The following is a 116,865-nucleotide window of genomic DNA, read 5'->3' as shown; positions in this document are numbered from 1 at the left end:
CTCACTCTGTGGCCCACGCTGGAGCACAGCAACGAGCTCTCAGCTCACTGCAGCCTCGATGCCCTGGGCTCAAGCAATGGGACTATAGGCGCAGCCCCCACGCCTGGCTAATTTTTGTATTTTGTGGGGTAGAGATGGGGTCTCCGTGCTGCACTGGCTCGTCAGTCTGGAACTCCTGAGCTCACGTGATCCTCCCGCCTCGGCCTCCCAAAGCCTGAGATTACAGGCTTGAGCCACTGCTGGCCCTAATCATAGTATTGACTTCCGGGCTTTGAATGGATGCTTCACAAACAAGGATCCTGAAAAATGCAGTCTCTATCCAAAAAGAAAACATATATAAACGCTATATTAAATTGGAAATGCTGCATTACCAAATGCATTCCGCGGAGGAGGCAACTGTAATTCTAACCAGGCAGTGGGAAGTTGAGTCTTCTGCTTACCGTTTTTCACACCGGATGATTGGAAGAACCTTGCGGACACACTGATGGCTCCGTCCATACAAACCTTGCTTCTCTGTTTCCTGCCGACCTCCAGCACCAAGCTCCGTTCGGCTAAGGACTCAACAGCCTCAGACGGCCAGCAAGGATGTGATTCAACGGAATGAAAATATCCCCTGTGGCCGGGTGTGGTGGCTCACGCCTGTAATCCCAGCACTTTGGGAGGCCAAGGCGGATGGATCTCGAGGTTGAGAGATCGAGATCATCCTGGCCAACACTGTGAAACCCTGTCTCTATTAGATATACAAACATTAGCTGGGCATGGTGGTGTGTGCCTGTAGTCCCAGCTACTTGGGAGGCTGAGGCAGGAGAATTGCTTGAACCCCGAGGTGGTGGTTGCAGTGAGCCGAGCCTGCGCCACTGCACTCCAGCCTAAGGACAGAGCAAGACTCTGCTGTCTCAAAAAAAAAAAAGGAAAGAAAGAAAAAGAAAATATCCCATAACCTCTGACTGGATGCATCTCCCACTCAAGTCCCCCTTTGTTGTGGGCCAAAAATGCTTACAATCACTCCAGTGCCACCAGCCCCCAGGAAGAGCGTGATAAAGGTGAAGTTGGCCTGGAAAGAGGCAGCCTTGTTAACACTGCAGTTCAGGCCTCCTAACGTGACAAACTTAGCCAGCACCTGATCTCATGAACGCATTGGGAGGCCCTTCTCAGAGCCTCAGAGACCCATGCAAGTGGGGCTCAGCTAGCTCCGTAGTGAGCCTGGGCTGAGAGAGAGGGGACAGCTACATATAGCTGTCCTCTGCAGGTGTCCAGCAGGACAGCCGTTGTCCTACCTGGCCCTCCATCAGGAGTCCAGGCCTGATGCCACAAGTCACTTGTGCCCTGTCCTTGGCACTCCCTGCACCAAGGCATGATGGATACAGGTGTCTGTGTGAGGCTGTCCTCACTGCCCACTCCGTCCCACCCTGGGGTCATTTGCACACACTCCCTCCTATTCTTGGATTCTTCCAACTTAGGGCCCAGAGGAAAGCGGCTGGTACAAAGAAGCAGCTTTGGGGGGTCTGGCGAGCCTCTCATACCTCACTGGAGATGTTGCACCAGTCTGTCTACCAGTTATCCATTTAGCTTCATGCACGGAGAAAAGAATTCCAAAGACTCCTGGAGAAAAAAAGTCTCTTCATTTCCATCTGTAGATCTCAGTGTCTCTCTGGCGTAATTTCCCTCCAGCCTTTCTTCGGTCCTTTTAGTACCATCTGCTGTAGTTTCATCTTTCGTTTAACTGAAAATATCTGTTTTGCCCTTGTGTTTGAAGAATACACTATTGTATAAACGTCATCCCATTGTCTTCCAACTTCCATCATTGCCAATGAGAATCAGTGATCAGTCATTTGTGTCCTGGTTCTCCAGCAGGTTATGTGACAGTGTCACATGTCCTCTGGCTCTTTCAAGACTATCCCTTTGTCTTCAGTTTTCTTTTTCTTTCTTTCTTTCTTTTTTTTTTTTTTTTTTGAGACAGGGCCTCACTCTGTTGCCCAGGCTGGAGTACAGTGGCACAATCATGGCTCACTGCAGCCTCAACCTCCTGGGCTCAAGTGATCCTCCCACCTCAGCCTCCCAAAATACTGGAATTACAGGCACATTCCGACACCCCTAGCCTGATCTTCAGTTTTCTTAGCATGTGCCCAAGCAAATTTTCCTTTGTATGTACCTTGCTTGGGTTCACTGAGCTGTTTATTTATTTTATTTTTTTGAGATGGAATCTTGCTCTGTCACCCAGGCTGGAGTGCAGTGGCACGATCTCGGCTTGCTACAACCTCCGCCTCCTGGGTTCATGCCCGGCTAATTTTCGTTTTTGTTTTTGTTTTGAGGTGGAGTTTCGCTCTTGTCACCCAAGCTGGAGTGCAGTGACATGATCTAGGCTCACTGCAACCTCTGTCTCCCAGGTTCAAGTGATTTTTCTGCCTCAGCCTCCCGTATAACTGGGATTACAGGCGCCTGCCACCACGCCCAACTAATTTTTTGTATTTTTAGTAGAGACGGGGTTTCATCATGTTGGCCAGGCTGGTCTCAAACTTTTGACCTCAGGCGATCCGCCCGCCTCAGCCTCCCAAAGTGTTGGGACTACAGGCGTGAGCCACCACGTCTGGCCCACTGAGCTTCTTAGGACTGTATAGTGCCATACATTCACCACATCGGAAACGTTCTCCTACTATTTATTTATTTAGAGACAAGGTCTCACTCTGGCATCCAAGCTGGAATGCAGTGGCGTGATCACAGCTCACTGCAGACCCAATCTCCCAGGCTTAAGCGATCCTCCCACCTCAGCCTCCCACAATGCAGCACTTTGGGAGGCCGAGGTGGGAAAATCGCTTGAGGCCAGGAGTTCAAGACCAGCCTGGGCAACATGGTAAAACCCTGTCTCTGCAAAAATATACAAACAATTAGCTGGGTGTGGTGATGTGTGCCTGTGGTCCCAGCTACTCCGGAAGCTGCAGTAGGGGGATCACTTGAACCTGGAAGGTCAAGCCGACGGTGAACCGTGATCATGCCATCGCAATGTAGCCTGGACAACAGTAAGACCCTGTCTCAGTAAGTAAATAAATAATAAAAGTCTCACAGGACAGCTTGGATTTTTAAAAAATCAGCGGTCACCCCCTGTCCCTCTGCCCACCATGTTCCCAATCTCCAGAGGTTACTGCTTCCAAGTCTCACAGCTGCTTTGTACTTTTGGGTGTTCACTTCCACATGTTTAAGTGACACGCTTACTCTGCTTTCACTACATCTTCTTTTTTTTGTTTTTGAGACAGGGTCTCACACTGTCGCCCGGGCTGGAATGCAGTGGCACAATCTTGGCTCACTGCAACCTCTGCCTCCCGGATTCAAGCAATTCTCCTGCCTCAGCCTCCCAGTAGCCAGGACTACAGGCACATGCCACCAAGCCCAGCTAATTTTTGTATTTTCAGTAGAGACGGGGTTTCACCATATTGCCCAGGATGGTCTCGAACTTTTGACCTCGTGATCTGCCCAATTCGGCCTCCCAAAGTGCTGGGATTACAGGTGTGCCCAGCCAATATCTCAGTTTTCATAAGTAATCTAGGTAATCTGTTAAAAATAAGTATATTAGTACACACAATGCCAATGTGCCCAAAATGAATAAATAAATACATTACGTAAATGTAAATCAGAAAAACTCTTTATTTTTTTGCGACAGAGTCTCACTCCGTCTGTTGCCCAAGCTTGAGTGCATTGGTGCAATGTCAGCTCACTGCAACCTCCACCTCCTGGGTTCAAGCGATTCTCCTGCCTCAGCCTCCCGAGTAGCTGGGACTATAGGTGCATGCCACCACACCTGGCTAAATTTTGTAGTTTCAGTAGAGACGGTGTTTCACCATGTCGGCCAGGCTGGTCTCGAACTTCTGACCTCAGGTAATCCACCACCTTAGCCTCCCAAAGTGCTGGGATTACAGGTGTGAGCCACCAAGCCCAGCCAATTAATTCTTATAAATGAACTTTTCATGTACTTTAAATCTTAAAGTTGTGTTATGTTAAATAACAGATGTTCTTTAAGTGTGTGGATCATTTCCAAATAACGTGCTTCTGATGAGAAAAAATACAAGAAAGGCATAAAATGTGATTTTTTTTAAGAATAATTTTGTCTAATTTGGAGGTTATTTAAAAGGTTATTTCCAAATATGAAATAAGATAGGAATCAGTAAGCAGGAAAGAAATGTGAAGTTATGGATATGAAGATATATTTTGGTAAGTAAGTTTATAAAAAAGAAATGGCCAGGCACGGTGGTTCATGCCTGTAATTCCAACACTTTGGGAGGCCAGAGCAGGCGGATCACAAGGTCAGGAGTTTGAGGCCAGCCTGGCCAATATGGTGAAACCCCGTCTCTACTAAAAATACAAAACAGCCGGCCGGGCGCGGTGGCTCACGCTTGTAATCCCAGCACTTTGGGAGGCCGAGGCGGGCGGATCACGAGGTCAGGAGATCGAGACCACGGTGAAACCCCGTCTCTACTAAAAAATACAAAAAATTAGCCGGGCGCGGTGGCGGGCGCCTGTAGTCCCAGCTACTCGGAGGCTGAGGCAGGAGAATGGCGTGAACCCGGGAGGCGGAGCTTGCAGTGAGCCGAGATTGCGCCACTGCACTCCAGCCCGGGCGACAGAGCGAGACTCTGTCTCAAAAAAAAAAAAAAAAAAAAAAAAAAAAAAAAAAAAAAAAAAAAAAATACAAAACAGCCAGGCGTGGTGGTGGGTGCCTGTAGTCCCAGCTACTCAGGAAGCTGAGGCAGGAGAGTCGCTTGAACCTGGGAGGCGGAGGTTGCAGCAAGCCAAGATCAAGCCACTGCACTCCAGCCTGGGCAACAGAACGAGACTGTCTAAAAAAATAAAAAAATAAAAAAAAAAAAGAGAGAGAGAGAGAGATAATAATTTTTAATGAGAAAGAATCACATATGGTAAATGTTTGTCCTAAAGTGACTGGTTATTTAAGAAAAAGAAACTGGCCAGGTGTGGTGGCTCATGCCTGTAATCCCAGCACTTTGGAAGGCTGAGGCAAGGTGGATCACTTGAGCTCAAGAGTTCAAGACCAGCCTGGGCAACATGGTGATACCCCATCTCTACAAAAAATACAAAAATTAGCTGCCCATGGTGGCGCACACTTGTAGTTCCAGGTAATTGGGAGGCTGAATTTGGAAGATCACCTGAGCCTGGGAGGTGGAGATTGCAGTGAGCCAAGATCGAGCCACTGCACTCCAGCCTGGGCAACAGAGTCAGGCCCTGTCTCAAAAAAAAAGAAAAAGAAAGAAAAAGATAAGGAAAGAAAGCAGAACCATAGGACAAAACAGAAAGTCCGAGCATGTCATCAATAGTCTGAGTAAGTTTTTGTTTTTTGAGACGGAGTCTTGCTCTGTTGCCCAGGCTGGAGTGTAGTGGCACAGTCTCAGCTCACTGCAACCTCCGCCTCCCGGGTTCAAGTGATTCTCCTGCCTCAGCCTCCTGAGTGGCTGGGATTACAGGCACACGCCACTATTCCTGGCTAGTTTTTGTGTTTTTAGTAGAGAGGGGTTTTGCCATGTTGGCCAGGCTGGTCTTGAACTCCTGACCTCAGGTGAGCCTCAGCCTCTCAAAGTGCTGGGATTACAGGCATGAGCCACCACGCCTGGTCTGGTCTAAGTTTTGATAAGACTTGTGAAAAGGGAATTTATGAAAGGTATTTTGTATGTAATTAAGTTAGCTATAATTAGAAGGAAATTATTTGTAAGTCTTTCTAAATCTTGATCTTTTCTATTAAAAATACACTAGTAGAAAACTAAAAAAATTGGTCACCTATGTCATACATTACTTTTGAAATCTTTTTTTTTTTTTTTCCAGGGACAGAGTCTCCCTCTGTTGCCCAGGCTGGAGTGCAGTGGCATGACCTTGGTTTACCGCAACCTCTGCCTCCTGAGTTCAAGTGATTCTCCTGCCTCAGCCTCCCGAGTAGCTGGGACTACAGGTGTGCACCACCACGCCCAGCTAATTTTTGTATTTTTAGTAGAGACAGGGTTTCACCATATTGGCCAGGCCAGTCTCAAACTCCTGACCTTACGATCCACCCACCTCAGTTTCTCAAAGTATTGAGATTACAGGCGTGAGACTCCACGCCCGGCCCGAAGTTTTTTGATTATCACTCTGGTTACTATGATTCTATTTTTATTAAGTGTTTTGAATCTTTTGACATCTTTGACTGGCTTCCCCAGGATCAATATCCTAAGTTAAGTCTTTTTGACCTAAATTTAACTTTGCAATTTTCCACTTCGGTTCATGAAGAGCCTCAAAGAATATAAGTCTCATCTTGTAGAGATATTAAATGATAAGCCTTATTTGATAAGTTGTCAAATGATAACACTAAATCTTTCAGTTATATTTATTAGTATTTATTGGTATAAATGTTCCACAAATTATAAAAATTTATGAAAATTTAATGTTAGTCATAATTTTGGTTATGTTGAACTTTTCCTAAAGTTATATTTGTATAGATATGTTTTTGTTTGTTTATTATAGACAAGGTCTCTGTTGCCCAGGCTGGATGGAGTGTACTGGCATGACTATGGCTCACTGCCGCCTCAAAATCTTAGACTCAAGAAATCCTCCCACCTCAGCATCCCAAGTAGGTAAGACTATAGGCATGTGCCACCACCCAGGTAATTTATTTTGTTTTTATTATAGGTGGGGTCTTGCTATGTTGCCCAGCCTGGTCTCAAACTCTTGGCCAAAAGTGATCCTGTCACCTCAGCCTCCCAAGTTACTGGGATTACAGATTACAGACATGATACACCACACCTGGTTCTGGATATGTTATTAATGTACTCTAAAAATTATATGAAATTTATAAAAGTCTGATGGCCCTGATGTGACACTGGTAGTCATCATTCTGGCTGCCATCTTAACATGCTGCGTGTAGTGGAGGCAACTAAGTTTCCTTGTCACTTGAGAACTGTCATCGGAGTTTTAACTGTGGCTATTTTAAGTTTTTATCATTCACAATGGTTTTCTGAAAGCATTTGGAATAAGGTACAGTCCAAAATTGCTTTTCATGGAAAAGACTCTAACAAGTACTCTTGAACACGGATTTCTAATAACTTTTTTTGTTGTTGTTGAGACGGAGTGCTGCTCTGTAGCCCAGGCTGGAGTGCAGTGGCATGATCTCGGCTCACTGCGAGCTCTGCCTCCCGAGTTCACACTATTCTCCTGCCTCAGCCTCCTGAGTAGCCGGGACTACAGGCGCCCACCACCGCGCCCAGCTAATTTTTTTTGTATTTTCAGTAGAGACGGGGTTTCACTGTGGTCTCGATCTCCTGACCTCGTGATCTGCCCGCCTCGGCCTCCCAAAGTGCTGGGATTACAGGCGTGAGCCACCGCGCCCAGCAGATTTCTGATAACTTTAAGGTCAATGAACTAAATTAAAACTTTCAGAACTGTAGTAAAGAAACTGATGGGGCTGGGTGCAGTGGCTCAAGCCTGTAATCCAAACTGCCTGATGTTATGACCAGAGACATTCAAACTACAAACCAGGAGGAGAAGCTGATGTTTAAATACTGTAGATGGCTTTCCCAAGACAAAGAATGAGACTCCACATCATAACAAAACCTTTATCCCTCTTAATGGTACCTTTCCACTTTGCAGGGTAATGCTGTGAAATTTCACAATCAGTGCCTTCTGCTGGTAGCTTAATGGAACCTAAACTAAGCAATCCTTGAGTGGTCACTGGTTAAATAAGAAAATGTCTGTGTCACCGCCGATACTACATGCTGTACCTAGATAAGTTCCTCTAAGAAAAGTTGAGACCCTGATGCACAAAATAAGAAGAGCAGGCCACACAACTGCACCAGGTTTCGCCTAATTTCCTAGGGCCATTCGACTTACTCAGTTCACATTCTTTCCCACCATCTGTGTCAGCCACTGCACCACCTGCAGTGAGAAGCACCCGTCAGGCCCCAGGACCCTCCCCGGCTCCGCCACAATGAAGACACATGGACATCACACGCAGGAACAGTGTGGCCCTCTCTGCACATCTGTCCTTCCTACTTTTTGGCAGAAAACGTTCCCTCCTCTCTTATTACATATTGGCACCCAGTCTGATGGTAGCAGGTTCTGTTATTTTTATTTTTTATTTTTTTATTACTGTTTTTGAGACAAGGCCTTGCTCTGTTTCCCAGGTTGGAGTGCAGCGGCTTAATTGTGGCTCACTGCATCCTTAACCTTCTGGGCTCAAGTGATCCTCCTGCCTCAGCCTCCCAAGTAGCTGGGACTACAATCACATGCCACCATGCCCAACCAATTTTTTTTTCTTTTTGAGATGGAGTCTCACTTTATCGCCCAGGCTGGAGTGCAGTGCGCAATCTTGGCTCACTGCAAGCTCCACCTCCCAGGCTTATGCGATTCTCCTGCCTCAGCCTCCCAAGTAGCTGGGATTATAGGCACCTGCCACTGCACTTGGCTAATTTTTTTGTATTTTTAGTAGAGACGAGGTTTCACCATGTTGGTCAGGCTCATCTCAAACTCCTGACCTCAGGTGATCCGCCCACCTCAGCCTCCCAAAGTGCTGGGATTACAGGCATTGAGCCACCGCGCCTGGCCAGTCTTTCCTGTTTTTCAACTCACGTTCTTTCTGTTCTAATTTTGGGAGATTTCCTCAATGTATAACCTATCTACTTAACATTTTTCTTTTTTTTTTTTGAGACGGAGTCTCGCTCTTTCACCCAGGCTAGAGTGCAGTGGCGCGATCTCGGCTCACTGCAGGCTCTGCCCCCCGGGGTTCACGCCATTCTCCTGCCTCAGCCTCCCACGTAGCTGGGACTACAGGCACCCGCCACCTCGCCCGGCTAATTTTTTTTGTATTTTTAGTAGAGACGGGGTTTCACCGTGTTAGCCAGGATGGTCTCAATCTCCTGACCTCGTGATCCGCCCGCCTTGGCCTCCCAAAGTGCTGGGATTACAGGCGTGAGCCACCACGCCCGGCCTCTACTTAACATTTTTCTTAACTTTGGTATCACATTTTTTATTTATAAGGGCTCCCTCTTATATTCCTTCTTTCTGTATTTCTCTTTCTCTTTCTTTCTCTCTTTCCTTTCTCTTTTTTTTAATGCAGGATCTGGCTCTGTTGCCCAATTGTTATGCAGTGGTGCGATCTTGGCTCACTGCAGCCTCCACCTTCTGGGCTCCAGTGATGCTCCTGCCTCAGCCTCCCAGGTGGCTGGGATTATAGGCATGCACCACCACATCTGACTCCTCTTATATTCTCTTAAGTTCTTTTTATAGCATTGAATTTTATAGCATTCTATTTCACAAATTCTTCTCTTTTTTCTTCTAAGATTACTAACTTGGTTCTTCTCACATTCTCCTCTGGTGCCTGTACCCTCCCTCCCCGCTCTTTTGTTTGGTTCAGGGCTCTGTTTTTTCCCTGTGTCTGGCAATCCTTGCTGAGGTCAGCCCACATGCAGAGCAGCCTTCTGTGCCCGGCGGGACTTTCCAATATTAATTCCACTGCAGGATGATGGGGTGGGACAGAGCCATTTCTGCTGGGGTTCCAGAGAGCAACATGGTCCTACCCATGGGGAAGTGGCCTCCCAACTGCCAGCCTGGCTGCCAGCCTCCAGCGAGCCACAGGGAGAGGAGCTGAGCCTGGTGTCCCTGAGGCTGGAAAGCCCCCAGATCCACTGTCTCCTGCCTGCTGTGGGAGTGAAGATGGGAAAGTCGCCTGGCTGTGCTGGCTGATGGGGGGAAGTTCTGGGGGTCCCAGACAGTTCTGGAGGCTTAAGCCCTGGTAGGCAGCCCTGCTGTGCAGCAGCTCCCAAGGCCTCTCTGTCTACTGTCGGCACAACTTACCCTCTTTTTTTTTTTCAAGGTGGAGTCTCGCTCTGTCTCCCAGGCTGGAGTGCAGTGGTGCCATCTCAGCTCACTGCAACCTCCTCCGCCTCCTGGGTTCAAGTGATTCTTGTACCTCTGCTTTCCCAGTAGCTCCCTCTGTTACCCAGGCTGGAGTGCAATGGTACGATCTCGGCTCACTGCAACCCCCGCCTCCTGGGTTCAAGCAATTCTCCTGCCTCAGCCTCCCACGTAGCTGGGATTACAGGTGCCCGCCAACACACCTGGGTAATTTTTGTATTTTTAGCAGAGATGGGGTTTCACCACGTTGGCCAGGCTGGTCTTGAACTCCTGACTGCAGGTGATCCACACGCCTTGGCCTCCCAAAGTGCTGGGATAATAGGCGTGAGCCACCGTGCCCGGCCTGGCTCCTGTCTTTGACAGCAAAACAGGACATTAGTTGTATAATCATCACCGTGTGGGGCCACTTGGGAGTTTTCATTTGAATTTACAATTATTTTGACTGCAGAGAGATCTGAATGTCACTAGGATCACCTTAAAAAAAAACAAAGACACACACAGAACCACAATGTCTAGAATGTCCTGTGAAGTGGAAGTTATATAAACCAAACATTATGTCCTGTGGTCAAGGTTATTCCTAACTTTGTGTTATCTATGGCATTAAGTGAAAGACAATTTTCAAAATTCAAGTGAATAAAAAGTGTTTTCTGATTGACCATGAGGAAAAATAGGTGGATAAACATAGCTGGAGTATCATGACAACAAGAAAAAGATCAATTTTGACAAAGTTGTCAAACTTGCAGATTGTTAAAACTCAAAGCCATGCCGTGTGCGGTGGCTCACGTCTGTAATCCCAGCACTTTGAGAGGCCAAGGCGGGCGGATCACGAGGTCAGGAGATCGAGATCATCCTGGCCAACACGGTAAAACCCTGTCTCTACTAAAATATACAAAAAAAAAAAAAAAAAAATTAGCCGGGCGTGGTAGCAGGCCACTGTAGTCCCAGCTACTCGGGAGGCTGAGGCAGGAAAATGGCGTGAACCTGGGAGGCGGAGCTTGCAGTGAGCCTAGATCGCGCCACTGCACTCCAACCTGGGCGACAGAGCGAGACTCCGTCTCAAAAAAAAAAAACAAAACACAAAAAAAGCCTCAAAGCCAGAAACTGGACTATAATGTTATCATTAATTAATACAAAAAAAATAGGTTTGGCTCACACCTATAATCCCGGCACTTTGGGAGGCTGAGGCAGGTGGATCACCTGAGGTCAGGAGTTCGAGACCAGCCTGACCAACATGGTGAAACCCCATCTCTACTAAAAATACAAAATCGCTGGGTGTGGTGGCAGGCACCTGTAATCCCAGCTACTTGGGAGGTTGAGACAGGAGAATCGCTTGAACCCAGAAGGCGGAGGTTGCAGTGAGCTGAGATCTCACCATTGCACTCTAGCCTGGGCAAAAAGAACAAAATTCCGTCTCAAACAAACAAAAAAACAACCAAAAAAACCCAATAGGATGGCCAGGCAGTGGCTCACACCTGTAACCCAGGACTTTGGAGGCCAAGGCAGGAGGACTGCTTGAGCTCAGGAGTTCAAGACCAGCCTGGGCAACACAGTAAGACTCCATCTCTACTGCAAACTATTTTTGAGACAGGGTCTTGCTCTGTTGCCCAGGCTGGAGTGCAGTGGTGCACACACTGCAACCAGAGCTCACTGCAGCCTCAACCTCCCCAGGCTTAGGTGATCCTCTCACCTCAGCCACCCCAGTAGCTTGGGCTACAGGTGCATACCACCATTCTGGGCTAATTTTTATATTGTTTGTAGAGATGGGGTTTTGCCCTGTTGCCCAGGCTGGTCTCAGACTCCTTGGCTCAAGTGATCCTCCTACCTCAGCTGAGTAGCTGGGATGACAGTTGCATGTCACCACGCCCGGCTAAATTTTGTATTTTTAGTAGAGACAGGATTTCACCATGTTGGTCAGGCTGGTCTCGAACTCCTGACCTCATGATCCGCCCACCTTGGCCTCCCAAATTGCTGGGATGGCACCAGCTTTTTTTTTTTTTTAACTGGCATGTTGTGCAGATGTGGTTCAGGAGGGTGAACCAGTGGCCCAGGTCATCCCCAGATTTCTCCGCCAGCAGTGACGCCCCACCCTGGGGAGCAACTTCCCTCAGGCCCAGCTAGCTGCAGAATGGGGGTAGTTGGAGGGAACCTAGAAGGACCTAAGCGCAGGGCCCTGGCAGGTGAGCACAGCGTGGGGACGTGCCAGGTGGAGAGGTGGGCAGGGAAGCAGGGAAGGATGGTGAAAACATGGCAGCCCAGGGGCAGAGGTTGCAGATGGTCCCAGTTGCCCTGGTCCCGGGACCAAGAGGCGAGAGCTAAAAAAGTGGGAGGCCCCACTGGGGAGGGTGGCAGTAGGGCTGGGAGAACGTGGCTGTGGCAGGGTGGGCGGGGAACTTCCAGCCACCTGGAGCATCCTGGGTGAAGGGTTGGATGGCCTTGGCTAGATGGTCACATTTGCTGGGACCAAGTGTGAGCACAGCTCTCTAGAGTTTGTGGGTGTGAAGTGCAACCGTGGTGCCTGGTCCTGGCCGGTGCTCAGGAGGTGGGGGCAGAGTCATGGCTCACTCCAGCCTCAACCTCCTAGGCTCAAGCAATTCTCCCACCTCAGCCACCCAGGTAGTTGGGGCTACAGGCATGCACCATCACGCCCAGCTATTTTTTTTTTCGAGACAGAGTTTGGCTCTTATTGCCCAGGCTGGAGTGCAATGGTGCAATCTTAGCCACAACCTCTGCCTCCTGGGGTCAAGTGATTCTCCTGCCTCAGCCTCCCAAGTAGCTGGGATTACAGGTGTGCACCACCACGCCAGGCTAATTTTTCTATTTTTAGTAGAGACAGGGTTTCTCCATGTTGGTCAGGTTGGTCTCAAATTCCCAACCTCAGGTGATCGCCTGCCTCGGCCTCCCAAAGTGCTGAGATTACAGGCGTGAGCCACCACACCCGGCCTAATTTTTGCATTTTTTGTAGAGACGGAGGTTTCACTACATTGCCCAGGCTGGTCTTGAACTCCTGAGCTCAAGTGATCCAGCCTTGACTTCCCAAAGTGCTGGGATTACAGGCGTGAATCTTTTTATTACTTTCTTGTGTGTCCTTCCCAAGTTCACAGAAAACACAAGCTGACAGAAATCCATTCTTTCCCATGGTTGCTGGCACGACGCTGCCCTGTGACAGCACAAGCTCACGTGCTCAAGGGTCTCCTGGCTGCAGCCAGCCCCGGGCCTGCCCTGGACAGGCGGGCTTCAGATTCCCCCCAAGGTTCTATGCCATTGAGTTAGAGGACAAGAGCTTCCCCACCGTCTGGCGTTCAGGCCTCTAGGTCCCACCCCTCCCCAGGCCTTTCTCCTTTTATCAGGGGTTGCCCTGGGGGAGGCCCCCTGGGGAGCTGATGAGGAGGGAGCCTCTGTGCCCTGTGCACTGGTCTGAGGGGGTGAGGCCAGGGCTGGGGCTGGTGCAGGGGACTCTGGCCCGGAGCTGCAGCTGCCTTCCTGGAAACACTCCTGTCAGATGACTGCAGAGTGAGAGTGAAACCACCTTCCCTCGGAGGCTGCAGCACAGGGCTGACATGCAAACATCGGAAAAAAAGAGGCAAGCTCTTGGTGTGAACAAGTGGACTGCGGCTATTTGAGGTGGGCACTTCCCCTGGGGACAGCACCAGGCACACAAGGGTGTCCCTTGTTCACAGTCCCGTGGGGGGCCCAGCTCGGACATTCTGCCTCCTGGCTCCATCTGCAAGCTGGGCTCTGTCGTCACAAGACCTGAGTAAAAGGACATGAGATGTGAGCCATTGAGGGTGCCAACCACGCCCAAGGGAAGCCAGGCATCCACAGAGCCCTGCTGGGCACAGAGGGCAGATGCAGCCACTGGATTTCAGATGCATCCACAGAGCCCTGCTGGGCACAGGGCAGATGCCAGTGGCACGGCAGCCCCTCATCCCCCGTGCTCTGCAGGCCCAGTGGGTAGCTGTGGGGTCCTCCCTGGCCAGGTCAGTGAGTGGCTGGCATCCACGGCAGCATCTGCTCCGGTCCATGGTCACGCCGCCCCTCCAGGGACACTGGCACCCTCGTCACGCCGCCCCTCCAGGGACACTGGCACCCTCCAGTCAGGACACGGAGTCCAGGACGGCAGCTACATGTGTCCATCTCCAGGTTCCAACTGCTGCCCTCCTTCCTGCTCCTGCAACCCCCATCCGCAGGCAGTGGGAGGGCGCTGGGGCTTCTCCTGAGACTGCCCGGGCACATCCCCTCCCCCTGCCCCTGCTGGAGGCCTGGGTGGCTGACTTTTGCTTTCTTTTCGGCAGGAAGGAGCCCATGTGGGAATCCCCTGAGCTGCGCCATGGCCAGAGTGAGTCACCCCTTTCCAGCCAGCAAACAAGGCGAGTCCTCAGGCCAAGGTGTCACAGCTTCCAAGCTGGTAGGCGGGGTGGGGGGGGCCGCTTCCCAATCAGTATGTGCCTCTGCCTCTCAGTCAGGCTGGTATCAACTTGCTATGCCTTGTGGGCCTGTCATCACAATCAATATTATTATTATTATTATTTATTTTTCTTTTTAATTAATTAATTTATTTTTAGACAGAGTCTTGCTCTGTCGCCCAGGATGGAGTGCAGTGGCATAATCCTGGCTCACTGCAACCTCCGCCTCCCAGGTTCAAGCAATGCTCCTGCCTCAGCCTCCCGAGTAGCTGTGATTACAGGCGTGCCACTATGTCCAGATAATTTTTGTATTTTAGTAGAGCCGGGGTTTCACCACGTTGGCCAGGCTGGTCTTGAACTCCTGACCTCAGATGATCTGCCCACCTCAGCCTCCCAAAGTACTGGGATTACAGGCGTGAGCCACCACACCCAGCCAGTTTTTTGTTTTTTTTTCAGTGTGTGTGCCAATCTTCTGGAAACAGAGCAGTATAAATTAAACAAAGGCATTTTCATGAGAGCAGCACTGGGGCAAGTCCTCTGAGACTGGGCGGCACGGGGCAGTCATCCTGGTCACTGCCTGCTGTCGAGGGCTGTGGACATTTACCAAGCTTGGGAAACCTTTTCTGGACTTGGGGTGGGGCTGAGGTGGTCTCAGACTCAGCCCTTCAACACTGTCATCATCCAGGACCAGTGAGGTGTGTCACCCCAAGTTGGAGGCCACTGTCTGAAAGCTGTTAGAATGACTTTCCCGTTACCCTGAAGGAAGTAGAGTGTCCTAAAACAGGTGAACCCCTCCCAAAAAAACAGGTGAACCCGTTTTTTCTTTGAGATAGACTCTTGCTCTGTCGCCCAGGCTGGAGTGCAATGGCACAATCTCGGCTCACTGCAACCTCTGCCTCCCAGGCTGGAGTGCAATGGCACAATCTCGGCTCACTGCAACCTCTGCCTCCCAGGTTCAAGAGATTTTCCTGCCTCAGCCTCCCGAGTAGTTGGAATTACAGGCACCCGCCACCATGCCTGGCTAATTTTTGTACTTTTAGTAGAGACGGGGTTTTCTTTTCTTTTTTTTTTTTTTTTGAGACGGAGTCTCACTCTGTCACCCAGGCTGGAGTGCAGTGGCGCAATCTCGGCTCACTGTAAGCTCCGCCTCCCGGGTTCACGCCATTCTCCTGCCTCAGCCTCTCCGAGTAGCTGGGACTACAGGCGCCCACCACCACACCCGGCTAATTTTTTTTTTGTATTTTTAGTAGAGACGGGGTTTCACCGTGGTCTTGATCTCCTGACCTCGTGATCCACCTGCCTTGGCCTCCCAAAGTGCTGGGATTACAAGCGTGAGCCACCGCGCCCGGCCTAGAGATGGGGTTTCACCATGTTGGCCAGGCTGGTCTTGAACCCCTGACCTCAGGTGATCCACCCACCTCAGCCTCCCAAAGTGCTCGGATTACAAACATGAGCCACTGTGCCGGGTCTTTTTTGTATTATTTATTTATTTTTTTGAGATGGAGTCTCGCTCTGTCACCAGGCTGGAGTGCAGTGGCGCAATCTCAGCTCACTGCAACCTCCGCCTCCCGGGTTCAAGCAATTCTCCTGCCTCAGCCTCCTGAGTACCTGGGAGTACAGGTGTGCACCACCATGCCCAGCTAATTTTTGTACTTTTAGTAGAGACGGGGTTTCAACATGTGGGCCAGAATGGTCTCAATCTCTTGACCTCATGATCTGACCACCTTGGCCTCCCAAAGTGCTGGGGTGAGCCACCGCGCCCGGCCTTTTGTATTTTTTTAGTAGAGACGAGGTATCACCATGTTGGCCAGGCTGGTCTCAAACTCCTGACCTCAGGTGATCTGCTCGCCTCGGCCTCCCAAAGTGCTGGGATTACAGGCATGAGCCGCTGTGCCTGGCTGTTTTTTTTTTAAAAGAAACAGGGTCAGCCAGGCGCGGCGGCTTATGCCTGTAATCCTAGCACTTTGGGAGGCTGAGGCAGGCAATTGCCTGAGCTCAGGAGTTCGAGACCAGCCTGGGTAACAAGGTGAAACCCTGTCTCTACTAAAATACAAAAAAAAATTAGCCGGGCGTGGCAGTGTGTGCCTGTAGTCCCAGCTACTCTGGAGGCTTAGGCAGGAGAATTGCTTGAACCCGGGAGGCAGAGGTCGCAGTGAACCGAGATCGCACCACTGCACTCCAGCCTGGGTGACAGAGCAAGACACCGTCTCAAAAAAAAAAAAAAAAAAAAAAAAAAAAGAAAGAGACAGGGTCTCAGTCTATCGCACAGGCTGGAGTGCAGTGGTGCAACCACAGCTCACTGCAACCTCCACCTCCTGGGCTTCAGTCATCTTCCTGTCTCAGCCTTCCAAGTAGTTGGGACTACAGGTGTGCAGCACCACACCCAGCTAATTTTTTTTCCTTTTTTTTGGTAGAGATGGGGTTCCGCCATGCTGCCCATGCTGGTTTCGAACTCATGGGCTCAAGCGATCCTCCTGCCTCAGTCTCCCAACGTGCTGGGATTGTAGGCATGAACCGCCGCCACATGAACCCTTTTTCATCCCGAGCTGGCTGCTGCAGACTCAGGACAGCTTTGAGCCTCCCAGGTGCAGCCAGGAGGAGACACTTCCTTACATGTGAGAGCTCAGTTAGTTACTGGGTTTGAATGCAACCTTACTGAGCCTGCAGGTGCGGACTTGGAACGTTTCCATGGCTGCTTGCAGCAAACTCAGGGGTGATGACGTTGATGGAATCCGATGGCTTCCTGAGTTCCATCTCAAGGCCTTGCTGTCCCACGAATGTGGGTTTTGGGCGGAGGGGAAATCCAACCGCAAACCAAGTAACATATGAAATGTGGCACTGGCGCCTGAGGACACAGCGTGGCCTGTGTAAATTTTGTAACTTCAAAACCTGCCCTGTTTTGCAGTGTATTCCATCCTTGAGGAGTCCCGTGGTCTCAGGGTCTGAATGCTTGGAGGAGACTTACCTCCGTGAACGTTTCCTTCTCTGCAAAGCGGGGGGGAATGGTCTCCATTTCACCAAACGCTGGCTGGAGAGGAGGTGGTGTGTCCCGTGCTAGCCCGTGCACCGCCAGAGAGAACCTGCTGCAGCTCCCGTTCTCCTGGGCAGATGACAGTGCCGCGCCCCCATGCAGCCCACAGGACTCCTAGGGCAGCCCCTATTTTGGCCACCAAGGCCACTGTTTTCGTTTGAGTGTCTGGAGGCCATAGGTTGTGTTTTCACTTCAGGTCGGGAGTTCAAGACCAGCATGGCCAACATGGTGAAACCTCGTCTCTACCAAAAATACAAATATTAGCCGGGCCTGGTGGCGGGCGCCTGTAATCCCAGCTACTCGGGAGGCTGAGGCAGGAGAATCGCTTGAACCCGGGAGGCGGAGGTTGCAGTGAGTCGAGATCGCGCCACTGCACTCCAGCCTGGGCGACAGAGTGAGCCTCTGTCTCAAAAAAAATAATAATAATAAAGTGCACAACCCAGTAGATTAGCACACTGGCCATGTCGGGCGGGCGGCACCACTGTCTGGTTGCAGAGCATTACCTCACCCCAAGAGGAGGCCCCATATCCTTAATACCTTACTTAAGTGTGCAGTATTCTTTTAGTCCTGTTTCTCATAAACGTAACCCAAATTGAGGCCCCGCTCTGCGCCCGGCACCAGGGGAGGCGGAGGGACCCGCAGGTGTCGGGCAGGTGCGACGCGCGCCTCGTGGGAACCGGTGTCGCCCGGCCTGGGCTCCCGGCTCACCTCTCGGGTGTGCGGCAGGGGTCTCCGCACCGGGGCCACGGAAGGGGAAGCAAGGGCCTCGCTGTCTCGCCGCACCTGGGGAAAGGACCCAATTGGCGCGAACCCCACAGCGCTGGGCCGCACCAGCTCCCCGCACCAGCGCCCCGGGGCGCTCTTTGAGGAAAAAGCGGAGGGCGACTTGGGTACCCACGCCGTCTCAGCGCCGACCAATCGGCGCCCGCTGCGGCTCCTGCGGGCTCGCTGGTTGGCTCCCGCGTCAGTCCGTCAGGCGATCTCGGAGCGGGGCGTATCTGGCCAATGGCGCTCGCTACGGCTTCCTGAGGGCTCGCTGGTTGGCTCCCGTGTCCGTCCGTCAGGCGCCCTCGGCGGAGCGGCGGCGGCGGCGGCGGCGTTGGGGGCGGTGGCTGGGCGGGCCCTTAGTTCCGGGCGCGCTGCGACCGTTGGGTGAGGCGAGCGCGGGGTCGGGTGCGGGGTTGGGAGCGGGCGCGGGCGAGGGGTCGGGTGCGGGGTCGGGCGCAGGCGCGGGCGCCTCTCGGAGATTCTGGGCCGGAGCGGGAGCGTGGGCGGGAGAGGCCGCGGGGCGGGGGCGGGGCCAGCCCGAGGGGATTTCTCTGAGCTGCTGGGCCGGAAACCAAGTCCCAGCGTGGCTGGCGCGGGAAAGTTCGGGAACGCGCGCGGCCGTGCTCGGAGCAGCGCCGGGGCACGGTCTGGGGTCTCGCGCGGGGTCGCGGCTCCCAGTACCGCCTGAGGCCCGTGGGCGGCCCACCCGGCCCTGCTCCGCCCCGGGTCCGCCGCTCCCCGGCGCCCTGTCGCCCCTCCACGCTCAGCTGTGGGCCCCTTGTGTCCCTGAAGTCCCGCACCCTCACCCGGCTGCGTGCCCGGGCGGGTCAGGGGCGCCTCCGACCCCTGAGGCTGCCAGCGCCCCCCAGCCAGGGGTCGGGGAAGACTAGTGAGGCTGGGGGCGGAGCCGACTGCTGCCTTCCTGCGGAGTGGCTGGGGAGACCCAGGATGAGCCTGGGCGAAAAGTCCCTCTGGCTGCTGGGAGGGTCGGGGGCAGCAAGGAGCCAGTGCCGCGATGGGCTGCGGCGGACGGGGCCGGGGCCTGGGCCTGGCAGTAGCAGGGGGTGTTTGTGGAAGATAGAGCCGAGAAAAAGAAGAGTTGTAATGTCTGCAGAAGGCTGGTGCTTCCTAGGCCAAGATGAAGGAGTCACAGCGCCCATGGCCTCTCGGGAGGCGGCCAGATGTGCAGTCTGGGGTCAGGGGAACGGTCAGGGCCAGAGCTGGGTATTTTGGAGTTGTCATTTTGAGGCCCTGAGGGCTGAGGGTCAGTGCAGAAGAGCACCAAGCCCCCACTCGGTGTAGGGCAGACGGGGTAGGGTGTCTGGCAGCCAGTGAAGACGGGGGTCAGAAGAGGAGGGAGTCTTGTCTGGGTCAAGTCAAGGGAAACTAGGACTGAGAACGGACCCTGCTCTGTGGCCGCATGATCTTGAAGGGACGGAATTACTGTCCTGTAACTCAGTCTCCCTCCCTGTTAATAGCCCTAGTTTTTAATAAGAGGAACTAAATGTATTAATGCGTGGACACTTGTAAGGTTCAAGAGCTCCCCTCCTACAACGCTTGCTTCTGATACGTTTGTATAAACAATTGTTAGGAGTTTAGGTTGTTACCAAGCTTCTATTTGGTATTCTTTTGAGCCTGAAAAAGATGGAGTTACATATAAAATTATAATTTTATTTATTTATTTTTTGAGATAGTTTTGGTCTTGTCGCCCAGGCTGGAGTGCAGTGGCTCGATCTCGGCTCACTGCAGCCTCCGCCTCCTGGGTTCAAGCGATTTTCCTGCCTCAGCCTCCCGAGCAGCTGGGGTTACAGGCATGCACCACCACGTCTGGCTAATTTTGTATTTTTAGTAGAGATGGGGTTTCATCATGTTGGCCAGGCTGGTTTCAAACTCTTGACCTCACGTAATCCACCCACCTCGGCCTCCCAAAGTGCCAGGATTACAGGCATGAGCCACCGCGCCCGGCCATGAAATTACAATTTTAAAGTTAACTTCTAGTATTTGGAGGGCCTCATATTCATGGCTGCATGCAGATCAGTGTTCCTGAATATTACTCAGATGGGCTTTTATAGAAGTGGGTTAGAATCGGGTGCCACCGACGCCTGTAGTCCCAGCTACTCGGGAGGCTGAGGCAGGAGAATGGCGTGAACCCGGGAGGCGGAGCTTGCAGTGAGCCGAGATCGCGCCACTGCACTCCATCCTGGGCGACAGAGCAGGACTCCGTCTCAAAAAGAATTGGGTGCCACCCAGTGAACTCTTAGGTGGAGTCCAGTATTGTATGAAGCAGTTGTGCGCTGTTGGTGGAGACATGAATTGAGGAAGTTTAAATCTCCAGCATTTAGGGCATCTTGGAGTCTGCTCGTGAGAAGGGCTTGGAGGCCTAGGTTGAACCCAAGCGTTTGCGGCGACTAGGTGACCCCTGCAGTGGCCAGGTTGCACCCATATCTGATTTGATGTCATGGTTTGGGCAGTGTTTGACTTGTGTAACAATACAGCTTGTCCTTTTGAGAGTCACCCATGCCACCAAACCATGTTCACACACTGGAGTCAGGATGTCAGGTCTCAGCTGCCTGATGACTCCAGCTAAGTGAAGGCCTCTGATTTCTTGGGGTGTCCCGTTGTGAAGGGAACATACAGCTCAGCCCTACCAGCAACAAGGGTGCCAGATGCCCCCCACTATCCTGTGGAGGGGAGTCTTGCTCTCACCCGGCTGGAGTGCAGTGGCACGATCTCGGCTCACTGCAACCTCTGCCTCCTGGATTCACGTTATTCTGCCTCGGCCTCCCGAGTAGCTGGGACTGCAGGCGCCCGCCACCACGCCCGGCTAATTTTTTGTATTTTTAATGGAGATGGGGTTTCACCGTGTTAGCCAGGATGGTCTCGATCTCCTGATCTCGTGATCCGCCCACCTCGGCCTCCCAAGAGTGCTGGGATTACAGGTGTGAGCCACCGTGGAGGGGCTTTTTTACATGAAAACTTTATTTTTCTTTTTTTGTTTGTTTGTTTGTTTGTTTTTTTGAGACGGAGTCTCGCTCTGTCGCCCGGTGTGAGCCACCGCGCCCAGCCTTTTTTTTTTTCTTTTTTGAGACAGAGTTTCGCTCTTGTTGCCCAGGCTGGAGTGCAATGGTGCAATCTCGGCTCGCTGCAACCTCTGCCTCCCAGGTTCAAGCGATTCTCCTGCCTCAGACTCCAGAGTAGGTGGGATTACAGGCACCCACCACCATGCCCGGCTAATTTTTGTGTTTTTAGTAGAGACAGGGTTTCTCCACTTTGGTCAGGCTGGTCTCAAACTCCTGACCTCAGGTGATCCACCCGCCTTGGCACTCCGAAAGTGCTGGGATTACAGGTATGAGCCACCACGCCCGGCCTTAAAACCTGTTCTTGACATTTCTTTACCATTTTAATTTTTTTGTTATTTCATTTTTATACCTGAGGTCTTGTTATGTTTCCCAGGCTGGTCTCGAACTCCTGGCCTCAAGTGATCCTCCAACCTCAGCCTCCCAAGTAGCTGGGATTACAGGTGCAAGCCACTGTGTCAGTTGGTCACCGCATGTGTGAGAGTTCCCCCCACCCTGGACACTTATTCAGTCGGTCACCACGTGTGTGAGAGTCCTCCCCGCACGCTCGTTCAGTCAGTCACCCCTTGTGTGAGAGTCCCCCCCGCAGGCTCGTTCAGTCGGTCACCCCTTGTGCGAGAGTCCCCCCCGCACGCTCGTTCAGTCCATCACCCCTTGTGTGAGAGTCCCCCACACACGCTTGTTCAGTCGGTCACTGCATGTGTGAGAGTGCCCCCCGCACGCTCGTTCATTCGGTCACCCCTTGTGTGTGAGTCCCCCCGCACGCTCGTTCAGTCGGTCACCCCTTGTGTGAGAGTCCCCCCTGCACGCTCGTTCAGTCGGTCACCGCGTGTGTGAGAGTCCCCCCCGCACGCTCGTTCAGTTGGTCACCCCTTGTGTGAGAGTCCCCCCCGCACGCTCGTTCAGTCGGTGACCCCTCGTGTGAGAGTCCCCCCCGCACGCTGGTTCGGTCGGTCACTGCGTGTGTGAGAGTCCCCCCCGCACGCTGGTTCGGTCGGTCACTGCGTGTGTGAGAGTCCCCCCCGCACGCTCGTTCAGTCGGTCACCCCTCGTGTGAGAGTCCCCCCCGCACCCTGGTTCGGTCGGTCACTGCGTGTGTGAGAGTCCCCCCCCGCACGCTCGTTCAGTGGGTCCCCCCTTGTGTGAGAGTCCCCCCTGCACGCTCGTTCAGTCAGTAACGTGTGAGAGTCCCCCCCGCACGCTCGTTCAGTTGGTCACCCCTTGTGTGAGAGTCCCCCCCGCACGCTCGTTCAGTCGGTGACCCCTCGTGTGAGAGTCCCCCCCGCACGCTCGTTCAGTCGGTCCCCCCTTGTGTGAGAGTCCCCCCTGCACGCTCGTTCAGTCAGTAACATGTGTGAGAGTCCCCCTCACACGCTCGTTCAGTCGGTCATCGCGTGTGTGAGAGTCCCCCCCCACGCACGCTCGTTCAGTTGGTCACCACGGGGGTGGCACTTTTGGTTTTAGCCAACTTACCTGATAGAATTGGGAGTTTTAAAGTAAAACTGATCTGGAAGCCTGAAAAAACCAGCAGCACGTTGTTCGTTTCCAGATTGAATCGCTCCTAGCTGACCCCTCACATCTCTTATGATATGTACAGAAAGCAAGAGCAGCCCATGCCGTCCGGCCATGCACCAGGTCTCAGTCTGTGTGTCTGGTTCAGGTGACCATGGTGTTCAGCTCAGTCCCTCCTCTGCCTCCTGTGTAGGCCACTGAGATCTCCCAAGTCTAAGCCGGAGGAAGTTCTGGTAAGTGCTAGGCACAGTGGAAGTTGGATTCCAACGTGTGAGCAAATTGGGGCACTGTCAGAAGTGTGCTAAAATCTTGGTGTAGCACTTTTGAGCCTTCATGGTGGTTTTCATTAGTTCTTAAAATATATTTATGAATGAGATTCAAATAAAATGTTTAAGGAATCTCTAAGCACAAAGAACCCCAGAGTGTAGTGTGGGCATCAGTGGGACCTCAGGGTCCCTCGACCGGGCTGCCTGCCGTGTCCTGGCCGTCTGGGGTTGTGTTTTCATTTGGAAACAGGAATAATGATCCCCGACCTTCCAGCTGTGTCAGGACGTCACGATGGCCACGTGAGGCCGTGTCTGTGAGGAGCATCTGCCAGTGGTGGAGGCCATGCTCTTTGTTGTGAATCTCGGCTTACTGCAACCTGCGCCTCCCGGACTCAGGTGATCCTCCCACCTTAGCCTCCTGAGTAGCTGGGACCACAGATGCATGCCATCACACCTGGCTCATTTTTTGTATTTTTTAGATTTGTTTTGTTTTTGTGTGTTTTGTTTTTGAGACAGAGGGTCACTCTTGCTCAGGCTGGAGTGCAGTGGCACGATCTCAGCTCACTGCAACCTCCGCCTCTCAGGTTCAAGCTATTCTTCTGCCTCAGCCTCTGGAGTAGCTGGGCTTACAGGCTTGCACCACCACGCCTGGCTAATTTTTTGTATTTTTAGTGGAGACGGGGTCTCACCATGTTGGCCAGCCTGGTCCTGAACTCCTGACCTCAGGTGATCCACCCACCTCGGCACTCCTAAAGTGCTGGGATTACAAGTGTGAGCCACTGCGCCCAGCCAATTTTTTGTGTTTTTGGTAGAGACCGGGTTTCATCATGTTCCCCAGGCTGGTCAAAGTGCTGGGATTACAGGTATGAGCCACCATGCCCGGCCCATTTTTGTGGTTCTTTTATGTCTGACAGGCATGCCTAGGGCAGGGAGGGCACACCTCTGTCTCTCCACCTTCAAGAGCGCATTTAGGAGGAATGTCGATATGAAAAGAATAAAGCCTTGTCTGAAAGATGCACCAGGACACTCTTGAGTGACATTGGGAAAAAAGAAGGCTCACCCTGAATCTTTTTTTTTTTTTTTTGAGATGAAGTTTCGCTCTTTTTGCCCAACCTGGAGAGCAGTGGTGCAATCTTGGCTCACCGCAACCTCCTCCTCCCAGGTTCAAACGATTCTCCTGCCTCAGCCTCCCAAGTAGCCGGGATTACAGGCACGTGCCACTGCGTCCAGCTAATTTTGTATTTTTGGTAGAGACGGGTTTCTCCATGTTGGTTAGGCTGGTCTTGAACTCTTGACCTCAGGTGATCCACCCGCCTCAGCCTCCCAAAGTGCTGGGATTACAGGCATGAGCCACCGTGCCTGGCCCATTCTGAATCTGTCTAACCCTAGCAAAACGATCCTTTATTTTAACTTCTTGCCCCATTCATACACTGGCATGACTGCACTCATAGGGTTCTTCACATTTTATATCCTATTTAACATTTTATAACAAGTATAAAATAGGATTTTGTCCTAAAGAGTGTGGTTTAAGGCCGGGCGTGGTGGCTCATGCCTGTAATCCCAGCACTTTGGGAGGCCGAGGCGGGCAGATCACGAGGTCAGGAGATCGAGATCATCCTGGCTAACACGCTGAAACCCCGTCTCTACTAAAAAATACAAAAAATTAGCCAGAGGTGGCAGCCGGTGCCTGTAGTCCCAGCTACTCCGGAGGCTGAGGCAGGAGAATGGCGTGAACCTGGGAGGCGGAGGTTGCAGTGAGCCAAGATCGCGCCACTGCACTCCAGCCTAGGCGACAGAGCGAGACTCCGTCTCAAAAATAAATAAATAAATAAATAAGAATGTGGCTTAAAAACCAATGATATTTAAAAATAGAAAATTTCTTTGTCCAAAGTGGGTTAGAAGCCACTTTGTTCTAAAACCATTAAACCTTTTTAAACCGTTAGTGGCTCAGCCAGGCGCAGTGGCTCATGCCTATAATCTCAGCACTTTGGGAGGTTGAGGTGGACGGATTATCTGAGGTCAGGAGTTCGAGACCAGCCTGGCCAACATGGTGAAACCTTGTCTCTACTAAAAATGCAAAAATTAGCCAGGTGTGGTGACAGGCGTCTGTAGTCCCAGCTACTCGGGAGGCTGAGACAGGACAATCGCTTGAATTAGCCGGGCATGGTGACAGGCGTCTGTAGTCCCAGCTACTCGGGAGGCTGAGGCAGGAGAATCGCTTGAACCTGGGAGGCGGAGGTTGCACCTTAGATCACGCCATTGCACTCCAGCCTGAGCGACAGAGCGAGACTCTGTCTCAAATAAATAAATAAATAAACCATTAGTGGCTCATGAAATCAATGTAATAGCTTCTGACCAGAACACAAGAAAGAAAATAGAACACTCAGAATGCCTCTCATGAAGACTAAGTGTTGTTCCGTGAACCTTTTAGTGATGTACGTGTATGTAGCACGTCTCCACATGTCATGATAAATGTGCACTGAGGGTGCAATCCTGGTGAGCAGGCTCCCACCTCAGTTTGCCACGGCTGGTGTGCATCTGTGAGCTCCGGAAATCCACATAGCTCTGCTGCCCCCAGGAGCAGGTGCACCCACCTTCAAGAAAGAGGGAGAAACAGGTGTGGCCTCCCCACCGAGGGACCTTGAGCACTGGGCAGGCAGAGCCCCAGCGTCCCTTCTGTTGGGTGGTTGGAGGAGTAAGTTTAGGTTATAAGCCTGTTTTCTGAACTCTGAAGTGCCACACGAATGCAAGGTCTCACTAAATTACAGATTCAGAAGCTAGGATTGAAAGCACACCACTGCTGGCTTTGGGGGGCAGAGAGGTGACTGACAGTCTCGTCACAGTTTCTCAAGAGTCAGCCCTATTCAGGCCAGTGAGCGCAGGTCAGGGATGAAGTCGCTGCCCTCTGCGTTCCCCAGTCCTGTACACGGCGTCAGTTTTGGCAGTCCACGTGTCTCTCCTGTAGAGGATCGGAGGGGCCGGCCCCAATGGGTCTGCAGGATTGGCACGCCATCTGGGGAAGACACTTGGAATGTGCTTCCGTTGGTGAGCCAGGTCAAAGAAACTTTGGGGAATGTTTGCAGAAGGAGCTGAGGGTGGTTGTCTTGGGGCCTAAGTTTTTCTGACTTAAAAAGCACCTCCTATTCGGGGTCTGTGTGGTAGTGACCCTTTTTCTTCTTTACTTTTTCTTTTTTTGAGATGGAGTCTCGCTGCAATGCCCAGGCTGGAGTACAGTGGTGCAATATCGGCTCACTGCAACCTCTCCTTCCTGGGTTCAAGCGGTTCTCCTACCTCAGCCTCCTGAGTAGCTGGGATTATAGGCGTGCGCCACCATGCCTGGCTAATTTTTGTATTTTTAGTGGAGATGGAGTTTCACCATGTTGGTCGGGCTGGTCTCAAACTCCTGACCTCGTGATCCTCCTGCCTTGGCCTCCCAAAGTGCTGGGATTACAGGTGTGAGCCACCAAGCCCGGCCTTTTTTTTTTTTTGAAATGGAGTCTTGCTGCATCGCCCAGGCTGGAGTGAAGCGGTGTGATCTCAGCTCACTGCAACCTCTGCTTCCTGGGTTCAAGCAATTCTCCTGCTTCAGCCTCCACAGTAGCTGGGATTACAGGCACACACCACGATGCCCGGCTAATTTTTGTATTTTTAGTAGAGACGGGGTTTCACCATGTTGGCCAGGATGGTCTCGATCTCTTGACCTCATGATCCGCCTGCTTCGGCCTCCCAAAGTGCTGGGATTACAGGCGTGAGCCACCGCGCCCGGCTGGTAGTGGCCCTTTTTCAGGGGTTTACAGGTAAACTTTCCTTCCACTTTTTGAGATCTGGGGACATTACATGGGAGTTGGAGGCAAGTCTCGGAAGGCTGCTGGGACTTATCCTGGGCGCAGGCTTCTTAGGCCCACCTCAGGGTTGCCAAGGGGCAGGTGTGCAGACCCATAGGGACAGCACCGGGGTTCTTCCAAGCAGGGCAAAGGTGTTAAGGGAACAGAGGAGAGCAGGGGGATTGGGGGCATCATGAGGATGGTGGGGGACAAGGCCAGATGGGGCTAAACCCAGTGGCTGGGTTTCCTTCTGAGAGCCCAGGATGTTCCTGGGGAGCCCTCAGTGAGGGGTGCCCTATTGTGGCTATGAAGGAGGAGCAGAGAGCAGGGTCGGGGCCAGAGAAGGGGCTAGTGCTGGCAGCATGGAGGCAGAGCCAGTGGGATTGGCCTGTGATTGGACAAGGAATGGGCTCAGAAAGCATCCTGGATAGCTGGGCATGGAGGTGCACTCACCTGTAGTCCCAGCCACTGGAGAAACTGGCGGGAGGATCGCTTGAGCCCAAGACTTCCAACCTGTAGTGTGCAATGATCACACCTGTGAATAGACAGCATACTCCAGCTAGGGCAACATAGTGAGACCCCTGTTTCTAAAGAAAAATGAAAGCCTCCTGGGTTTGGCTGAGTCCCTGGTGAATGGTGGAGCGGTCCTGAGAGCTGGGAAGACCTCTTTCTGGGACAGCAACCCGGGCAGAGGTGAGAGGAGGACAGAAGGGCCTCAGCAGTGTTCTGGCCTTTTGGGTCCATCCAAGACTTGCTGGTCCTGGGCCTGCTGGGAGAGGTTCAGCCCCTTTCAGGTGAGCAGTCCTTGGACCGGGTGACCCACCCTGCTGTGTCAGGGGCACACAGTGGCACTTCGTTTTCCTCACTGCTGGGGCTGCAGCCTTCCTGCTGCCATTCTGCCTGGTGGGTGGGTCCATGCTGCTTTGAGAAGGCAAGTGACCCAAGGCTTCTGGGACACTCTTTTGGCAACTTGGGCCTTGGAAAGACAGCAGAGCAGGTGTGCAGTGTTAGGACCTGTGGCTGAGCTGACCTAACAGCCTGTCTGGAGGCATCAGTCCGGCTCAAGTAGGACAGCAAGGCCCCCGTCTTGGGGCTGTTGTCCAGGCACAGAGCAGTCAGCATCTACTGTCCTTCCTGGAGAAAAAAGGGAATATGCATTTGTCATTTAAATGTTGGAATGGGCCAGTCACCGTGGCTTCTACCTGGAATCCCAGCACATTGGGAGGGCAAGGTTGGTGGATCACATGAGGCCAGGAATTCAAGACCATCCTGGCCAACATGGTGAAACCCCATCTGAAAAATACAAAAAATTAGCCAGCTGTGGTGGCGTGTACCTGTGGTCCCAGTTACTTGGGAGGCTGAGGCATGAGAATTGCTTGAACCCAGGAGGTGGAGGTTGCAGTGACAGATTGCTCCGCTGCACTCCAGCCTAGGTGACAGAGCGCAAGACTCTGTTTAAGAAAAAAAAAAAGGAATGGTTCTGAGAAGTCATTCCTTAAGTAAATAAAATGCCACCCCAGATTGCCCTCTTGGGAGAGGACTCTGGAGGCCGCCCTCCACCCTTAGGCCAGGGCCTGCTTGTCAATCCCTGCCTCCGTGAGCTGCCTCCTGGGGATCTCAGCCGACACCATGCCCCTGTCCTTCCTCCACCTCTTTCCCAGGTTGCTCTGCCTGGAGTCCACCTTCTAGGAGTGAGCCCCCCCACCCCCACTGGAAATCCCTCTCTAGGTGTCCCCAGTTCCCTGAATCAAGACTGCTTTCCTGCTAGAGAGATGACCCCAATTCCCACCACCTCTTACTGGGCTCTCAGGAGCCGGGACTGGGGACAGAGCATACTTAGAGCTAGCCCTGGCCTTCAGGCTGCTTTTGGAAGGGGGAGCATGGCAGGCGAGCATCAGGTGACACGGGCCCCCATGGGGACCGCGAGAAGGCACTGGAAGCTGTTGGAAAGGAGCAGTAGGTTTCGGGTCCTCATGCCTGGCCCTGGTTCCGGGTGTGAGGCTGTGGAGACGCGTGGATCTGCCTCTTTAATCCGCAGCTTCCTGTTGCTCCTTGGGGAGCTCCATGGTTGCTGTCCGGTTGTGTTTCGAGTCTGTTGTCTTGGGCATCTGTGCCATGGAAGTTCCCTGTACTTGATGGGGTCAGCATGTGTGAACAAACTTCACTTCAGCCAGAAGCTTTGAAGTTTTTGGACTCAAGCTTTACCCAAACCGCTTACAGGGTTGGGGGGAACCAAGTGCCTGTCTCCCCCACTTTTTTTTTTTTTTTTTTTTGAGACGGAGTCTTGCTCTGTCGCCCAGGCTGGAGTGCAGTGGCGCGATCTTGGCTCACTGCAACCTCAGCCTCCTGAGTAGCTGGGACTACAGGCTGCCCACCACCACGCCCGGCTAATTTTTTGTATTTTTAATAGAGACGGGGTTTCACCGTGTTAGCCAGGATGGTCCTGAACTCCTGACCTTATGATCCGCCCACCTCGGCCTCCCAAAGTGCTGGGATTACAGGCGTGAGATTTGTAGTCCGTCAAGAGAGAGACAGACCTCGAGGAAACGCTTGGTGTGCCGGGTGACTGCTTGCTCTCCTTGTCTGCTCACTCTGCCCAGTGAATTGGTCTAGGCATCCTCATTGTTCCCTTCCTCTGTCCTCAGCATCAGCCCAACCCTGACCAGGCCCCTTCCTGAGATTCCCACACAATAGGGGCTCTATGATGGGAAGGGGAGAGAGAAACCCACCTGGGGATGCTCTGTAAGGAGAGCAGAGCCCAGTGGAGTCTCTGCCCGGGATGCTGAGGAAGGAAGAGCTGCAGTTAATCCAAAAGGAAGGGTGGGATGCAGGGATTGGCTGGATGATGCTCAGAGAGGCAGGAAGAGTGGGCACGGCACTGAGTGGCTGAGGCCATCGGTGGTGGCCTTGGTGCTTAGAGAGGCAGAAGGAGAGGGCATGGTGCAGGGTGCTGAGGCCGTCTGTGGCTGCCTTGGTGGGGCTTAGTGAGTTCTAGTGGACAGCAAGGTGCCAGGGCAGGGCTGGCACATGGAGGGCTCTGAAGGCCATGTGCGTCGTCTGAAGTGAGGGGAAACCCGTGGTAGCTAAAGGGAATGCACTAGCCAGCCCCAGGTGTGCCACATTCCTGCTCTGGGGGCTGGTCTGGCGGCATGGCTCTCTCCTGAGTGCCTTTAGGGCCTGAGTGCCGGCAGGCAGGCGTCTCCTGCCCAGTGGGTTTGGTAAGATGTATTTCAGAAGGCATTCACCACTCTAAAACATGCTTATTGCAGGAACCATGGGGGAGACCGAAGGGCCTAGAGCCTTGAGAACCTCTGACTGTTAGTGTTAAGAGGAAGGCAGCCTGTTCCCCTAGCTGGGGAGGGGGTGTGCGTGGCAGGAAGCCCGTGCGTCTGTGCCTCTTTGGAGCGGTGGGTTGGGTCTGTAGACGTCAGCTGTGTGGTCCCCACCCTCACTGAGCCTGAGTTTCCATACTAGTGGCGGGAGATGGGACTAGAGGGTCTCCAAGGCTCCCCGAAGCTCTGCGATTCTGCTTCTCTGAGTCTTGACCGCAGGTCAGTGGGGACCTGGCCCCTCACCATCGCCTGCTGCTTATCACCATGGGTTTGGTTTTCTCTCGAGGACTGTTCTGGAATTGAGGTATAACGTGCTGTGTGTTCTTCCTTAGGGCTTTGTCGTTCGCGGGGGTCACAGCTCTCATGGCTGCAGCTAGCGTGACCCCCCCTGGCTCCCTGGAGTTGCTACAGCCCGGCTTCTCTAAGACCCTCCTGGGGACCAAGCTGGAAGCCAAGTACCTGTGCTCCGCCTGCAGAAACGTCCTCCGCAGGCCCTTCCAGGCGCAGTGTGGCCACCGGTACTGCTCCTTCTGCCTGGCCAGCATCCTCAGGTGCATGGGGCCCGCAGTCTGGGAGGAGGGGGGGGCAGGCTAGGCTGTTTTTAGAGCCACGCTGCCCAGCCTGGTAGCTCCTGGCAGAGCCAGGTCCAGCTTACATGTGCTCCAGTTATCGATACTCCCTGGATTTCGGAGGTTTACCACAAAGAATGTAAAATTAATAATTTTAAAATAGCAATTTGAAATACTATTTTGGATACATGGGGTTAAATATAGTACATCATTACAGTTAATTTCACCTTTTTATTATTTTTAATGTGAGTACTGGAAAGTTTAAAGTGCCGCCTACTGCTCACTTTTTGGCTGCTCTAGGCAGCTAAGACAGCCGCCTTCCTTGCAGCAAGTGGTCTGAGAGGTGCGGCCTCTGCACATCGGCAGCAGCTCAGTCTGTCGGGAGAGCCGGCAACACCTGAGTTACTGCAGCAGGTGTGCACATTGGCAGCAGCTGAGTCTGTCAGGAGAGCCGGCAACACCTGAGTTACTGCAGCAGGTGTCCTTGGGGGTTCAGGCGCGCCTTCCTCACAAACAGGGAGTGATAAAAACATTGTACTGTGAATACTGGGGTTTAAAACATGTCCTGTTAACATTAGCCTGCTGTTGGTTTCGCTAAAGATGAGAAAGTTTAAAGAAACTGTGGTGTGGAGGTAGGTTTTTGAACTGAAGCAAATGGTGTTCATTTATTTTTTGCATTAAGTTTCACAGTGGGGTTTTTTTGTTTGTTTGTTTGTTTTTTGCCTTTTTTCCCCACTAGCTCTGGGCCTCAGAACTGTGCTGCCTGTGTTCACGAGGGCATATATGAAGAAGGCATTTCTATTTTAGAAAGCAGTTCGGTAAGTAAAATGTCTTGAAGCTAAAAATGTTGAACAGAAAATGTCTTAATTTCCTTTAACAACATGGGTGGGGCTGGGCACAGTGGCTCACACCTGTAATCCCAGCACTTTGGGAGGCCCAGGCCGGGGGATTGCTTGAGTCCAGGAGTTTGAGACCAGCCTGGGCAACATAGTGAGACCCTGTCTCTACAAAAAGCAAAAAACTTAGCAGGGGCCAGGCTCAGTGTCTCACACCTGTAATCCCAGCACTTTGCCTGGCCAAAGTGGGTGGATCACCTGAGGTCAGGAGTTTGAGACCAGCCTGGCCCACATGGTGAAACCCCATCTCTACCAGAAATACAAAAAAATTAGCCAGGTGTCCCAGCCACTTAGGAGACTGAAGTGGGAGGATTGCTTGAGCCTGGGAGGCGGAGGTTGCAGTGAGCCAAGATCATGCCACTGCACTCCAACCTGGGTTACAAAGTGAGACCCCCTCCTTTGAAAAAAAAAAAAAAAAAGGGCAGCCAGAAGTTGTCCCATAGCAGACTCCAGCAGTTCGGGATCTGGAAACTTTGGCATCAAGGTGAGTCCAAAAATAAAAAGGAATCAGAAAGTCATCCTCTGCTCCTGGAGTGGCCTGGAAAGGCGACGTGATGCAGTGCTGGTTGGTTTGGATGCGTGGTCTGTGTTCCTCGGTTGCAGCAGGGAGGCTGGGAGGAGGTTTAACCCAAGGGATGTTCCTCTCCCCAGGCCTTCCCAGATAATGCTGCCCGCAGGGAGGTGGAGAGCCTGCCGGCCGTCTGTCCCAGTGATGGGTGCACCTGGAAGGGGACCCTGAAAGAATACGAGGTAAAGATGCCTGCGTGTGGCATGGTGACAGAAGCCCATGCTCCCCAAGCAGTTATGACCTTGTCCTGCACGTTCCTCTCACTGGGGCTGAAGCCTGTCTGGTGTCTGTGGAGGAAGAGACGGAGCTGCTCGTTAGAGTATGTCCATTTAGAAACACAAGTAGTGCAGAGCACAGACCTGCACCATGGAGCTTGGGCTGTGTGACCTCGGGTGAGGTACTTACCCTCTCTGTGCCTCAGGTTTCTTGTCTGTCCATGGGGGTGCAGGATCCCACCATCGTGGGGTGGCTGTGAGGGTTGGAGGTGCCTGTGTGAGCCCTGGGAATGCCATGGTTATCTAAGCAGTAGCATTTCCTGGGAATGAAGGGAAGATCACCGCAGGACCTGCAGCTTTCAAGTTTGGTGGGGGGTTTTGTTGTGTCTCTTGTATCCACAAAGGATTTCTTATTTTGAATTGTGTTGACACTGGAAATTGCAGAAATAACGGACACCCTTGTCCTGTGGTCACAGCAACATAGGCAGTGGCCCGCACTTCACTTGGCCGTGGTTTGTCCCTGTGTGCTTTGCGAGCTGTGTGCTGGGTGAGCTGTGTGCTGGGTGAGGTGGGCTTGCCTTCCTGCACTGGCGCATTGGGGATTTTAGTGTGATTCTCACGTCACCTTTTAGGCATTTGGAAACCACCTGTAGTGTAGAGGCCAGGAGGTGCCGAGAGAGCTAGTCGAGGCCACTACGGCTTGCCAAGTTATGCAGTCTTCTTCTTGTCGTAATGAATGCCCTTTAAGAGGTTTCTCTCTGGGATCCTTGTACAGGATTCCTGGAGTAACACTGTCCACAGAGCCGAAAGGTAGAGGCAGCCCAGTGTCCACGGATGAATGGATAAACACAGGAAGTGTGATCTGTGCACACAGTGGGATATGATTCAGCCTTAAAAAGGAAAGAGATTCGGACACACACTCCCCAGGGATGAACTCTGAGAACAGTGTGCTGAGTGACCTGAGCCAGTTACCAAAGGACAGATCCTCTGTGATTCCACTTAGGGGACACCCTAGAGTCATCAAATCCATAGGCACAGGAAGTAGAATGGAGGGGGCAGGGGTCATTGTTCGGTGAGTACTGAGTCATAGATTGGAATCTCAAAGTGAGGCAGTACCTTGATGCCATCCAGTCCAGCCCCAGGTTGGTGAGGCTGTGAGGGCTGTTTGCTCGGAACCCTGGCTTTCTGCACTCAGGGGAGCTTCCTGCCCAGGCTGGGGCTGGGATCTCCTGCTCAGCCGGACCCTGGGGTGTTGCCGGCTGAGTTGGAATTGGACCTGCATTACTGTGGGTTTCTCCTCTCCCACTCCCTGCCCTGTGAGCCTGGCCACGCCTCCCTTGATCCTCTCCCACTCCCTGCCCTGTGAGCCTGGCCACGCCTCCCTCTGCTGGCTTGGTTGGAATTGGACCCGCATTACTGTGGGTTTCTGCTCTCCCACTCCCCGCCCTGTGAGCCTGGCCACGCCTCCCTCGATCCTCTCCCACTCCCCGCCCTGTGAGCCTGGCCACACCTCCCTCCATCTTTTGACAGACTCTGCTTTGTGGTCTTTGGGCTCCAAGTTTCGTTTTTTCAGAAGAACCGCCCCAGCTGTATCTGGGGTGAACAAGATGTGCTTTCCTCCCTAGGACGGAGATTGCGTCCTGAACATGGAGCGGTAGCTCCAGGGCACTGCCCTGGAGTGAGACTCCTACCTCTGTGGGCAGAGATGCCAGACCGCCCCCAGCCATGACGTGCGATGCAAAGTTTTCTAGGATCCTGTGTGGCTCTTCTGCACAAACGGCTGTGGTATATGGCATCATACACCCCACTCCCTGCTCCTCTAAAGAGACGCAGCTTGGTCATTGCCCAGTGCTGTCTGCAAGGGAGATGGCTCCCTGGGGAGGTGGCCCAGGGTCAGGGTCTCCCTGGGAGGGTCAGGGTACCAGCTGGCTGCAGGGAGTAGGGGTGCTATGCGCCACACCACCCTTTGAGAGGACTGAGAGGTTCCTGGGGGACAGGTGGAATAATAGTTCCCAGCTCTGCACTGGACCCTGAGTCCTCTGGGGTCTCTGCCACCTCCAGGCTCATGGGATGCAACATTGACAATTATGAGGGCCTCTGGCTGAGGGCCAGGGACTATAGCCAGCCCCTGGGCTGGGGCACCACGCGGTCCTGCAGGCACGCAGGGTGGAAAGTCCCTGGCTGCACCTTTGAGGGCTCTGGAAAGTCCCTGAGAGGAGCCGGGTTTGGTCATGTGGGAGGGGCGGGCACTGCTCTGGAATAGCTTGGCTGTGGCCTTTGATTTTATTGATAAAACCTCTTACTGGCTGTAAATGTCACACATGGGGATGGAAATCAACCCCTCTCTGTACAGTTGGGAGCCAGCTCTGCAGGCGCAGCTCTGCCCCTCGGAGCCACCTCCCTTTGCTCTCCGGTTGCTCGGAGTGTGCTTCTAGTTGGGGTCTTACTGTGAACACAGTACTGAGGCTAAGGCTGCTTTTCCTCCTTGATGGTCGGAACTTTATTGGAAAAGGGGAAAATTCTGCTTAGCTTTTGAATATGTTTGTCCTTTGCAATGATGCCTTTCTAGGAACTGAATGATTTTATGTATTTATTTTTATTTTTTTTGAGGCAGGGTCTCGCTCTCTTGTCCAGGCTAGAGTGCAGTGGCGCAACCTCGGCTCACTGCAACCTCCACCTCCCAGGTTCAAGCGATTTTTCTGCCTCAGCTTACAGGCGCCTGCCACCACACCCAGCTAATTTTTTGTATTTCTAGTAGAGATGGGGTTTTACCATGTTGGCCAGGCTGGTCTTGAACTCCTGACCTCAAGTGATCCATCCACCTTGGCCTCCCAGAGTGCTGAGATTCCTGGCATAAGCCACTGCACCTGGCCAAATCGAATGATTTTAAAACTTTAGGTAAATGTTGATGGAGTGCTTGCCGAGTGCTAATAGCAGAGCTGAATTCCCCAGCGGGCCCCTGGAGCTACTCATTCTGGCAGCTGGGTGCGAGGGTGCGTGGAGACTTTCCAGAGAGGACACAGGCTGGCTGCACAAGCAGCGGAAGGGCCAGGAAAAGCCAAGTATGCTCGGCCTCATGGACATTCTAGTGACATTCAGAGGGATGACGACTGTATTTGCGTCAAATGTTTAGTTTGAATTCTGGCTGAATAAATATTGATTTTTTTGAACTGTGTCCACTGTGGGTGGGGAGAAGACTGAGACAGATGGTGCTGGTGTAGATGTATCTGCTGCAGGACAACCCTGGTCCCACTGGGGATGTCAAGTACCGAGTGCCAAGAGAAAGTTTTTTTTTGTTTTTTTTTTGTTTGTTTGTTTGTTTTTTTGTTTTTGAGACAGAGTCTCACTCTGTCGTCCACGCTGGAGTGCAGTGGTGCGATCTCGGCTCACTGCAAGCTCCACCTCCCAGGTTCACGCCATTTTCCTGCCTCAGCCTCCTGAGTAGCTGGGACTACAGGCGCCCCCTACCATGCCCGGCTAATTTTTTTGTATTTTTAGTAGAGACAGGGTTTCACCATGTTAGCCAAGATGGTCTCAATCTCCTGACCTTGTGATCCGCCCGCCTCGGCCTCCCAAAGTGCTGGGATTACAGGCGTCAGCCACCGCGCCTGGCCAAGAAAGGTTTTATTTTTGACATTTCGAGCATGCAGTGCATCTGCCCCACAGACCTACATGCTGCCCCACAGCACCTGCACGCTGCCCCACAGCATCAGCCAGCCTTCGCCAGCCTGCTTTCAGCCCTTCAACCCCCCACACATATTTTTTTCTTTTCTGGCTTATTTTAAAGCAAATGAAGATACCATATCATTTCACCTATGAGCATATTATTATTATTATTATTATTGTTTTTATTTTTAGAAATAAAGTCTTGCTCTGTTGCCCAGGCTAGCATGTAGTGGTGGGATCATAGCTCACTGCAGCCTCAAACTCCTGGGCTCAAGTGATCCTCCCACCTTGGCCTCCTAAAGTGCTGGGATTACAGGTGGGAACCCACTGTGCCCGTCCATTTTATTATGTTTTAAAGAACAGTTTTTTTGTTTTTATTTTTTATTAATTTTTTTGAGACAGAGTCTCGCTCTGTGGCCCAGGCTGGAGTGCAGTGGCGCGATCTCGGCTGACTGCAAGCTCCACCTCCCAGGTTCATGCCATTCTTCTGCCTCAGCCTCCCGAGTAGCTGGGACTACAGGCGCCTGCCACCACACCTGGCTAATTTTTTTTTGTATTTTTAGTAAAGACGGGGTTTCACTGTGTTAGCCAGGATGGTCTCGATCTCCTGACCTCATGATCTGCCCGCCTCAGCCTCCCAGAGTGCTTGGATTACAAGGTGTGAGCCACCGCACCCGGCCTAAAGAACAGTCTTTTAATTAAATCTAAGAACATTGACTATTTGTGCTTTCGTTTTTATGTTTCATAAGCTAGAATAGTTGCTTCATAAAAGCCATAATAGTTGCTGAGGCTCCTCTTTGATTCAGCTTGATGGTGGCTTGTTACACACTAGTGTGGCCGAGGGCTGGGTCCCGTCCCGTCAGTGGGTAGCAGAGTGCAAGTCGCTGTCCCGTTCAGGGCGTTGGTTCCTTTAGCAGGCTCAGCTTGGGCCAGTGCCGCTGGAGGTCTTGGAGGGCTGGGCCCATGTGCCCCAGGGCACCTCTAAGGAGTAGTTGCTGTGCCTATGTGAAGGTTTGGGAGGAACACTCCCCGGGGAGGTTGAATGGAAGCCAGCCCAAGTGCCTGTGCTGTCCAGAGCAGGGTCTGCCCTCTCGGGGGAAGTAGCATTAACCTTTCCTGAGTCACTTGGGGCTCCTGAGCTGTAGCCAGCTTTCCATGGAGCTGCTTACCCCCACTCTCCACCCCATGAAGGGCCCTGCATCCAGGTCCTCTGCTGCCTTGACCTCTCAGGAACCTTCCTCTCAGCACGTTGTCCTCCTCTCTCCGGGTTGTGCTCATCGGTACAGAATATGCTCTAGTCTCTCCTGTCTCAAAACTTAGTGTTGTGCTCAGTGAGCTAAGCCAGGCCCAAGAAGATAAATACTGCATGAATTCACTGACAGAGTCCCCGGAGTGGTCAAATTGAGAGCCAGTGGATGGTGCTGGGGGCTGGAGGAGGGGAATGGGGAGTTAGGGTTTAACAGGAACAGGGTTTCAGGTTTCTGCAATGGAAACCTGCCTCAGCCTCCTGAGTAGCTGGGACTACAGGTGGAGGTAGATGGTGGTGATAGTTACATAACATCAGTGAAATGTACTTAATACCACAGACTGTGCACTTAAAAATGGCTAAGATGATACATTTTATGTTTATCATGATTCAAGAAACTTAGCGTATTTTCAACTCCGTGTTCCTTTGACTTCCATTCCCTTTCTCTGTTGCCAGTCACAGCAGACTTCTCCCAAAAGACGTGTTTAACTCTGGCCAGGCACAGGGACTCATGCCTGTAATCCCAGTACTTTGGGAGGCTTAGGTGGGCAGATTGCTTGAGCTCAGGAGTTCAAGACCAGCCTGGGCAAGATGGTTCTACTGCTGGGCACAGTGGCACACACCTGTAATCCCAGCACTTTGGGAGGCCAATGCAGGTGGATCAGGAGGTCAGGAGATCAAGACCATCCTGGCTAACACGGTGAAACCCTGTGTCTACTAAAAATACAAAAAAATTAGCCAGGTGTGGTGGCGGGCGCCTGTAGTCCCAGCTACTTGGGAGGCTGAGGCAGGAGAATGGCATGAACCCAGGAGGTGGAGGTTGCAGTGAGCCGAGATCGCGCCATTGCACTCCAGCCTGGGCGACAGATCAGGATTCCATCAAAAAAAAAACACACAAGATGGCTCTACCAAAAATACAAGAAATTTAGCTGGGTGTGGTGGTGCATGCCTATATGCCTGTAGTCCCAGCTATGTGGGCGCTGAGGTCGAGGCTGCAGTGACCTATATTCTCACCCCTGCACTCCAGCCTAGGTAACTGTATCAGTCCATTTTCATACTACTATGAAGAATACCCGAGACTGGGTAGTTTATAAAGAAAAAGAGGTTGAATGGACTCATAGTTCCACATGCCTGGGGAGGCCTCACAGTCATGGAAGAAGGCAAAGGAGGAGAAAGGCACGTCTCACATGGCGGCAGGCAAGAGAGCGTGTGCAGGGGAACTGCCCTTTATCAAACCATCAGATCCCATGAGACTTACTCACTATCATGAGAACAGCACGGGAAAAACCCACCCCATGATTCAGTGACCTCTCATTGGGCCCCTCCCACAACACATGGGGATTATGAGAGCTGCAATTCAAGATGAGATTTGGGTGGGGACACAGTCAAACCATATCAGTGACAAAGTGAGACCCTGTTTCAAAAAAACAAAAAGCCTTGTTTAGTTTTATTTCTGCACCTCACTGGCCCCTTATGGAGGCAGGTGGGACCTCCTGTGGCTTGGGCCAGAGGCCTGAGAGTCCTTCTTGACTTCTCTGTGTCCCTGTAAGCAGCACATTCAGTCTGCCAGCAGGTCCACGTGGCTCCCCAGACACATCCTGAATCTGGCCCTCTCTCCCGTTCCACTAGCACCTTTGTAGTGCCTGCCACCCCGTTCTTCCTCCTGTGGCTTCCCAACCTTAGAGTCTGAGAAGCACAGCTGCCAGGAAGTCCTGGAAGGGTTCAGCCACATCCTGTCACCTTGCTGTCCCGACCCCTCACATTCGGGCAGAGCGCTCGAGACGGTCCGGGAAGCCCTGCCTGGGGCAGCAGTGGGCGGGAGAGGTGGCTGGGTTCTGCATCCTACATTCTTGATTCTTCCTGGCCTGGGTGTGGCAAGGAGCTAGCACCGCCTTCTTTCCCTCTGTGTCCTTTTCCCTTGCCACCCTGGCCATCTGTGGATGTCCAGTCCTCTGCCTCGCCTGAGGCTTGGCCTGCAGCACCGGCTCCTGCCTCCCTAGACTGCATCTCTTGGCACCTTCCCTGGCCCTGCCTCCACTGCCTGCCTTCCCTGGTGTTCTGGCACCGGTGGTCACTCTACCAGGTTGTCAGCTACCGGAGGGCAGGGCCTCTGCCCAGCTCTTGGGTGGCTCAGTGTGTGGGAACATGTGGGCTCCTGAGTGACCTTCCTGTGTGTCACTGGCCCTCGCCTGTCTTCCTCGCAGCTTAGGCCCTTTCCAATGCATGTGCTGTGCAGCTAGAACCAGCCTGCCCCAGGCCCAGCTCCTTGCACCTTGGCCTGGTGGGCTTGTGCCTCAGGCCTTTGCTGGCTTCCTGGTGCTGGAGGCAGAGGCCAGCCGCCCTCATGCTATCTCCCGTGCGTGTTCCCTGCCTCTTCACAACTCCCACCTGCAATGAAGATGGGGCCGGGACTGGCAAGACTCAGCCTGGACCACGTTGTGCTTGGTCATCAGAGCAAGAGCATGGCCTGCTTTCTCGGTTAGGAGCTGGTGTGTGTGGCAGGGACCTGCTGGTGCAGAGCAGGGACTGTGCACTTGGCTGTTTCAGGGGGCAGATCAGGGAGCCTGGTGGTGGCAAGGCACCCACACAGAGACCCTCATGGCAGAGCATCCCCTCAGCTCAGTGTGCGGTGAAGAGAGTGGAGACGAGGGCACACCAATCTCCTCCTGCCCTCCCACCTGTGGGAGCCCGGAGAGCTACCTGCAGAGGGTGGCCCCGCGGACAGGCGGGGAGGATGGCACCCAGGACCAGCATGCGGACACCAAGCCAGTGCTACATCGCCTGGTGTCCCCAGGTGAAGCTGTGGCTGCCCAAATGTCCCACGCAAGTTCTACTGACGCTTCCTCCTTTTGTTGCCAGAGCTGCCACGAAGGCCGCTGCCCACTCATGCTGACCGAATGTCCTGCATGCAAAGGCCTGGTCCGCCTTGGTGAAAAGGAGCGCCACCTGGAGCACGAGTGCCCGGAGAGAAGCCTGAGCTGCCGGCATTGCCGGGCGCCCTGCTGCGGAGCGGACGTGAAGGTGCGTCGGGTGGAGCAGCAGCCGGTGTGGCTGCAGCCCTGCGGGGCTGAGCCGGGGAGCTCCGTGCTGGCCACTGGGGCCTTGTTGGCCCCTTTGCACTCGTTCCACCGCCTTGGCCCTTTCCTTGGAGACACGTGGGTGGATGTTTCTTGGCAGAACTGGGAATGGGCGTAAAGTTAATGCCGAGGCCTTTCAAATGCATTTTTGTAAGCCGGGCACGGTGGCTCATGCCTGTAATCCCAGTGCTTTGGGAGGCTGAGGCGGGCAGATCACGAGATCAGGAGTTTGAGACCAGCCTGGCTAACACGGCAAAACCCCGTCTCTACTAAAAATACAAAAACAAAATTTGCCGGGTGTGGTGGCAGGCGGCTGCAGTCTCAGCTACTCAGGAGGCTGAGGTAGGAGAATGGCATGAACCCAGGAGGCGGAGCTTGCAGTGAGCTGAGATTGCGCCACTGCACTCCAGGCTGGGCAACAGAGTGAGACTCTGTCTCAAAAAAAAAAAAAAAAATTAGCCAGGCATGGTGGCGCGTGCCTGTAATTCCAGCTACTCGGGAGGCTGAGGCAGGAGAATTACTTGAACCCAGGAGGCAGAGGTTGCAGTGAGCCAAGACTGCACCACTGCACACTAGTCTGGGCAGCAGAACAAGACTCCGTCTCAAAAAAAAAAAAAAGCATTTTTGTCTTAGAAAAGTCTAAACGCATCAGGTAGAGAGTGCAGTGGTAGGTTTGCATCTCTCCTTGCCAGGCCTGGGCTTTGCCCCCAAGACAGTTGCTCAAGTCTGACTTCATTTTACCCGAAGCGTTGGTGAGAACGCACTTCTGCGGTGCACAGAGCTACAGTCGCTAGCGCCATGTCTGAGATGTAGCTGTGACTGTTCACACAGCCTGCAGCCTGTGTCTGCGTCCCTATTGTCTGTCTTTGCCTTGGTGTATCTGAATCACGATCCACACAGGGTTCCTGCCTTTGGTGGAAACGTCTCTGGGTCTCTCTCTGCCTCTGGGGCCCATTGGCATCTTTTTTCCTGGGCTCTTGTCCTTCAGGAGTGCCACTTCGCTGACCCGTCCCCACTTCCCTGTTAACTGTCAGATGGACGGGCCTGACCAGAGCACATCTGGGGCGCCAAACCCTCCGCAGCAGCATATCAGGGTCTGTCTTGGAGATGTCTCGCACGCGGCCAGCCCTGCCCATCTGCCAGACCCTCCCACCGGCCTCCCCTCCTGGTGGGAGCAGCATTTCCCCATCTTCACCGGGGCTGTTGTTTCACGTGGCTTCCAGATCTCCTCTGGTGGCTTGGGTCTCCCTCGCATTGCCCTGGAGCTGGCAGAACAAACAAAGCGTTAAGATCTCTGAGGCTCCTGGGTGGTACTGGCAGGATCCTGCCTGGGAGGAACACCGTCCTGTGAGGCTCGAGGGTGACCACGTGCTCCTGCGTCCCCTCGGCGCTGCCCAGCCCGAGCACTCTGTGCCGCCCTCCACCCCTACTTGCCACCCGTGCCTGGCATTGGCGTCCACCCTCATGCTCCTGATCGCTTCTTTTGAAGGCGCACCACGAGGTCTGCCCCAAGTTCCCCTTGACTTGTGACGGCTGCGGCAAGAAGAAGATCCCCCGGGAGAAGGTGAGTGTCCTTCACTTCCTTGGAGGACCGCAGGGCGGGGCCCGTGTGTTGGACGTGAGGGTCCCAGGGGTGGGGGTGGGGCAGGTCATGACCCTTGTGCCCAAAGGAACAGCAGTGCAAAGCCCCCGTAGCGTCGGGTCACGGATGCGTTCAGGGTGGCGGCCGCTCTCCTGAGTAGGCCGGGGGCCAGGTGGCCGAGTCCCAAGCCCTCTTCCCCATTGTCTAATGTCCACAGCTGCTTTTCAGCATGTCACTTCCCAGTTATCCTGAAAATGAAACATTAAAGTTCTCATCGCCCTCCATGTGCTGCTTATGAGAAATGTTGGTACTGACTTTGAAGCTGAGTGTTTGCAGCAAGCGGCCAGGGTGGAGACTGGGCGCCCTAGTCTGGTCTGCCGCCACAGCCGTGAAACGTTGGTGCCTCACCTGGCAGAACTTCGTCCCTGGCGTCCTTAACTTCTTTCAGGAAAATGGCTTCTCGCCCAGTTGAGAGTTAACTGCTGCAGATGACACCTTTAGGAAAGGAAGCTGGGAAATAATATGCATGGAGACATTTTCCCAAACTGTCTCCCTTGTTGGAGGTGAGGGGTGCTCGTCCAGAGAGGCTGAAGCTCTGGAATGGGAGGTGGCACCTGCTCCGTGTGTCAGAGGTCAGATGTGGAGGCCTTGCAGGTGGCAGTCCCCATCTGGGCAGCTACAGAAGGGGTCAGGCTGGCCGGGCCTGCCCGTAAGCTCAGCCTGACAGGTGTGTGCCTGTCTTTCTGGTTTGCTTCTGTTTAAATATGGGTCACAGCCCAAGTCCTGAAATGGGTGGGGCTGGGGGACGGGACAGGGCTGTCTCCTCACCTCTTTCCACTTGTCTGTTAAATGTCCCGCGCTGTGAGCTTGGCCGAGTGCTGTCGGAAAGCGTCCTTTCCCTTCACCTGGAGACTGAAGCTCACGCTAGAAGCTTGATGGGGGGTTCGTCTTGTTGGAGCGCCATAGAGGTTGTGGCTGCTGCCACGCCCCCTTCAGAGGCCAGGATGCCTGCCTGGGGCCCATGTCTGCGAGGCTGTGTCCCCTGCTGGTGGGGCCTGGAGGTGCCCCCGAGAGGTGCCCTCTGCGTGTGCCCCAGTCTGCGTCAGCCCTCGTCTGTCCTGAGGGGGTTGTACAGAGGAGTTCGGAGGTGATTCTTTCCTTGAGACTTGGTTTCCAGAGTGAAAGACGAAGACGGGCGCCCAGGCAGTGCAGTGGTATCTGGTGGGCTTTGTCCCCACCCATCACTGTGAACACGGGGCTTTCTCTGTGCATCTGTGCATGGTGCATTTTCATCCATTCCCTCTTTTTTTTTTGAGATGGAGTTTCGCTCTTGTTGCCCAGGCTGGAGTGCAATGGCGTGATCTCGGCTCACTGCAACCTCTGCCTCCTGGGTTCAAGCCATTCTCCTGCCTCAGCTTCCCAAGTAGCTGGGATTGCAGGTATACGCCACCACACCCAGCTAATTTTGTATTTTCAGTAGAGATGGGGTTTCTCCACGTCGGTCAGGCTGGTTCTCGAACTCCCAACTTTAGGTGATCCACCTGCCTCAGCCTCCCAAAGTGCTGGGATTATAGGCGTGAGCCACCGCGCCAGCCCATTGCGTCTTTATTTTGATGTTCACAGGGCCTCATCTTCAGACTGAGGGGCCTTTCATGCTCTCCCAGAATGAATCTCTTGGGCCCCGCCTACTTCCTCAGGGCAGTCCTGTCCAGGCGTGGAGCTCCGGCCCTTCAGTGCGGGCCGGCATATAGGGGCTCCGTCTATGTGCAGGGTTTCCTGGGGCTGTCTGTGCCTCCAGACCTGTTCCAGAGGAAAATGCTGAGAGTGTCTATGTGCAGGGTTTCCTGGGGCTGTCTGTGCCCCCAGACCTGTTCCAGAGGAAAATGCTGAGAGTGTGCTCAGGTGTTTCTGATGTGTGTGGCGTGCTCGGAATTTTCTCTTATCTCTTTTTCTTTTCTTTTTTTTTTTTTTTTTTTTTGAGACGGGGTCTCACTCTGTCACCCCAGGCTGGAGTACAGTGGTGAGATCTCGGTTCACTGCAAGCTCCGCCTCCCGGGTTCACGCCATTCTCCTACCTCAGCCTCCTGAGTAGCTGGGACTACAGGCGCCCGCCATCACACCCGGGTAATTTTGTTTTTGTATTTTTAGTAGAGACGGGGTTTCACCGTGTTGGCCAGGATGGTCTCGATCTCCTGACCTCGTGATCCGCCTGCCTCAGCTCCCAAAGTGCTGGGATTACAGGCATGAGCCACTGTGTCTGGCCCTTTTTTTTTTTTTTTTTTTTTTTTTTTTGAGAAAGAGTCTTGCTCTGTCGCCAGGCTGGAAGTGCTGCGGTGGCGCAATCTCAGCTCATTGCAACCTCCTTCTCCTGGGTTCAAACAATTCTCTGCCTCAGCCTCCTGAGTATCTGGGATTACCAGCACCTGCCACTACGCCTAGCTAATTTTTGTATTTTTAGTAGAGACAGGGTTTCACCATCTTGGCCAGGCTGGTCTTGAACTCCTGACCTCGTGATCCACTCATCTTGGCTTCCCAAAGTGCTGGGATTACAGGCGTGAGCCACTGTGCCTGGCCTCCCTTATCTTTTTTTAATGTTGCAAATCTTGGTTCCTAACACTGGTAACATATTTGCTTTATGTTATATATAAAGTAGGTTTAAAATTAAAAATACCTGCTGAGCGTGGTGGCTCACGCCTGTAATCCCAGCATTTTGGGAGGCTGATCACTTGAGGCCAGTTCGAGACCAGCCTGGCCAATGTGGTGAAACTCCGTCTCTACTGAAAATACAAAAATTAGCTGGGCATGGTGGTGCACACCTGTAGTCCCAGCTCCTTGAGAGGCTGAGGTGCAAAAATTGCTTGAACCCAGCAGGTGGAGGTTGCAGTGAGCTGAGATCGCACCACTGCACTCCAGCCTGGGTGACAGAGTGAGAGCCTGTCTAAAAAAAAAAAAAAAAAGTCAAGGCTGGGTGTGGTGGCTCATGCCTGCAATCCCAGCACTTTGGGAGGCCAAGGCAGGTGGATCACCTGAGGTCAGGAGATCAAAACCAGCCTGGCCAACATGGCAAAACCCCTTCTCTACTAAAAATACAAAAATTAGCCAGTTGTGGTGGCACAGGCACTCCTGTAACCCCAGCTACTTGGGAAGCTGAGACAGGAGAATCACTTGAACCCGGGAGGCACAGGTTGCAGTGAGCCAAGATCGCGCCAGTGCACTCCAGCCTGGGCCACAGAGTGAGACTCCAGCTCAAAAAAAAAAAAAAAACAATAAGCAAAAACCAGCAACATAAGGCCGGGCGCGGTGGCTCACGCTTGTAATCCCAGCACTTTGGGAGGCCGAGGCGGGCGGATCACGAGGTCAGGAGATCGAGACCATGGTGAAACCCTGTCTCTACTAAATGTACAAAAAAAAATAAGCCGGGCGTGGTGGCGGGTGCCTGTAGTCCCAGCTACTCGGAGAGGCTGAGGCAGGAGAATGGCGTGAACCCAGGAGGCGGAGCTTGCAGTGAGCCGAGACTGCGCCACTGTACTACAGCCTGGGCGACAGAGCAAGACTCCGTCTAAAAAAAAAAAAAAAAAAAAAACCAGCAACATGGCTTCTGATGATGAGGTCACCTGTTTCTTCGAAGCTCTTTTTGTTTTTGGAAGTACATCTTACGAAGATGTAGGGTCCACATACCATGTTCTTATTATAAATGATTTTTTATTTTTATTTTTTTTGAGATGGAGTCTCACTCTGCCGCCCAGGCTGGAGTGCAGTGGCGCAATATCGGCTCACTGCAACCTCTGCCTCCCGGATTCAAGTGATTCTCCTGCCTCAGCCTCCCGAGTAGCTGGGATTACAGGCTCCTGCCACCATACCCGGCTAATTTTTCTATTTTTAGTAGAGACGGGGTTTCACTATGTTGGCCAGGCTGGTCTCAAACTCCTGACCTCGTGATCCACCCGCCTCGGCCTCCCAAAGTGCTGGGATTACAGGCATGAGCCACCGTGCCCGGCTACATACCATGTTCTGAGGTCAACTGGAATACATTTTTTCTTTGAGTTTATGTCAGATGTGGTATATAGTTCATTTGCTTCGGGTTCTTTTAAAATGTGAGGTTTTTTAAAGGTTTACTTTTGTTCTTTGACGATGTAAACTGTTGGCCTGCTGTCTATCAGTCAGAGCTGTGCAGAGGCACTGGAGCTGCCTCCCTTCAGGCCCCGTCTCATCCTCCCAGCCCCTCCTCTCCATCTTTGCTGGTTTTGCTGGAGTCTTTCTCGTTGACCACGCTCCCAGGGGCTTGGTCGGGTTCCTCACCGCTGCCTGGGACATGTGCAGGGCTGAGCTGAGTGTGGGGTGGCGTATGTTGGGACCTGGTCCTTTGGAGGCTGTCCTGTGGGGCTTGCTGGACAGGAGCAGTGGGCCTGGGCCTCATGGCCGAACAGCCCAGAAGCCTCAGCGGTCACGGACACCTCGTGTTTGATAAGGTGTTTGCCCCTTCATGATGCTGCTGGCAGGAACCACAGACGGGCGGTGTTTAGTGTTTCCTGGGGGCCTGGGGGTTGCCCTCCAGCCCTCACAGGAACCCTAGGGCACGCTTTATCAGATGAGGAAATTGAGGCTTACAGAGGCCAGGTGCCCAGCTGGCTTCCAGCTCCATGGTCGGCCCTGCTGTGGGCAGCCTGGGGGGACTTGTCTCTCCTCGTTTCCAGCAGCGCCGTCTCCCACACCTCCCTGGGCGATCGCACCCCCATTCCCAGCATGCTGCGCACACGCCAGGTTTCTGGCCTCTTCTCCTTCACCTTCCTGTGGTGGAAATTTCTGAGCCTGGACAGAGGAGAGAGAGCGCGTTAGAAATTGGGGCCCTACTGCGGCTCAAGATGGGGGTGCCCAGTGACAGTTCTGTTTCATTCCTGCCTCCACTTCTTCCCACAGCCCAGTGTTTCATCTGAAAATACCAGGGACAGCAGAGGGATCCTTGCTTTAATTAAAGAGAAAATACATTGTGGGTTCACACTGATGTTTGCATTTCAGATTCTTACCCAACTTGCATGTTGCTGTCTCCTTTCTACAGAAAGTTGTGGTTCCTGTTGACATTGCTATACATAAGAACAGTGTCAGTAGCACTGACTCTGATCCATGGCAAATTATATGATGACAAAGTTCTCTTTGCTTTTAGAGTCTGTATTGAGTTGCTGTGTCATAAGTCATTCGAAGCAGCGTCTGTGGGCAGGCGGCTGTCTCAGTATGCCACGGGGGCACATTTGTTTCATTTTGCTTTTGAGTTTTAAAGATTGCTCTTAAAAAAAAAAAAAAAAGGCCGGGAGCGGTGGCTCATACCTGTTATCCCAGCACTTTGAAAGGCGGAGGCGAGCGGATCACCTGAGCTCAGGAGTTTGAGACCACCCTGACCAAAATGCAGAAACCCCGTCTCTACTAAAAATACAAAATTAGCCAGGTGTGGTGGTGCATGCCTGTAATCCCAGCTACTCAGGAGGCTGAGGCAGGAGAATCGCTTGAACCTGGGAGGCGGAGGTTGTGGTGAGCTGAAATCGTGCCATTGTACTCCAGTCTGGGCAACAAGAGAAACTCCGTCTCAAAAAAAAATGTTTTGTAATTTTGTAAAATGGTTACATGGCACCAAAGCAAAAACTACAAAAAAAGGTGCATTCTGAGACGTCAGAGGGAAATGTGTCAGGGTCCCTGTCTGCAGTGCTGTGTGGTAGTTCAGAAATTTGCATTCCCATAAGCATTGTGGGAGCACCGTCTCCCCAGACTTGCCAGCAGAGTGTGGTGTGAAGGTTGGACGTTGCCACTGTGATGTGTGAGAAACACATCGGTCCTCTATATCGTGGGTCCACGTCGTGGATCCAGCCAACCGTAGATTGGAAGTGTTCAGGGAAAAATGCACTGAACATGCGTAGACGTTTTTTATTGACACAGCGTTCACGTTGTATTGGTCATGAGTCACCGAGAGCTGATTTAAGGTATAAGGGGGGGTGTGCTTAGGCTCTGTGCAAACACTGCCATCTTCCATCAGGGACTCGAGCATCCTTGGGTTTCAGGGACCCTGAGACCAACCTCCTATGGGTGGCAAGGGACAGCAGAGTCTCCGGGCGGTTCTGACAGGCGTTTCCCAAGCTGTGGTGTGACCGAGCTCGTCTGCGCTTCTCTTGCTGGTTATGACTCCTGCCCACTTCATGGTGTTTTTGGTTTTTTGTTTGTTTTGGGGGGAATTGTGCAAGGTTCTTATGTTACTGTTTCTGGAAACTGATTCACAGTTAGGGCCATTTCCCTCCTCCCAGGTATGAAATCCTGCGCTGCGTCTGGTGTTTGTGGGTTTGATTTTTTCACACTCAGAGCCGCAACACACCTGCCATGTCACCTGAGAAATGGAGGAGGGACTTGGGTTTCATGTTTTTCCTTGGGCTGTTCCCGCATCCTTAGACCCACGTCAGATATCACAGTGTTAGTCTGTTTCTTCCCCGGTTCGATGCTCCTGTCGTATGTGAGTGTCTGTGTGCACTTGGCCCCTTTCTGGATTTTACGTTTTGCTTCATGTTTTGTCTATGTCATCCTGCACCACCGTGCACCAGGTGAGCAGTGGGCGTTTGACTCTGGGTTTTGAACCCAGGCCCTGGGGCCTCAGCACCGCATGTCCTGTGATAGAGGGACAGTGATAGAGGGACAGGCGTGCCATGTGACACACAAGCTGGGGTCTCCACAGGTGTCCCAAAACGCTTGCCCATTTCAGTTACTGGCACAGTGTGCATGTTTGCACGTGCGTGTGCACGGGTGTGTGCGCGTGTCACTTTAGAAATGGGCTATTGGGTTTCATTCAGCTGAGAGTGAAGAGGCCAACGGGGCAGGTCATGTAACCCTCTGTCTAAGTCACTGTGGTCCATGTGGAAGTGCTGAAATGCATCAGAACAGAGAAAGATGACTCTGTGACGTCATTCCCTTGTAGTTCCAGGACCACATCAAGACTTGTGGCAAGTGTCGAGTCCCTTGCAGATTCCACGCCATCGGCTGCCTTGAGACGGTGAGTCTGGGGGTCTGAGGTTGGGGGCCACCCCTCATCCTGGGTGTGGTCTTCACTGCCTCCAGCCCAGCGCTTCCTGGTTTCCTTCTGGCTGCTTCTCAGCCTACTCTGCAGCGCTGCCTCCTCCTGCCCCAGCTGTCTGAGTGTCCCCAGCTTGGTCTCTGGGCTGGTAGCCCTGTCCACTCCCATCCTCCTGGTGGCATTGTAGTGCCCGGCTTTGACTGCCACCTGTCTCTGAGAATGCCTAAGGCGTGTGCCCACCTGTCGCCTTGAGCCTCCCTGAGTGTTGAGTGCACATCTCAGACGTACCCGGCCGGCTCGCCACGACCATTCCTTGGCCGCTGTCTCCCTGCCCCCATCTCACACAGAAAAGGGCAGCACTCTAACACAGCGGCTGTTGCCGAGCCCTCCGCCACCAGCAGGCACTCGGGCCCCTCCTCTCGCCTCAACGCTCCACGTTCGGGCTGACAGAGGTCTCGTCTGCCCTCAAATGGTTCCTGGACACCTGGACCCCCCATCCCCCCAGCTGTCACTGCCCTGTCCACGTCGTCCTCATCTCTCACTGGGACGCAGGCTCAGGCGCTTATGGACCCCCGTTCTTTTCCGCTCTGGCCTGTTCACAAATGGAAATCGATCACAGCTCTTCCTCATGGCTTCTCATTCAGAGGGGCCTGCTCCTGTGATCTTTCCCTCCCCTCAGCTATCTCCTCTGCTTTGCTTGCTGGCCTAAGCTTCCTTGGGCACGCCCACTTGTGCCCACCCCAGGCACTTGGACACTGGCACAATGGCCAGGCGCCTGGGTCTCTCCAGGTGGAGCCCCCTGCTCCACCCCTGCAGACTCTACCCCTCTGTCGCCAGCACCTCATGTCTTTGTCTCTTGTCCGTCTTGCCCTGTACCACAGGAGCCCCTTGAGGTCAGGACCCTCGAGGAGTACTGGGCCCAGAGGTGGCCCCCAGCTGAAGTGTGTACCTGATGGATGGAGAGGGGCAGGCCGTGGGTGCAGACCCTCCCCTGGCCAGCTCGCTGGGCAGGCATCTTCCTTGCTTGAAGACAGGGATGCCTTGACGGCATTTGTGGTAGAGTCAGTTGCTGACTTGATTCTATGTGTCCTTAGATACTGCATTTTTTTCCTAATAACGGTGAAAAGGACCATGGCTGCCTCCATTTTCTTTGTCCGCGTTGGATAGTCTTCTGCTGTCCGTGTTCTTGTCTGTTTCCCACTCCAACCTGGCATCTGCCATCTCTAGGAAGCCCGGGCTTCCTGTGCGGGAGGTTGTGTAGAGACCACCCGGGCCTCAGTGGCGCTCGTTGCCGCCACTGTGTTCCTTGTTTCTGGGCCTTTTGGTGTTGAGAAATGAGAGAGAACACAGCATGAGTCTGTGGCGACGCTCGCTTCCCGTTTGCACAAAGGATCTCCCCGTGCTGGCACACCCACCCCAGGCTCAGCCAGGGCGTGCTTTTTCCATGCCACACACAGCACAGTCCCAGCAGCACCACTCTCTGAGAAGATGCAGGACGAGCTCTCATCTAGCTGTTTGTGTCTCTTGAGTGCCCTTCTGCTCTCTGGGTGGTCGTGCCTCTAGCTGGGTACACATGTAGGTCCATTTGTTTCTTTTACTGTAATTTTTTTAGAGTGTCTTGTTTATTTATTTTATTTATTTATTTTTGAGACTGAATCTTGCTTTGTCACCCAGGCTGGAGTGCAGTGGCATGATCTCAGCTCACTGCAACCTCTGCCTCCCGGGTTCAAACAACTCTTGTGCCTCAGCCTCCCAAGTAGGTGATGAAAGGCCCAAGTAGCTGTGATCACAGCTGTGTGCCACCACACCCAGCTAATTTTTGTATTTTTAGTAGAGATGTGGTTTCACCATGTTGCCCAGGCTAGTCTCGAACTTCTGACCTCAAGTGATCCTCCTGCCTTGGCCTCCTAAAGTTCTGGGATTACAGGCATGACTGTGCCTGGCCTCATTTTTAAATTTTGTTGTGGAAATTTGAAAATAATTTAATTGCAAAGTCAGGTCAATAAAATGAGTATGTTTAAGGAGGCTAGCTTCCACCCCTGTGTTTTCACCTTCCCCCTGTGGGTACCTTTTTATTTTTTATTTTATTTTATTTTATTTTTGAGATAGAGTCTCGCTCTGTCACCCAGGCTGGAGTGCAGTGGCGCCATCTCGGCTCACTGCAACCTCCACCTCCTGGGTTCAAGTATTCTCCTGCCTCAGCCTCCCAGGAAGCTGGGATTACAAGCACACACCACCAGGCCCAGCTAATTTTTGTATTTTTAGTAGAGATGGGGTTTTGCCATGTTGGCCAGGCTGGTCTCAAACTCCTGACCTCAGGTGATCTACCCACCTTAGCCTCCCAAAGTACTGGGATTACAGGTGTGAGCCACTGCACCTGGCCTATTTTTATATTTATTTATTTATTTTTGAAACAGAGTTTCGCTCTGTCGGCCAGGCTGGAAGTGCAGTGGCACCATCTCAGCTCACTGCAGCCTCCCCGTCCTGGGTTCAAACGATTTTCATGCCTCAGCCGCCTGAGTAGCTGGAATTACAGACATGTGCCACCACGCCTGGCTAATTTTTGTATCTTTAGTAGAGACAGGGTTTCACCATGTTGCCCAGGCTTGTCTGGAACTTGTGGGTATCTTATTTTTTATTTATTTTTTTTTTTTGAGACAGAGTTTCGCTCTTGTTGCCCAGGCTAGAGTACAATGGCACGATCTCAGCTCACCACAACCTCCACCTCCCAGGTTCAAGCAGTTCTCCTCCCTCAGCCTCCCGAGTAGCTGGGATTACAGGCATGCACCACCATGTGCGGCTAATTTTGTATTTTTAGTAGAAACAGAGTTTCTCCATGTTGGTCAGGCTAGTCTCGAACTCCCGACCTCAGGTGATCCTCCCACCTCGGCCTCCCAAAGTGCTGGGATTACAGGCGTGAGCCACCGTGCCCAGTCGTGAGTAGCTTTTTTAAAATGGTGTGTTGCTTTTATTTTTCTTTTCTTTTCCTTTCTGTCCCTCCCCCTCCCTTTCCCCCTCCCCTTCTTCCCTTCGTCCCGTCCTGTCCTGTCCTGTCCCTTTTTTCTTTTCTTCAAAACAGGGTTTTGCTGTGTCAGACAGGCAGGGATGCAGTGGTATGATCTTGGCTCACTGCAGCCTCAAGCTCCTGGGCTCAAGTGATCCTCCCACCTCAGCCTCCTGAGTAGCTGGAACCGCTGGCATACATACACCACCATGCCTGGCTAATTTTTAAAAATTTTTTGTAGACATGGGGTTTCACCATGTTGCCCAGCTAATCTCCAACTCCTGGGCCCAAATGATCCTCCCGCTTCGGCCTTCTGAAGTGCTGGAATCACAGTTGCTAGCTACTGTGCCTGGCTGCAACTAAGTTCTATAGCAAGCTTCATATTCTTTAAACATACCTGACTTTCAGTCTGTCATACACAAAAAGGATCAGCCATGGCCAGGCCACCCAGGCATCCCTATCTCTGACTCTGGCCTGTCTCCTCAGCTCATCTGAGGCCCACATCTTGGTGGCAGTCCCCGGGTGGGAGCCGAATGGTAGGTGGAGCCAGCAGCCTCCCTGCCCTGTGCCTGCAGGTAGAGGGTGAGAAACAGCAGGAGCACGAGGCGCAGTGGCTGCGGGAACACCTGGCCATGCTGCTGAGCTCAGTGCTGGAGGCAAAGCCCCTCTCGGGAGACCAGAGCCACGTGGGGTCAGAGCTCCTGCAGAGGTGCGAAAGCCTGGAGAAGAAGACGGCCACTTTTGAGAACATTGTCTGTGTCCTGAACCGGGAGGTGGAGAGGGTGGCCATGACTGCCGAGGCCTGCAGCCGGCAGCACCGGCTGGACCAAGACAAGATTGAAGCCCTGAGTAACAAGGTTTGTGCCTGCTGGGCAGCCAGCCATGAGGAGGACAGTGTAAAGGGGGATAGTGTCCCCGCCCCAGCAGATTCTAGCAGGTCCTGGAGCTTTAGAGCCGGGACAGTGTAGAACTCCATCCACAAACCCCAGTCCAGCGTGGTTTCTAGGGGAGGCTCTGGCTCCCTCCATTTCTGAGTCCTGTTCTCTGAGGGACCCAAACCCTGGAAGGTCATAAGAGGCCAGGCCGTGGGCAGGAGCCTCTTCTCTCTGATGGGAGGGTAGAGTCAGCCATGGGGATGTGCATGGCCTGGTATGGCTTCTGAGCACGCTTGCTGACTGGGAGCTTCTGTGTGGACTTGGAGCCACCACCTCTTGGCGAGGGCGGGGTTGGGTTCTTGTGTGCAGGGAGCGGACATGAGAAACATGGAGCCCAGGGGTGCCCAAGAGCACTGTCCTGCTGGAGATTGGTGGGTGTGGGAGGCAGGGGCTCGTGCCCACACCCCTCCTGTAAGAGGGAAGGTGGTCTTGGCACCCGGCAGGTGCAGCAGCTGGAGAGGAGCATTGGCCTCAAGGACCTGGCGATGGCCGACCTGGAGCAGAAGGTCTTAGAGATGGAGGCATCCACCTACGATGGAGTCTTCATCTGGAAGATCTCAGACTTCGCCAGGAAGCGCCAGGAAGCTGTGGCTGGCCGCACACCCGCCATCTTCTCCCCAGGTGTGGTTCTAGGACCCCCACCTCACTGCGGCTGCTGTTTACTTGGCACCTGGGTCCCCTCACCCCTGTGACCACATGGGATGCCTCCCAAGGGTGGGGCTAGGATACGACCCCCAGTGATACCGGGAGCGGCTGCCCCTCCCTGAGTGGCAAGTGGGGCAACTGAATATGGGCTGGCCGGTGGGTGCCCTTGGGCAGGGGTCAGGGTGGGGAGGTTGGGCTGGCTGCTCTTCTGCTGTGCCGCCCTTGAGGGGTACCCCTCGTCACTCACAGCCTAGTCCTCTGGCATACAGCCCTAAAGCAGACATTACATCAACAGGCTCTCCTGCCTGATCACAGCTCCCAGGAAGATAGGGCGGGTGGGAGTGGCCGGGGGGATGGGACATGGCTCCCACGGCCTTGGGGCTGAGCTAGTCCGACCCCTCCCAGGTTCATTTTCCACACAGCTCAGGGAGGGTGTTTCTCACACCCCGCTCCCCCGCCTTTTTTTTTTTTTTTTAAACCCCAACTACAGGGTCTCTTGAGAGGGTGCTCATGGAGTCTCCCCTGGAGGGCACTGCTGGTGACGGGGTGGGGTGGTGGCTGCCCAGCCACCAGGACTGTGTTTCTGGGCACTGCAGTCCAGAGGCGGCCCCCCTGCTGTCCCTGGAGGCCCTGGCTGACCTCATGGCGGCTCCAGCCATCATCTCAGCCCTGCCTGACCTTGTGGCAGCCCCAGCCATCATCTTGGCCCTGACTCAGGCACTCCCCTCGTGGCCTTTGTTGCCATGGCTCAGAACACACCCTCATGCGGACTTTATTTTTACACTGACTTGGTGAACGTGCTGATAGAATCTTAGGTTCTAGGATCCAGGCTGAGACACTGTAGGTACCTTTCCTGTTTGAATTTAGCCTGGCGCTGCTGGTGAAACTCACTGAGCACCGGGGGCCATGGCAGTCCTGTGCTCCAGCGCCCTCAAGGCAGAAAGAGACCCAAGCGTCATCTGGAGGGGCCGCCATGTTCTGTGTGGTGCATCCTGAAAAGGCCTTCAGCAGGGACCAGAACTCACACTCTTTTTCTTCTCTGAGTTGAGACTGGAAAAATGAAAGATTGTTTTGGGGGAAACTCGAGGGAACAGTCTGGGCAGTCTGCAGGGCATGGCCCTGTTCCTCCAGGGCTGGGAAAGTTAGCACTGCTTTCTGGTGGCGACCTTCCCTCTGCAGCTGCTGGCTCAGCCGATTGTATATGCTGAGAGCTCTGTACTAAGCGTGGGGTGAAGGGTCAGCATTGTGGAGGCCCTGCCACAGAAGTGGTCTTCTTGGAAGCTGCACTCGAGCAGGAGGACGTGTTTGTGTGGAACATCTGCCTTAAGTAATGCTGGTGAACACAGCTTGTGTGTGGCATGCGTGGAGGCCAAGGACGGGCAGGATGGGCCTGGGCACGCCATGGAGGACGAGGACGGGAGGGTGGGCCTGGGCACGCGGTGGAGGACGAGGATGGGAGGATGGGCTTGGGCACACGGTGGAGGACGAGGACGGGAGGGTGGTCCTGGTGCCGCCACAGTGGGGTCCCTGCGTGCAGACCTTTGCACACGGTGTTCTGTCATGTGACTTGGAAAGCAGCCTCTGCCGTGTTCTGGCTGTCATTCACGTCTGTGTCTTGTTGGGTGGGAAGGAAGTTGACTCTGCTTGTTTCGGGGTTCACTCTAGCCAGCATGTCTTCTGAGGCAGGCTTGGGGCCCATCCTAAGCCCTCGGCGGGTCAGGGTCCCCTCTGCGGCTCTGCCAAGGCCCCAACCACTGCATTTGGTGGATCTCTCCATGTTGCTCTGCTCATTTTCTTAAGTTTTGGGGGTTACATTTGGGATTCTTAGAAATGCTTTTTCTAGCCGGGTGTGGTGGCTCACACCTGTAATCCCAGCACTTTGGGAGGCCAACACGCGTGGATCACCTGAGGTCAGGAGTTTGAGACCATCCTGGCCAACATGGTGAAACCTCATCTCTACTAAAAATATAAAAATTAGCTGGGTGTGGTGGCGGGCGCCTGTAATCTCAGCTACTCAGGAGGCTGAGGCTGGAGAATCGCTTGATCCCAGGAGGTGGAGGTTGCAGTGAGCCAAGATTGCACCACTGCACTCAGCCTGGGCAACAAGAGCGAGACTCTACCTTTTTCTAATTTTTCTAATTACTACTTTTTTTTTTTAATGAAATTTGTTTTCATTGGAAACTAACTACATAGTTTGAGGAAAAAAAACTGCTTTCTTTGCACCCCAGAACCTGAATGTTTCTTTGTGGGTGTTTTTGTCCCTGGGGGAGGGCAGCCAGGCAGGAAGAGCCTTGCCCCACCCTTGCTGAGTGTCAGCTCACCAGGCACCCCTCCTGCCTCCCCAGCCTTCTACACCAGCAGGTACGGCTACAAGATGTGTCTGCGTATCTACCTGAACGGCGACGGCACCGGGCGAGGAACACACCTGTCCCTCTTCTTTGTGGTGATGAAGGGCCCGAATGACGCCCTGCTGCGGTGGCCCTTCAACCAGAAGGTGTGAGGCCGTCCCCGCAGGCTTCGCTAGGGCCGCACCTGGGAGTCCCTCTGGGCAGTGCGGCTTCTGTGGTGCAGGGTTGTGTGGGACAGGGTGGCTTGGGCTCGCTGGACCAGGTGTCTGCAGCAGGACGTCACCCTGTGATGCTGTGTCACGTGGTGGAGAGCTCTGGCAGTTTCTGTCGTTTCCATGATTTCTGAGCACTGGTCCGTGACACAAGCAACTGGCTTCCTGACCTGTCAGATAAATATAAATATGACTAAGAAAAAGGACAAGGCCGAGTGTGGGGGAGTATGTATCCCTGTGATCCCAGCACTTTGGGAGGCTGAGGTGGGAGGATTGCTTGAGCCCAGGAGTTTGAGGTCAGCCTGGGCAACATAGTGAGACCCCATGTCTACAAAAAAAATAGAAGAATTAGCCAGGCATGTTGGTGCGTGCCTGTATTCCCAGCTATTCGGGAGGCTGAGGCAGGAGGATTGCTTGAGCCCAGTAGGTTGAGGCTGCAGTGAGCCGAGATCATGCTACTGCACTGCAGCCTGGGCAACAGAGCAAGACCGGGCTCTAAAAAATAAATGAACAAAAGGACAAAGCACAAAATAATGCAGGTTCCGGGTGCCCAGCTTTAGCCCAGGACTCCAGCTGTTGATGGGTGTCTGGACCAGTAGTTTGAAAACCCCGCCCTGGAGAGAGTGTGCAAAGGAAGGAACACGGACGGCTTCGGAGCCCTCTTCGTCGGAGGTGTCATTTATTTATTTACTTATTTTTAAGACAGAGTCTTGCTCTGACGCCCAGGCTGGAGTGCAGTGTCATGATCTCGGCTCACTGCAACCTCCACCTCCCGGGTTCAAGCAATTCTCCTGCCTCAGCCTCCCGAGTAGCTGGGACTACAGGCACGCACCACCATGCCCAGCTAATTTTTGTATTTTTAGTAGAGATGGGGTTTCACCACGTTGGTCAGGCTGGTCTCGAACTCCTGACCCATGATCCGCCCACCTTAGCCTCCCAAAGTGTTGGGATTGTAGGCATGAGCCACTGCGCCTGGCCTATTTTGAAAATCAGAATCTATTATTTTGTGGAATTGAAGATCCAGAGACTAGGCTGGAATGGGAAGGTCCCTTCCTTCTGCCACAGTTGGCCCAGGCTTGCTACTTCCCCCACCCCCTATAGCTAGCTAGTGGAGTAGGCAGAGCAGAGTTGGCAGGGGTGAGGGGGTGTGGAGGGCTCACAGGCCCTTGTCTGTCCTGGGGTGTCCAGGTTCACAGGCCCGACAGAGGCAGACTCAGGTTCTCCCTGAAAAGTGCTCTTCATGGGCGGCCAGTGGATGCTTCACGATCTCTGGCAAGAAAATGTCTTTGTCAGGTGTGTTATTTTTTGCATTTTCCTAATAATAATCCAAGCCGGGCGCGGTGGCTCCCGCCTGTAATCCCAGCACTTTGGGAGGCCGAGGCGGGCGGATCACGAGGTCAGGAGATCGAGACCATCCTGGCTAACACGGTGAAACCCCGTCTCTACTAAAAATACAAAAATTAGCCGGGCGAGGTGGCGGGCGCCTGTAGTCCCAGGTACTCCGGAGGCTGAGGCAGGAGAATGGCGTGAACCCTGGGGGGCGGAGCCTGCAGTGAGCCGAGATCGCGCCACTGCACTCCAGCCTGGGCGACAGTGAGACTCCGTCTCAAAATAATAATAATAATAATAATAATGATAATTCAAGTTCAGCAGTGGTAAGCTTTAGGACTCCAGATGTCAGTGGACAGGAAAGGCCAGAATGGACACAGTTTCCCCAGAGAGAAGCAGAATGCCGGTGGTTGGGGAGGGCTGGGGAGCCCGGGCGCTGCGGCAGGAGCAAGGCCGCCCACCACGTGGTCCCGGCTGGGCCTCAGCCTCTGGCCTGGGTCCTGGGATGGCCGCCTGTGGCCTCCTGCTAGTGGCCCTGCTGGTGTCCAGACCCTCGGGAGCCAGAGCGAGACGGCCCACAGACCTGTGTCCCCTCCCTGGGGCTCTCTCCTCCAGGTGACCTTAATGCTGCTCGACCAGAATAACCGGGAGCACGTGATTGACGCCTTCAGGCCCGACGTGACCTCGTCCTCTTTTCAGAGACCAGTCAACGACATGAACATCGCAAGCGGCTGCCCCCTCTTCTGCCCCGTCTCCAAGATGGAGGCCAAGAATTCCTACGTGCGGGACGATGCCATCTTCATCAAGGCCATTGTGGACCTGACAGGGCTCTAACTGCCCCCTACTGGTGTGTGGGGGTTAGGGGCAGCCAGGCACAGCCGGCTCACTGAGAGGCCACCACACTGGGCCAGGGCCTCACTGTGCAAGTGGGCAGGGGCCGCGCTTGGGCGCTTGGGAGGGTGTCGGCCTGCAGCCAAGTTCACTGTCACGGGGGAAGGAGCCACCAGCCAGTCCTCAGATTTCAGAGACTGTGTAGAGGGGCCTAGGAGACAGGCTTAGCCCAGGGCTATGGTGGGATTGGCCGAGGGTCTTCAGGTGCTTCCCAGCACAAGCTGCCCTTGCTGTCCTGTGCAGTGAAGGGAGAGGCCCTGGGTGGGGACACTCAGAGTGGGAGCATATCCCAGCAGTGCCCACATAGCAGGAGCCCAGTGGATGGCCTTGTGTCCCTCGGGCATGACAGGCAGGAAGGAGGGCTGCTCCAGGAGAAGGGCCTCCTGCTGGCTAGAGCAAGGAAGGCTGAGTAGCTTGGTTCTCCCCTCTGGCCCCTGGAGAGAAGGGAGCATTCCTAGACCTCTGGGTGCTTGTCTGCACAGAGCTCTGGTCTGTGCCACCTTGGCCAGGCTGGCCGTGGGAGAGGGTCTGATCCCATGCTGCCTCTGCTCAGACCACTGTGTGGGGGGTGCACAGCACAGCCTGCGGGTGAGGTGTGAGAGCTTGCCATCCAGCTCACGAGACAGCTATTAAACCATTCAAATCTTTGTGGTCAGTGGCATCCATTTGATTCCAGGTTGCCTGTGGCTTCCAGTCTTGGCAGTGGTGACCCTCTGCGGGTCCTCCTGGCCTCCTCTCCTCTCACAGACCCCTCCCCACAGGGTGCCTGGCCCCTGCCTGCTTCTCTAGCTAGCCAGGCTGTTCTGTTCCTTACCTGCTGTAAGCTGTCTCTTCTCAAGCCTTAGTGAAGCCCAGTGTTCCCTCTTTTGGAATGTTCCTCCCTGTCCATCTCCTCTCCTGGGCCTCCCCAGGGACTCCTGTGAGAGCAGGATGAGGATGAGCCAGCCCTGGTCCTGCCTTTCTGTGCACAGGCTCCACCAAGCATCCTGGCTGCACTGAGTGTCCTGGCTACACCGAGCGTCGTGGCCGCACCGAGTGTCTTGGCTGCACCGAGGGTTCTGGCTGCACTGCCCCTGTGGTGTGTTTTTGGGACAGTGCAGGCAGGCGTAGGCACGGCTTCGCGCTCGCTGTCAGGGCAGCCGTGCTGGGACCTACTGGGCATCTGTATCGAGGTCCAGGATAAAGTGTTGTCCCCTCTCGACATCTTCACGCACTGCTGTAGTTTGAGAAGTTAAGACCATGGAAAAGTACAGAAAATAACTCAGGCACGGAACTGACTGACGGGCATTGTGTTCGTGAGTGTGTACTAGGCCTAAAGAGCAAGCATTGCAGAGCCTTGCTGTTCCCTTTCCCGGCCTCACCTCAGCTCCCCAGGCCACGTGGCAGGAATTGTGGCGTTCGGTTCTCCTTGGGCTTTAGAGTTTTGCATCTGTATGTTTCTATATTCACAAATAAGAGTATTGCACTGAAAATGCAGAAACCATCCACTGGATCAGCTGCAGGTAGCTGGGCTTTTTACTCAGCCTGGCTACTTTTAATGCCTCTAGTGCTGGGCACTCTGCGTGGTGGATTCTGACTGCCATGTGTGAGTTCCCTAGAGAGCACCTTCCAGTCTCTTCCCGTGTCTTCAGGGTTTGGTGACTGGCGACAGCCAGACCTGCTCTCGTGGGTCTCCCGTCAACCTGGAAGGAGGGTTGGTAGTTTCTAGGCCTCCCCTTTTTAGCAGTTGCCAGCTTGCTTTGCAGAGGGGCTGCATCCAGTCCTTCCACCAGCGTCGGGGTGGGGGTTCCCATCACTCCCATCCCTGCCTGTGCTTCGTGTTGTTGGAATTGAGGAGACGCTGCAGCCTGCTGTGTGTGAAGTGGCATCGCTGTCACATGCATTTCTCTGATGACTCGGCGGAGTTGGGTGTCTTTACCATGCTTACCTCTCCCTTGGATTATCTCCTATGCGAATTGCCTGTTGATGTCTTTTTCTCATTTTTCTTTTGGTTGTTGGTCTGGGTCTTATTCTCCTGGTTGGTAGGAGTTCCTGATATTCCTGATGACAGATTCTCGGTTGTGTCTTTGAACTGTGTTTCTGTTGTTCCTGATGTGCAGAAGCTTAAACCTTACACATGATCAGCTGATCTTATCCTTTATGAATGGTGCTATTTCCAACCTACTCAGAACATCCTGACCTTCCCTGAGGCTGAAAACCACTGTTACGTTTTCGTCTAATGATTCGGAAGTTTCGTCTTTAACATACTGGGCTTCTATATTTGGGGATTTATTTGTATGTGACAGGTTTTGCTGGGTCACTGCAGTTTGTTAAAACAGATCGATTGAGGTCATCTCTTCTCACTTAAAATGAAATGGAACTGTGAAATGAGAGGAATGGACCAAAAAAAAAATCCTCCCACAGGGACAAAGATGGGGAAGAAGCCAACATCCCACAAAGGATTTGAACCCGTTTTGGAAGGTGGGAAGTGGGTTGGTGGGTGGCTGCTGAGCAGAAGAGGGCTGAGGGGGAAGCTGGCCACACCGGGAGACCCTGGCATGGAGCAGAGTCTAAAAGTGGATCAGCTGAAAGACCGGTCAGAGGAGCTACCTTCCAAGTCCTTTGCCAGCCAGAGCAGCCTGATGGTCCTCCTGGCCCTCACCTCCCTGCAGTGGAGGTGGAGGTCTGGAGAATCTGGGGGAAGAGCTGAGGACCGCACCCCGGCAACGCAGTGAGAGCAGCGTCGGGCTCCAGGCTGAAGAAGGGGCAGAGGTCTGCACTCAGAACAATTACCTAAGTACTGGCTGCCACACGAAGAGGCTCCCATGAAGCAGCCCAAGGCCTGGAGGGACAAAAAGCTCTGGAGCAGCCCCGTGGGCAGGTCTGGCCCAGCCGCCTCGTGGCCTTCTGGGGAAGTGACAGGCTCTATGCAAACCCACAGAGGTACCATCGTCACTACCTAATTTTGGGACATTTCATCACCCTACAGAGAAACCTTCCCTCAGCAGTCACTCTGTTCTCCCTCCCCTCAGCCCCTGACAGCCAGCCACAAACCTACCGTCTGTCTCTACAGATTTGCCTACTCAGGACATTCGTATGAATGTGGCCTTTGTTTTTACTCAGCAAGATATTTTCAAGGTTCCTGTGTGTTGCAGCATGCATCGGAGTTTCATTCCTTCTAATGGCTGAATAATCTCTTGTATGGATGCACCACAGTTTATTCATCCATTCACCCGTTGCTGGACATTTGGGTGTTTTTACAAAATTTTGGCTACTCTGAAAATGCTGTTGTGAACATCTGTGAACAAGTTTTTGTGGGGATGCGTATTTGTTTTCATTTCTCTTGAATATTTATACTGAGGAATAGAGCTGCTGGGCCACTTGTTCAGCTCTTGGAGGAATTGCTCAACTTTTGTGTCACCTTACATCTCCCTCTGGAAGTGGCTTTTTTTTTTTTTTTTTGAGATGAAATCTCGTTCTGTCTTCCTGGCTGGAGTACAATGGCACAATCTCGGCTCACTGCAACCTCCGCCTCCCAGGTTCAAGCAATTCTCCTGCCTCAGCTTCCTGAGTAGCTGGGATTACAGGTGTGAGCCGCCACGCCTGGCTAATTTTTGTATTTTTAGTAGAGATAGGGTTTTACCATGTTGACCAGGCTGGTCTCGAACTCCTGACCTCAGGTGATCCACCCACCTCGGCCTCCCAAAGTGCTGGGATTGCAGGCATTGCACCTGGCCTCTAATAACATTTTAAAATTTCACATAGTAAAATTGATTTGTTCTTTTGTTTTATTCCCATGAATAAAACATTCAATTCCATGGATGTTCACACCTGTGCAGATTTGGGTAAGCACCATGGGCCTGGGAGACAGGCGAGCCCTGCCGTCTCGGAAGGCTGTTCCACTTTCCCCATGGTCACCACCCTGACCCATGGCAGCCACGCACCTGTCCTCCACCACTATAGTTACGTCTTTCCAAGAAGGTCCCATAATGGAGTCCTACAGTGCGTGGCTGGGAGCAGCGGGATCTGCAGAACGCCACTGAGATTGATCAGGATGCGTGCATCAGCATTTGTTTTCTCTTTTTTTTTTTTTTGGAGTAGTGCCCTATGGATGGATCAGTTTGTCTCATCACCTGTTGAAGGGTATTTGGGTTGTTTCTAATGTTTTGCAGGTCTGAATAGAGCTGCTATAAACATTTGTGTACAGGTTGTTGAGCAAGTTGTATTTCATTAAGGTAGTTAGCAATGGGGCTGCTGGATCACACAGTAAGTGTATTTTTAAATTCAAAAGAAGCTGCCAAGCACTTTCCAGAATAGCTGTAGCCTGTTGTGGAACGCCAGCATGAGCCACAGTTCCCGCTGCTCCACATCCTCTTGGGCACTTTGTGTTGTCAGCATTCTTTTTTTATTTCTTTTTAAGATACAGGGTCTTGCTCTGTCACCCAGGCTGGAGCGCAATGGCACAGCCCTACCTCACTGCAGCCTCAAACCCCTGGGCTCCAGTGATCCTCCCACCTTGGCCTCCCAAATAGCTGGGACTACAGGTTCACACCATCGTGCTCAGCTTATTTTCTTTAATTTTTGGAGAGACGGAATCTCACTGTGTTGCCCAGGGTGGTCTCAGACTCCTGGTCTCACACTGTCCTGTCTTGGACTCCCAAAGTGCTGGGATTATAGGCATGTGTCACTGTACCTGGCCAAACTTTATTCTTTTCTTTTTCTTTTTTTTTCTTTTTTCCTCCATCCCTCCTTACTTTTTTCTTTTTCTTTTGCCCTGCCCTGCCCTCTTTTTTTTTTTTTTTTTTTTTTTTTTTTAAGACAGTCACAGTCTCGTTCTGTTGCCTAGGCTGGAGTGCAATGGTACAAATCCTACCTCACTGCACGCTCGAGACCTCAGGCTCAAGCACGTCTTCCCACCTCAAGCCTCCCAAGTAGCTGGGACCACAGGCAGACCACCACACTTCGTTAATTTTTTAAGTTTTTAGTAGAGACAGAGTCTCTTTTTTTTTTTTTTTTTTTTTTTTTTTTTTTTTTTTTTTTTTTGAGACAGAGTCTCGCTCTGTCACCCGACTGGAGTACAGTGACCCATCTTGGCTCACTGCAACCTCTGACTCCCTGGTTCAAGCGATTCTCCTGCCCCAGCCTTCCAAGTATTTGGGATTACAGGTGCGTGCCACCACACCCAGGTAATTTTTTTGTATTTTTAGTAGAGTCGGGGTTTCACCATGTTGGCCAGTATGGTCTCGATCTTCTGACCTTGTGATCTGCCTACCTCGGCCTCCCTGAGTGCTGGGATTACAGGCATGAGCCACTGCACCCAGCTGGAGACAGGGTCTCTCTATGTTGTCCAGGCTGGCCTGAAACTCCTGGGCTCAAGTGATCCGCCTGCCTCAGCTTCCCAAAGTGCTGGGATTACAGGCATGAGCCACCACGCCCAGCCCATTCTTGTTTTTCAGAATTGTTTTCCCTATTTTTGTTCGTTTGACAGTACATATATATTTTACAGTCAACTACAAAAAAAAAAATTCTAGGGTTTTGATTGGAATTGCGTTAAATCTACACATCAGTTTGGGGAGAATTGACATCTATGTTCAGTCAGACAGTCCATGAACATAAGTTTGTCTCTATTCTTTATCAGCGTTTTGTAGTATTTCATATGTATGTTGAACTGGCTGGAATGCAGTGGCACGATCACAGCTCACTGTGGCTTTGACCTCCTGGGCTCAATGGATCTCCCCACCTCAGCCTCCTAAATAGCTGGGACTACAAGTGTGTGCCACCATGCCCGGCTAATTTTTGTATTTTTTGTAGAGATGGGGTTTTGCCATGTTGCCTGGGCTGGTGTCCTGGACTCAAGTGATCCGCCCACCTCTGCCTTCCAAAGTGCTGGGATTATAGGCATAAAAGCCACCATGCCCAGCCAGTATACATATCCATGTTTTAGTAGGTTTATGCTTCAGCGTTTCATTTATTTATTTATTTATTGCTTCCTATCCCACAGCTTACTTTGTTTCTTGAGCTGTTGTAAGAGGTTGTTTTTTGCATTTTGGTTTCTGACGGTGTATTTCCATTGTTTAAAAACAAAACTGATTTTTATGTGTTCTTATGCCTCGTAACCTTGATGAATTCACTTACTGGTTGTAGGAGATTGGGACTTTGTTTTATAGATTTGAGGGGCTTTTATGCATTAACAACATGTCATCCATGACTAAGGACAGTTATTTCTTTTTATTCAATCTCTATGCCTTTTATTTCTTTTGCTTGCCTTGTTCCATTGGCTGACTTCCTGTTTATAAGGTTGAATAGTAATGGTAAGAGTCTATAGCCTTTCCGGCCGGGCGCGGTGGCTCACGCCTGTAATCCCAGCACTTTGGGAGGCCGAGGCGGGCGGATCACAAGGTCAGGAGATCGAGACCATCCTGGCTAACACAGTGAAACCCCGTCTCTACTAAAAATACAAAAAAAAAAAAAAATTAAAAAAAAAAAAAAAAAAAAGTCTATAGCCTTTCCTCATTCCCACTCTCGGGGAAGGCTTTCTTGCTTTCACAGTTATGTATCATGTTACCCACGGGGATTTTTGGTGATGCTGTTTTATCAGGTTGAGCAAGTTCCCTTCTTCTAGTTTGCTTCGAGGGTTTTGTTTTTTTTTTTTTAATATGACTAGACATTTTATCAAGATGCTTTTTCAATGGCTGGGTTTGGTGGCTCATGCCTGTAATCCCAGCACTTTGGGAGGCCGAGGCAGGCGGATCACCTTAGGTCAGGAATTTGAGACCAGCTTGGCCAATATGGTGAAAACCCATCTCTATTAAAAACAAAAATTAGCTGGGCGTGGTGGTGTGCTCCTGTAATCCCAGCTACTTGGGAGGCTGAGGCAGGAGAATCACTTGAACCTGGGAGATGGAGGTGACAGTGAGCTGAGATCGTGCCATTGCACTCCAGCCTGGGCAACAAGGAAACTTTGTCTTCAAAAAAAGAAAAAAAAAAAAAAAGATGCTTTTTCTATACCAAGTGATATATTCATATGGCTTTTCCCCTGTACAGTTAATATGGTGACTTACGTGGTTCTTCAAATATGGGCCAACCTTGCATTCCTGGAATAAACCCTACCTGGTTATGGTGCACTATCACTTTTATATATTGCTGGATTTGGTTTAAATTTTTTTGAGGATTTTGCATCTCTGTTCATGAGGGACATTTGTCTATAATTGTCTTTTGTATTGTCTTTGTCTGGTTTTGGTATCAGGGTGCTGTGGGCAGAAAATCAAGACCAGGAGTGGGTTTGTTGTCATCATAAATGCTCGAAAAATGTGGAAGCAGCTTTGGAACTAGGTAGTAGGCAGAGGCCAGAAGAGTTTGGAGGAGCGAGAAAAAGCCTAGATGCCATTCGTGGAGTGTAAAGAGTGATTTTGTTGAGGGCTCAGAAGAGAACTGTAGGGAAAGTCTGAAGCTTCTTTGAGAATACTTAAGTGGTCATGGTCAGAATGTTGGTAGAAATCTGGACAGTGAAGGCCATTCTGATAAGATCTCAGACAGAAATGAAGAACAAGGTGTCAGAAACTGGAGGAGTGAGCATCCTAGTTATAAGGTGGCAGAGAACGCGGCTGAAGGGTGTCCATGCCCAGTCCTTCCTTTGTGGAAGGAACTGGGATGTCTGGCTGGAGAAATACTCAGGGTGTGGCATGTCTTCTTCTCACTGCAGAAAGTAAGATGTGAGAAGAGAAGTGAATTAAAATGGAATTTATAATTAACAAGGAAAGATTGGGATCGTAAGGATTTTCAGCCTGGCCATTTAGGGAGTAATAAGGTGTCTTTAGGAGAACAGACCAAGTGTGTGGCCAAGCAACTTAGTATGGACAGAATGAAGCCAGAGGCTGCTCATCAGGACAGTGGGAAAATGGCCCCAGAGGCATTTCAGATTCCTGGTGCTGCCCCTCCCACCACAGGCCCAGAGTGCCAAGGTTTGGGAAGGAAATATGTCAAAAGAGAGGTGTAGGTTGTGGACCTTAGAGCCTGCTGGCCAGGGCCACCCCAAGTCTGCTGTCTACATTCCAGTGCAGACCCCCTAAGCCACTCCAGCCTGTCTCAAGTGGACCCAGGGAAGTTACAAGTCATAAGCCTTGGTGGTGTCCATGTGGTGCTGATTCTGCAGCCTTGCTGGGTGTCACAGGATGTCACAAGTCTCCAGGCCAGAGCCATGGCAGAGCCCACGCTAGGACACTATGTGGTAGAGCGTTGGGGATAAGGCAACCTCTGAAACCCCAGAACTGGAGAGCCTCGTGTTCATTGCCAGCCTAGGAGAGCTGAAGGCACGAGACTCCAACCTAAGAGCTGTGTGAGGGCTGAGCCCAGCAAAGCTATAAGGGTGAGGTTCCCAAGAGCCTGAGGACCCAGACGCACCCCACGGCGTGCAGAAGGCAGGATTTGGAGTCAAAGATGATTCTCAAGCCTTAGGATTTAGTAGTGTTCTCCCTGTTGGACTTTGGACATGCTCGGGGCCTATTATTCCTTTCCTCTTTACAATGTATCCCTTTGGAATGGAAATGTCTGTTCTATTCCTGCCCTGCCATTGTATTTTGGAAGCGTGTAACTTGTTTAATGTCACAGGCTCACAGTGGAGGGAAAGTTGGCTCAGGATGAATCGTGCCTTGAGTCTCACCCAGGTTTGATTTAGATGAGACTCTGGGCTTTGGACTTTTGAATAGGGCCATTGGGATGGAATTAGTATATTTTGTATGTGAAAAGAACATGAATTGGTGTAGGGGCAGGGATGGAATGCTATGGTTTGAATGTTTGTATCTCCCAAACTCATGTTAATATTTAATTGTCATTGTAACAGTGTTAAGAGGTGGGATCCTTAAAGGGTGATGAGGTCAGAGGGAGCATAGGCTGGAATTGCTGCTGGTGTAATAAGGTGAGCTTGGCCCTCTCTTGCCCTTCCACCTTCCACAGTGACACAACAAGAAGGATCGCACCGGACACTGGCACCTTACTCGGGGACTTCCCAGCCGCCAGAACTGTGAGCCAATAAATTTCTATTCCTTATAAATTATCTGGTCTCAGGTATTCTCTTATAGCACAAAAACAGACTAAGAGAAGACAATGTTTGTGCTCACCCCCCCCCCACCCAATTTCCTGTGTTGAAACATAATCCCCAATGTGATGGTACTTGGAGGCAGGACTTTGGGAGTTGATCAGAGCATGAGGGTGCAACACTTGTGGATGGGATTAGTACCCTTAAAAAGAGGCTCCAGCCGGGTAAGGTGGCTCACGCCTGTAATCCCAGCACTTACAGAGGCCGAGGCAGGCAGATCACTTCAGCCTAGGAATTCAAAACCAGCTTGGACAACATGGCAAAACCCCCTCTCTACAAAAAATATAAAAATTAGCTGAGTGTGGTGGCACATGCGTGTTGTCCCAGCTACTTGAGAGGCTGAGGTGGGAGGATCACTTGAGCCTGAAGGTCGAGGCTGCAGTAAGTCATGACTGTACCAGTGACTCAAGCCTGGGCAACAGAGTGAGAAACTGTATTTTTTACTTTTTATTTTTTGAGATGGAATCTTGCTCTGTTGCCCAGGCTGGAGTGCAGTGGCGCAATCTGCGCTCACTGCAAGCTCCGCCTCCTGGGTTCACGCCATTCTTCTGCCTCAGCCTCCCGAGTAGCTAGGACTACAGGCGCCCACCACCACGCCCGGCTAATTTTTGTATTTTTAGTAGAGACGGGGTTTCACCGTGTTAGCCAGGATGGTCTCGATCTCCTGACATTTTGATCTGCCCACCTCGGCCTCCCAAAGTGCTGGAAGTACAGGCATGAGCCACCGCGCCCGGCCCTGCCCGGCTAATTTTTTTTTGTATTTTTAGTAGAGACCGGATTTTACCATGTTGGCCAGGCTGGTCTTGAACTCCTGACCTCGGGTGATCCACCAACCTCGGCCTCCCAAAATGTTAGGGTTACAGGCGTGAGCCACCATGCCCAGCCTTTTTCCTTCTCTTTTTATAGATACCTAATCTTGGTATGAATGGTCCTTTTTACATCTTCCGTTTTTTTGCTGAGACTTTCATATTTTTATATCCATTGCAAAATGTTTGTGATTGCTTGCTCTGGCATATTTATAGTAGTTGCTTTAAAGTCCTTGTCAGATAATTTCAACATCTGTGTCTGTGTCACTTCTTCCGAAGCCTGGTGTCTGGTTGGTGAGTACCATGCAGGTTCCACTTGCATATCGAGAAGCGTTAGTTTTTGTTCAGGGTCCGTCTACCCGGGGCCATGGCATAAGGTTCATCTGCAATGATTGTAAAGTGTTCAGATTTTGTAAATCCAAATGTCATAAAACTGTTTTAAAGAGCACAATCCTCAGCCGGACGCGGTGGCTCACGCCTGGAATCCCAGCACTTTAGGAGGCCAAGGTGGGCAGATCATGAGGTCAGGAGATCGAGACCATCCTGGCTAACACAGTGAAACCCTGTCTCCACTAAAATAATAACAAAAAAATTAGCTGGGCGTGGTGGCAGCTGCCTGTAGTCCCAGCTACTCGGGAGACTGAGGCAGGAGAATGGCATGAACCTGGTAGGCGGAGCTTGCAGTGAGCCGAGATTGCGCCACTGCACTCCAGCTTGGGTGACAGAGCGAGACTCCATCTTAAAAAAAAAAAACCCGTCTCTACTAAAAATACAAAAAAAAAAAAAAAAGCTGGGCATGGTGGCGGGTGCCTATAGTCCTGGCTACTTGGGAGGCTGAGGCAGGAGAATGGCATGAACCCGGGAGGCGAAGCTTGCAGTGAGCCGAGATGGTGCCACTGCCTTCCAGCCTGGGCGACAGAGCGAAACTCCGTCTTAAAAACAAACAAACACACAATCCTCAAAGGTCAGGTGGACTAAAGCATTCCTGAAAGCAGCTGGTAAAGTGCTCACAGCGGATCATTTGAGTTTGAAAAATGTAGAAACGAACCTGTCAAATGCCAGCGAGAGCCATGGAATAAAACCACTGATGCAACGAAGAGCGTTGAAGATCAAACAGAAATGCCAAGTCAAATTTATAATGAACCGATAAAAGAAAAAGCGCTACCGAAACTTCAGGACATCAAAGAAGTCAAGCAAAGCATCCATCTTATTCAAGCCCCTCTCGCAGGCAAAGGAAAGCGTCGGGAGGAGGAAACAGCAGCATCAGCAGGATGCGTACATGGAAGATGCTTCTTACAGATCTCACTGAGCCATTTGGAGACTTAGAACTGCTAAATTATTGGTTTATGTATTGCATAAGGTCAGTTAAATGACAGGCGATTAAAAATATCTCTCGGCCGGGCGCGGTGGCTCACGCCTGTAATCCCAACACTTTGGGAGGCCGAGGCGGGTGGATCACGAGGTCAGGAGATCGAGACCATCCTGGATAACATGGTGAAAGCCCGTCTTTACTAAAAAATACAAAAAAATTAGGCGTGGTGGCAGGCACCTGTAGTCCCAGCTACTCAGGAGGCTGAGGCAGGAGAATGGTGCAAACCCGCGAGGCGGAGCTTGCAGTGAGCCGAGATCGCGCCACTGCACTCCAGCCTGGGCAACAGAGTGAGACTCTGTCTCAAAAAAAAAAAAAAAAAAAAAAAATCTCTCCTACATTGCTGTCTGCAAAACACTGGAGTTTATGGATGTTAGATTGCATCTCGATGTTAAACCTTTGCTAATGTACTTATGGAAATCACAAAGATTCTCTTTGTAATACAGAAGTGAATTGTAGACATAAAATGGTTGTGCCATGTGGATAATGGCAGGCACTAGGCGGCATTTATGTAGTAACTAATGACAAAAATTCATGGCTGGTGGCATATAAAATACTCCTTGCAGTAAAATATTTCCTCTATTAATGTTATAGAAGGGGGACATAACAAGGAACTAACAATTGGTGTGACAGCTAGCCTCAAAGACTGTCTTCCATTTTGGTTTCAGCACCTCCTGTTTGGGGTTTTTAGCATCTTAGAAGAGCACGATGGCCTCGTATGATGAAGCCGAATTTTGCTGCTCTGTTCCGAGCTGGTTTAACTGTTCTGATAGGCAGCTGTGGATGTTGGGGTTCAGAGCTTAATCATCATTGCCTGAAATGGCACTAGACTCTACAATTTCTGCCTTGGAGAACACTCAGTTCTTACTTGTGATTTCTGGTAGAACAAGCTTTATTTTTCTAGCCTAGCAATGATTTCGAAGCAGAGGAATCCCAGTACCTTTTAAGAATTGTGTTGGCTGGCGCAGTGGCTCATGCCTGTAATCCCAGCACTTCGGGAGGCCAAGGCTGGAAGATCACTTGAGCCCAGGAGTTTGAGACCAGCCTGGGCAACATAGTGAGACCTCATTTCTACAAAAATTAAAAAATAATAAAAATTTATTGTGTGGTTTTTTAAAAAAGCTACTGATTGTTTTTGGGAAATAGAACGTATGGTTCTTTACCTTTGCACATTGAATCTTTTATTTTTTATTTTTTTTAGAAACAGGGTCTCCGTCACCCAGGCTGGAGTGCAGCGGCCCGGTCATTGCACTGTGCAGCCGTGGCCTCCCAGGGGACTAGGGTTACAGGTGTGAGCTGCTGTGCCCAGCTGCAAGTTGAAATGTTGTGGTTCTTCATGTGTCAAGTAATTTGGGGCTATATTCTAGACATTTTGAATATGACTTTATGAGATCTGGGTCATGTTTGAATCCTGTGGGAAATGTCGAAGTCTGGTTAGCAGGCACTTGGTCCTGTGAGGGTTGGGCCCACACTGCTCCCACCTGCGTGGGTGTCTTTGGTTAGCAGGCACTTGGTCCTAGGAGGGTCGGACCCACATTGTTCCCGCCTGCGCGGACTCCTGTCTTCAGAGCTGCTGGTCTTTGGTCTAGGACCCGAGGCTGGTCCACAGTTCCCCAAGTCCGTGGTGTGATCATTAGACCCATGTGGGTGCTTGCCAAGCTCCCCACACTGGGTTTGGTTGCTGGGCTCACTCACTGTCCATTCAGACAGTGACGTGCCCTTGACTGGGCCGCATTGGAGTCTACGTGGCAGGAGGGCAGGGGAGGAAAGCTAACGGGGCTGGTCCCACCCTCAATACAGCCGCACCGATCTGTGAGGGACTTTCTGGCCTCCAAGTTTGGCTCTGATGGGTTCCTGTAGCCACCACTCCCACTGCCATCAGGGTCACAAAAGAATGGAGAAGAGAAAACCCAGGGCATTGCCTCACTGACCCTGCGCATCAGCGTCAGTTCCTTTCCCTGGCCCTTAGGGCTGCTCTGGGCTTTCTGCCTGGCCCCAGCACTCACCTCCAGTGTTCCAGCTGCGTGGAGTTCAGGTCATGGATGTAAGGTCAAGTATCAGTTCTGCGAAACTTTGGATCTTGCTGCTGCTCCCTGACCCAGCTCTCCGGCAGCTGCTCCGGGCCACGTGCACAAGTTTCATAGCTGCAGTTTCACAGAGTTCACCCTGTCGCCCAGGCTGGAGTGCAGTGGTGTAATCTCAGCTCATTCCCGGGTTCGATCAATTCTCCTGCCTCAGTCCCCTGAGTAGCTGGGATTAGAGGTGTGTGCCACCACGCTTGGCTAATTTTTCCTTTTTTTTTCTTTTTTTTTTTTTTTTTTTTTTTTTTTTTTAGTACAAAAGGGGTTTCACCATGTTGGCCAGGCTGGTCTTGATCTCCTGACCTCAAGTGATCTGCCCGCCTCGGCCTCCCAAAGTGCTGGGATTATCACTGCGCCCGGCCTGACCTCAGCATGTGTTTTCTGGGGACTTCTGTTCTTTTGGTAATTCAGTCACTTTCTCTTTAAACACTGGGTCTCCACCCCCGCCCCGTAGATGGGGTGGGGGCATGCATGCCGCTCCGTTCCCCTCCCAGGGCTCTGTTTCTTTCATCTCCTCTGTGCCATCTTCTGCTGCCTGGTCCTCTCGTCGAGTCTGTCTGGTCCAGTGCTTTCCACATATCAAGCTTTTTTTTTTTTTTTTTCTTTTTTGAGACAGTCTCGCTCTGTTGCCCAGGCTGGAGTGCAGTAGTGCAACCTCGGCTCACTGCAAGCTCCACCTCCCAGGTTCACTCCATTCTCCTGCCTCAGCCTCCCAAGTAGCTGGGACTACAGGCACCTGCCACCACGCCCGGCTAATTTTTTGTATTTTTAGTAGAGACAGGGTTTCACCGTGTTAGCCAGGATGGTCTCGATCTCCTGACCTCGTGATCCACCCGCCTTGGCCTCCCAAAGTGCTGGGATTACAGGCGTGAGCCACCTCACCCGGCCTCACGAATCAAGCTTTTTTTGTTGTTTTTTTTGAGCAGAGTCTCGCTCTTTCGCCCTGGCTGGACTGTAGTGGCGCGATCTCGGCTCACTGCAAGCTCCGCCTGCCGGGTTCACGCCATTCTCCTGCCTCAGCCTCTCGAGTAGCTGAGACTACAGGCATCCGCCACCACGCCCGGCTAATTTTTTGTATTTTTACCAGAGATGGGGTTTCACCGTGTTAGCGAGGATGGTCTCGATCTCCTGACCTCGTGATCCACCCACCTCGGCCTCCCAAAGTGCTGGGATTACAGGCGTGAGCCACCGCGCCCGGCCTACATATCAAGCTTTTGATGCGGTCACTCACCCTGTCATTTTCCACAGTGTCTAATTGGCTCCCTTTTTATTTTGAAATGTCCATGTCCTCTTGATTTCTGTCCCCGCTTTTGTTTTATGGTGCATAGGGGTGTTTTTGTTAGTCTCCTTGAATGTGAACGTAGCTAAGTCCTTTTCAGGAAATTGCTCAATTCTTTGGAGCCTGCCCGTGGTATGTTTGCGTTTACAGAATCTGTCAGCTCCTTTCTGAGGGTCTCAGTCTCAGGGCAGCTCATCTTGTCTGGGGATCTTTGGTGTGTCTTCCTTCCTTTCCTTGTTCTCGCCCACTTGGGGGACCCACTGCAGCAGTCCCCAGGCTCCATCCCTCTGGGTGGTGCAGCCTCTGTTGGTGGTGCTGTCCCTGACCCCGTGGGTGCTCGAGCTTGGCCCCAGGGTCTCTACCTGCGGCCCACGTGGCTCAAGGGAACCATCACCTCTACACTCACGCGTCTCCTCTGCGTCCTTTCTCTGTATAGGGTTGCTTGCTGCCATGTTTGGAGCCACAAGCTCCGTGTGCTTCCTATAATGAGCAGCTGACCAGAGTGCCAGGCTCTATTCCTGCCTTCTTCCTTGTCACCACCATTGCCCTGGGCCCCCTGAGCTCCCGGTGCAGTTCCAACAAAGCCTGCGGGATCCAGCTGGAGCTGCACCTCTGCTCCCACTTCTGGGCCCCTGGTCCCATCCTCACCGGCCTGAACTCTGAGGAGCTCTGCCCAACACCCTCCTTGCCCCCAGCAGCCAAGGCACTTCCTTAAGGATGGGACTGACTGTGGAGACCGCCCTGGCACTGGGAGCGACGCAGCCTGCCAACCCTGGAGAGGAACCCCCTTAAGGACAGGACTGACTGGGGGCCGCCCTGGCACTGGGAGCGACGCGGCCTGCCGACCCTGGAGAGGAACTCCCTTAAGGACGGGACTGACTGTGGGTGCCGCCCTGGCACTGGGAGTGACGTGGCCTGACCCTGGACCCAGATGGCAGGCCCTGCATGTTGCCAGCCCCAGCAGATGTGCCAGGCATCTCCCTGGAGGTCACAGAGGGAGGACAGGGCAGTGTGACAAAGTCTGGCACCAGCACGACCTCAGACGCACGTCACCTATCAGCAGTGACCGCAACATTCACTCCAGTAGGACCACTGTGCCAGCGGTAACGTCACCCGTCAGCAGTGACCACGAGGTCCACTCCACTGTGCCAGTGGTGCTGAGTCTCCCTCCCTGCAGACAGAGAGAGACTGGACAACAATGTGCTGTTGCCAACTGTTTATTCAGGGCCCTGAATGGGTGGTGCGTGGACATGCAACACACTCGGGCCCACAGCAGCGTGACCGGCCGCTCCCAAGCCCTGGGCGCACAACCACAGCCAGGAGCAGCCCCTGCCACCACTGGGCCGCTGTCCAGGGCCCCACAGGACCAGCCGAAGGTGCCCCAGGCCAAGGCCAGCTGGGGCGAGTGAACCCCTAGCCTGGAGCGAGGAGCGGCACCCCCAGTATCCTGTGTACCCCAAGCTGGCCAGGAGGCCAAGGGGGCCTTGGGCTCCATCTGCACTGACCACCCTGTGCCGAGCATCACAGCTGCGTGAGCAGATTTGCGTGTGAGCGCGTGGCGGGGCCTGGTTGTCCCCTTTCTAAGGCGTAACTGCTACAAGCATCTCCACCTCTCCCGCTCAGGAAAAAGCCACAGAGCGTGGCGACGTCCTCAAGGGGTCCCGGTAGCTCCAGTGCACCCAGCACCCCTCAGCGCCTCTGGCTGGCAAGCCAGGAGAAGAAGGTGCGAGGCCGTGGGCGAGGTGCCTGGAGGATGCGCACGGTGCGTGGGGAGCGCCAGGCTTTGATGGTGGCGTCGTCGCTGGCCGTGAGCAGCAGCTCCTGCTCCTGGGGACTGAAGACCACTGAGTTGACCACGTCCTCGTGCCGCAGCTTGGCCAGGCAGATGTTGTAGTGGCGGTCCCAGATGTAGCCATGCCGGTCCTCGGCCCCGCTGCAGAACAGTGCCTGGATGAGCTGGCCGCCCGCCTGCTGCTGCCCACGCCCGCCCTGCACCACGCCACGCCCTGCACCTGGCCACGAAGTCCCTGCTGACGTCCAGGAAGATGAAGAAGCACTCGTCGTTGGGCGTGTAGGCACGGTGCGCACGCAGAGCCCGCCTCACCTCCCGCATGGTCTTGAGGTCGAACACCAGCAGGTCAATCTCCTCTGCAATGGGTGGCGGCTGCATGGGGTCGGCCACCACCGCACCGCTGGGCCAGGCGCGGCTGTTCACGTACAGGTACCTGGGCGAGGGGCACTGTGCTAGGTATGGGCAGCCTGCGGACACCCCGCCTGGGACACTGGCAAGAGGCCCACCTGTTGTCGGGCGACAGGCCCATGCCAATGATGTGCCCATGTACGTCTATGACGTGGTCCAGCGCATCGAAGAAGGCGTCGGAGCCCCGGCCCTCACCCAGCACGGGCCCTGCCGTGGTCATCTGGTGTGGCAAGATCTGCTTGATGCCTGCAGGGAGGGCTGCGGTGAGGCTCCTTGTCCAATGCCCCGGGGACGTCACTCCAGGGCAGCTCCCTACCCCAATGGTGTCTCTGCGGCTGTAAGCACCACAGAGGTCCGTGGGCACTGCCTGCTCTGGGGGCCCCAGACCTGAATCAGGCGCATCAGTTGCTTGCTGCCCAGCGGCCTTGCCTGTGTTTGTTTTCACTGCTCATCCCACAGGCCCCAGGTCTGGGCTTGTGACCCCAGGGGCGAGTGAATGATCCCAGCTTTGCCTGTGGACTTGCTTGCCGTCTGCCCCCCAGGACCCCTGCCCGGCCTCCCCCAAGCTCCTAGGACCGAGGGGGGCAGCATGGCAGCAGGGGTGTACCGATCTGGTGTGGGGAGTAGGTGAGGCAGCCAGTGGTGAAGATGAGGTACTTGCTCCTGGCGCCTGTGGCACTGCGCTCGGGGGGCTTGGTGTGGCCCTGGGCCAGCAGCTCGGCCACCTTGGTCTCTAGCACGCGCTCCGACAGCTGTGGCTGCGCCCGCCCCTCCAGCACGCGGTCCAGAAAGTGCCGAAAGCTCTCCTTGGCGTGGGTGGGGGCCGGGCCAGCCACCTCCTCCTCGTTGTCGCTGCCCAGGTCAAAGATGCGGCAGGGGGACGTGGCCGGGTCGCCGGCTTCCAGCAGGAGGTCAGGGCTGTCAAAGCGGCTGCAGTCGGCCACCATCACCGTGCGGATGGTGCTGGCGTTGAGGTTCTGGATCTTGAACAGCCGCTTCACCACATTGACGTTCTCTGACTCCACATCCTGGGGGCGGGGGCACATGCCAGGTGGGCGCCAGGCCCTGGGGAGGGCAGCCCCGCCCCCAGCCCCACACGCACCTGGAAGGCGTTGTTGAGCCACAGCACCGAGCAGGAGGTGATGTCTCCGATGCGGTGCAGGTTCCCCGAGATGAGGCTGGTCTCGGTGAGCCAACAGCCAAACACGTCGTAGGGCTTGTTCCGCACGCGGGACAGCAGCGCGAAGGAGTCTGTGGGGAGGCTGGGGCTGGACAGGCTGTCGGCGTGGGGCAGGGGCAGGGTCCACCCGGCGCCCGTGCTCACCTAGGCTGATGACAGCAATCTCGCCGGATGAGGAGTTGTGCGGCCCCAGGAACACCCCCGAGGCCAGCAGCAGTGAGTCATCCTTGTTGAACTGGGAGAACTGGGTGTAGCTCCAGTTGTAGGGCCGCATGTCCGCGCTGTGCAGCAGCGAGATGGTCAAGTCGTTGCTCCAGATCTGCAGGGCAGGGGTGGCTGTGGGGATCGCCTGGCCAGGTCACGGGGCAGGGGCCTGCTACCACAGGGCCATGAGGCCCCAGCTCTGCCAGCCCTGCTCAGAGGCGACCAGGGGGCAGGGACCCCTTCCAACCACTGTCATCCACTCTGGGGGCACTGGTATAGAGGGGAAGAGCCTGCTCTTGGAACAGGCGGCTTTGTGTGGGACCCTCTCCTCAGCACTCAGGGCCACCCTGCACCGCTCCTGATTCTCTGTGGTCCCTCCGCTGGATGCAGGGAGGCTGCTGTGTCACCTCTGGCCTGACCCTCCCTTCCCACCTGGTTGGAACGCCTGGATGCTGGGACCTCCGTGCTGCCGCAGAGCAGGGTGGGGTATGCAGGACACCTGGCCATCCTCACCTTCACAGTGCAGTCCTTGGAGCAGGATGCGAACTGGTACCCCGAATGGGAGAAGCTGAGGTGCAGGACCTGATCTGTGTGTTCCCGTAGCGTCTGCACCTCCACGCAGGGCACCGTGTCATACAGCCGCTGGAACTCCTCGTACCAGGACGTGGCCGCTGCGGGTGGGCAGTGTCAGTCCTGGGCCCAGGCCTTCCTCCTCACAGTCAAGGCCATGAGCTGAGTGTGGCCCCAGCAGTCCTGGCAGGCCCCGTGGTGCCCCTGGAACCCACTAGTCATGGCACACGCCTCGGCTGGGGAATACAACCCTGTAGCTCACAGAGACCCCTGTACTCCCCACCCCCCAAGTGACCCAATGAACCCTCTGGCCTCCATGATCTGAGGGGGGCCTGGGCTGTGTCCGGACAGGCCTCCATCAGGGTGAGGGTGTGAGGATGGACACTTGGGGCCGCGGGGCAGGCCCTCAGCCAGGGTGACCCCCAAGCGCAGGGGCCCGGGGCCCCGGCTGCAGAACATGGGTAGGGGCCCCACACGCCACTGACCTGGGTGCCGGGGCACGTCGCGGGCCACCTGGTAGTAGCGGTAGAACTGCTCCCTCCACAGGAACTCGTCCCGCGACACGGCCTGCCATTGGCGACACACCAGCCCGGCGGCCAGCACGTCGGCCGGGCCCAGGCTCAGGAAGATCTGGTAGACCAGGCTGTCGGGGAGCAGGGGCGTGCCGCCCTCGTCCATCGTGACATTCTGCCCAGGCGGCCCTGAAACCCACCAACGGCTGCCCTCAGCCCAGGCCCGGGAAGGGAGGCCGAGAGCGGGCGCCCTGTTCCTCCAGCCCCAACCGTCCCGCCGGGAGTTCCACGGGGCTGGGTGTCTGCAGGGGACGCCCGGGCACCGCCGCCCAACCAACCACCCGGCAGCTCCGGGCAGGCCGGGCCGGCCCCGCTCCGCCGCGTCATCCCCCGGCCTTCTGCGGCCGGCAGCGGGCGCCCCTCAGCCCGCCGGGGCCCGGACCGCCGCACGCGAGGGACGGGGACACCAGGCGCCGTTCGGGGACGAGCTTCCGCCGAGGGGAAGCTCGGGGCGACCAGGCAATGGCCTCCGTCTTGCGGCCCTGGAGAAGCCCTGCCGGGCGGGCTCGGGACGGACGGCGGGGACGCGCGCACGGGCGGCCTCGGGGCTCCTGCACTCGCCCAAGGCGAGACCCCCGAGGGCCGCAGGCGCACTCACCACGGCCGCCTCCGCCCGCTGCGGCGCCCCCGCCCTGCGCGACCCGGACCCGCTTCCACCGCCGCAGCCGCTCGGACCGCCGCCCCCGCCCAACGGGGAGCCCGCCAGGCCCGACGCCACGAGCCCCGAGGCATCGATGGCCGAGGAAGGCAGAGCGCGCGGGCAGCCCGCATCCGCCCCTCGTGCGCCTGCGCCTTGGGCTCCGGCGGCCTGGCCGTCTTTTCTTTGTGCGCTTGCGCGCACTCGGGCGCGTTGGGAACAGCGCCCCTTGTGGCCAGCGGGCGGCGGTCCTGGGCGGGGCTGCAGGCGAGGCTCAGCGACCGCTGGTTCTGGACCCGCCTCCGGCGCTCCCTGTTGCCGGGCCCTGAGCAAGTGGCTTCATGAACCCCGTGACGTTGGCCATGGAGATAAGACCACCGGGTGATGGTTTAAGGAAAATAATGTGCAAAAGGCTAAGGACTGTCCGTGGAAATCAGGGGTGCAGGGGAAATGGATAAACAGCCAGAGGTCAACTCGGACTTTGTACACAGGACATGGTGCCAGGGCCCTGCCAGGAAGTGCAGATCGAAGCTAGGCTCACGAGGAGGCTGGAGGTGGGGGGTGGGGCTGGCCCAGGGCTGGGGTTGGGGAGGCAAGGGATGGACATGGACTTCCTGGGCTGGGCTCTGTGACTGCAGAGTAGACTCTGTCCTGGGACTTGGTGGTGCTACCCCTGGCCTCCCACAGTCCTGCCACCCTGCCGCTGCCACCATGCTGCCCCCTGGGACTGCGATCCTCTTGACTCTTCTTCTGGCAGCTGGCTCGCTGGGCCAGAGGCCTCAGAGGCCACCCCGGCCCCCATCTCCCATCAGCACCATCCAGCCCAAGGCCAATTTTGATGCTCAGCAGGTAGAAGTTGTGGGGGGTAGAAGGAGGAACGTGAAGTTGTTGGGCCGGGGGAGGGGGGTAGAGGGAGGCAGGTAGAAGTTGTGTGTCGGGGGGAGAGGGCGAAGTTGTGGGAGGGGTAGAGGGAGATAGGTAGAAGTTGTTGGGGGGGAGAGGGAAGCAGGTGAAGTTGTGGGGGTGTAGAGGGAAGCAGGTGAGGGGTCCTCCCACAGTGCCCTCGAGTCCTCCCATGGTCTGCCCCCAGTTTGCAGGGACCTGGCTTCTTGTGGCTGTGGGCTCCGCCTGCCGTTTCCTGCAGGAGCAAGGCCACCGGGCCGAGGCCACCACACTGCACGTGGCTCCCCAGGGCACAGCCATGGCTGTCAGTACCTTCCGAAAGCTGTGAGTCCCAGAGCGGCCCTGCACCCTAACCCGAACCCTCCTCTCAGCCCCCGGACTTCAGCCCTGCCCTGGCCCCTGACCCCACCCCGGCTGTGGCCTGGACTAGGATTTCTGGTTGGGGTCTCCCAGCCTGTGGTGCCTCCTCCCCGCCCCCCCAGGGACGGGATCTGCTGGCAGGTGCGCCAGCTCTATGGAGACACAGGGGTCCTCGGCCGCTTCCAGCTTCAAGGTGAGGCAGGGGCTGCAGGGCATGTGGGTGGGGGGTGATGCAGCCGCTGTGGCTCTCTGACGTGGCTACCCTGGCTCTGCCCCAGCCCGAGGCGCCCAAGGGCCTGTGCACGTGGTTGTCGCTGAGACTGACTACCAGAGTTTCGCCATCCTGTACCTGGAGCAGAGGGGGAAGCTGTCAGTGAAGCTCTACGGTATGTGGGGGCCAGCCTCTGTGACCAGGCAGGCGCTCAAACTCTGCACACTCACTGGGCCACCCCAGGGGGCTGGGTGAGCCCATGGGGACACACCCTTCCTCTGTCCCATCCTGACCCTCCTGCTAAGCAGGGGCCCAGGGAGTAGTGACAGACAGGACTGGTGTAGGAGCAGGGAGAGGGCCCCCAGGGGGCAGGGGACACACAGACCCCGTTCCCAGAGCCCTCCACGCCGCCTGGTGCCAGGACCCCAGGAGCCCTGTCTGCCCTGCAGCCCGCTCGCTCCCTGTGAGCGACTTGGTCCTGAGTGGGTTTGAGCAGCGGGTCCAGGAGGCCCACCTGACTGAGGACCAGATCTTCTACTTCCCTAAGTATGGTGAGTGTCCCCAGCAGGTTCCCGGCTCAGCCACCCCCACTCTCTGGGCTGATGTCCAGCCTGACCCCTGCCTTGGGCCCCCAGGCTTCTGTGAGGCTGCAGACCAGTTCCACATCCTGGACGGTGAGTGCACAGTGGGGCAAGCATGGCGGCATGGTGAGGGGGGCCACTGCCAGCGGCTGAGTCTCATCCCTGCTGCAGAAGTGAGGAGGTGAGGCTGCCGCGCAGCTCCAGTGCTGAGAAGCCAGTGCCCCGAGACGACCCCACCAGTGGGGTGCCCGCTGCCCGTCCTCCGTGAGCCCCCAGCCTCAGATCAGGGCCCTGCCACCCGGGGTGGGGGATCTTCTGCCGGCTGCCCCAGAGGACAGTGGGTGGAATGGTACCTTCTTATTAAATGTCTCAGACCCCTCTCTGACTCTTTTCTGTCCACTCTGGACCGGTGCCAGTACCACCAAGGCCCTCTCTGCCCCCACCCCGCCTCTTTAAAAGCCCGGGGCTCCCTGTTGGCTGGAGTCCACACAGTGGGCACTGGGCCGATTTCAGCTGCTCTTGGGATTTGGGAGGGGAGATCCTCTCTGGCACAGGCCCACCTTGTGCCCTGCTGGGACCTGGGGGCGTCCAGCCTCACTCCTGCTCTTGCCTGGGTCATTGTCCTGCAGCCCCCAGGCTGCTCCTCCGCCCCCGTGGGAGGCCAGCTGTCTCCCGTCACTGCCCATTTTGGCCTCTTCCAAGCCGAGCTGGCACCAGCTGGCCTGTGTTGGTGGCAGCAGTTGGTGCTGTCCACCCACAGCCACTGCACTCTCTGCACACCTCATCCATTCCCACGTCCCCCCTGAAACCAGGAAGCAGAGCAGAATGTGGGGGTGGGCCAGCTCTGCCCTTGGGGCAGCCCCTGGGCTAGGGCCAGAGAGTCAGGAACCCGGCATGGCTTGGCCACGCTGGGCCTGGACCTGGCCGCTGAGCTGCTCCTCTCAGGCCCTGCCTGCGGCCACTGGCATTTGTTTGATAAGCATTTCTGAAGGCCCACTGTGTGCCGGGCCCTGGGACCACCAGGTGGGCTGGTCCCTCCCCCTAGGAACTCAAAGTCCAGGCATCAGCCACCAATCGGCCACAGTGGGCAGGGATGGATGGGAGGAGAAGGCACCTCAGAGTTGGTCCCAAAGCACGTGGAGGAGCCAGCAGCTGCTCCAAGGGGGTCCCCAGCCCACGGGCGGGGCTTACCCTGCCGTGCCCACCTGTTTACTCAGCTGCTAGACCCCAGGAGGGCAGGCAAGTCAGGTGGTGGGAAAGGGAGGCAGAGGCCCTGACTGCTGGGACCTGGGAAGGAGAAGGGCCCAGGAGGTGGTCCCCTTGCATCGCCTTCCCCCACTCCAGCTCCATGTCCCAGAGACCCACGAGATAGAGAGCAGGGCACAGCAGAAGGGTTCAGGGTTCAGAGCTGGCAATGCTGGGAAGACTAGGCCTGAGCCCCAGGAGAACCTCCTCCATGCCTGGCCCCACATCCCCCAAACAGAAAGTGAGGGTCTCATCTGGGGGCAGGAGGAGTCGGGTAGCTGGCCATGGTCACGAGCTTCAGGGAAGGCTGAATGTCCGACGGGTGGCGCCAGAGACCCACCCAATGACCTCAGGTGCTGTGGTTGGTGGCAGAGTGGCCCAGCCTGACCCCCCACGCCTCTGCAGGGCTGGGTGGGTTCCCGCACTGAGTGAAGTGCGTGGCCACTTGGCTGTGTGCTCTGGGACCAGAGATGTGGAGCGCAAGGATTACAGGCATTTCATTTTCACAGAAGCATTGAATGAGCTCTAGTTAAATTTCAAACACTACATAAAAGCACGATAGCTCTGTGTGAATCATTGTTCTTTAAAATAGTTTGCATAATTTGGCTGGGCGCGGTGGCTCAGGCCTATAATCCCAGCACTTTGGGAGGCTGAGACGGGTGGATCACTTGAGGCCAGGAGTTCAAGACCAGCCTGTCCAACATGGTGAAACCTTGTCTCTACTAAAAATACAAAAATTAGCTGGTCATGGTGGCAGGCACCTGTAATCCCAGCTACTCCGGAGGCTGAGGCAGGAGAATTGCTTGAACCCAGGAGGCAGACCCGGGATCATGCCACTGCACTCCAGCCTGGGCAACAGTGAGACTCCGTCTCAAAAAAAAAAGAAGAATCTATGGAAATGGCCGGGCGCAGTGGCTCACAACTGTAATTCTAGCACTTTGGGAGGCCCAGGAGGGCAGATCACTCGAGGTCAGGAGTTTGAAACCAGCCTGGCCAACATGGTGAAACCCTGTCTCTACTAAAAATACAAAAAAATTAGCCGGGCATGGTGGTGGGCGCCTGTAATCCCAGCTACCCAGGAAGCTCAGGCAGGAGAATCGCTTGAATCCAGGAGACAGAGGTTGCAGTGAGCCGAGATCGCACCATTGCACTCCAGCCTGGGTGACAGAGCGAGACTCCATCTCGATTTATTTAAAAAACAACAAACAAACAACAAAAAAAACCTACACAAACTGGCTAGGCACACTGGCTCACACCTTTAATCTCAGCACTTTGAGAGGCTGAGGCAGGAGAATCGCTTGAGACCAGGAGTTCAAGACCTGCCTGGGCAACATAGTGAGACCTCATGTCTATTAAAAAAAAAAGTTTTTTAATCTATAGAAACTAACATTTAATTGTTAGCAGTCTTGCCCAAGACCTGCGGGGTCAGGAGTCCAGGACTGTCCTGGGTGCCCCCGCCTTGCCTGGACGTGAGAGTGCTGTGTGGGGCCCCCAGAGCCCCTGGTCCCACAGGCAGGGCTGACAGTCGGGTGCCGTGCCCGTCCTCCCTGCCCACGCAGGTGCTCAGATGGACAGGTGGACCAGAACTCTTCCATGTGGGGACGAGGCACCCTCCTCCCTTCCCTGCCACGCCCCCAACCACCCCTGCCCCCCCACCCCCACCCCCAAGGGGCCTCCCAGCGCCCAGGACCGTGTCTGGGAAAAGGTCTTTGCCTGGGGAGTGGGAAGAGAGAGGGGAGGGTGAGCAGAGGACAGGCAGGGAGTTTTCCGGGAACGGAGGAAAGAGCAGTAGAGGGGAAGTCCTTGTTGCTGTGGGGGGAGGCAGAAATGAAGGCGATGGGTTGCGGGGGGCGGTGCCGGGGAGCGAAGCAGAGGGAAGAGAGGACCTGATAGGAGGGGTCAGTGGAAGAGGCCCCAGGGACCGGTCCCCACGGTGGGCTGGGGGTCCAGGGTGCTGAGTGGAAGCGGCGGTTTCCCTCCCGCCTCTCAAGGACGCCCTGCAGAAGGCGCGGCTGCTCCTCTCGGTGGCACGCAAGCTCCCGGGCACCGCCTCCCGCCTCGGCCTCCCAAAGCGCTGGGCTCACTGGCGTGTGCCGCCGCGCCCGGCCCTCCCACCCCAGGCGGTATGGAAGGCCGAGGTCAGAGCCAGGACTCCCCCGGCAGCCCGGCAGCTGTCCCAAGGCCCGCGTCCTGCACGGCCCGTTCCAGCGCCGCCGGCCCAGCCAGGCGAAGGCACCTGCAGGACCCTGATTGGACGGCGGAGGTCACGTGCCCACCCTCCACCAATCACGTTAGACGGGAGGAGCAGCACCTGCGTCCGCCCCGCGGTGGAGGGAGGATGCGCGCCGAACCCATTGTCATGTCCAGGAGGCTCCTGCCGGGGACGTGGGGGGCACAGAGGTTAATGGCAGCAGCCAGTGGCTACGTGGAGGCACACACAGACCCCCCAGGGCGGCAGGAGTGGGTCTGGGGGAGGGAGCATGGGGCCTGAGGCGCTGCTTGGAGCCGAGGAACCCTCCTCCGTGTCGAGGACTCGGCCCACCCGACCTCTGCTGCTCAGTCTCTGTGGGTCTCGGGCTGGCCAGGGAAGGCCCGGTTTTCCTCCCGCAGGGCCCTGCATGGGCGGGGTCCGTAGCGGGGACTGTCCTGTACGTGGGCTGTGTGCTGTCATCCCAAATCTCCCCAGTGCCCTGCGATAAGACGGGCTCCGGGAGGGGTGCCTGCTGAGCTGAGAGCAGGACCCTGGGGCTGCTGACAGGCGCTCCTAGGCTGGCTTGGGCCAGGGGGTGGTGGAGAGTCTAAGGCTCCTCTGGGGAGCTCAGGGGAATGAACAGATTATTTCCAACTTTTCTTTTCCTGGGCCAGCCTCCTGAAACGCTAGCGTTGTGCTGGTGAGAGAAGGCACAGCAAGCTGCCCTTCTACGTGGGCAGTGAGGCCTGGGACAGACCCAGCCCTGGAGCCCTGAAGTCCTGGGGGCTGGGCTCTTTGAGTGGCCCGGCTGGGGCTGCCACCCAGGGCAGGTTGCTGAGGCCCAGGGCACCTTCTGGGATGAGCCCAAGTCCCTTGTAAGCAGGGCTGGGTGAGGGGAGGAGGCGGCCAGGACAGGGAATCTGGGGTGGGGGGGGGGGGGCGGCCAGGACAGGGAATCTGGGGTGGGAGGGGGCGGCCAGGACAGGGACCTGGGGGGAGGAGGTGGCCTGGACAGAGGCTCACAGGCCAGGCACACCGTGAGCGGGAGGCACCTGGCTCACTCTTGGTGACCCCGTAACATGGAGCCCAGCACCCAGAGGCTTCAGCTACCTGTGGGGATGGGAAGAGAGGTCAGGAAGGGGCCTCCACTCCCTAGCCCCGCCGTCCAAGGGGTGCCAGGGCAGCTAGAAGCCCCAAGCCTGCCAATGCCCTCCCTGCCAGCCCTCTTTTTACATTTTATTTTTATACTTTTAGAGATGAGATCTCACTCTCTTGCCCAGGCTGGAGTCCGGTGGCACAATCATAGCTTCGTGCAGGCTCAGACTCCTGGGCTAAAGCAATCCTCCCACCTCAGCCTCTCAAGTAGCTGAGACCACAGGTGTGCACCACCCCCAGCTAACTTAGATTTTTTGTAGAGCCGGGCGCGGTGGCTCACGCCTGTAATCCCAGCACTTTGGGAGGCCGAGATGGGCGGATCACAAGGTCAGGAGATCGAGACCATCCTGGCTAACACGGTGAAACCTCGTCTCTACCAAAAATACAAAAAAATTAGCCGGGCATGGTGGCGACTGCCTGTAGTCCCAGCTACTCGGGAGGCTGAGACAGGAGAATGGTGTGAACCTGGGAGGCAGAGCTTGCAGTGAGCCAAGGTCACGCCACTGCACTCCAGCCTGGGTGACAGAGCAAGACTCTGTCTCAAAAAAAAAAAAAAAAAAGATTTTTTGTAGAGATGGAGTCTGTGTTGTCCAGGGTGATGTCAACCTCCCGGGCTCAAGCGATCCTCCCACCTTGGCCCCGCAAAGTGCTGGGATTATAGGCATGAGCCTCTGCACCTGGCCTACTAACCCTTTCTTTTAGGCAGGACCAGCATGGGGTGCCCACTCCCATTAGTGGGGCTTCCCAGCCCTGCCCCTCCCTCTGGGCAGAGACTGCATTTAAAATGCCCCCAGCTGTCCTCACCAGGGTGCCTGGGTGCTCTGCAGGCCCCAGCCTCCCTCCTCGCCTGCTCGGGCCACCTCCACCCCGGCCTCATGGCCACAGGGCCCCTCCCTGGTCCTGTTCTTCGTCCAGGGCCACGGCCCACGCTGTGGTTCAGACATGTGCGGAGCCAGGCAGGGTGGGGGTAGGGGGGCAGCTGGCAGGCCCAGGCCCTGCAGGGGGAATGCCCAGGTTTGGCCACAGCTGGGCCCTGTCCCTTATGGCTGCGGCAGGTCACGCTGTGTACCTGGGACACAACATTCTGTGACAGGGAGGAAGGCTGGGGCAGGCTGCGTGGGGCCTCTGAACTCCCAGCATGGAGCACTCGGAAGGGGGCTGAAGGAGGGCAGGGCTTCAGAAATGAGAAGACGAGGTGGAAGGTGGACCTGGGGGCCCCTCCTACCCCACCTGGCTGGAACCCAAGAGACTGCAGGTGGGTGGGTGGGACCTGAGGAGAGCCGGCCCCACCCAGCCCACCCCAAGCCTGCCCTGGGCACCACCTCTCCTGCCAGTCCTGAGGAGGGAGGCAGAGGGGCACACCCCCTTGGGAGGGGCACCTGCTGGGTACGTGCATGAAGAGGTGGGTCTCTGGGTCACCTGCCCATGGCTACTTCCTTCTCGCTGTCCCTGTGGGCCCAGCAGCTGCCAGGATGAGGCTGCTGTGTGGCCTGTGGCTGTGGCTCTCCTTGCAGAAAGTCCTGCAGGGCGAGACCCCAACCCCCCCGCCACTTCCGCCCCCAATGCAGAGCTTCCAAGGAAATCAGGTACAAGGGTTTTGACGGAAGGAGAAGCAGCAGGCTGGGTCTGAGTGCAGGGAGAGGCTGGTGGCTGAGCAGGCCTGGGGATGCTGCCCAGAGTCAGGACCAGCCCTGCTTCCAGGAGCCCCCAGGCAGGCCCCCAACCTCCAGCAGAGGGGGGCCCGGCGCAGACCTTCCTGGCACCCATTCCCTACCATCACCCCAGCCCATCGCTCCCTCTGTGTGTGAGGGGAAACAGGCTCAGGAAGGCCGCACAGCCACCGGCCAGGGTCACCATGTCCCTGCCAGACCCAGGGTAGGCTCCGGTTCTTGCCAGTGTCCCTGGCGCCAGCCCAGCCAGGAGCACTGCTCTGGGAGGGGTCCAGAAGCTGCCAGGGAGGGCGGGAGGGGGCTCCTGACCCTGCCCACTGCCACCCCTGCCCACCGCCGCCCCTGCCCACCACCGCCTCTGCAGTTCCAGGGGGAATGGCTCGTCCTGGGCCTGGCAGGCAACAGCTTCAGGCCAGAGCACAGGGCGCTGCTGAACCCTTTCACTGCAACTTTCGAGCTAAGTGACGATGGCCACTTTGAGGTGTGGAATGCCATGACTCGGTGAGTGGCTGTCCCTGCCATTCCAAGCGGGTGAGGAGGATCCCGGGCCTGGGTCCCAGCCGCCAGTGGCTCAGGTGCGCCATGGGTCCTGTCCCAGCACAGGCAGCTTCATGACTCTGGCTGCCAATGACCAAACCCAGCTGGGGAGTATACAAAAAAGTGTGGGCAGCTGGGCGTGCTGGCGCACACCTGTAATCCCAGCACTTTGGGGGCCGGGCATGCTGGCACACATCTGTAATCCCAGCACTTTGGGGGCCAGGCATGCTGGCACACATCTGTAATCCCAGCACTCTGGGGGCCGGGCATGCTGGCGCACACCTGTAATCCCAGCACTTTGGGGGCCGGGTGCGCTGGCACACACCTGTAATCCCAGCACTTTAGGGGCCGGGCATACTGGCGCACACCTGTAATCCCAGCACTTTGGGGGCCGGGCGCGCTGGCGCACACCTGTAATCCCAGCACTTTGGGGGCCGGGCATGCTGGTGCACACCTGTAATCCCAGCATTTTGGGGGCCGGGCATGCTGGCACGCCTGTAATCCCAGCACTTCAGGAGGCAGAGGCGTGCTGGCTCACACCTGTAATCCCAGAACTTTGGGGGCCAGGCACAGTGGCTCACACCTGTAATCCCAGCCCTTCAGGGGCTGGGCACGGTGGCTCACACCTGTAATCCCAGCACTTTGGGGGCTGGGCGGGGTGGCTCACACCTGTAATCCCAGCACTTCGGGAGGCAGAGGCAGAAGGATCACTTGAACTCAGGAGTTTGAGACCAGCCTGAGCAACATAGTTAGACACCATCTCCACTCATGATGCTTGGCCATTCCCGCCATGGGTCCCTCTGAATAAGCGGCTGAAATCTCCTGAGGGGCCCACCTTGGCATGGACCTGCCAGCTTCCAGAGCCTTCTGCCTCCACCCATCCCTTCCTACAGAGGCCAGCACTGTGACACGTGGTCTTATGTGCTGATACCAGCAGCCCAGCCCGGGCAGTTCACCGTGGACCATGGTGTGGGTAAGCCGGTCACAGGAAGGAGGGACGGGGTGCTGGCCCACAGGGACATGACGTCTGTGCCCCCTCAGAGCCCGGGGCGGACAGAGAGGAGACCCGGGTGGTGGACAGCGACTACACCCAGTTCGCCCTGATGCTGTCCCGCAGACACACGAGCAGCCTGGCCGTCCTCAGGATCAGCCTGCTGGGTGAGCCCCCCACCCCGCCCTGGGCCCATGTGTGGCCCTGGAGGCACCTCCTTCCAGGCTTCGGGTCAGACCCTGCCTCCCCACCCCGCCTGGAGTGACTTGGGGGTACAGATAGTTCAATCTCCCACCTACCCCGTCCCCAACCACTGCCAAGTACACAGACCCACGCTGGGCTTCCTGGGCTGCAGGCAGGAGCTGGTTGCTGCCTCCCGGGACGCTGGACCAGTTCATCTGCCTGGGCAGAGCTCAGGGCCTCTCGGATGACAACGTTGTCTTCCCAGATGTGACCGGTAACGTGGCTCACTTGCAGGCATGCTGGGCAATAGGCACGGGGCCCGCAGGTTGACCCTAGAGGAGCTGGACCCAGTGTCTGCCTAGGGAGCTCAGCCCCAGCCTGCACTCAGGGGTCTCCAGGCTCCTAGGTCCCTGCACTCAACCCAGGCTCTGAGCCACCTCCTGCCGCCCCAGATCCCCTGTCCCGGGCCACCTCCTGCTGCCCCAGGTCCTCTGTCCTGGGCCACCTCCTCCCACCCCAGGCCCCCTGTCCCGGGCCACCTCCTCCCACCCCGGGTCTCCTGTCCTGGGCCACCTCCTTCCACCCCAGGTCCCCTGTCCCGGGCCACCTCCTCCCGCCTCGGGTCCCCTGTCCCGGGCCACCTCCCCAACTCTGGGTCCCCTGTTGTGGGCCACCTCCTCCCCTCACCCATCCCTGTTCACAAGGAGCTTGGATTCAACCCAGGAGGTGCCCTGGACCTCAGCAGCCTGCCCTGGGTGGCAGCCCCAGCCTGACCACTCAGAGAGCCCCGGCCCCCAAGGCCCGACTCTTCTTGTGGGAGGGCGAGGTCAGCCTGAGCCCCTCCTCTTCCTGGAGGGATGCCCACCGTGCCCTTCTGATTCCTGCCTCTGGTCCTTTACATGTGCATAACCACATGCACACACACTCACGCATGAGCAAACGTGTACAGACTGGCACATGCCTCCACATGCGAACACCCACTTACACACACACCACTCACACTGGCACACAAGCTGTCTACCCATGCACAGGCACACGTGCTGGTCTGCACACACCTGCACACTCGCTATGCCAGGCCTCCTGGGTCTGCAGTGAGTCTGGGGGTCCATGGGGACAGGGACAGGTGAGGGGCTTCCTGAGGACCTGGGGCTGTTGGCAGGGCAGCCGCTGTGGGTCACATCTTCTGCCCCTTCTCAGCCTCCCTCACCCCAGCCCCTTCCCCTAGACCCACTGCTGGTCCCCTTTCTCCCTCCTGCTCCTCACCCGAAGCCACCTGCCCCTCCCTTGTGCCCTCCCTTGCTTCCTCCTGGGCTCTGTCCCCTGCTCCCTCTTTGTCCTCCATCCCGACTCCATCTCCCCCACCAGGCTGGTCACCCCAGGCCAGCGTCTGTTGAAGGATGAAGCAGCTCCTGTCCGGCCCAGCCCTGCCTCACAGCTGCGCGAGCTCTGCCCTCCTCCACTCTCAAACCTGAATAAATGCACCAAGCCCAGAGCCCCAGAGTGTGACCACTGTGACCTTGGGTTGGGCAAAGAGATGGGAGCAAGGCAACTGCTGACCCTGCAGGGCTGCAACAGCTCCTTCTCTGGGCACACTACGGCCCCCAGCTGGCTCTCTCTGGCCAGTGTGTGTGACTGTATCAGTGAGGGCGTGCGCACGTGTGTTCATGTGTGAGTCTTTGCCCATGGTTGCAGGTTGTACAAGGCAACTCGTTCCCAGGCCAAGGGCCCTCCATCCCTGCCCCTTGGGCCCTCGGCTGTGGGAGTTCGCAGGCCCTTCTCCACCTCCACCCTGGTCAGCACTTGGGGCTGCCATTCCAGATGCAGCCGGGCTGGAGCTTGCCCCGGGAACGCTCAGACCCTGAGCTGTCCCAGGCGGCGGCCGCTCTGTCAGGGAAGCTGGCCTGGAGCTACCAGGGTCCCAGAACAGGAGGCCCTGGTGCAGATGCCCCAGGCCTGGGAGAGGGGATGCGGTGACAAGCAGCCTCAGGCTGGAGCCTGCTGGGCACAGAGACACAAAGGGTTTGAGGTCACAACCCAGACACCCACTCCCAGCCTGAGTCCCCCAACCCTGACTGTACACCCCTGCAAGATGGCTGCACTCGGACGCCCACCCCCACCAGCCAGCCAGAACAACCCACTTCTCAGCCCTCCGATGTCTGTGTCCATCTCGGCCCCCACTGTCCTCCGGGCAGGGAAAGCAGGACACCACCCAGGGCAGCCATGGACCCTAGTGGTCTCTGGCCTTGCTAGAGAGCAAAGAGCATCCAGAGACCCCCAACTTGGTGCCTAACCTTCACCCACCAGGAGCACCCCACTGCCCAGGGGCATGGCCCTTGTTTAGAATCCTTCTGCCATCATGTGCGCCTCCTGCTGGGCAGGCTGTACAGGATCCAAGCAGATTCTGGAATTGGAAGATGGACAGAGACAACAGACAGACTGGAACTCCTCCCTGCCCTGACGGCCCCAACAAGATGGACCCCCATGATCAACTCAAACGACACCAGCTGTGGTGCTTACTGCAGCCACAATTCAACCTTTTCTGTGTGTCTGTCTCCCCAACACACAACTCCCACAAGGGCAGGCACAGGCCTGCTTTGTCCATCACTCTATCCCACGTTCCAACATGGCACCTGACACAGAGAAAGCTGCTGAATGATGGATGGTTGGATAATGGGTGGGTGGATGGATGGATGGATAGATGGTTGGATGATGGGTGGGTGGATGGATGGGTAGGTTAGTGGATAAATGGATGGATGGAGGGCTGGGTGGATGGATGGGTGGATAGATGGTTAGATGGATGGATGATGGGTAGGTGGATGGATGGGTAGATGGATGGATGGATGGATGGTTGGATGATGGGTAGGTAGGTGGATGGATAGTTGGATGATTGATGGATGGATGGAGGGTTGGATGATGGGTAGATGGTGGATGGTTGGATATTGGGTGGGTGGGTGGATGGATGTTTGGATGGATGGATGGGTGGGTGGATGGATGTTTGGATGGATGGATGGATGGATGGTTGGATGATGGGTGGGTGGATGGATGGATGATGGATGGTTGGATGATGGGTAGGTGGGTGGGTGGATGGATGGATGGATGGTTGGACGATGGGTGGGTGGGTGGGTGGGTGGATGGATGGTTGGATGATGGGTGGATGGATGGATGGTTGGATGGTGGGTAGATAGATGGATGGATGGTTGGATGGTGGGTAGGTAGGTGGATGGATGGATGGATGATTGCATATTGGGTATGTGGATGGATGGTTGGATGATGGGTGGATGGATGGATAGTTGGTGGGTAGGTAGATGGATGGACGGTTGGATGATGGGTGGGTGGATGAATGGGTAGATTAGTGGATAAATGGATGGTTGGATGATGGATAGGTGGATAGATGGGTAGATGGATGGATGGATAATGGGTGGGTGGATGGATGGATGGATAATGGGTGGGTGGATGGATGGATGGTTGGATAATGGGTGGATGGATGGTTAGATGATGGGTAGGTGGGTGGATGGACGGTTGGATGATGGGTAGGTGGGTGGATGGATAGTTGGATGATTGATTGATGGATGGATGGATGGAGGGTTGGATGATGGGTAGATGATGGATGGTTGGATATTGGGTGGGTGGATGGATGTTTGGATGGATGGATGGATGGATGGATGATGGGTGGATGGATGGATGGTTGGATGATGGGTAGGTGGGTGGATGGATGGATGGTTGGATGATGGGTGGGTGGATGGATGGATGATGGATGGTTGGATGATGGGTAGGTGGGTGGGTGGATGGATGGATGGTTGGATGATGGGTGGGTGGGTGGATGGTTGGATGATGGGTAGGTGGGTGGATGGATGGTTGGATGATGGGTGGATGGATGGATGGTTGGATGGTGGGTAGATGGATGGATGGATGGATGGTTGGATGGTGGGTAGGTAGGTGGATGGATGGATGATTGCATATTGGGTATGTGGATGGATGGATGGATGGTTGGTGGGTAGGTAGATGGATGGACGGTTGGATGATGGGTGGGTGGATGAATGGGTAGATTAGTGGATAAATGGATGGTTGGATGATGGATAGGTGGATAGATGGGTAAATGGATGGATGGATGGATGGATAATGGGTGGGTGGGTGGATGGATGGATGGTTGGATAATGGGTGGATGGATGGTTAGATGATGGGTAGGTGGGTGGATGGACGGTTGGATGATAGGTAGGTGGGTGGATGGATGGATGGATGCTTGGATGATGGGTGGGTGGATGGATGGTTGGATGATGGGTGGATGGATGGATGGTTGGATGGTGGGTAGGTAGGTGGATGGATGGTTAGATGATGGGTGGATGGATGGATGATTGTATATTGGGTGTGTGGATGGATGGTTGGATGATGGGTGGATGGATGGATGGTTGGTGGGTAGGTAGATGGATGGTTGGATGATGGGTGGGTGGATGAATGGGTAGATTAGTGGATAAATGGGTGGTTGGATGATGGATAGGTGGATAGATGGGTAGATGGATGGATGGTTGGATAATGGGTGGGTGGATGGATGGATGGATGGATGGTTGGATAATGGGTGGGTGGATGGATGGTTGGATAATGGGTGGGTAGATGGATGGGTGATTGGATAATGGGTGGGTGGATGGATGGATGGTTGGATAATGGGTGGGTGGATGGATGGGTGATTGGATAATGGGTGGGTGGATGGATGGTTGGATGATGGGTAGGTGGGTGGATGGATGGATGAAAGGTAGGTGGATGGATGGGTAGATTAGTGGATAAGTGGATGGAGGGGTGGATGGATGGATAGTTGGATGGATGATTTTTTTCTTGTGCCCTGGATGGGGAGGCTGAGATTAAAAGCAGCGAGTTTGGTTGTGTCTGGATTGGGAGACATTCTATACTGTGTGGTCATGAGGACACAAGCCTGGGTGTCAGAAATCCTGGACCACAGCCTGGCGTGTATTGGATTTAACCCTAGGAAGGTTGAGAGTGAAGGTGGCTGTATTTTGGCAGAAAGGGCTTGTTGGGTATTCTTTCCTGAACACGTCAAGGAGGGGTCCCTCCACCCTGGGGTGGGGGTCAGACACAAGGTCCCCCAGAGCAATGGCCTCACTCTCTACTCTCTTACTCCTTCCCCTCATTCCTCCTCCTACTGGGCCATGGTGTCCCCATGGGTGAGACTCTGCAGGGCCAGGACCTGGGCCTTCACCAGCCTGGGGCCTGGGTCACGCCCTCACCCGATGCCTGGCTGCAGCAGGGGATGGCTCCTGTGTGGGGTCCAAGCACAGGACCCAGGCCAAAAGAGAGGAGTGGCCTAGAGAGGCTCAGCTTGAGAAGAGAGCCCTGCCCTGCCCCTGACACCCTAAGAGAGACTCCGCAGGCCACCTTCTCCCTGTTGACCTGGCACAGCCTTTGCCAGCAGGAATCCTTTTCAGTCCCTCTGCACAGATGGGGAAACTGTGAGGTTCAGGAAGGCTGGCTGGTCACTTGGCAGGGTCACCCTGCCCCTGCCAGCTTCCCTCCCCCAAGGCAGGGAACATAACCCCAGCTGCAAGATCATGACCACCATATGCTGGTGGGAGCCACCGCCTTCCTGGCACCCAGCTGTACCCTCCGGTGGTGGCCAGCTCCCCGGACAAAGGCACAAGGAGAGAATAAGACTCCCCAACGGTACCCTTCTCCTCCCTGGCGGTGTCTCTGCAAAGCCCGGCGTACTCCCCTTCCCTCCACATCAACTCCTGGCTGGGGAGACAGGAGATGCTGCCTAGGCCTGCATTCCTTCCCAGCTCCTATGGGGAGGGCGGACTTCAGGCCTGGCTGGATCCAGGGCCCCAGCCACCCTCCCTCTGCGTCACTGGCCCTGGCTAGAGCGGCTGTGCAGTCCCATTGGCCCACTTGGCTCCCACCTGGGTTGCAGATGGTCTGTCTCCCAGGAGTCCCCAATCCTGGGTGGAGGCTGTGTCCTCCCATCAGTGGTCGGGGGCCCCTCCACACAGCCCTCCCTCTGTCTTGGACTCCAGCTACCACAGCCCCTCTCATCCCATCTTTCCTGGGGTGATACAACTCCCTCTGGCCCTGGTGGTAGCAGGCCCTGTGTGAACCTCCTCCCCTCAGGTCCCCCAGGGGCACCAGCACTTCCTGGCTGAAGGCCCTTTCCCCATGTCTGCACGAGGGGACAGGGCTGGGAGCTGGTGGCATGGAGCCGAGGCCAGGCAGGTGGTCCAGGAATGTCTGCCGGCATGTGAGCCCAGAGGCCCAGGGCTGGACACAGACCAGAGAGGGAGCCCACCTGCCCATCTGCCTGCTTGCTGGAGTCAAGTCAGGCTGGCCCAGTGGGGTGGGGTGTCCTGCTGGCCCCTACCCCCATGCCCCAAGCACGGCAGCCCAGGCCCCTGTGGGTGGCCGGATTGAATCTCTTTACCCTGGCCTGAGTGGAGCCACTCCCAGGTCACCATCTGGGCCTGCTGGGCCTGGGAACAGCCTGGGCCTGCCCCTCCCACAGAACAGGGTCAGCTGGGTTGGGGAGCAGATAAGTTCTGGTGGGTGGAGGGGCTGGACACAGGGCTGGCTTCCATCCCTCCAGTGGCCACCACAACCTCCCGGATCAGCCCCTGCAGTGGCAGAGGGGGCTGTTCCCCGAAGGCCAGTGGTCCCTGTCAGCCTTGTCCAGGGCCCGCCACAGCCACACGGAGCCTGTGCCTGCGATGGTGACCACAGGAGCCTGTGATGGTGACGGTGACCACAGACAGGCCACCTGGGGCTCAGGCTGGGTATGGCGGGCTCTGGTGGGAAGCAGCTCCCACACGGCTCACGGTGGGAGGGTCCCCTCCGGTCCTCACCCCGTGATACCCCTTCCCAGAGCTCATGCCCCCTCGGGGCACTCTACCCACCAGGCACCTTCCCTCAGCTGCCCCACAGGACAAGCGCTCCACCCGCACCCACTCAGACACCAAGAGGCGTCCCAGGAGGGGCTGGGCAGGTGGGAATGGAATCTTCGGGTCTGGTCCAGGCTGTCCACAGGCCCAGGAAGGGGACCGGGCCCAGCTCCTCTTCACACTGCTCAGACCTGGGGCGACCAGGGGCTCCTGCAGAGACCCTGGGCGGAGTGGGAAGCACGGGGTCCCCTTAGCGCTGCTCTGTCTTTGTGGGTCCTGGGCCTGTTCCCGTGCAGACCTTCATCTGAGGGCGCGTAGCGTGTGGTGGGGAGGTGGACACAGCTGTGCTCTGACCTCAAGAGTGGCCTGACCTGGGTGCAGGGCTGGGTCTGTGTCCGAAAACAGACACAAACGGCCACACACTATGTGATTCCATTTACAAAGTTCTAGAACAGGCCAAGCTCCTCTCCACTGTTAGAAATCAGGTGTGCGGCTGCTGCATACGGGATGGGGACACTGTGAGGTGGGGTGGAATGTTCTGTGGCCAGGGGTGAGAGTGCTGCCTGCAGCTGGGAGGGGTAGAATGTTCTGTGGCCAGGGGTGAGGGTGCTGCCTGCAGCTAGGGGGATGGGGGGTACAATGTTCTGTGGCCAGGGGTGAGGGGTAGAATGTTCTGTGGCCAGGGGTGAGGGGTAGAATGTTCTGTGGCCAGGGGTGAGAGTGCTGCCTGCAGCTGCGGGGATGGGGGGTAGAATGTTCTGTGGCCAGGGGTAAGGGTGCTGCCTGCAGCTGGGGGGCAGATAGAATGTTCTGTGGTCAGGGGTGAGGGTACAGCCTGCAGCTGCGGGGCGGGTAGAATGTTCTGTCCTCAGGGGTGAGGGTGCTGCCTGCAGCAGGGCTGGGGTGGAATGTTGGAATGTTCTGTGTTGGGGATCTGAGCGCTGCCTGCAGCTAGCATGAGGTGGAGGGGGTCTGGAATGTTCCGCGTCAGGATCAGGTTTTGCTCACGTGGGTGTTCATTGAGGTGTGCGACTCAGGTGCCCGTATTGCTGTGAGACGGCTCCCACGGTGGGACGTGGTGATGCCACGCTGGATGCCCCCACGGGCACCTCTTGCCACGTGTGGGTGAAACTCCTCCCGTTGAGTGCTGGGCTCCCGGGTCTGGGTTTGAGGGTGCAGCACACGTTCATGTTCGGATTCTCAGAACAACCACTGACCCCCTCCCACCAGGCAGAGCCCACCCTCCCTGCCTTCATGTCGGCAGGGCCTGGCACGGAGCACGAGGCCGCTGGGCACTGACTATGGAGCTCAGAGCTGTGTTGGTGAACCAGGCATCCCGTGAGGCCACGGATGGTGGATGTGGATCTGCCCTGCCTGGCACACTTCTCCTCCACACTCCCCTTCACAGCGCATGACTAGGCAGCCAGGGCCCTGAGCCCTGCAGGAGGAGTTGAGGGGTACACACCAGGACTGGAAGGCCTGGGGCTGCTGCACAGAGATGACGGGGGAGGCCAGGCTCCTCGGGAACTCCAGTGGAAGCCCCACCCACCAGGGCCTACAGGGACAGGGCTGCGAGGGGACTGTGTGCAGGGCTGCTGGGAATGGGACCTGGAGCCTTGGCTGAGCTGGGTGGTGGCTCCTGCTGGCCCCTGACCCCAGGACCGCCCAGCTCAGCCGGGCCCAGCACTCCCTGTCCCTCAGGCCCTGCCCGATCCGGTCTCTTTATCTTGGCCGAGAGCAGCACCCTCCTGCCCACCATCTGGGTCTGCTGGGCCGGGACCAGCTGCCTGGGGCTTTCCAGCGCGGCCTCTGCATGTTTTCTGCAGGAGGAAGAAGGAGGGTTGGCGGCAGAGTCATCCAGGGACTGAGTGGGCGGCGCGCGGGGGCCAGGCCTGTGGTACAGAGCTGAGCTGGAGACCCCCTCAGACCCTGGGCCCTGCTACCTTTCCCCCGGTCCCTGGGAAGCACGTTTTCCCAGTAACCCCCTGGCGTGAGAAACTTGGCCCTAGCTCGCCGATTCCCTGAGACTCACCCCACGTGCCCCACACATACAATGCAGGGACTCGGGGCTCCTGGCAGGACGGCCCACAGGGTCGGGACAGCCACCAGGGCCCCCACACAGGGGGACAGGTGGGCTGAGGGGCCCCTCTCTAACCCTAGGGTGTGGGGAGGATCTGGCCTCCCAGTCCCCAGGGCTTCCTGTGTGTTGGAGGCCCCTCTGCTGGAAACGGGGTGCTGTGATATGAACGTGTCCCTAGATTTCATGTGTTGACATTTCATCCCCAAATCCACTGTTTTTTTTGTTTTTAAGACAAGGTCTTGCTCAGTCGCCCAGGCTGGAGTGGAATGGCGCAACCTCTGCTCGCTGCAGCCTCGACCTCCCTGGCTCAAGCGATCCTCCCACTTCAGCCTCTCAAGTAGCTGGGACCGAAGCTGCGCCACCATGTCTGGCTCATTTTTAAGTTTTTTGTAGAGAGGGTTTCTGCATGTTGGCCAGGCTGGTCTCAAACTCCTGGGCTCAAGTGATCCTCCTGCCTCAGCCTCCCGAAGTGCTAGGATTATGGGCGTGAACCACCTTGCGTGGCCCTCAAATTCACATGTTGGTTGGAGGTGGGGCCTCTGGGAGGTGATTAGGGTTAGATAAGGTCCTCAGGGTTGGGCCCATGGTGGACTTGGTGGCTTTATGAGAAGAGAGAGACCTCAGCTGGCAGCTCTTGCCCTCCGCCACACTGCAACTTGGCCCCTCGACCTTGGACTTCTCAGCCTCCTGAACTGTAAGAAATAAATTTACTTTCTTTGTACATTTCCAATGTCAGGTATTCAGTTATAGCCACAGAAAACTGACTAAGACGAAGGGGGTGAAGTTTGTGGGGGGCCTTGTGCAGGGGCAGCCCAGGGTCCTCAGAGCCAACCCCAGGCAGCTCAGCCCACCCCAGGGGCTCTCCTGAGGTGGGACATTGGGGGAGCCACCTCCTAGTGTCCTCTTAGCAAACCAGAAATAGGAGTGGGCTGGGGCCTGGGATCTCAAAGAGGGAGTGGCTGTGGGTACAGTCACCATGGTGAGGGAGCAGCAGCTGCCCAGGATGCATCAGGGAGGCTGAAACATTGTCTCCATCTCTGTGTGCGCGGCCTTTCTAGGCTTACACATGCCAGGCAGGCACACACACACAGACATGTGAACACACAGAGGCACACACGTGTGCACACAGGCATATACAGGCACCCGTGTACACACACAGGCTCACAGGCACACACATGCACACAGGCACACGTGTACACACACAGGCATGCACACATGCACAGGCACACTTGTACACACAGGCACACCCATGCATGCACACATGCACACACGTGCACAGGTACACACATGCACACAGGCACATGTGCACAGGCACATATACGCACGCACACACGCACGCACACACGCATGCACGCACGCACACACGCACGCACACATGCATGCACACACGCACGCACATACGCACACACGCACGCACACACGCACGCACACACGCATGCACACACGCACGCACACACGGCCTTTGCTCTGTGATACAGTCTCCCTTGTTTCTTCTGAAACATCTCCCAAGGGATGTGGACGTGTGGGCCCTGTTGGAGGGGAATGCTGGTGGAAAAAGCTATTTTGTTTTGCAGGAAATTGTCTTATTTCTTAGGTTTGTGTGGATTAACTGGGATTTGGGTTTTTTCCACCCAGCCAGCAACTGTGCACTTCAGTGGTGATTAGAGCGGGTCCCTGGCTCTGTCTCCAGGGGGACTCTGCCCTGGGAGGGGGCTCCGGGTTGTAGGGATCCTCAGGCCGGACCCTGAGTTGGCTGGGAGGGTGCCGATGAGCGTCTTGCCCCGTCCCTGCCTGACTCGGGGCACAGAGCCCAGGGCCTGGGAGCGCTCAGAGCAGAGACGTGGCAGATGCCAGCATGAGGATGGCCCAGCCTGGCAGACAGACGTCAGACAGAGGAAGAGGAGGCAGGTCCACACGCCAGTGGGGCCAGAGGCCAGCACAGAGCACCCTTCCCATGGGGTCTGAGTCCTTGTGGCATGAGACAACCCCACGCTGGATGGTGAAGCCGGTGGGCCCTTCCGCATTCAAGGCAGGCATCCTCTTTCTGTCGGTGGGGTCCCTGGCCTGCCCTTGAAGCATCCCTGACCTCCAAAACTAGGAAAGGCCATGAGCCCAGGAGATGGGGCCGGTTGGGTCAGGGAGGAGGAGAGGGTGGGCTCTAAGGCCAGGCTGAGGATGTGGGCCCGGGGTCTGGGGGTTGCTGTTCCGGAGCCAGCGGAAGCCCCTGGATGAGGGAAGAACAGACTCCACCGCTGGGCGGCAAGGCCAGGCACGGGGTGGGCGGGCTGCAGGGCTGGGGCTCAGCTCAGGGAGCAGCATGCAGGCTCGGGGAACCCCTTCAGAGGCACCTGGGAGTTGGGGGAGGGGGCCCACCTCATACCCACACTGTCCTGTGACCCATCCAGGGGGGACCACCCCAGGCCTGGCAGGAGAGAGGGAGCACCGTGCCCAACCTGGCCCTGGAGGTGGTTCTGGGGCTTGGGGTAGTTTCTCTTCTGCTGTCCCCCTCCCCTCAGGCTGGAGAGCGCCGGGGTTCAGCCCCCTGTGACCCTGGGGTACCCTGGGCAGACACTCGCTGACAAGGGGCCCTGCAGGCCTGGCGCTGACCTCAGACGGGCAGGAGGTCGGTGAACCCATCGATTGCTGCCTCGGGCAGCTGTGGGCATGGCAGTGCCCCAGGGTTCAGCACCTGCCTGACCGCCTGGCATCAAAGCCGCCTGTCCTCCCCAGCCCCTGCACTACCTGCCACTCCCTGCTCAGCAGAGGAAGGAGACTCGGGCCACACCCAGGGAGGGACCTGCTCGGGCTCGACACGGAAACCTAGGTTGTAGCTGCCTGCTTCCCCGGCCGTCTTTGTGTGGCCCAGTGGCTGAATCTGCACAGAGAGCAGGACGCCAGGTACGCTCCCGGGAAGCTGTCCTAGAGAGGGGCTGGGCCGCACACCTGGCGCTGGAAGGTTCCATGACTGGAAGTTTGCAAGAAACAGAAAGAAGCTTCTGTCCAGTCTCAGCCACAGGCACGCCAGGTCCTCTGCTGCCTTGCCGCAAGCTCCGGGGTTTCAGCGAGACCCTCTCCCACTCCCACAGCCTCAAGTGGACCAGGGAGCCCTGGTGTTGCTCCCTGGGTGCTCTTGAGCCCCCAAGACTGCTACAGGGAGGAGAAAGGCCTATCTTGAAAGGACTGGAAAACAGTGTCAGTATTTTAAAAATTGAGCTACACCATCATAGGACCTGGCTATTGCCTTCCTGGGTATTTACCCAAAAGAGATATAGCACACACCCACACACCATGCGTGCGCCCACGGCGGCTTTATCTGTAATGGCCCCAAACTGGAAACAGCCCCAGGTCCACCCACAGGTGAAGGAGAACAAATTGTGGTGTGTCTGCACAACGCGACGCTGCCAGCAGTGAACGAAGGAGCTACTGATGCTCTCAACAACCTGCAAGCCCCAAAATAACCGCGCAGGGCGGAGGGCGGAGGGCGTCAGGCAGCGAGAACGGTGGTGCACCACGCGGGCGAAGCCCCAGAAACACACGCTCATCTCCAGCGACGAAAACACAGCAGTGGCCTGGGGGCAGGGGAGGTGGTGGAAAGACGAGGGAGGGAGGGACTCCAGGGGGGCTCAGGGAATCTTTAGAGAGACCAACACAGTTGCACCCTGATTGCAGTGATAGTTTCATGGGTGTGTGCATCAAAACATATCACAGAGGTTGGGGGCTGTGGCTCACGCCTGTAATCCCAGCACTTTGGGAGGCAGAGGCTGTCAGGCCTCTGAGCCCAAGCTAAGCCATCATATCCCCTGTGACCTGCACGTACACATCCAGGCGGCCGGTTCCTGCCTTAACTGATGACATTCCAGCACAAAAGAAGTGAAAATGGCCTGTTGCTCCCTTAACTGATGACATTGTCTTGTGCAAATTCCTTCTCCTGGCTCATCCTGGCTCAAAAGCTCCCCTACTGAGCACTGTGTGACCCCCACTCTGCCCGCCAGAGGACAACTCCCTTTTTCCTTTACCTACCCAAATCCTATAAAACGGCCCCACCCCTGACTCCCTTCCCTGACGCTCTTTTCGGACCCAGCCCGCCTGCACCCGGGTGAAATAAACAGCCATGTGGCTCACACAAAGCCTGTTTGGTGGTCTCTTCACACGGACGCGCATGAAATTTGGTGCCGTGACTCGGCTCGGGGGACCTCCCTTGGGAGATCAATCCCCTGTCCTCCTGCTCTTTGCTCCGTGAGAAAGATCCACCTACGACCTCAGGTCCACAGACCGACCAGCCCAAGAAACATCTCACCAATTTCAAACCCGGTAAGCGGCCTCTTCTTACTCTCTTCTCCAACCTCCCTCACTATCCCTCAACCACTTTCTCCTTTCCAGTCTTCAATCTCTCCCTTCTCTTAATTTGAATTCCTTTCATTTACTGGTAGAGACAAAGGAGACACATTTTATCCGCGGACCCAAAACTCCGGCGCCGGTCACGGACTGGGAAGGCAGCCTTCCCTTGGTGTTTAATCATTGCAGGGACGCCTCTCCGATTATTCACCCACGTTTCAGAAGTGTCAGACCATGCAGGGACGCCTGCCTTGGTCCTTCACCCTTAGCGGCAAGTCCCACTTTTCTGGGGAAGGGGCAAGTACCCCAACCCCTTCTCTCCGTGTCTCTACCCCTTCTCCGTCTTTCTAGGGGGCAAGAAACCCCCAACCCCTCCTCCTTCACCCTTAGTGGCAAGTACCACTTTTCTGGGGGAGAGGCAAATACCCCAACCCCTTATATCTCTGCACCCCGATCCCTTATTTCTGCGCCCCAACCTCTTATATTTCTGTGCCCCAACCTCATATCTCTGCACCCCGATCCCTTATTTCTGTGCCCCAACCTCTTATATCTCTGCACCCCGATCCCTTATTTCCACGCCCCAACCTCTTATATCTCTACACCCTGATGCCTTATTTCCGTGCCCCAACCTCTTACATCTCTGCACCCCAATCCCTTATTTCCGTGCCCCGACCCCTTTCCCGCTTTTCTGGAGGGTAAGAACCCCCGAACCCCTTCCCTCCGTGTCTCTACTCTCTTTTCTCTGGGCTTCACTGTGGGCAACCTTCCACCCTCAATTCCTCCTTCTTCTCCCTTAGCTTGTGTTCTTAAGAACTTAAAACCTCTTCAACTCTCACCTGACCTAAAATCTAAGCGTCTTATTTTCTTCTGCAATGCAGCTTGACCCCAATACAAACTCGACAGTAGTTCCAAATAGCCAGCACTTTTCTAAATATCTAAATAATTCTTGTCGTAAAATAGGCAAATGGTCTGAGGTCCCTGACGTCCAGGCATTCTTTTACACATCGGTCCCTCTCTAGTCTCTGTTCCTAGTGCAACTCATCCCAAATCTTCCCTCTTTCCCTCCCACCTGTCCCCTCAGTCCCAACCCCAAGCGTAGCTGAGTCTTTCTAATCTTCCTTTCCTACAGACCCATCTGACCTCTCCCCTTCTCGCCAGGCCGAGCTAGGTCCCAATTCTTCCTCAGCCTCCGCTCCTCAACCCTATAATCCTTTTATCACCTCCCCTCCTCACACCTGGTCCGGCTTACAGTTTCATTCTGTGACTAGCCCTCCCCCACCTGCCCAGCAATTTACTCTTAAAAAGGTGGCTGGAGCTAAAGGCATAGTCAAGGTTAATGCTCCATTTTCTTTATCCCAAATCAGATAGCGTTTAGGCTCTTTTTCATCAAATATAAAAAACCCAGCCCAGTTCATGGCTCGTTCGGCAGCAACCCTGAGACGCTTTACAGCCCTAGACCCTAAAAGGTCAAAAGGCCGTCTTATTCTCAATATACATTTTATTACCCAATCTGCTCCCGACATTAAATAAAACTCCAAAAATTAAATTCCGGCCCTCAAACCCCACAACAGGATTTAATTAACCTCGCCTCCAAGGTGTACAATAATAGAAAAAAGTTGCAATTCCTTGCCTCCACTGTGAGGCAAACCCTAGCCACAACTCCAGCACACAAGAACTTCCAAACGCCTGAACCGCAGCGGCCAGGCGTTCCTCCAGAACCTCCTTCCCCAGGAGCTTGCTACAAGTGCCAAAAATCTGGCCACCCAGCCAAGGAATGCCCGCAGCCCAGGATTCCTCCTAAGCCATGTCCCATCTGTGCGGGACCCCCACTGAAAATCGGACTGTTCAACTCACCTGGTAGCCACTCCCAGATCCCCTGGAACTCTGGTCCAAGGCTCTCTGACTCCTTCCCAGATCTTCTTGGTTTAGCGGCTGAAGACTGACGCCGCCCAATCGCCTCGGAAGCCCCGTAGACCATCACGGAAGCCGAGCTTCGGGTAACTCTCACAGTGGAAGATAAGTCCGTCCCCTTCTTAATCAATATGGAGGCTGCCCACTCCGCATTACCTTCTTTTCAAGGGCCTGTTTCCCTTGCCTCCGTAACTGTTGTGGGTATTGATGGCCAGGCTTCTAAACCTCTTAAAACTCCCCAAATCTGGGGCCAATTTAGACAATACTCTTTTAAACACTCCTTTTAGTTATCCCCACCTGCCCAGTTCCCTTATTAGGCCGAGACACTTTAACTAAATTATCTGCTTCCCTGACTATTCCTAGGCTACAGCCACACCTCATTGCCACCTTTTCCCCCAGTTCAAAGCCTCCTTCACACCCTCCTCTTGTATCTCCCCACCTTAACCCACAAGTATAAGATACCTCTACTCCCTCCTTGGCGACCGATCATGCATCCCTTACCATCTCATAAAATCTAATCACCCTTACCCCGCTCAATGCCAAGATCCCATCCCACAGCATGCTTTAAAAAGATTAAAGCCTGTTATCACTCGCCTGCTACAGCATGGCCTTTTAAAGCCTATAAACTCTCCTTACAATTCCCCCATTTTACCTGTCCTAAAACCAGACAAGGCTTACAAGTTAGTTCAGAATCTGCGCCTTATCAACCAAATTGTCTTGCCTTTCCACCCCGTGGTGCCAAACCCATACACTCTCCTATCCTCAATACCTCCCTCCACAACCCATTATTCTGTTCTGGATCTCAAACATGCTTTCTTTACTATTCCTTCGCACCCTTCATCCCGGCCTCTCTTCACTCACTTGGACTGACCCTGACACCCATCAGGCTCAGCAAATTACCTGGGCTGTACTGCTGCAAAGCTTCACAGACAGCCCCCATTACTTCAATCAAGCCCAAATTTCATCCTCATCTGTTACCTATCTCAGCATAATTCTCATAAAAACACACGTGCTCTCCCTGCTGATCGTGTCTGATTAATCTCTCAAACCTCAATCCCTTACAAAACAACAACTCCTTTCCTTTCTAGGCATGGTTAGTGTGGTCAGAATTCTTACACAAGAGCCAGGACCGCACCCTGTAGCCTTTCTGTGCAAACAACTTGACCTCACTGTTTTAGCCTAGCCATCATGTCTCCGTGCAGTGGCTGCTGCCGCCCTAATACTTTTAGAGGCCCTAAAAATCACAAACTATACTCAACTCACTCTCTACAGTTCTCATAACTTCCAAAATCTATTTTCTTCCTCACACCTGACGCATATGCTGTCTGCTCCCTGGCTCCTTCAGCTGTACTCACTCTTTGTTAAGTCCCACAATTACCATTGTTCCTGGCGCGGACTTCAATCCGGCCTCCCACATTATTCCTGATACCACACCTGACCCCCATGACTGTATCTCTCTGATCCACCTGACATTCACCCCATTTCCCCACATTTCCTTCTTTCCTGTTCCTCACCCTGATCATGCTTGATTTGTTGATGGCGGTTCCACCAGGCCTAATCGCCACACACCAGCAAAGGCAGGCTATGCTACAGTACAAGCCACTAGCCCGCCACTTAGAACCTCTCATTTCCTTTCCATCGTGGAAATCTATCCTCAAGGAAATAACTTCTCAGTGTTCCATCTACTTTTCTACTACTCCTCAGGGATTATTCAGGCCCCCTCCCTTCCCTACACATCAAGCTCGAGGATTTGGCCCCACCCAGGACTGGCAAATGAGCTTTACTCAACATGCCCAGAGTCAGATAACTAAAATACCTCTTAGTCTAGGTAGACACTTTCACTGGATAGATACAGGCCTTTCCTACAGGGTCTGAGAAGGCCACCGCAGTCATTTCTTCCCTTCTGTCAGACACAATTCCTCAGTTTAGCCTTCCCACCTCTATACAGTCTGATAACAGACCAGCCTTTATTAGTCAAATCGGCCAAGGAGTTTTTCAGGCTCTTAGTATTCAGTGAAACCTTTGCATCCCTTACGGTCCTCTGTCTTCAGGAAAAGTAGAACGGACTAAAGGTCTTTTAAAAACACACCTCACCAAGCTCAGCCACCAACTTAAAAAGGACCGGACAATACTTTTACTTTCATGCGCGTCCGTGTGAAGACACCAAAAAGGCTTTGTGTGAGCCACATGGCTGTTTATTTCACCTGGGTGCAGGCGGGCTGAGTCCCAAAAGAGTCAGCAAAGGGAGATAAGGGTGGGGCCGTTTTATGGGAGTTGGGTAGGTAAAGGAAAATGACAGTCAAAGGGGGTTCTCTGGCGGGCAGGAGCGGGGGTCGCAAGGTGCTCAGTGGGGGAGCTTTTTGAGCCAGGAAAAGGCCTTTCACAAGGTAGTGTCATCACTTAAGGCAAGGACCGGCCATTTACACTTCTTTTGTGGTGGAATGTCATCAGTTAAGGCAGGGCAGGGCCTTTTCACTTCTTTTGTGATTCTTCAATTACTTCAGGCCATCTGGGCGTATACGTGCAAGTCACAGGGGATGCGATGGCTTGGCTTGGGTTCAGGGGCCTGACATTTACCACTTTCCCTTCTCAGAAGTCAGACCTGTCCTCAGAATGCTACAAGGTACAGCCCATTTGAGCTCCTGTATAGACACTCCTTTTTATTAGGCCCCAGTCTCATTCCAGACACCAGACCAACTTAGACTGTGCCCCAAAAAAACTTGTCATCCCTACCATCTTCTGTCTAGTCATACTCCTATTCACCGTTCTCAACTACTCATACATGCCCTGCTCTTGTTTACAGTGCCGGTTTACACTGTTTCTCCAAGCCATGGCAGCTGATATCTCCTGGTGCTATCCCCAAACTGCCACTCTTAACTCTTGAAGTAAATAAATAATCTTTGCTGACAGGACTATGCTGAAGCTCCTTAGGCACTCTCTAATCAGATGTCCTGGGTCCTCCCAATTCTTAGACCTTTTATACCTGTTTTTCTCCTTCTGTTATTCCATTTAGTTTTTCAATTCATACAAAACCGTATCCAGGCCATCACCAATCATTCTACATGACAAGTGTTTCTTCTAACAGTCCCACAATATCACCCCTTACCACAAAATCTTCCTTCAGCTTAATCTCTCCCACTCTAGGTTCCCACGCCGCCCCTAATCCCGCTCGAAGCATCCCTGAGAAACATCGCCCATTCTCTCTCCATACCAGCCCCCAAATTTTTCGCCATCCCAACACTTTACCACTATTTCATTTTATTTTTCTTATTAATATAAGAAGACAGGAATGTCAGGCCTCCGAGCCCAAGCTAAGCCACCATATCCCCTGTGACCTGCACGTACACATCCAGATGGCCAGTTCCTGCCTTAACTGATGACATTCCACCACAAAAGAAGTGAAAATGGCCTCTTCCTGCCTTAACTGATGACATTGTCTTGTGCAAATTCCTTCTCCTGGCTCATCCTGGCTCTAAAGGTCCCCTACTTAGCACCTTGTGACCCTCACTCTGCCCACCAGAGAAAAACCCCCCTTTGACTGTAATTTTCCTTTACCTACCCAAATCCTATAAAACGGCCCCACCCCTGACTCCCTTCCCTGACTCTCCTTTCGGACTCAGCCCGCCTGCACCCAGGTGAAATAAACAGCCATGTGGCTCGCACAAAGCCTGTTCAGTGGTCTCTTCACACGGACGCGCATGAAAGAGGCGGGCGGATCACCTGAGGTCGGGAGCTCAAGACCAGCCTGACCAACATGGAGAAACCCCGTCTCTACTAAAAAAGTACAAAAATTAGCCAGGTGTGGTGGCGGGCATCTATAGTCCCAGCTACTCCGGAGGCTGAGGCAGGAGAATCGCTTGAACCCAGGAGGCGGAGGTTGCGGTGAACCAAGATTGCACCACTGCACTCCAGCCTGGCGACAAGAGCGAAACTCCGCCTCAAAAAAAAAAACTGTTTCGCAGAGAACAACGCAGAAGCCAATGGAAAAGCTGCCAGTAGCTGAAGCTGACCCGATGTGAGCCATGAAACAGGATGTGACACTAGGGTGTGAGCCAAAGTGTAAAATACCTGAGGGCCACATGGATGTCAGTGAAGGGCTGTGCCCACCCATGGGAGAGCAGAGACAAATGATCTCAGTGCAGCACAGTTGCAAATGTGTGTGGATTCCCCTTCCGGGGGAGGTGAGGGTCGCACACAGGGACTTCATCCAGAGAGGACAGTTCAAAAAGGAAAAGACGGAGAGGCTCAGGGTTAGGGTGGAGTAACCTCAGCCAGGTGACCAAGGTCAACATGGTAGTGAAGGTCGAGCTGATGGTGTCCCCCGTGTGATGTGGCAGGAGGAAGCCCCGCCCCCATTCTCTTCCTCCCGACCATCACCGGATTCAGCGTGAGAAACTCACCAGACGGAGCCCAACTGAGGGACGCCCCACAAACACCTGAGCAGCACCCCTCAAGGCTGCTGAGGTCCTCGAGGACCAGGAAAGGCTGAGAAACGTCACTCAGGAAGAGCCCGTGGATGAGAGACAGAATGTCACGTGCTGGCCTGGAGAGGAACCTTCGGCAACTAAGGGAACCTGGAGAAAGCCTGGATGTCAGCTGACTCGACGTCCCAACACTGGCTCACTGATTGCGACAAAGGGACCACGCGAATTAGACGCCAGCAAGCGGGAAACTGGGGAGGGGCACACAGGAACTCCCTGATCTGTCTTCACATTTTTTTTCTGTAAATATAAAACATTCTACACCGGGTGCGGTGGCTCGCGCCTGTAATCCCAGCACTTTGGGAGGCCGAGGCGGGCGGATCACCTGAGGTCAGGAGTTCGAGACCATCCTGGCCAACACAGAGAAACCACATCTCTACTAAAAATACAAAAATTAGCCGGGCATGGTGGCGGGCGCCTGTAGTCCCAGCTACTCGAAAGGCTGAGGCAGGAGAATCGCTTGAACCTGGGAGGGGAGGTTGCAGTGAGCTGAGATCGCGCCACTGCGCTCCAGCCTGGGCAACAGAGCAAGACTCCATCTCAAAAAATATATATATTATATATATATATTATCATTAGAATGATATATATTATCATTAGAATGATATGATATATATATCATTCTAAAGTAATCTTTTTAAAAATTTTTTATTTATTTACTTATTTTTGAGTAAGTACTTATTTTGAGTAAGTACTTATGTTTGAGTAAGTACTTATTTTGAGACAGTTTTGCTCTTGTTGCCCAGGCTGGAGTGCAGGCTCACTGCAACCTCTGCCTCCTGGGTTCAAGGAATTCTCCTGCCTCAGCCTCCCGAGTAGCTGGGATTACAGGCACCCGCCATCTATGCCCAGCTAATTTGTGTATTTTAGTAGAGACGGGGTTTCACCATGTTGGCCAGGCTGGTCTTGAACTCCTGACCTCAGGTGATCCACCTGCCTTGGCCTCCCAAAGTGCTGGGATTACAGGCGTGAACCACTGTGCCCGGCCCTATGTTAGTTTTTTATCGTTTTAAACTATATTAGTTTTTTCCAAGAGTCAGCTTTTGACTTGGATGTTCCTATTACATCTTTGTTTCTATCTGTTTTTGTTTGTTTGTTTTTTGAGACAGAGTCTCGCTCTGTCACCCAAGCTGGAGTGCAGTGGCTCGATCTTGGCTCACTACAAGCTCCACCTCCTGGGTTCACGCCATTCTCCTGCCTCAGCCTCCCAAGTAGCTGGGACTACAGGCGTCTACCACCCTTGAACCTGGAAGTTGCAGTGAGCCAAGATCATGCCACTGCACTCCAGCCTGGGCAACAGAGGAAGATACTATATCCCCCCAAAAATAATAAAAGTTTACATTCAATAAATAAAATTTTTTAAAGGATATTTATATCAGTGTAGTATGTGAAGTAAACAAGAAAAAGATAAAACTCACTTTTTGGCCGGGCGCAGTGGCTCACGCTTGTAATCCCAGCACTTTGGGAGGCCGAGGCGGGCGGATCACAAGGTCAGGAGATCGAGGCCATCCTGGTTAACACAGTGAAACCCTGTCTCTACTAAAAATGCAAAAAAATTAGCCAGGCGTGGTGGCGGGCGCCTGTAGTCCCAGCTACTCGGAGAGGCTGAGGCAGGAGAATGGCGTGAACCCGGGAGGCGGAGCTTGCAGTGAGCCGAGATTGCGCCACTGCACTCCAGCCTGGGCGATAGAGCAAAACTCCGTCTCAAAAAAAAAAAAAAAACTCACTTTTTAAGTAAAAACAATGAGTCATGTTCTTGAAATATGTTGTAATCTTTAAATATCAGAAAAGTATGGGAAGTTAATTATTATTATTATTATTATTATTATTTTTGGAGACAGTCTTGCTGTCGCCCAGGCTGGAGTGCAGTGGTACGATTTCCGCTCACTGCAAGCTCCGCCTCCCGGGTTCACGCCATTCTCCTGCCTCAGCCTCCCGAGTAGCTGGGACTACAGGCGCCCGCCACCTCGCCCGGCTAATTTTTGTATTTTTAGTAAAGACGGGGTTTCACCGTGTTAGCCAGGATGGTCTCGATCTCCTGACCTCGTGATCCACCCGCCTCGGCCTCCCAAAGTGCTGGGATTACAGGCGTGAGCCACCGCACCCAGCTCCTATTACATCTTTGTTTCTGTTTGTTTAATTCTTGGTCTGGTGAGGGTCGACCCCTACCAAGGGTCGTGGCAGTTTCCCATCTAGGCTCACCCTTCCCCTGCCCACACCCCGGCAGCCCCCACCCCAGCGTGGCTGGGCGGGTAGGGGAGGGGCTTCTTCCTGGGAGGGAGGGGCCCCTGAGCCCCCCACACACCAGCCGGGCCCCATCTTGACCTCTTTGCCGTGTCTCTAATACTGCTCACTCAGAGGGCACATGGTGGGGGGTACTTGGGAGTCTGTGCAAAGCCTTAGTCACACGGAGAGACCTGAGGGAGGCTGGACATGGAGGAGACAGCAGGAGAAGGTGAGGTCCCCATGGCATGTCACCCATCACCCGCCGGCTACCAGGTCCCTGCCTGGGACAGAGCTGAGCCCTGACAGCCCTCGGCGAGGAGGCCCGGGCTCTCTAGCAGCCTGGCTGCAGCTCCCGACACAGGCTGGGCTGCCCTTGGCCCAGGGCCCTCCAGAGATAACCCAAGTGCCCTGTGAGCAGGCCTAGGGGAGGGTGGGTAGCCCAGGACAGGGCACCTGGGGGTGAGGCAGAGACCAAAGACCCACAAGATGCTCCCCCACCCAGGCTGAGCTCCAGGGAGCTGCTCAGATCCTGGAAGAGGACAGAGGCCCTCCAAGGCCTTAGGGGAACCCGGAGACTGCTGGGCCCAGAGGGAGGTGTCTGGACCCTCCAGCCTGCGCCCACGTCCTCTGGCCCACCTGCCCATCATGCCTCTGCCAATGGGCCCAGAGTTGATGCACCCCGACAGCCCAGCGTCTGGGTCACCAAGCCCTGAACTCAGAAATGCACATGTTCCCTGGGACCCCTGAGAATTGGGATGTGGCCAGGCCAGGGCCAAGGTCCTCTGGGGAAGCCCCAGCCAAGGTCAGCAGTGGCCTCCCAGGGTCAGCCATCCCAGGGGCCTCATCACAGGACCAGGGTGGTAAGAAGTCCACAGCTGCCCCACACAGCAGCTGTCGACGGGAGGCAGGTGGGCTGGTGGCCCTGGGGGAGTGGGGCCAAGACCTGCTGCACCCAGGAGAGACGAGGCTTGGAGGATGGGGGTGGGGCTGCATCGGGGAGGTCCTGGCCCAGACTGGACCTGTGGGCAGAGCAGGGTGGCTGCCAGCAGCCTCAGCACAGACACACTCCGTCCCACCCACCACCGGTGCTCCCCTCTGCAGCCTGCCCCAGGCCAGGGAACAGCTTGGCCTGATCCTTCTGACGCCCCAGGGCAGGATAGGGCGGGGAGGCTCCAGGGCGGCCACCCATGCTGGGCACACAGTGGACCCTGGCACAGTGTCTTCTGCCAAGACACCCAGACCCAGGGCTGGCCGGGAGCCTTCGGGGCGACAGCTCTGAGGATGGACGTAGGCATACGAGGGCAGGGACCCGGGCTTTAGGAATCAGAGGTGAGGCCTGGAGCCTCCCTGGGAGCTGGTGGTCTCTGTGGATGCCCACCCTCGGCCCACGTTTCCACCCCCGTTCCCCTCCCAAGGTTGAGACCAGGGAATGGTGGGCGCCAGCAGAAAGCACGCTCCTCAATCTTTGCTGGGCCGAGTCCAAGGAGGGCCCGCTGCCTCCCCAGCCCAGCCTCCCTCTGCCCCGCCTCTCCCCTTACCCCCTGCCGAGGAGGGAGAGGGGCAAAATCTCACCCTTCCTGCACTTGGAGAAAAAGAGGTTGCTTGTGCTGGGGTGGGGGCCAGCAGGGGACCTTGTTACTAGGGGATCCCAGCCCAGACCCTCACCCACCCCCTTCCCCACCCCCTGCCAGGCCGGCTGCTGCCCCCTGCAGCCCTGCTTGGAGCCTGGAACTCCTGTGGGTGGGCCTCACCCTGGTGGGGACGGTCCAGCCACAGCACCAGGGTCCCCAGAGGGGCCCGAACTTGCCTTTTCACAAGATCTGTCTCCAGCCCGGCCTCAGGAAGGAGCGGGTGAGTGGCCTCCAGGATGGGGAAGGAGGAAGGAGGGTGCCGCTGGGCCTGACTGCCACAGTGAGCATGGTCCTCATGGCCCCGGAGAACCCTGCCAGGTGGGAAGAACTCACGCCCTCTGTGCAAGTGGAGAAAGTGAGGCTCAGGAAGGCTGCCCACCCACTAGCCAGGGTCACCCATCCCTGTCAGATCCAGACTCCTGCCAGAGTCACGGGTGCCAGCCTGCCCACTGCCAGCCCCTGCAGCTCTGGGGGAGTGGTGCGTCCTAGGGCTGGCAGTCAACACTCTCAGGCCGGAGCGCAGGTCCCAATTCAGGATGTTGGTGGCAGCCGTGGTCACGTCCAGCCTGCTCAGCTGAAGCTGGGTGCCCAGAGCCCCTGCCAGGTGATGGGACTGCCCAGGGAGGGGAGACGGAGGGCTGTGGGGTGGAGACCCTTCATACAGACAGGCAGGTGGGCGGACCCCGTGGGCGGAAGGAGGCAGTGCCTGCCTTAAGGGAGCTCACCCACACCCTCAGCACAGCTGTGGGGCCCCTGCTTCTCTCCTGGGGCCTGCAGTTTGGAGCAGGAGCCTGTCCTGAGACCCAGGGGCAGGGGAAGATCAGGGCAGGGTGCAGGGCCCAGTGACATGGTGGCTGTGGCTGGGACATCCCGATTCCATGCATCCAGTGAGAACTTCTACGGGGAGGGCACATGGTCAGAGGCGGGGACAAGCAGGCTGCCAGGAAGAGCAGCCTCAGGAAGAGCGGGAGCAGGACCCTCCGGGAGGCCAGGAAGCCTCTACCCTCCCCAGCTCACCCGACCTGCCCCTCCCCAAAGCCTTCACCCCAGCCTCTCCCCACCACAACCTCCTCCCACAGGGCCCCCCCTGCAAACACTGGGCCAGGACCTCCATCCCTGAGAAGCAGCCAGATCAGAACCCCCTTGGAGGCCAGGAGGGTGTCTTCCCTGTCTGACACCCCAAGAAAGGCCCAGAACTGCCCCAGTTTAAGGACACTCCACATCTGTAATCCCAGCACTTAGGGAGGCCGAGGCAGGAGGATCAACTGGGGCCAAGGGTTCGGGACCAGGCTGGGCAACATAGTGAGAGCCCGTCTCTACAAAAATAAAATTGAAAAATTAGCTGGGTGTGGTGGTGCATGCCTGTAGTCCCAGCTATTTGGGAGGCTAAGGAGGGAGGATTGCTTGGGCCCAGGAGGCTGCATTGAGCTGTGATCGTGCCATTGCACTCCAGCCTGGGCGACAAAGCAAGACCCTGACTCGAAAAACATAAATTAAAATGGACACTCCAGGGAAGGTCTTGATGTGGCCCCAGAGGGGGCATGATCAGCAACCTGTCCTCAGCAGTAGGGTCCTGACCCCTGCCTGCTCCGTGCAGAGGTTGGGTTCGAAAATGACGAGATGGAGGCTACGCCGAGACCAAGCGCCAGGAGAAGGGACCCAGGCCAAGCTGCTCGGTGAGGCCCTGAGCACGGCGGGAAGGGGCCACGCAGGACCCCCTGAGGGCTGGGCTGGGGAGGGAGGGGTCTCCCCAGGGCTCACCCCCCTTCTTGGCACAGGGCAGTGGAAGGAGCTGGATTTCGACCTGAGGGAGAAATTTATCAGATTTGACCAGATCCTGGGCATCAGCCTTGACCACATTCCCTTCCTGCCCCAGACTGGCCGCAGCAGGCCTGGGGGGCGTGGGGTAGGCAGCAGAGACCACACTGATGCGGGGAAGGTGGCCCAGAGCCCTGCAGGCCAGAGCCTGGGGCCAGGCGGGAGTGTCCGCCGAGGAGGGGGTGCCTGGTGCCCGAATGACACAACCTGAGATGCACCAGCCCCAACCCTGTCCGTGCAGCCCAGCGGGCAGGACTGCCCAGGAGATCGTCGGGGTCCGGAGGTCAAGGCCAGGTGCCAGAGGGTCCTGGCAGGACCTGGGGTCACTGGAAGCACCCCACGTACACAGCAGGCAGAGGGGATGGCAGGCAGAGGGGATGGCAGTGCTAGAGGAGGGGCTGCAGGGAAGCCCTTGTCAGCCCCCATTTCTGACCCAAGGAGCCGTGGCCGGGAAGGCCAACCTGAGGCAAGAGGGTTCTGAGCTGGAAGAGGCCAGGCCCCCCCAGATGCAGGGGCCCCGTGGGAAGAGGGAGGCCATGAGCTGAGGCCACAGCAGCTGAAGCTCTGAGAGCTGGGAGTGAGCTGGGGCCCTGCCAGAGCCTCGCTACCGACTGCTCCAGGTGTGGGGGACGCTGCGGGACCCAGACCTGGACACACCTGCGGCCTGGAGTGTCCCCTCCTGCCCAACCCAGGGCCTCTGAGGGTCTCTGCCCAAGCTCCTGGGTCCCCTGTACTGGGCCACCTGCAGCTACCGAGGCAGCCCTGGGGGCAGGCAGGAGCCCCTGGGTCAGAGGTCGTGCGACCCTGGCCTTGGACCCTTGGGCCTCTGACCAGCACTCCTTCCTCACAGAGGAGCCCGTGGTGAGCCACGAGTGTGACTGCCAGGGGTCCTGGGGGTCCCGGGCCACACTGGGATCCACGAGGCCCTCCTGACTCCTGGCCCTGGCACCCCCTCCACCCCTCTCTCTCCTGCAGGTCTCTGCTTCTCCCTCCTCTCACTCCAGCCCCTCCGTGATTCTCTGCCTGGGCCTGCCACCCCTCTCCTGAGGACAGTGGAGCCTGGCCCCGCCCTTGGCGGCCCCACCCTCACCTCCCGTCCCAGCCTCGCTGGTCCCCCTCCCTGTGGGAGGCTCCACCTCACCTGCCCCCACTCGCCCATCAGAAATAAACAGTCTGTGCCAGGAGGAGCCGGACCCGACTGTCCTTGAGCACGGGGTGATGGGTAGGCAGGGCCGCGGGGAGCAGCCCAGGTTCCAGGCCCAGGAGGAGCTGAGCTCGGGACATTTGTCCTCATCTAACCCCCAGTGGCTGCCTCCCTCCCAGCTGTGTGCTCTCCTGGCCCGTCCCACGCTCTCTGGTGAAGAGCCAGATTCATCCTCAAACATAGGCCACCCTCCATGGTGCCCAGCAGAAACTGCTGTAGGCTGGAGGGCTGGGACCATGGGGTGACCAGAGGCTGCGGAGGCCTGTGACCGAGGGTCCCTGTCCAGCTCCACAGCACCTGGCACCCCTTGCCCCTGCTAGGAGCGCCCTTCCCTCACCGCTGGCTCTTCTCAGATCTGTGGCCCCATGCCCCTGGGTTGCCTCAAAGGAACCCCAGAGTGAGAGGCAGGAGCCCCCACCTCAGGGGCGTGGGCCCAGGCTCTCTGTGGCCGCCCCACGTTCCCCCAGTGGGAGGCAGGAGGCCCTGAAGATCCAGGCCCAGCCCTGACCGGGGGTGGGCACAGAGGTGGGGAGCAGCCTCTGGGATCGGGTCTCCACTTGTGCCCTGCAGGAGCCAGCCCCTTGCACTGAATGGTCCTTCCGGCTTCTGGTCTCTGGGGAGCAGTGCCCAGCCTGGTGCTACAGTGACCCAGGGGTCCTTAGGCGAGGCCCTCCCAGGCTTGGCCCCTGCCCAGACCCTGCCGGCCTGGGGAGCTCCCGCCCAGCCCCTAAATGGGCGAGGTGGGGACACTTTAGCCCTGACCTTCCATGGCCGAGCTGGGTGCTTCCTGAAGCCAGACTGGGCCTCAGAGGTCCACAGCACCGGGATCCTGGAGCTGAGCTTCTCCAGGCCCAGGGTGGGGGTGGGGGTGTGGTGTCGGGTGGGGGTGGGGGTGTGGTGTCGGATGTGGGTGTGGTGTTGGGTGTGGTGTCGGGTGGGGGTGTGGTGTCGGGTGGGGGTGTGGGTGTGGTGTGGATGTGGGTGTGGTGTGGATGTGGGTGTGGTGTGGGTGTGGTGTCGGGTGGGGGTGTGGTGTCGGGTGGGGGTGTGGGTGTGGTGTTGGGGGTTGGGCCGCCCCCCCCCACGGCCCTGCTGCCTTTGGGATGCAGCAGCCTCTGACAAGCCTGCTGGACCCCATATTGGACAGATTGATGCAGCACCCCCAAATTGCCCTCTGTCCCCCAGAGACAGCCAGCCTAGCCCTGGCTCCAAAGCTGCAGAGTTGGCTGCAGCTTGGCCATAACCGTCTTTGGACCTCATGGCCAGCAATGCACATATGAGCCTCAAGTCCCAGAGACACACCTGCTCCCGTCCTCTGGCTCATCCCCAGCTCCCCTGTCCTCTGCCCCATCCCCAGGGGTGATGCTGGGAGAGGTGGCCAGAGGCAGCCAGAAAGGGTGAGCGGAGAGGTGGCCGTCCCCAGTGTCAGTGAACACCCAAACAGACAGGAACAGAGAGTCGGGCTGGGTGAAGAGTGGGTCCCATGTGCTTTGAGCAGCTCAGAGATGCCCTGAGGAGGGGCTGTCCCACGTGGCCCGTCCGCTCAGGCCTCCTTCAATCACAGAGCAGCTCTCTTGATGCAGGGAGGCCTCAGGGAGAATTTCTTGCCCCTAGAGGAGCCCTGAGCTGGGCTGCCCCCACCGCACCCGGCCCTGGTCTCCCCGGCTACAATCCAGGGGTGCTCCCGCTCTGCCCCTGACTTGTCCAGAACACTCCACACAGCGTCTCAGTGACCCCGGGCACTGCCCTCCCCTACGGAATATCCTCAGCAGGGCAGCTCTGGCAGGAGTGAGCCTCTGGGGCCGTGAGGCTTGGGTACCTCTGAAAGGTGGGGTGTAGAGGCTGCCCCTCCCCAATCCCAGGCTGGGGGAGTTGATCCCAGGCCACAGATGGGTGGGGCTCACGAGGTCCCCATGAGTTTATTCGAGGCTGGTGGACAGTCACTGGGACAGCGTCGGCCCTCAAGGGCAAACCATTGGTGGGGAC

General features: G+C 55.2%; 5 protein-coding genes across 28 annotated transcripts; 4 read left to right on the top strand and 1 right to left on the bottom strand.

Annotated features, from left to right (window-relative positions):
- Window positions 1-6,514: 6,514 nt before the first annotated feature.
- On the top strand, window positions 6,515-67,348 carry TRAF2 (TNF receptor associated factor 2). 11 transcript variants are annotated; one of them, XM_063636726.1, is made up of 13 exons: window positions 18,457-18,481; window positions 22,756-22,903; window positions 23,211-23,332; window positions 30,425-30,643; window positions 31,401-31,479; window positions 32,209-32,307; window positions 40,112-40,273; window positions 41,819-41,893; window positions 48,861-48,935; window positions 52,536-52,817; window positions 53,339-53,516; window positions 55,886-56,034; window positions 58,045-58,967. In XM_063636726.1, exons 3-13 carry the CDS (start codon window positions 23,280-23,282, stop codon window positions 58,261-58,263), a joined length of 1,590 nt encoding a protein of 529 aa, XP_063492796.1. In that variant the 5' UTR covers window positions 18,457-18,481; window positions 22,756-22,903; window positions 23,211-23,279; the 3' UTR covers window positions 58,264-58,967. The 11 variants fall into 11 exon arrangements, with proteins under 11 accessions (XP_055126279.1, XP_055126280.1, XP_063492800.1 ...); XM_055270304.2 differs by lacking the exons at window positions 18,457-18,481; window positions 22,756-22,903; window positions 23,211-23,332 and adding exons at window positions 6,515-6,605; window positions 14,172-14,246; XM_055270305.2 differs by lacking the exons at window positions 18,457-18,481; window positions 22,756-22,903; window positions 23,211-23,332 and adding exons at window positions 13,153-13,500; window positions 14,172-14,246.
- Window positions 67,349-74,129: 6,781 nt separating this feature from the next.
- On the bottom strand, window positions 74,130-77,760 carry FBXW5 (F-box and WD repeat domain containing 5). Its single transcript, XM_055270299.2, has 8 exons — window positions 77,568-77,760; window positions 77,026-77,183; window positions 76,453-76,627; window positions 76,231-76,379; window positions 75,736-76,156; window positions 75,227-75,374; window positions 74,941-75,153; window positions 74,130-74,861 (listed from the first exon to the last, which is right to left on the bottom strand). Exons 1-8 carry the CDS (start codon window positions 77,758-77,760, stop codon window positions 74,618-74,620), a joined length of 1,701 nt encoding a protein of 566 aa, XP_055126274.1. The 3' UTR covers window positions 74,130-74,617.
- Window positions 77,761-78,424: 664 nt separating this feature from the next.
- C8G (complement C8 gamma chain) lies at window positions 78,425-80,978 on the top strand. Of its 5 annotated transcripts, none has more exons than XR_008656445.2 (7): window positions 78,425-79,140; window positions 79,382-79,518; window positions 79,677-79,747; window positions 79,833-79,940; window positions 80,187-80,316; window positions 80,401-80,439; window positions 80,518-80,976. XR_008656445.2 is itself a non-coding variant. In XM_055270300.2 (7 exons), the coding sequence occupies exons 1-7, from the start codon at window positions 78,742-78,744 to the stop codon at window positions 80,529-80,531; spliced, it is 870 nt and encodes a 289-aa protein (XP_055126275.1). In that variant the 5' UTR covers window positions 78,479-78,741; the 3' UTR covers window positions 80,532-80,971. The 5 variants fall into 5 exon arrangements, 2 of the variants coding, with proteins under 2 accessions (XP_055126277.1, XP_055126275.1); XR_010120177.1 differs by having other exon boundaries at window positions 80,162-80,316; XM_055270300.2 differs by having other exon boundaries at window positions 78,479-79,140; window positions 80,215-80,316; window positions 80,518-80,971.
- Window positions 80,979-86,297: 5,319 nt separating this feature from the next.
- LCN12 (lipocalin 12) lies at window positions 86,298-89,968 on the top strand. Of its 2 annotated transcripts, XM_055269894.2 has the most exons (6): window positions 86,298-86,523; window positions 86,972-87,108; window positions 88,038-88,117; window positions 88,186-88,302; window positions 88,491-88,592; window positions 89,684-89,968. In XM_055269894.2, exons 1-6 carry the CDS (start codon window positions 86,332-86,334, stop codon window positions 89,710-89,712), a joined length of 657 nt encoding a protein of 218 aa, XP_055125869.1. In that variant the 5' UTR covers window positions 86,298-86,331; the 3' UTR covers window positions 89,713-89,968. The 2 variants fall into 2 exon arrangements, with proteins under 2 accessions (XP_055125869.1, XP_055125868.1); XM_055269893.2 differs by having other exon boundaries at window positions 88,491-89,968.
- Window positions 89,969-111,308: 21,340 nt separating this feature from the next.
- On the top strand, window positions 111,309-115,561 carry LOC129478260 (proline-rich protein 31-like). Of its 9 annotated transcripts, none has more exons than XR_010120173.1 (4): window positions 111,309-112,461; window positions 112,937-113,015; window positions 113,392-113,533; window positions 114,651-115,561. XR_010120173.1 is itself a non-coding variant. In XM_063636715.1 (4 exons), the coding sequence occupies exons 1-4, from the start codon at window positions 112,144-112,146 to the stop codon at window positions 114,688-114,690; spliced, it is 516 nt and encodes a 171-aa protein (XP_063492785.1). In that variant the 5' UTR covers window positions 111,309-112,143; the 3' UTR covers window positions 114,691-115,561. The 9 variants fall into 9 exon arrangements, 4 of the variants coding, with proteins under 4 accessions (XP_063492785.1, XP_063492783.1, XP_063492784.1 ...); XR_010120171.1 differs by having other exon boundaries at window positions 113,311-113,533; XR_010120172.1 differs by having other exon boundaries at window positions 112,937-113,026; window positions 113,424-113,533.
- The last annotated feature ends 1,304 nt before the right edge of the window (window positions 115,562-116,865 follow it).

Source organism: Symphalangus syndactylus, chromosome 3 (assembly GCF_028878055.3).
Source record: "Symphalangus syndactylus isolate Jambi chromosome 3, NHGRI_mSymSyn1-v2.1_pri, whole genome shotgun sequence".
NCBI classification, from domain to species: Eukaryota; Metazoa; Chordata; class Mammalia; order Primates; family Hylobatidae; genus Symphalangus; species Symphalangus syndactylus.
Note: the sequence above shows the minus strand (reverse complement) of the source record. Positions and strands in the feature narration are given on the sequence as shown.

What these genes read in the sequence shown, in the direction of transcription:
- FBXW5 (XM_055270299.2), bottom strand. Translation starts at nt 77,760, where the DNA reads ATGGACGAGGGCGGCACGCCCCTGCTCCCCGACAGCCTGGTCTACCAG. An exon ending in GATTGCTGTCATCAGCCTAG is followed by an intron (nt 76,380 to 76,452) that starts GTGAGCACGGGC and finishes GCCTCCCCACAG; the next exon opens with ACTCCTTCGCGCTGCTGTCC. An exon ending in GGCCTGTCGCCCGACAACAG is followed by an intron (nt 75,154 to 75,226) that starts GTGGGCCTCTTG and finishes CCCCTCGCCCAG; the next exon opens with GTACCTGTACGTGAACAGCC.
- TRAF2 (XM_063636725.1), top strand. Translation starts at nt 30,244, where the DNA reads ATGGGACTAGAGGGTCTCCAAGGCTCCCCGAAGCTCTGCGATTCTGCT. An exon ending in AGAAGATCCCCCGGGAGAAG is followed by an intron (nt 41,894 to 48,860) that starts GTGAGTGTCCTT and finishes ATTCCCTTGTAG; the next exon opens with TTCCAGGACCACATCAAGAC. An exon ending in CCATCGGCTGCCTTGAGACG is followed by an intron (nt 48,936 to 52,535) that starts GTGAGTCTGGGG and finishes CTGTGCCTGCAG; the next exon opens with GTAGAGGGTGAGAAACAGCA.
- C8G (XM_055270300.2), top strand. Translation starts at nt 78,742, where the DNA reads ATGGATAAACAGCCAGAGGTCAACTCGGACTTTGTACACAGGACATGG. An exon ending in GTCAGTACCTTCCGAAAGCT is followed by an intron (nt 79,519 to 79,676) that starts GTGAGTCCCAGA and finishes CCGCCCCCCCAG; the next exon opens with GGACGGGATCTGCTGGCAGG. An exon ending in CTTCTACTTCCCTAAGTATG is followed by an intron (nt 80,317 to 80,400) that starts GTGAGTGTCCCC and finishes TTGGGCCCCCAG; the next exon opens with GCTTCTGTGAGGCTGCAGAC.
- LOC129478260 (XM_063636712.1), top strand. Translation starts at nt 112,770, where the DNA reads ATGGTCAGAGGCGGGGACAAGCAGGCTGCCAGGAAGAGCAGCCTCAGG. An exon ending in CCCCCTTGGAGGCCAGGAGG is followed by an intron (nt 113,016 to 113,454) that starts GTGTCTTCCCTG and finishes TGCTCCGTGCAG; the next exon opens with AGGTTGGGTTCGAAAATGAC.
- LCN12 (XM_055269893.2), top strand. Translation starts at nt 86,332, where the DNA reads ATGAAGAGGTGGGTCTCTGGGTCACCTGCCCATGGCTACTTCCTTCTC. An exon ending in AGAGCTTCCAAGGAAATCAG is followed by an intron (nt 86,524 to 86,971) that starts GTACAAGGGTTT and finishes CCGCCTCTGCAG; the next exon opens with TTCCAGGGGGAATGGCTCGT. An exon ending in CACCGTGGACCATGGTGTGG is followed by an intron (nt 88,118 to 88,185) that starts GTAAGCCGGTCA and finishes GTGCCCCCTCAG; the next exon opens with AGCCCGGGGCGGACAGAGAG.